The following is a 144,179-nucleotide window of genomic DNA, read 5'->3' on the forward strand; positions in this document are numbered from 1 at the left end:
GCCACTCAGAAAAATAGCTATTTGATTAGAGTATATAGCAAACCTAAACCTCGTGACCCCCATAGGAGCAACCTAAGAAGATCCAATACCTACCATAATATTTCTAAAGATGAGGCATGAGTGGCCCGCTCAAGCTATGGGGGTCGAGCAACTTTTTGTGTTCAGATCCTCTATAATGTGCCTTTTATACCGTAGAGTGTTGTGCCGATCTGAATAGCCTGCACATCATCCATTTTGAAGATAAATGACTGCCGGCTATTACGAGAATCTGAGGAGCCATGTTCGGTGCTATATATGGCGCGCTTCAGATAAGTGGCAGATGTCCATCTATGAGAGAAATGATGCATTGATGTGATGGCTATTCAGGGCGGTACAATACTCTATAGTGCAAAAGATGCATATTGCAGAGGATCCTGGTTGCTAATTTTTTCCTAGAGGTTACCCTAATGATGTACATAGCAGATTTAAAAGGAACATGCTGAATAAAAAATCAGTACCTTTAAACACATAGAATCTTCATTCAAATGTTAAGACCCTTTATTCCAATCCTTAGCTGTTCACCATCCCCTAATTTGACGACATAAAAAGAGGAAAGGAAAAAGCGCTTCAGAAACATCACCAAGAATGAAAACCTAACACAAGTTGCTTGGCTGTTTGACAAGGATACAACCGGGTACCCAGAAGAGACAAGACAACCATTCATGCTTCAAAATTTTTAATAAAAGCATTTTTACTGTTTGCACGTTGAGATGAAAAAACCCCCCTTTCTCAGGCTATGTTAGGGTAAACCAAAAAGAAACAGGAGTTGTATTAATATGAGCTATCACCCCTCCACAAAAGAAGAGCAATTAAACTTCATTAAGATGCATCATGAAGAGAGATCTGCATGCCATTATGAATGCATCAGCTCCACCAGATGGGAGTCGCAGCTTGAGGTACATTAGGCTCCACCCCATCTAATTAGTGGGCCTTTACATCTTACAGCAGTTCAATCAAATAAAAAGTAACTCAAAACTATACAAAAAGCAGCAGATTTCCATGGTACGTACCAACATGCAGCAAAAGCAAATGGCAGGACTTGGGAGGGGATGGGATGCAGCCACCCATGTCCCCCATCATCTTTTACCATATCTTCTACGCTCGCAGAAGAGATGGTTTGGTGGCACTCCCGAGGCAGGCGACTTTGGGGCTTGCATCCCGGTCCTTCTCCTGCTGGGTGCGTCTCCTGCGGTAGCAGGCATTGGAGATGCCGACGCCCCTGCAGATGACACACCTGCCATGGAGAGAGCCATGGCTGCACTCATCACAGGCTCCCAGCATTTGTTATCACACTCACTCTCTCTCTCTTTCTCTCTTCTTCTTTCAATGGCTGTCCATCCTAATCTAGTATAGGTACAGTCAACATAATCAAGGGCAATAATCTGGCAAGACTGTGGAGGAGGGGTATCTTGGTCGGTCCAGAAAACCCCTCCGAAATATTGTGTTGCATAAGCGGCGATCCAATTGACAGCCCTATTCGTCTTTCTATACACATGCATTGCTTCAAAGGCACTGCAGTTTCTTACCATCTGCGAGATATCACCGAGTAGAGGACTCCCATCCCCTTTTCACCCCTCCTTCCGTAACCAATCGATAACGCTTGCTCTTTTATTGGCGACTAATGGCGATTCCCTATTTCTTCAAGTTGCTCAAACTTGATTGGGATTCAAGCTTGACTTGGTTTAACTATTATCGAGCTAGAATAATCCGAATAGTTTATCGAGTTGAGTTCGAATAGCAAAATATTTAGCTTGAATGTTCGTGAGTCTAAGTCACTATATATATATATATATAATATTTTTAAATATGATATTATGTTATATTTTGTTTTAACTATATTTTTTTAATTATGACAAAGGCTGGAATTGGAGCTCAAACTCGAGCTCAAGTATGGCTTGATTGGTATTCGAGTCGAATCGAGTTGCTCTCGAGTAAGGCTTTTTTTTTTTTTCTTTTCTCTGGTCGAGTGTAAGCTTGTATGTTAAAGCTCGATCTATCTTGAGTCAAGTTTCGAGCTAAGTTCAAACCTCTAGCTACTCGACTTGATATGGTTTGGAGTGCTTTGAGAATAGTGCAATAGTTGATCCAACGGTTGATTTGTGCAAATGAAGGTAAATAAAATGACTCCTTGCTATCTTCCTTTTTTTTCGTTCTTATGCATCAAATGTGCCTGATGGTGGTAAAGCCGTTGCTCGTGCAATGCACATGACCCATACAAACTAAGAGAGGAAAAAGAAGAAATCATACTCATGGTTGCCAGATAAAAATGCGAAACATTATAAAAAGTTTTTAAAAGGTGGGAATGCCAAGGGATTAATATAGACAAAAACTAAAGTGTATGTTAAGATATCGAGTATTAGTGATTAAGAGTATAATTAATTTGCACTATGCTAAAGAACTGCTTCCATAAAATTTTAAAAAAAATGACAGAAATTGTGCAAAAAATTAATACTGTTTACAAGAATTTTCAAAACATAAAAATATTTTCATTTATTCTTATATCACTAACTTTTCACAAGCAAGTGCAGTGATGGTTTTAATATGACAAATAAAATAAATAAATATATATTTGAAATTAAATTTATATAATATTTTATTTTGAAATTTATTTTTTAGTTACAACAATCCAATAAGGTATTGAAAAATATCTTCCAAAAATGGTGGTGGGTATGAAAAATTCAAGAAAACTACCTTCATCCACCAAAACCAATCTATGGTCCAAAATCTAATTCTCTCTATCTTTATATCCATCCTGCAACAAAAAATTATTGGGTGGATGAGGTTCATCATGAATTTAGAATGAATTCATCCTATAAAAGATGAAATTATTAGATAGATTTATTTCATTCTAAGTTCATAATAAATTTAGTCCATCTAATAATTTTTAGTTTATAATGCTTTAGGTACACTGTACCGCATATCCTCTTCTATACTAAATTGCATCAAATTTCTGATTATAATTACAGAAATTAAGGGGGAAAAGATCCGGACACCTCCCTGCCACCCGTCTCTTCTGAATTCTGATCCTTCTATATAAGGCAGGAGGGAACGCGAGAGAAGCAGCAAAGCGAAGCGAACGATCGAGAGAGCGTCGCGGCGGCGGAGTAGAATAAGGGTTTCTGATCGCGGTCGTCGGTAGTAGGCGGCGGAGATGGATCCGGACGCGGTGGCGAAGGCGTTCGTTGAGCACTACTACCGGACGTTTGACTCGAACCGGGCAGGGCTGGCGAACCTCTACCAGGAGGGGTCGATGCTGACCTTCGAGGGGGCCAAGACCCAGGGCGCCCAGGCCATCGCCGCCAAGATCTCCTCCCTCCCCTTCCAGCAGTGCATCCACAACATATCCACCGTCGATTGCCAGCCCTCCGGCCCCGCCGGCGGCATGCTCGTCTTCGTCAGCGGCTCCCTCCAGCTCGCCGGCGAGCAGCACGCCCTCAAGTTCAGCCAGGTCTCCATCCTTTTTCTTTTTCCTCCCTTTCTCGCTTCGATCTGACGCTTGATCCATTTATTGATCTGGGCTTCCGTTTGGTTGATTCCTAGTACTTAATTTGCTCCGGCTTATAGATCTGAGTTTTCTTTCTTCTTCTTCTTCTTCTTCTTCTTCTTCTTCTTCTTCTTGATTGCGATCTGTTTATTTATCTGTGGTGATGGTCTGATCCAGGCTTTTGCTAAGCTAAAGTTGGGATTTTGGTGACATATAGTGAACGTAACTGTCAATAGGAATGGTTGTTGACTTTTTGACCCTCGGTATCTTTGTTTCGGTGATCTATGGTGCTCTGAATGTCATTTCTTTTGATTATTTGAGTATGGGTTTTTTGATCTTTTTTTCTCTTGTTAACAAATATTAACATCTTACTGTGGGTTTTGTTTAGTTGAAAAATTGAGGCATGGTGAGTTCTGTCCAAGTGCCTGACACTGTCCAGATCCTTAGAACACTTTATATAAGATGGCTATGTAGATCAGTATGGGCACTGATATTCTGACGCCAAGATTATGTGTTTCTAAAGATGTGCTTGTATCGCTTGGATGTTGTTAAGCAATGCCAGTAAAGGATGGCACTAGTAACAAAGTCCCGAACTATTGGTGGGAATGTTCATGGTCGTTGGAATTTGCCAAATAATACATGCAGCAATTACGTAATGAGGAAGTTATGCATAAAAAAATAGCAGAGATACTACTAGAAAGTATAGTTTCAATATTTCCGATACGTAATCCTTTATATACATGTTGAGGCAAACAGACACTACGGTGGAATAGACCTGCTAATATGCCCAATGTTCCCCCTCCCAGAACAAAAAGATCAAAACCTTCTGCACCCCATGCTGGATTTACAAATTGTACGTTTCCAGTTAGATTGGACGAAACCAAGAAATAACTCCTTACTTGCGAAATTATTAGGAGATTTTATTAAGATCAAACAATTCTATCTTATTGAGTATGACTGTATAGATATGTGCATGCCAGAGTTAATGTTTATCTTTTACAACCATGACAAGAACATCAGAGCATCTTGTGAAAGAAGGCTTATATAGTTCCAATGTGCCTGTCACTGAGGTGGCTTTTAAGGTAGCAAGGTTTTGGATCAGGATACCTTGTTGAGGCTGCATGTGTTTAGCTGCTTCCCCTTGAACATGTTTATTAACTTTGAAAACTGCTGTAAAGGTCAGCCAATTATATATACTGCTTACCCTTTAACAATAATTGTGCTGTCAATTTGATGTGTAAAATTCAACCCTTCTGCAAATTTGTTTTATAGCCCATGGATATTCTTTAGCTTGAGCATATATATATATATATATATATATATATATATATATCATGGCTAGGTTTGTTTGTGCTATTACATGATCGATGTGCTTTTGATACGGCAACATGAGTTTTCAAACTTCTACAAGATCCAATTATCTATTGGTCAGGTCCATTTTTTGTCATTTCCATTATTGCTGACCATCTTAGACTAAACATCAAGTGATTTGATTGGCTTAGATAGAGTTAAGTTAGCTTGTTTACTGCTCTACTGATAAGGCTTTTTGGTTTTAAGTATATTGTGTAGTAATCATGGTCGGCGGAACCATCTCAAACTGCCTAGTTCGGAGCATCCTGAGTCGAAGTGGTGGCAGACCAGGATAATTCCGGCAACGAAAAAGAGACCACCGACAGAGGGAGAGAAAGAGAAGAAAAAAGAGGAAAAGAGAGGGGGGAGGGAGGGAGGGGGAGAGGAAGGTGGAGGCTGGAGAGCCGCGGAAGAGGGGCTCTGCCTTCGGTCTTCAGTTTCGTTCGAAACAGAGGTCCGGAGGGGACCCCTTTTATTTTTGCGACTTTTAAGTGAAAGTCGGCAAAGCCATTGCCGACTTCACTTAACTTTTTACTTAAAGCCAAAATAAATACTAAGTTGGATACAATTTGATAGTTTGCTTTATTTGTTTTCACTGCAGATCTTGTCTTGAGAACATTGTGATGAACTCTAGCTCTATGTTCCACCATTGGGCATCCATGTTCTAATGGTGCTGACAGATTCAAATATTTCACATGGACTGGTAGATCTTGGCCCCATGTAATCTAGATCATATTAGATATCTTGATACTGATTATTGGTTTAAACCTTGATCTTGTTATGAATCCTAGCCTTAGTTTAGGCTTATTTGGGCTCCTTTTATTGTCCATTTAGGTGTTAATTTACTTCCTTAAATTTCTGCATTTTAGATTTGAGTTCTATGATGTCATACATCACAACATTAATGCCATTTAATGTCCTTTAGAGTTTAGAATATAATATTTGCAGTCTTTGAGTTTATTCTGAATTTAACCCATAAGAAGGTATCCAATATGGCTGAAAGAGGTGGAAATCAGAAAAGGCCCAAGCACAACCACATGCACGGGGTGCTTGGCAATAGGCTGCGCAGAGTATGCTTAATGAGCATGTCTTAATGCTGGCGATCATCATTGAGCGGTTAAGTCTGTTCTTTAACACATTGGCCTTGGCATCATTAAGGAACACTTACACCTAGGAACTGGGACCTTGTTGTGCTTGGAGAGGTTGCAGCTCCATATCAAATTATCTTACAGAAACTAGTGGCGTACAGGATGATGACCCACTGGTTTCAAGTTCCAACTTTACTGACGAGCTTGATGTATATGTAGAACAACCTAGGACGCTAGTTTCAAGTTCCACCTAGGACACATCAACATGAGTCTCCACTGTGAGGGGTTTAACTCATAGAGTCTCACGGAGCCACTATACTGGAGCATCTCAAGTAGGTATTGATGATAGGTTACTCATGACACTATAGTGGTCTTCATATTATGGGATTTACATTGAGATTGATGACTTTAAGAGGTCATCTCAAAAAATGTGAGTTCCATTATTAATAAGATAGCATCAATCATTTATTTGAGTGAAAAAGCGTGAAGGAAAATGAGCAAAGTTTGTCACCACTTAAAGTTGTAGCATTATTGTGGTGGAAAGAGCTTCGAACTAGCTGAGCTTGAAGAGGAAAGGAGACAATCTTCACCTGAGAAAAAATGAGTTATTAGTTACAGATATAGTACTTCAAAATCTGACTACTCTCTCTCCGAATCTCCTGGGGGCTTGGATTTATGTAGGGCCACAAGTTAATCTTTAAGAATTTGACTTACGGGCTTCAACAAGAACGCATGATTACATCTCCCTGTTCAGGATTACGCATTCCTGTTCCATTTTCACTGCAAATGGTGTGCATCAGCAATCCCTAGAACTAAGAAGCTAGTCTAGTGAACATTTAGGATGGACACCAATAACAGATGCCCTACAATTTGTATTGGATGAAGCCTAGTCCTGAGACAACTCAAGCTGCCAAACCCACCTACTGACTCCTGCAAACACCACTAGTAGACCCAGAGCAGGAGATGCATGGACTGTTGATCATCAAAATTAAGTGTAGTTGGTATAAATATCTATTCCAGGGGCTAACTGTTGACTAGATTCCAAAATTACTTTAATTAAGGTATGTAAATATTAATGTTTGTATAATTAGTTTGGCTACTAATTGTGTTATGAGGGTTCACTTTTTTTTCATGTTAACTATTATACTGGTGCTCAATTACTAAAGCTTGTAAAATGTTATCCTAATAGTGACCAATGTTATTGTTTTCAGTTTTATATATTTCTTGAGGGGGATGTTGGTAGAAAGTCATCATGCCAAAACCAAATAGATGGGATGTGACCATTTGGTAAAAATGTGGTGATGGAGGTAGTGTGATATCTTGAGTTTAGCATATTTTCTTGAGATATATTTTCTACTCCTATATTGAACCATCCTATTGCCTGCCTGAAACTTCAACATTGGTTGCCCACTTCCCAGCTTATCAAAGTTGTAGGTATATCTCATGTCTTAAGAACTTCAAGAAGAAAATACAATATCATGTTATGTGAGGACCCATGCAGGTGCATCTTTAACCTCACATCAATTGTGTTAGGGAGATCTTAAATACTTATACAAGGCCAAGGAACCCAAATAACATCTTTATCTAGCTCTTTTAGGTGAGATCTTGAGTTATTATAAATGGCATTAGAGCAGACCCAATCCATGGCTTGAGTGGATTAAGAAATATTGTAGCAGGGGCCCTTTGGGCTGGCCTCGAGCCAATTTTGGCATATGTGATTGGATTTAATTGGATTTCAACCCTTAGTCTAACAAGGATCCCAAGGTTCAAACGAGGGAAGTATGTAAGGACCTGTGCAAGCTTGTGTTTGGTCCTACATAGTTTGTACGTTGGGGAGGTCTCACATACTTATGTAGGGCCAAGTAATCCAAATAGTACCACTCTCCAAAAATATGACCAAATTACCACTCTCCAAAATATATTTCTAAACGAAACATTATAAAAAGTAAATCACTGGACATCCTAAAGTAACTTCAAGTCTTTTAGCATTATCATCATAATCATCAGTTGATCTCTCATCACTTCCATCTCTACTAAATTTATAATCATCATTTTCTTTATCTATCTCCTCAGTGCCAGCCTCTTCTATTGGCCATCTATACAGGCTTTCTTGGACCAAAATGCCCCTCAAAGTAAAGTTAACAGAGCCTTCAAAGAATGGACATAAAAGGGATATAAAGGATAGTGTTGAAATTAGAGAGGCACCCTGAATGCTTCATGTTTTGTCAGTTTGGCCTAAGCACTTGCCTAGGCATCCTGTCACAAAACCCGTTTTGCCCGGGGACCGTTGAGGCACTTGAATATTGCCTTGCCTTGCCCGCGCACCTAGGTGAGCACGCGTAGCACCTTCGACTATAATGGATAGTCATTCACATAATGATCTTGAGAAATAATATGCTTCAGCAATTATCAACACTAGCCATCAGTTTTTTCCTTGTATAAAATTTTGTCCATTAATTATTTTATTCCTCATGATTCCATTTTGATTTGTGGCAACAGGAGCATGTTTTGATACCCCATATTGGAAACTAGTTAAGGCAAGCACAAAATGAACCACCTGTTTCTTTTTATTTTTCCTTTTTTCCCTCTTTTTCTGCTTAAAACCCAGAATGAACCATGTAGGGTCTGTCTGATTGCAAGGAAATCTATGGAGAAGGAAAAGGAAAAATAATACATTTTCACAGAAAAGGAAAAGTTTTGAGAAACTTAGAAATATGCTTTTTCATATCTGTCAGTTTTCTGTTAGAACAAACAAATGGAAAACTAGATTCTCCAAACAAAATAAGTTTTTCTGGCAGTCTCCATTGCAGCCAAAGGGACCCAATCTTGAGTTCTGGGAAAATGATGCTAATGAAGATAAGATGACTGGTTGGTGCCACATCTGTTCACACTCTTATTAAAAAACAACATATTTGGTGATAGGGGCTTGAAAAAGAGGTGCTCATTCCTTCTTTAAATGAGTCCTTGAAGAGTCAAATGCTGATTTCATAGTATGTGTTTATGAAATTTGTGGGTTACCACATTGTTGGCCAATAGCAATTGGCTATTGTGATTTGGCCATGCAGATGCTTATGTTGTTTCTGTTTTTTTTTTTTTTTTTTTTTGATTGCTTATGATTTTTTTTCTTGTGTTGTTGATTGCTTCTTAAGAAATCGATGTATACTGTTGACTTCTGTCTGCATATCTGTTGTAGATGTTTCATTTGATGCCAACACCACAAGGAAGCTTCTACGTGTTGAATGACATCTTCCGATTGAACTATGCCTGACAATTCTTCCATACAGCTCGGAAGGTAGTTGTTGCAATACCAGAAAGGCTTTAATATCTATTCTGAGTTCGTGAGTTTCCTAGCAAAAGAAGGTTGTTCTTTTGTTTTATGGTTTGTTTTCCTTTATTTGAATGGATTGGCAACGGAGCATGTTGAACCAGTTTTAAGGCTTGCAGGATTTGAACCGATAATTTCGTATCACATATTGTTTGTTTGATTTTCACCTTAATTGAAGTGGTTGCATGCTGTTGCTTGCCATGTGGTTGCAACTAGAATGGCTTTGTTATGAATGAACAATCCAAATAATGGTATGCTTGGTCATAGCACAACTTTTTGGGTTATCTGAACTATATTCTTGGCCTCTGCATCCCCTTCAACTCACAATGCATAACGTTCTCTTCACATTGAGAATGTAATGTCTTGCTCTCATAGATGGTCTATAAATAGCTGCATCCGTAGTTACCACATCTTTATGAACTTAGAACCTACCAATGTATATGATGACGTCGATTATCACTGTTATTGTTTCAGATCTTATGCAGTATTTTACTCGGTTGGAATTAGATGTTCACATTCTTGATTGGAAGGAGGTGCTGAAATGCCATTTGCCTGGCTTCTGCGGACTTACTAATTTCTGGTCCTTGTTCTAGTACTTAAACTAACTGCTTTTTTTTTTCCTCTGATATATAACCATCTGTATGCTCTGCAAATTTAGTGTCCAAAAGAAACACCAAGAAACTAAATTTAGAGCTTGTCTCTTCTCTTTACTATTTATGATTTCTCCACTATTCCAGAGAATTCATTTGATGAAATTTACAGAGATTGCAACTTAATCTTCAATCATGATTGTAGCAATCATAATTACAAATGAATACAATGACCTACCACATAAGTTACAAATCATATGTGCCATAAGCTTTATAAAAAATGGACCAGCCTCATGAGGAAAGCTCGACTATCCTGATAAATAAAGCTTGTCGGCACTGCTAGCTTTGATTTTTGAATTCAAATTTCCAGCACTTTTGTGGGCATTTTTGTCCCCTTATGCCCTTGTTTTGTAGCCTACATTTTCTGAATGAATTTGGTGAAGCACGTCTCCCCGGTTTTCTCAAATGAAAAAAATAAAAAAAGAGGCATGGCAAATTCATGTGATCCTTCAGTGGATAGGACCCTACTCAATCTATTTCTCTAACCATTTAACCAATTCAAACTCCACAAGTTACAGAACAAACTCACATTGTAGTCGGAGTTCAAAAATCACATTCTACTTTCCACAAAGACACAAAAGATAAAAAAGAAAAACCCACAACCTATTAAGAAGAAACTCTACAATGGAGCACCATTTTGTAATTCAGGCTCATATCAGGCTACACTGCGATTACTTTTTTACATTAATTGGAGCATAGAACTAAGAACAAAGGGTGTACAGAAGTCTTCACTCTTGTGAGAAACAGTGGAATTGAGTAGCACTAATCATGGGATTGTGGTTCTAGCATTCATTGAGGCTCTCATATCTACTATCTCTGATTCATCTGCACCCGAGTATAAAGCTTCTCTGCTTGCTTGAAAGAATCTTGAGACAGCATTTTTCGCATATCCATCAGCTTTCTTAACAGTCATATTGCTTAAGCTGATTGAGTGACCATCACCACAGAGAACAGCAGCCAATTGGACTATCTCTCTCTGAAACTCTGATAGTGGTCTTTCTTCTTTTGCTCGAGTCGTCCTCAGAGGCGGCACATCTGGCAACACTTCTGTAAAAGATATGCAACCAGGTTACTGAAAAATTCTACTACTAATATGAGCTGATCTTCCAATGCAATGAAAAGATTAGAAATTTCTCTTCATCTTCCTTTTCTACCATCTCAAAGGAAAAGACCGATGTCTCAATGCGAATATCCTATTTGTTTTTCACCTTGTCACTCTTAAAAGACTGCAAAATGTAAACCTCCAATATAAGCTTATTGTGATACAGGTTTGTTTTCTCTAGTTAAAAATGTTGAAGACCTTTGCAGGAACACCTTCTGTTGAACTTTTTCTTTGGATATATATGAACTGTTCTCTCTCTCCATTTCTGTCATAGAGATGTGCTTAGCAAGAAGTATAGATCAATGAAAACTTGCTCAGTTTCCTAATCAATTGAGAGAGTTAATATAATGAATACAATCCATTCGATGCGTAATGAAAGAAGGTAGATTCATAGATTAAAATTAACCTGAAAGGAAATTTATTTAATTGACAGATGGAAAATGGTGAGTGCCTACAGAGCTGTTGCTTATTATCCTGTCCTTGTTTTGATTATGAAAGGAGGCAGTTTAGATGGAGTAGATGAAAAGAAATAGAAATGTACAAACCAGGGCAGTCTGCTCTTGGCAAGGTTAGCTCACTGAGGATGCTCTCGAAGGTCCCAGCCCAAGCATCTCTGCGAGTCAAGAAATCCGAGGTGAGGTTGTACAATTTCTTTATGGTTGCAGGGATTGAAGAGTGCTCAAACTCTGAGTTTGGAGTTGGTCCATTTGGCCTGGTCACCACTGCAGAGATATCAAATCACTATGAGGTTCGGTACGTAGGAAAATCTCTGCCTTAGAAATAGCCGAACTGCATGAGATACTATTTTGGTTTAACTTCACACGCCAAATGGAGATGAAGCAACTACAGTCACAATTTCCATAAATCAAATGTTTCATTTTATTCGAGAAAAGCCATCTCTTTCTCAACAATGTCTTTGTCATTTGATCCAGTAGCATCCCATTAGATAGTAATAGATTTGATAAATACTGGTAACTCTCGGATATAGTATTAAAATGGAACCACGATGATTTAATCAAATAAAATCTCAAGCTAAACTCAAAAGTTCTCTGAGCAAGAACCGTTTGATGATCAGCTTGGGGCATATCTTGAACTTGGAAAAAAATAAAGCAAAAAAAAAAAAGGCCAAATGTTTGAGAAAAGCCAATACATTCTTTCTGAAAGACCAGAATTATATTGTAAATGATTATATATCAGTGCCTGCAAAAATGGCAGGCTTCAGAGAAGCAAGAAAAAGAAGCAATAGCAATAATTAATAACAAATTACATCACTAATAATAACTTGTGGGTATTTAGTAGATGACTCGTCTTACTGCTTGAACTATTCATAGCAAAGTGGAAAATTTATCAACAGATCTGCCAACATTGTGGCCGTATTTCTTCGAGTCAATAGCTGGAGAAATGCTGCATATATGCACCAGACTTCAGTTGTATATATGGGCTACTGAGTTACCATCTCTTATCACAAATAATCAATCAAAGCATGCGAAGAGATCTAGCAATATACATGTATATGATTGCAGGTTTACCTGTTCCTTTCTGGATCCATGGGGATACTGCGATCGTGGGAACTCGAACTCCTAGCCGATCAAAGCCAAAGCTGTAAGGTTCAGGCCCTACGATCCCATCAGGACTTGGAATACCAAGATTAGGAGTCGCAACATGGTCGTAGAATCCACCATGCTCATCATACGTGATGATCAGAAGGCTCTCATTCCACTGAGGACTAGCTCTTAGAGCCTCATACACATCCTTCACCAGCTTCTGCCCATTGGCAACATCATGCGAAGGATGGTCATCATTTGCAGGGCTGCGACCGAGATCGAAGTACCTCGGCTCGAGCACACTAAGTCTTGCCAGCCTCCCATCCCTCGCATGGTTCATGAAGGTCCCAAACTTATGGAATTTGGACGCATACTTCAGCTTCCTCAACCTCCTATAGAACAGTGTCGTCGGAGCACTCTCGAAGTAGATGTTGAAGTCCAAGCCATCGTCATGAAGAGAGTCGAAGATGGTCTTCTGCGGGTAACCTCGAAGTAGCTTCCACTTATCGTGTCTCGTCGCCCCGTGAGAGGTGGCGGAGTACAAGAAGAGCCTGTTAGGCTGCGTCGGCCCTGGAAGTGATGAGAACCATCGATCGAAGACTGCGAATTCTTGCACCAGGGAGGCGAAAACGGGCAAATTCTCAGGCTTGAAGCCTTTCATGACGGTGGTGGCCATGTCTTCGGAGATGGCTAGAGCTTGCTCTGCGAAGCCTGACATGGATGGGGTGGCACCAGAGCCGAAGACTTGTTCCTTGACGCCCTGGAATGAGTGGTCCGGATCGGGATCGACGTAGAGGGCATCGTCGGAAACACAAATGCTTGGTGAATTGGGGTCTTGGGTGGATCGATGGTTGCATTCGGTGCCTGTGAGGCCATCGAGGGACGAGTTGAAGGCCTTTTTCATCCATCCGAGCATGTGATCGAAGGACCGGTTCTCTAGCACAAGGACTACAATGGCTTGGATGGGTTGCTGAGCTGCTGCATGGGAGCAACGCAGAGGGTGGAAAAGGGAGAGGGTTAGAAGTAGCACGAAGGAGGGGAGGGGGGAAGAAGAGGGTCTAATTTTGGAGCTTGCCATTGTTTTGGTGATTGTCAGAGTACAATGTGGGACTAACAAGCCCTTCAATTTATATTCATAAGGTGTACCTGTACCATAGAGCAAGGTTCGCCATCCCAGATCCCCGATACAATTGTATTGTAGTATTGGTACTATATAAAAATTATATATCGGTTTGATACCGGTATAGTATGATATCAACCTGCATGGCAAACCATGCTATAGACTAACAAAAAGCTCATTTTTACCGGTCATTGTTGTGGTGTAGGATAGGATCAGAGGGATCAAAAATTAAAAAACCGATCAACATGCCCTTTTTCGTACGTGCGAGTCCACTGTAGGACTGCATGTTGAATTTTTCAGAATCGAATATGAGTGTATCTAAATAAGATATTTTTTATTTTGAGAAAAGAATATATTTGAGTTAAAATAATACTGCATTTATGGGCGTAGGATTAATGAATTCGAGACTAGAGGAGAAAGTAGAATGCATGTGGATGTGGAGATCTTCCTACCATGAAAACAAAGAAATGCTTGCCAGTTTTTTATTTTAGGCAATGCTTGGTTCCTATTAATTACTTCCTCAAATCAGATGGGGGATCTTTTTGTCTATGATATTTTCGATAAGCTAAGAATATTATTTAGGTTTTTCTTTTCTTTCCCTTCTTTTTGGAAAATAGGCATTTTAGTAACTTCCTACCATGAATAATATCCTTGTTCGCTTGGTATCGAAATGCTCGCATATTATCTGGTTCATGCTTTTAATAATTTCTAAGTTGATTTTTTGTTTTTGGAGAAAAGAATCCAACTCATTTTCTTTTGTTATAGAAAATTTTAAACTTATTTGGATATTGAATGCATGAACCATATTAAGCTGTTTGTGTACATTGAGTTTAAATATGTGACATCTTGGAGCATACATATTATAATCCCAAAGCATGTTATTTTTGGTTAATGGTAAAACAAACAATGTCAGTGTGTTAATATGCATGCATGCAGACTTTTTTATTTTTTATAAAAAAAATGCATATTTTTGCATACATATATGCTCTCAAAATTATTTTGCTTTGACAATAATACCCCTTCTATTGGATTTTGGCTGATGGTTTTAGTAAATGACTATTTTACGTAAAAGTAACTTTATTACCTCTTTGCATTAATACCATGAAAATCTTATGCGAAATTATAGCCCTTTATAATACAAATTGAGTATTAATTTTTTTCAAGAACATTAATGCAAAAGAGTAATAGTGCCATTTTATAGTTAAAATGGTTATTTACTTATGCCATTAATAAAAAATCTAGCATAATAGGCATCAAACAGGATGATTTGATGGTATACGTGTAAATAATGATTTTCGAAGAGAATTTTTTGTAAATCCTTTTGTAGAATCTATGAAGATAAATGAAACGCATTTTGCATGGAAGCTTTTCATTGGTTTCTTCCTAGCCCAATTTCACAAGAGGAAGGGATGGCTCCTCACTTCCCTCTTTTAAGAAAACTAATTAGCAGGAGGCTAACTTTGAGGGTTCTCAAGGCTAAACAAACACACTAAACCTGGTTTTGGGACCACAACCTGGGCCCACCACGCAACAAGCATATCTAAGGATATCAACTTCTTTAACCCATGGTTGGCCCAAGGAGTGCAGCAAAAGTAGGATAAGGAGTGCAATTGTTCCACTGCACTCCTTATATCATTAGGATGTTAGCAAAAGGAAAGTATATCATTAGGATGCCCATGATCATTTGCAATGAAAGAGTGTGACATGCACACCTTTCAAGGAGGAAAATCACTTTAATATCACTATCATCCAAGCACAAAAGCAGCATTTAAAGATGTTAGACATCTTTTTACATAAGGCAAAAGCTTCACTTGCTTTATTAAATGAAAGCTTAAGCCATACTTATCTATCTTTTTTCCTAATAATTGTAAACAGTGTCCTTGATTGTTTACAGCTTTTTATTGGCAAGTGCTTTATTATTTCTACTATTTCTCTGAGAATTAAGGTAGGAGTGCCATCATATTGAGTCGTATTGGTGACCTAGTAGTCCTACATTATTGCAGATTCACAGTTCTTTAGATTCAACAAATTTGCGGTTCTTGGTCCTAGTTTCCTAAATATTTGCAGTTCTTTTGCATGCAGTTGTATATTTCTAAATTTCGAAGAGTATGATGATTTTACTATTTATTTTAACACATTATTTGTGATGCTTATTCATTCTTTAGATTTCAAACTATTCTTGTAAGCATGACTTGTGGCCAGTGCTCACTGCCCTTCAAGTCTTCGGTAATGAAATTAAAGAAAGTAATAATATAAAGGTGCCTTGCACTTCTAGGGTTATCAATCTTTTCAAGGAGACATCTGTTAGTGTCGATGAATTATTACTACTAAAACGCTTTATTAAAAGCATTCCGTTGGAATAGTTTTTGAAGGTGATTGATACCAACCATCTTTTTTATAGTGCAGTGATGCCGATCTAGTTGCAAACCATATGCTCTGCTTGCTTTTTCCTCCTTTAGCTATAAATATTTTAGTAGTAACGGGCAGAGATTGCCATGTCAAGGTGCTTGATTTAAGATGCAATTACCTGTTGAGTTTTAATTCAACAGGTTTAGCATCCTATGTTGCACCAAGGTGATTGTGCTACATACTGGTGTCAAGCATGTATTTCATATGTATTCGAGAGGAAGAAGCATGTAAAGAATTATTATTTGTTCATTAAAAATTGTATTGCTGTGGGCTTGACTTCTTAGAGATCATTGCTTAGTTTATTTAAACCTTTTTCTTTTTCAGTAATTCATTAGAAAGTGAATACTTGGTTGATGTTTACTAAAGTACCATCTTAGGAGTGTCCATTTTGTGCATATCAAAAGTTCTCCTGCAATATGGTGTAAAGGGATTGGTGTCACTTGTGGGATTTGGTGCAACCCAGAAAGGTTATTAAATGTTTAATTGCCAAATCAGCATCAGTAGGATTGGAGAGTTTTTTGTGTACATGAAACAAGCAACACAAAGGATCTCTTTACTAAAAAATAGTGTGGATTCCCAATGCATGTGAAAGGATATATATTTTTTTTTGTTGCAAAAATATTCGAGGGAGTAAGAAGGTTGTAATTTTCTTGTGGGAGATGAGATAAAATGGAAGTGGGTTGATCGCTCTTGGACTTCTTCTTGGATTTCTAATTTCAAGAAATAGATTTATTGTGACTAAATTGTTTGTTCTTTCTCCCTCCCTTAATTTTATCATGCTTCTGTTAGTGACATTATTATTTATGCTCTTTTGATTGGAAAACTCCAGCTACAAAGGTATGTGTTTCAAACATAATTTGTTTGCTTTGGACATTATTGTAGTAGAGATGAGAGTAAATTTATAAAAGAAAAGCAAGATATATGGCATTTGATATTATATATGGTAGGAACCAAACGGATGCTGAAGGTGCACAGATGAATAGAAGGATGATATCTAGATTTTCTTTTTGTTTGCTTAGATGTCCAAGTCCAACCTAATTATTTTTGTGATATCCCTAGTGCCATGGTTCTGGGCGTTGGAGATACAATACTTTCTTTATGAATATAATGAAGAGAAATAGTTGTTTTTGTTACTCCAAGCTGTAAGTGATATCCAAACACAGACCCTGGAACTTTCTTTTTTGATACTGTTCACTCCCCCCAAAAAAAATCTCAAGTGCACATTTCAAGTACATCCATTTACTAGAAGAACACTTTTTTTGCCCCCTTTTTATTTTTCCCTATTTTTGCCAACATCTCCATCAATCCAAGCCTCTACTGAAAAATAAAAACAATAATAAGCAGCAGATAAAAAGCTTGTGATCATGTATCATAATAAAACTTTCAATACGTTGCTTCCATTTTACGATCAACTAAGGGACCACATGCCAGAAATATACTGCAACCAAGCAATCACCAGTGCATGAAAACCATGCATTAGTAGCATAAGGCCACACTTGTGGCGAGGCTCATCAACAATGAGCAACACATATACAGGAAGCTACTGTTACACAATATCTACACAAATACCGGCAGCTACTGTTACAAACTATCTAACAGGCAAATGTCGCATTTCATGACAGACCAGCATTTACATTAGATATAAGAAACTAAACATTAATTTACACCAAACATATATAGGGCTTGTTGCACAACTTGATATATCTGTACAGGCAGCTGAATGCAACGAACCTAACTATCACTCTTTGAGTTCTGTGACAACCCAATGGTCGGTAGTTTGACTTGAGCTAATGTCTTCTCTTTTGTAAACTGATACAGAAGTCATCGTTTTCTATTAACTCGCAATTTTCTGCAAATCTTGACATTGCTTTAGATGCTGCTCATCAGCCTGTAGATAGACCAGTATTAACAAACTCATAATGACTATTTAAAATCAAGTTCTTGTGGGGTTTGAGGGTTATTACTTCTAAAAGCTCATTAGTTCCACACAACCTGATCGAAATAGTCTTCAGTTTGTAGTGACTCGCAATCATCTGCGACTCTGGCTGTTGAGGTTTCTACTTTGCTCAACTCTGCCTGTGAAGAGGAAAAAGGAACTTATGATTAATTCTTAAATAATAAATTGTGGTCAAATCTAAATACTTTTCAGAATCATGCTCCTTTACTTTTGTTTATTCACTGCTCATAAAAACTTTAATTTGAAAAGTTTTAGGATGAAATCTTTGTTTTCCTGTAAAGGGAAGGTTAACACGGGAGGAAGGAGAGACCATAAAATCTAAAACCAATACCACATTGACATTTTCCATTCCACGCTATAAGAAACTTTTAACTTTTCACAAGACATTCCAAAACTTCAAATTAAACCTCAACTTGATTTACCAAAAGCCAGGTTACCAAACAGGCCCTAGGTCGTTTTGCAGGGGAAAAAGTGTTCCAACAATTATTGTTTTCATAGTTAAATGGTCAATCAACAATATTTTTTGAACACCAAATGTTAAGGCCCGGATATGTCAGGCTGTCAGCTTGCAAAGTATATGGTTTTTTATTGACGTTACAAGTTGTTACCTTCGCTTTCCTGTATCTTTCAAGCATTCGGCGGTATTGCTGCTGTGCTTCAGGGGAGTCCACCATTGATAGAACACTTGAGACAGCTTTGTCAAGAGCAGCATCCACTTTTTGCTTACGGAAGACGTTGAGTATGTCAGCTTCTTCCTCTTCATTGATTGATTCTGCTTCAGCCCGAAATCCTCGTAAGCCAACTCCTCTTCTATACCACCGCAATATTATCTTTTCTAGGATACTAACACTCAAAAGGAGCTTGTACTTCTTTCTTGCCTGATAAGCTCTTACATGAGCCTGTCAAAATATTCAAAAGAAAAGGTGAAAAAAATAAGAAGAAAGTGAAAAATACATATGTTGTTTATTCATTTGGAAAATAACTAACATCTACAAGAGAGTTAAAGGTTTGTCAGAATATGGTGCATCCTTCTATAAGTAAAAAATCCATGTCATCACGAAGTACATGAGTTCGATAATGTTTCAGGTCATGTCTGTAAATAATTGTCATACGACATTTTTACACTAAATATCAGGCTCTACAGCTGCTACACCTCATGGTAAACCTTGCTTCAAGCTCATATACTATTATCAGCTAATTGCATAGCTCTGATTTGAGTCTATTGTCCAACTATGAATGTTCAAGAGCAGTTCAAGTTAGTTTTCAGGAGAGCTGATAACTGAAAGGAAGTACGGCATTGCTCTACTAATATAGTTAGCAAAAATAACATTTGGAATTCCTGGTGGGATTTGCATGTATTTCTCAATGATCTAGCACTTGAGCCAATGGTAGTGTCTTACGGTGGTAGAAAAATCTTGGCATGTACCACTAGAGAATACTTTAATTTTATAGACTGACTATGTTATAATATCAATTAAATTTTCATGCAGATATGCATTGCATTAAGAAAATGATCATGGCAGTTCGGTTACCTGTATCCTTACAACATGTTTACGTAAGGTTAAAAATTCTTTTCGTCCCTTCCAACACCGATAGTTCTTTTGAATAGACAGAGCTGCTTTTTGAAACTTCAGATTACAAAGACCATGACAGGCCCGAGAAATTCCATGTATGTCATCTGGAGAAAAACCATACTTGTCAGCAGCATTTTGATGTTTTTTCCTGAAAGAATAAGCACGGAAGGCAAATTGTATTCGTGCTGCAGCTTGAGCTGCGTTTCTGACAGCTGCCAAGGAATCTTTAAGTGAAAGCTGATCCTCCGTACCACCTTGTAAGTGGGCACTTCTCTGCGATATGGTCTCCACTCCTTCTGCCTCCACAGGACCAGACTCTTTGGAAATCTCACCTTTTCCCGTTACAAGAGAAAAAAGATGGTTGGTTAGTGCAGCTTCTGAAAGATACCCAGCAAGGCCTTTGTGGCCATTGGCAGCAGCAAGAGAAGCTGGTGTTTTGCCTGCTGGATCTTGTGAAGTGGGATCCGTCACAGCTCCAGCTGAAGCACCTGCAGCAAGAAGTGCAGCAACCATTTTCTCCCTGTGACAATCAATATTTCCAAGACTCATAAGCAAATTTTTTGCAGCACAGACAGAAAAATCAAATTCTACATCAATTTAATACTTCTGTTATAAGCCCATGGGCTCCACCATTGGATATAAAACTTTTATTATTCCACTAGCGATAATCTGTAACAGAATGTGAGCTTTATGAAATTTTAGTTACCTTCCAAAACATGCAGCCCAATGAAGTGCAGTCCATCCATTTGGATCACGGAAATTTATGCCAATGCCAGAATTAAGAACTGGACTTAAGGCCCAGTCATAACCCAAGCCAGAAATCATGTGTATAATGCATTGCTCTTGCTTGGACAACACACAAATTTGGTCTGCATTTCCCAAATGTTTAGACGATAGCCACTGCTGCAACTTATCCTTTAATAGTTCTTGCAAAATCCTATCCATTGTGTTTGCTGGAGTCTCCCTACCAGTTAGAAGAGATTCAACAATTTCCCCTAACCGATCTTCATTTATTTTCAATTTTCTGGAAGGATCAATATGTGGATCAACATCACCTTCTTGAAGAATAGATGCATTGTGATGCCCAGATAAAAGTATCTCTACAAATCTGACTATCAACAACAGTTCCTCGGTGCTCTTGATTGTTTCTGCTTGCTGTAAAGTGCTACTGAAACTCATGGTTTCAGGCTTTGAACGAAATTCAAATTCTCGTACATCACTGCAGGGTTCCCCATTGCCAGATGTAATGCACAATTTGACTTTTCCAGTATCATGCTTGGGAGTCAGGCAACGGAAGACACCTTCCTGAACAACTTCTACAGGAACTTCAGTGTCCCCAAATAATATGGCCCATGAGTGCCCTGAAGGATTGCAAAGAAAGTCTCCAACAATAACAACCTGTACTGTGCACTTCTGTGTTTAGTTTTAGGGCTGCCGGTTCTTCGTAGCATTAGATAGCGTTGCTAATGATGCAAAGGAAAATTAACAATATGGTTGTAAAGAAAGAAACAAGAATGTTCATGGTTCCTTACATTTAACAATCATTACCATAACCATCAAGCTTTTTCCCAGCTATTTGTGTTAACTTTAAGAATTCCAAATCACCAAGCATTCCTATTTTTGGCAACCATTAATCTTATCTCAAGCTTTTCAACATGATTAAAGTGGCTGCTTGTACATATGTCACCAATATGTCTTCCCCTAAAATATCAAAGTGAACCTCCTTATTGGAGCTCCTTGGATCTTCATTCCACATATACATCCTATTTCAGTTGACTCTCCATCACTTTGTCCTTAACTTCTCAACTCCTGTAACTCCTCTAAGCATTCCTTACCAAGGTCTGCCGTACCGGTACCGGTCGGCGTACCGGTGGCGGCCCGAACCGGTACGAAACCGGTCTCGTACCGGCCCGTACCGGTGGCGTACCAATCCGTACCGGTGGCGTATCGGTCCGTACCGGTGACGTACCGGTCCGAACTACCGGTACCGGATTTCACGCTGATCCGGTACCGGTCCCAGGCCGGACCAGTACGTACCGGCCGGTACGGACCGGTACGGCAGACCATGTTCCTTACTCTAATGCTCCTAATTTTACTACATAATCATCTCAACATTACCATTTCTGCTACATTCAACTTGTTTTTTGGGCCCTCTTTATTGCCTAACATTGTGAACCACAAGGTTCGCCATTTAGGTACTGGACCCTGTACCAGTGCCTTACTAGCACAGTATCCGTACGGTACAATACAGAATTTTTTTGGCATACCGAGTGTCAATACGCTATCCATACTGGTACTAGTACAAAACTAGTATGGTACGGTATGCCCCGTACCGCCCGATTCGGGCTGATACGACAAACCATGTTGAACCACACACAACACCTTTCATAAATATTTTCTTTAAATGATCCAAGTATATGCTAAGCACATGAGACCCTGGCAGTACCTCTCCACTCCACCCAACTCCATCCAATTGGCCCTAATTCTAAAGCTCGGTTTCAACTTTTTCTCCATTATTTTCCGTAGTAGATCTTAAATAACCAAATTTATCAATCTATGGTATCTCCAGTCCATCAACTTAGACCAAGGTCTTATCTTGATTTCCACTTTCACTAAATTGCATTTAATATACTCTAATTTTTTTGGTTGATATTTAAGCCCCAATCTTTTTAAGTCCTTCCATTAAGCCAATTCACTCATGCACTTTTCTCATTAATTAACACCATATCATCTGACAATAAAGCTATTATATTTTTTCCCTGATAAGAAAAAATAAATGTAGTAATGTCACAAAACTTTCCAACAAATTGTTGCTAATGACAAAGGCTAGAATGAGAAGGGTCTCCAAGTCAGATACTTCTAAATAACAAAAAACAATTGAAATTTGATGGAGATTTCTTAGATTTTCAGTTCATTCTGCATTAGTCACAAGTTTATTTTTGGGCTGTAATTCAAAATTCTGTATGTAGTTAGGCCTAAAGTAGGTAGCTTTGAACCTAATCAGCATCATATTATCTGTACTTTATTAGTTGTGGACCCCCTTAATAGCGATATTTTTGTTTTTGTTCCTAAGTTGGAGTCACTCTAAGCATGGTTCGCCATACCGGTGCATACCACCCATACAGCACGTATCTTACCATAACCGATACCAAATCGACACTTGGTACGGATGGCGTACTAAGTCTTGATATGCCAAACCAACCTCTGTACCAGATGTACTGACACTGTACCAGCATCTTAGCAGCATTGAGTTTGGCACAAATATGATGAACCTTGATCCTAAGGCTTTTAAGAAACAAAGAAAGGACACGATGCTTAGTGTTCATGATTATTCTCATACTTTCATTTCTTAGTTTCTTTTCTTTCTGCTTTTTCCTCAATCTTTAATTCAATATTGTCTCTTGAAAGGTCTTTAATAGAACTCTACAGATCTACAAGCTCATGGTAGATCCACCCAACAACATGGGTAAATGATAAATCTATTGCTGTTGTTTGAGAACAACAGTTATGACAAAGTATTAGAAAACCTATGAAATTAATCCAATGCACTGCCTAGTGTCCTCTCTTCGGTTACTATTTCCTTTCGAGACAATGTCTGATGAAACCTGATCTAGAAGAGATTTTGTTACAGCCATTTCCTTTTGCGTTTGTGTGACGTGAGTTTGTTCCATGCCAGAGAAGATTGTGTCAAAAATCTATATCATTTATGATGCTCAACAAGGGTGTGAAGAGGATAAAGTGTTGATAACTTGATATGGTATGTTTTACTCACTCTTTACAAAGGGAGTGTCCGAATGCTGCCATATAAAAGTAAGTATTAAAATTACTAAAACAAGGTTTATGCTTATTCCTGATGCTTGTACAAATGAACTAGATACATGTTAAATCCAAGAGAAGTTCCAATAAATTACATTTAAGTGTTTTGAATGTGAAATTATCTTCAATATCCACTAACATAAGGGTACCTCTAGGGTAAAAGGGAGCATACTACCTTTATTATGCCAGGTGGGACGATATTAAAGAAGGCTGAGAGCACAATAAACATGCGCAAATAAAGTAGCTTCAAGTTTGGGGAGGTTGGACATTGTTCTCCAGATTGTGTCTTCATGACCAAGAGAGAATCAGTAATAATTTGGACCATTATGCTGTTCTGGACGAGGGCAATGAACGATACATCACTCATATCCATGAGGTATAACTTAAAATTGTGTTGGATTAATCAAGGAAGAAGAAAATCACTTTACCCATCTATCTTCAAAAGAGGCAATTGAAGATGGATTTAATGTACAGTTGCCATTTTTTGGACAATCAATCAAAATACTACAAGGTATGATGATTAATTGTTCTAGAAGAAGTGAATATTTGAATCTGGCATTAGTAACAAACTGACAGCTATCCAAATTTGCTTAAGGATGTATGATGAGAGGCTCATCTTCTCCTAGAATGGAGCTAAAAGATATATAAGATTGAATCCAAACATTTTACCGTCAAAGTCAGGATCATGTAACACATCTGGTGTGCATTATCAAGTTGTAAGGTTCAAAAAAGTAAATAAAGATGCTGATGAAGTTGAAATTTGAGGGTGAGCTCACCTAGCGTAAAGAATCAATATAGTTTGACCTAACGATCGCTGAACCGGTACCGGTAGACGTACTGGTTGGCCACCGGACTGGTACCAAACCGGCCAAAAAGGTCACAACACGTGCGCGGCGCGCAGCTGTGACATTAAATGGCACAGCGCGAACGGTGCGTTGTGGCAGATCGAACCAGACTCGGTGCTGGTTCGCACTGAGTCCTGGCCAAACCGGACGGAACCAGTCCGGTTCCATCTAGTTCGCTCTTGTAGAGGCTGGAACTGTTTTCTATGCTCAAACCGACCCGGTCAGAGACTGGACCGGTTCGGTATGGGCTGAACCGGCCGATGCGAGCCGGTTCAGCAATCCTTGGTTTGAGCCATCAAGAAAGGTGAAGATTCAAATCTTGTTCATGTTTTGTCAAAGCTTACATTATAATTAGCACATGCATAGAATCTGCATTGAAATTTTTGTAAATGTTTTGACACACAGTTTCAATCAAATTTCGGGTCTATGCATTTGACTTGCCCTTGTGGTGATTTCATTAAGCTTGAAGATCTAATCATCTGTCAAGCCCCAGCTGGACTAGCATCATTGGAAGGAAGGATGAAGGGTCGGGTTGCAGAGGCTCAGGGGGAATCTTTAGTAGTTTTTTGGAATCCTATCTTGGTTATGAATATCAAAGACTTGTTATATTTGTAGATTGGATTGAGAAAATCCTGAAGGCGATAGATTATCTCTTAAGAGTGTTTAGGTGCCTTTAGACATGGCACTTACAAGAATCCAGATCTCGTAACCAGTGACCGAGAGTGACTATTTTTTATCACTCTCTAATTGATTTACAACTGGATAAGAGTTTCATTCCTTCTTCATATCTCCTCTTAGATCATGATGTTTTACATCATGTTGCATCATAATTATCTCTCTAGAAAATATGAGGATGTTTCCTTATAAAAAATTTTAGGTAGAAGTATACAGCTATTGATTAACTGAAGCTCTGATGAAAGAGTTCAACAACATAACAGTTTGCTGGAGTTCTTACCACATCTGATGTAGATTAGATTTGAGAATTCAAATTGAAAGGATAGGAACATAAATCTGAGACCAATGATGGTAAAGGGGTACGAAATGAGGGGTCTTGGTAATGGTTGAATAATCCAAAGTTAATGATATAAAGGAACTGAAAAGATAACTCACACAATGAGAAGAGGCAGCCTTGGTGGAACCGCCATCAGATGCATGTTGGACTTGTTCCCTAGGGTTTTGAACAAAACATCATCTTCATGCATGTAATCATCACCATGGAAGAAAAACTTAATTATTAACTATAGATGGAAGTGGCTATCGGGTCCCTTGCAGTGCTAGAAATACAAAGCTTAATTATTAAATCACCTCCCATCTCCAAGAAGACATAATGGCTGACAAGAAAGGAGTGAACGCCTTTCATGACAAGGTAAATAAGGGATTATGCAAGAATAAAGAAAGAATGAAAGAACTTCACAAAATATGGGTCCCAAATTCCCAATGGAGTCCGTACATACTCCTAAAGTAAATCCCAGGGACCACAGGACTTTGTCATCAACCTTACAACTAAAACTAAAACCAAGACATGATAGTTGAGACAGGCATTCAAAACTGGCTCTAGAATAGCCCAAAAAAAATCAATGCAAAATTTAATTAAAATAAACCTAAAATGTGAAAAGTGACATTAGACTCATAGACTAAAACTGGAATTCCAAAGATAAACAAAGAAAAAAAGCTCTTGCAGTGTTTAATATTGCTTCAAGAACTCATCTTGAATTTAGGTCCTGTCTTCAAGATATAAAATTCCAGTACCTACAACATGATATCCTGCATTATGAACTATGTCAGAGTTTACTGGTACAATTCTCGCATACTTCTGCACCACCTGGGCCAGCTCATGCTGCTACATATTGGTTTATACTATTGCATGTTACTTCGACAAACATAATTCCATATGATATCTAACAGTAGAGGGATTTATCTGACTTTCCCTTTTTTAACTTGTGTTTGACCATTCCAAAAAGCATTAATTCTGCTCATGGTTTGAAGTTCTTGTCTATTGTGGTTTTCAACTTTTCAGTTTTTGCAGATCTAAAGGTTCAATCTACGAATTAGATGATAAAATGATAAAATTTGTTGATAAGGGCCATGTTGGAAGATACGTGATTGATTCAGATATATAGAAACTGATAAAAACAATTCCTTTCATGGGGAGCCAACCTCCGATGATCCTCTTCAAGCAGGATCAGTCCACCTAGTTCCCCAAAAGAAAACCCTTTGATCTGAAATTCACCATATAATTTAGTCATTCACATCAACATAAATAATTTACAGCAATAAATTCCCTTTAGCAACCATCCATACACAATAACACATCAGAAACAACTACCTTGCACCACTAATACAGATACTAATCCCTCAATTTTTGTTAAAAAAAAATTCATATCGACTAATGAATAAGCACATAACATTGGATATCTTGTACTTTTATTAATTGTAGATAGAACATACGAACATCTCTACATAAGAGAATAAACTTGGCCTTCATATTGACGTACACCAACTTATGTAGTTCATATCCCACATTCTTCACTCTCTTACATGTCCTCAATCTCTTTGTTTATGCACCATTACAAAATTCAACCATAAGTAATTTGGTTGATGTAGCAAGGACCACTAAATTCTTTGAGCAGAAAAACTAGGACCTTAATATTCCAAAACAAATTATTGCAATTTTCTAAGTCCCCAAGCTCTAAAAAAGTTCTTTCCACCTAGGCAAGCTGATAATCCCTAGAACCTTTCAGTAACTTCAACCTTCTGCAGCAGACCATATATTGAGTTATTGCCCAGCAATCACACCAATCCATTTGGGAGAAGGTCTGGAAATTTGTTTAATTTTGCAAATTAGCTACAGGGCAGTGGCTCCACCCTATCTCCACTAGGGAGGAGAATCTGGATGACCCCTTTTTCTTCTTTTTTTTCTCTTTTGAGGTCCAAGATCCAACTAACTTTTTGTTACGATAATGAAAAGGGTGCATCATAGAGAGAGACCATGGTGGGATTAGGGCTCCCACCATTATTTGCAGAAAAAGAAAAAAAAAAAAACAAGTCTTCAGTAGCAAACCTTTCAATTGTCTGATAAACTTGTAGATCCTTAACTGTGGGTTATATTGTATTTGAGTTTTTTTGCTTTCCTTCCTTCTTCTTTTTCTTTGTGCTTGTGTGTGGAAAGAGAGAGAAGAGGGGGGGGGGGGGGAGAAGGAGAGAGCAGAGAAGGGAAAATTGATGATACTGGAGAGTATGAAAAATTCTTGATTTCCTATTCTACGAAATATTATTTAATAACTTCTATCACTAAGGCATTTACATTGGCTCTTCTTTGTCGTTAATCCCTGGCTAGACTCATGGAGTAAATATCAATTTTTTTATGGTTCAACATTCTTTGGTATATTTTGTTCAACTTTCAATCACCTCAACATGATTGTCCAATCAAGATTGTCACGGAAAGTAAGTATGCGAGACCTTGCCCACATGATGTTAACATCAGCTTGAGTCCTTATATATATATATATTATTTTGAAGGGGAGAAAGCAATACTTTGCAACTAGGATGATCTAACCATTCTCTTATGAAAATGGTGATTCAACTTGTTGATGATCTCTTAACAATATGAAATTCATGGACCCACCATTGATAATCAAGTTAAGCTCCCTATTTCCACATCTAATTTGACTGTGCTAGAAGTGAGACATTTTGACATGTACAAGACCCCACCAAAAAGATTCTTCCTTCCATTCTTCTTCATTAAAGTTAGGTGGTCTCCCACCATGTGCTACTATCTAACGTGGAGAATCTTGAATGTAACTTTTCATTACATCTATATATATATAAAGCACTCTATGAAATACTTAAGAAAAATATCTATTATGTTTGCAGTAACTTTATCAAATCTAACACTCATGCCCTTGTGAAATTCTACATGTTTTTTCATCCTCAATTTTGTGTAATTTTACAAATTTTCTTGCATAAATGAATACTGAAATAGATCAACAAACATGTAGATAGAAAAGAATAGAGCATCAAAAAAATTCTATAGCTTTTTATTGGTTTACCTTTGCACTTTCAAAAGAAAATGCCCATTCTGGAGAGATTTCACATATGCTAAACCACGGTTTTTGTGCTAATGGCAAACCAGAATCTGTTGCAAGAGGAGTTTCAAGTTGACTCTGTTCCAACCATATCCCTGAGAAGGCAGAAGAAGAATATACAGTATTTTCAGCTAAGTGCACTGTCTCTAGCCCATGAATGTTATTATCTTTTCCAAGAGTCGGCAATCCAGAGTCAGCTCCAAGAGAATTTAGCTTAGACATAGAATTTAGCAGGCTATGAGACCATCCTGAACACTCTGCAGCCCAAGGTAAATGCATGCATCATTAATGCTACTAAACTATGAATAACTTTAAGGTAAATAACAATGGAAACTAATAAGGTGCTCAAAAAATTAGCTATATAATAGTCTGGAGTAGAAATTTATTGGTATTAGTAACTGGCATGGTTATCAAAGATGAATTAAGGGGCAATTAGCTAAAGGATCTTAAATTCTTAATTGTATCATGGCTTGCTTTGATAGCAGTGGCCTCTTCTAGGTCGTTTTTCTTATTAAGTTTATAGGAATAAGCAAAATATTGTTGTGTTTACTAAATTATGTGGTGATTTGAAGAAGATTATCTCTTGCTTGGATATGGAAAACTGAATTAGCAAAAAATCATGATCGCATAGTGAATTCATAATGAAAACAGATGAAAACTGTTCTCAATAAGTTATCTTAATCAGGTTTGTTAGGTATCAAAGATAGCCACTGGGCCAAACCTAATCAACCCAAACAATAGTCATTGACTTTGACCATAGTAATTACAATAAAAGAAGGAAGCATGACATACCTGGAGTTTTCAGGATCTGGAAGGTGCTAGAGCCATCTTGCAGTCCAGCCTCTTCAATATGACCATTTGTTTCATGTTTCAATTGATCAAATAGACTGTCAAGTGTTTCCTGTGAGAGGTCCCTTGTCTCATAGTTTAGCAGCCCTAAACATTCTGATTCCTCATTCTGATTGCAGTTAGGCTGCAATTTTTCCTTGGAATATATGTCACCACCACCACCACCATCATCATCATCCAAACTTAACTGCTCTTCAAGCTTTCTTAGTGATTGACTGACATCTGGCAGCAATGGCTGATTATAAGTTTCTGATCTATCCATTTTATCCAAGTGCGGCCTCTCAGTGTTTCCTGTAACAAACTCAGAACTAACTTCTTCCACTGATACTGGACTTCTAGAGTTTTGGCATCGTTCATTTAATTCATTAATTTGAGAAGGGAAGCCTTGTACTTGAGTATCAGTAACACTGTTGCTCTGATTGAAAGTTGGACAAGATTCAGTTGAGACGCTGAAATTTGGTTCAAGAACACATCTTCCCTGGATGGAACCAAGAAAAAGCGAAGCAAAACAATACACAATCAATACACATTCATATGTATCACTCATTAAAAATGAATGCACCACTTGCTTGACAACAGCAAGAAGAAAAGGACAAGCATATGAAGAGCAGAGAATGTAGTTAGTGTAGAATTGCATCTTACAGAGACGATGCCACTGTATCATGATATTACTTGACACTAAAGTTGAGATAGTGACAAGGTTTATTTTGTACTCGGAGGCAGCTCTGTCATTTACTAGCCAGCAAATATGTGACTAGTGTGTTCTTCCACTAGACTTTAGTCCACTGGTTCTCTATCCTTTTTATCTCACCACTTTCTGAGATATTATCATCCTTTCCCTTCCATTGCCATTACTACCTCTGATTTGTTCTAAGTTCCGTTACATCCTTGTTACGTCTTAAGGCCTAATTTTTTTTTTAATTATTTTTTTCATATCATAATTTTGTACTCTACATGATCATGTATCTGTTAGTTACCTATGCCTAAGAGAAGATTAGTTAATCATCAATGGTGTGTGTGACACACAGTTACCCAGGCGTATGTATATCATTTATCCTCAACTGAAAAAATAAAGATCAAGATAATGTTCTGTTTCCCAATGGCTGAGCCAGAATTTTGTTTGAGATGGGGCAGCAATTAAATCATCTTTGTTATACTAATGTTGGGTTTATTCTTTTTTATTTGTCCTGCCACAGTCTTTTCCATCCATTCTCCCACTTTTACTGTTTTAAATCAGAAACAGCTATTTGGATAATGGAAACAAGTGAGATGTTAACTCGTGAAATGTAATCTTTCTGTATTCACCTAGTGGGTCTGTTGCCTTTACTAAATAGAGAGATGATGTTCACTTAATCATAACCAATAATCTAGGCATGAGTATTGATTTAGAAGTTATTCTGCTATCCAGTTAAAATCAGTGAACCCATATCCCAATTTTAAGCCACCAAGCAACTCTAACTAAAGATACGGTCACCAAAAGGAACCCACAGTTTTAGGAGTGGTCTCCTATCAGAGTACCCATAATCCATCTAATCTAGTGACTGACCAAGAAATTTGGACACGAGGCGCCAAGATCCTGAACTCCAGCATAGCCTAGAAAATCCAAAACTCTCTCCCCTCCTGGCTCTAACATTATTACCTTTGCCTGCAAAAGGCACTGCCACTTTTGACATAAAGTGGTCTCCCCAAGAAAGGAGACTACCCTAACTCTTTTATTGTGGCCCTGAATCTTCAGTTGTCAATCAAGTTTTGTTGGTGAATCTTGAGCCATAGTGCAAACATTTGAGAAGCAGGCATTGCATATTGTGACTTTTCTCCATGTATTTTCCTACGACTCTACGACACCTACAGCTTCCAGTTTTCTGATAGTCAACAACTTTTTCAGATGAGATATCCTGAAGACTCGTATCTTCTTGACAATCTGTCCTTAATGCATTGAATAGACATGAATGGTTCGGACCTTGTAAGGAGAACCAAGATTTCTCTTCCACAAGATCAACATTTAATATCCCATCCTGCTTACCCCATTTAAAACAAAAATATACAGTAGCAATGTGCATTAAGGCAGAAGCCTTGTATAGATTTAATGGCTGATAGTTGATACTTCAAGGTCAGATTGATGCATTATTACATCTTAACATAAATTCAAGCAATATATATTTAGTTAAAAATATTTAAAGAAATGTCATAAATTAGACCAGGCAAGTATGTGTATGTGCCTGTGAGATATATATTAAGTATGTGTGCCTGCAGCGGCATACATGTATATATCCAAATGTATGAATAAATGTATGTGTGTGTGTAGTCAGCACGATTCTGAAAATATAGATGATAATTTGAAGATTATAAAGCATAAAGCAATTTCATTTCAGCATATAGATACAAAGGTGTGTAAACACTGTGCTGCAGGATACTTTTATGTGTCCAGTATAGAATATTTTTTCAGTTTTCTTGTTCATTGCTTTCCCCATAACTTTGGCTGGTCGTGTTCAGCAGGAACCCTTAATGAATTCCTCATAGAATATAGTCTTTCCTTTCTCAAGATCTTCTCTTTTTTCTTTCAGCACTCGTTTCATCTTCTTCCACTTTTAGGGAAGATGATGGATTGAATGAATGAAGAGAAAACATATATATAGAATTTGCCCTTTGTTTTTGCGGCGGGTGGTGGGGGGGGGGAGGGGGGGGGGGTGGGCGTTGGAGAAGGGAAATCAGTAACAGACCTCTGTAACTTCTCTGTAATGGACAAAAACAATGTGCTCATGGGCTCTGCACAGAAGAAGAAAAGTGTACTTAGGCACACATAATTTACTGAAATACATAAAGATTGTAATACTAGGCATGTAATAGTGCTACTCATCACAATCTTCTAATGATATGAGTGTTCTATAAAAGAATTGACATATCCAGTATAAATTGTTACGATATTGGATTTGCATCAAGCTGGGCCCAGACCCAACTCAACCCAGTTGCATCCCTAATAGCACACATGCAAATGATTTCCTTATTTTCCTTTTTTGTTTGAGTGTTTATTTTGTTATCTGGGCAGTGTCCCTGATCTCAGTTTTTTGGTTTTTAGACCATGCTCTTGAGGAGTCAAGTTTGAATCTTCGTGGCCTGCAAAGAGTATGGACTTATCTTTACCTCCATCTTGTAAAATGTTTTACTCCCTACTGATGAAACTGTAGGTGGTCTACTCCCACCTTTCATTGAAACAAAAGAAACAATGTATGTTGAAGTAAATCTTAACATATGCCCAAATTGGACAAGTATCCTTTCCTGGTTCCACATTGTGTGCATGTCTACCATCTAACAATTAATAAAGTCAAGCTAGTTGATAATATAACTTAGACTCTCCAATATGAAGGTGTAAATTTTTCATGAACTTCATGGGTAGGTCATCAAGATGAAGTTTCAAAACATCCAACAATTAATAAATAAAAAAGAAAAAAAGGCAATAATTCCACTAAGAAAATCGAGATAAGATATCCTCAGAAATGGAGAAGAAAAACTTATTTAATAAGTGGTATTGTTCTACAAGCTCATGTTCTAAGATAGTAATTTTTTTATTAGTCAAACAAACATAATAATAAAATAAAAAGGCAAGAAAAATTATATGATCAATAAGAAGCAAAATAGGATTAAAAGGCGTGACAATTCTTTAAAATTACTAGGAATATATAATCTTACGGGTCCAGCATCCAATAGACGCGCCTCTGAAAACATGGATTTTGCTCCCCACGAGCATAGTAACAAGCCAATACTTCAGTATTCCCAACCTAGCCATGTTAACTGAATGCTCAGAACATCATTTAAGAGAAAGGAATATCCAGTCCAGATGACCTCACAAGAAATACATAAACAATAGCAGTATAAACTGATTTCAGATAAGGTAACTAATTTTACTGATTGACTAAAATATGTGCATGTTGTACCAAGAATTCAATATTCATTGATATTTAGGAGGTGTAATACAGTCAAAGAATGGAGATATTAGCCACCTCTTTGTCAATCACCGTCAAAAAGAGAAATTCTAAATCTCTATTAAATAATTGATAGTTAAAATAGAAAATAACATGTGTGACAGCTACAAATTGGCATACATATAGAGCTGTGACTCATTTCTTTCCAATAACTAGCTGGGTTCTTGAGTTATGGGGGCATAATACCAGTCATCAACTGTTATGTACGTAGAATAGTAAACCCCTATATCTGCTCAAGGTTTACCAGCACAAGTGACAGACTTGTATCAATATAGATCAATACAGGTGGATACAGTAGCAATACAGACCAGTAAAGCACATGGAACAGAAAGCAATACAAGGTGATACAGTTGGCAATGTCAAACCTTGGATGTAAGTTACCAGGGTTTGGTATCAGGGCAGAATATGTTGATAGGATTTTTGATGCCCAAGGCATCCCAAAATTGTGTGACCCCTAATCTAGCTGCTGAATACTGGCTTTCAAAATGAAAGTTTTCACAATTGTGGAAGTACATGTCAGCAATTACGAAAAATAGCTTAGACTCAGTACTTGCATTTTCATACTGTGCATCATTGTTTACTTATGTGGGAAGCATACGTAACACATTCCAAGCAAAAGTTACAAATCTCAGTTCGCATTTATGTGCAGACCACAAAAACCATTCTGAAGGATCTTGGCTAGTTATACCATGAAATCAGCAGAATAAAATTGTCAGGGTTTTCTTCTCTCTAAAAAAAAAATGTCAGGGTTTTCAAAAACCCTCTCTCTTGCTTGAGCAGAATATCAATTTTTCACTACTTCTCATCCTTTGATTTTTCAGGTGGCACCCTCGGAGCTCTTTAGGTTTTGTGCTAATTTCAAGAGCAAGTATGATCATCAAGGTCATAAGTTGAATCATTGACGTCATGCCAAGATGTTGCATTTTGTCAAGTTGGTCCTCAATAAGGACAATCAATTAAGCTGAACTGGTATCATGAGGAGCTATATTAACAATGATCAGTGCGTACAGATACTGCATGTGGTGATTTATATAAGTCCCTGCCTTATAAGAAATAGCACTTCTTTGTATCATTTGACAGAAAACACAAGCAATACTTTACAACTGGAGAGAGAGAAACAAAAAAAAAGAACTTTTGCAAAATGTTGGGAAGAAAAGAGGGGGAAGGAAAGATAGCTTCATTCAGAAAGGCTGCCATTACAAGCATAAATATGTCAACTAACCAAACCTTAAGACGCTCATGTGATTCTGCAAGCGTCCTTCCATTGTTCTTTTTCCGCCACAAAAGTCCATCATTACGGAAATTGCGAAGTACCCTTCGATTGAAAAGGAACAAAGAACCACCTATTCAAAAGTCAGATACGACAAACATAAGCAGCAGAAGACTCAAATTGAACTCAATCAACAACAAAAAAAATATCTAATATCCTAGAAGATCATGTCTATTACTAGGTGGCTCAACAGGAGGCTTATGAGTGAGTTGGAAACTTTCATGATTCTGTAAGATAAAAAGAACTTCTATAGGCTTCAACCAACGTGTATGAGCTTCTTTGCGGAGTTTATTTATATCAAAACCTGAAACGACACAAAACAAAAAATATACATCATTTCTGCTGCAGTTCAAATTAAGTTGAATTTACAGCAGACTTGTAGATTACATTTCAAATATTGGAGTGCTCAGAACGGAGAAAAGGAGAAATGCGCTGGCTAAACTGCCACTATATGCTTCAACCACCATAACATATCTAAAACCCACTTGAATTGAATAAATAGATCTAAGAACAACCAAATAAAGCGCACCTTTCTGCATCACACTTAAGGATCTTATTCAACTAAATCTGAATTCGATTCCAAATTGCAGATTCTTTGAAATAAAAATCATGAAACAGGATTACTGGAACAATTGGCGCCACTTTTCTGGGCCAAAAAGAGACCAGAACTGACCTGAACTCAACAAGAAATCAAATCACATTCACAAACTCGTAACATGGAAGAAGCAAACCCAAGGATTCAACACTATGAGCTTGTAGGTCAGATACATACGTAGATGATTGACAATTTTAAGAATCGACACATTACACAGGCGAACCATATCATCGCTCCACAAATTATAAATTCACATCTTAACATGGAAAACATCTTCCCGAATCAGAAAGCAAACCCAACTATATATGTATCAAATTTTAGGCATTTACAGCAATGAAAGAGAGTACCTCGAGCTTCAATTTTATGAACACTTCCAAGTCCCCTAATAAATAACAAATATGCACAAGTTTTCATTTTAAGATAAATCGGCAAAGAAACGCGTTCATTAAGCATCAAGAAGACATGCAAACCTTTCCCAGATCACGAAAATGATCTCAAAAAATAATCAACAACAAAGTGCACTTTTCCGCAGCACACTTAACAGCTAGTTTAAACCGATTCTAAATTCGATTCCAAGTCAAGACTCTCCGAATACAGGAGCAGAACCATTTAATTCCACAAGAGAGGAAAAAAAAAGACTACAGATTGGGGGTAAACAGGACCAAAATGGACACGGATTCAACACAAGAAATCGAGGTTTCTGAATTGAAAACGAAGCAAAACCTTCCACCTTGATTACCTGGCTGCATCGCGATCAGTCCACAGAAACAGCTCCGAAATCGAAGCGGCAGCTCGAGCTCGAATTGGCGGCACAGTATCAAATTGGAGCCCTAAAAGGTATCGAGAAGGGAAGGAACCAAGAAGTAGATGACAACCGACTGGGGACCCTGCTACGTGAGTCAAAACGAGCTGTTAGCGCTCGAGTTGCCGACACTGGAAGAAGCCTCGATGCGCGGCATGGTGGATTCGGCAAACGAAGGGAGGGGAAGAAGGCGCGGTAGACTCCGGGAACTGAAGAAACCGGAGAGCGGGAGAGAGAGAGAGAGAGAGAGAGAGGCGCAGGACCGCAGGAGGCCAAAGGGGGGACGTAAGTCGGTGACCGATAGACTGAAATTACCAAAATACCCTTCGGATATTGCGGCAGTCCCATGTCCGCTAGTTTGACGAGTGCAACCCCAAAAAAAAAAAAAAAAAAAAAAAAGGGAAAGAAAGAAAGAAGACAAGGAAGCCGACTCAACCACGTTTGCCGCATGGATTCGGAAGACCTAGGAGTAAAAACATGGACCATCTCTTAATCCCTGATGAGAGATGGAGGATCTTTCAGGACAAGCATGTATTTAGAGAATGCGGCCCATCACTTAGGGTACACCTTTTTATCAGAAAAGAAGGAGTTGCCACTGACACTCTATATGCTATTGTATTTTGATTTTAGGTATATTCGTACGCGTACGGTATAAAATATGTATTAAAGAAAAAGAAAAGAAAAGAAAAAGGAGAAGAAGCAGCTCGCTCAAGGGTAGAAAGCATCCCAGTGTTTTTTTTCTCATTTTCTATTTTTGACTCTTAAAAGGATTCCGAGGCGGTTGAAATAGCAACTGAAAGGCCCACATGCATGCATATCACATGTTCCGGACTCTGGAAAAATAGGCCTATGGGAGGATGCCTTTGTTATCAAGTATATGTTTTATATTGGAAAATCTCTAGCCCAAGATCCCTGCCTTGCCAGCTTTGGTATACGTGAAGGTGATTGACAACTGATATGAGTAATGGGATGATTAAAATTTTCAACAGAAAATTATATATTTGGTTCCACATCTCACTGCTTTCTTCCAAATGTGAGGCTAGCTTGATGTTGATGATAAAGCATAGGCAATAGCTCGAGTCAACAATTCAAGACAAAGCTGTCTACACCTTTCACCGGATTGAAAACCCTCAATATGGATGGTTTTCGGGGTCACTTTAGGCCCCTCAGGCCAAACCAATATCAATTTGGATATCGAATTGCATTTGCCAGAGGACCACTCCGCCACCATTGCCTTCTCCGCAAGAGATGCCATCAAAATCAACCTTTGTCAATGTCTAAAAGTACAAAAAACTCTCTCACCCGAGTAGCAAATACTGAAGATATACCTATTCCAGCATCTCCACACACCATTGCTTCCTTTTCATCGACGGCCGGCCTAGCCCTAACTTTGTATTCCACCATCCTTCCTATGTAAGGGTCCCCGCATGCGGCTCACGCCATTCAAGGTGGCCCAGCCCTGCATTCATTCGCAATTCCAGTAGTGAAATTGAGACCGCTCGACCTCGGAAGCTAATTCGTGCTAAATTAATAGATCATCCATAGAAATATCCATTCCAAACAGCATTTTGTCCCCACAAGATTTTGCATATAGTATGGGGAGTCCCACTGCTTCAGCATTTGATTTTTATTCTTATGCAAGATTACTTAGGCACTGGTCTTGTTTTTGATTATATACAATTTAAACCAATTGATCCGATCAGGAAAAAAAAAAATTCGTCAACCCGTTCAACTTGAATCTCTCAAAAAAAAATAAAAAAAAAAGATGAAAAAATTTTGATAATAGAGTTTACATCCTCTTTTCTTTCATTGATGATTCGTACATCACAAACCGAGACACATAATCCTTATTTATAATAATAGTGAGATCCTTTCTTGCACTATTTGGATTAGATTTTTCTCCGAATTCGAATAGAACTAGATTTTCAAAAATAAATATAACTATTAGAAATAATCATAAAAATTTAAATTTTATAGAAAGTAGATCTCGACTTCTGCATCAACTTTGTCTGTCGCTCCACCTAATTCTTCATGGATTGAAAGATACTCTCGATCATAATATTTTTCAAAAATAAAACTTTTGGTTTTACCGTTTTTTTTTTAGGTCCAAATGATGAAATTTCGGCCTATTTTAACTCCTTAGGTGGATGGCTCTTTTTTTTTGTGTGTGTGCTAAGGCGGGTGGATCATACATGATGAATGTGGATGCACCCAATAAAATCAAAAAATAGAATACCTCGGAGTGCCAGGGATAACTTCCCACCACCAGCCCACAAGGCGCTACCAAAGTGACTGGCTGTATAAGCAGCCACCCAATCCGCAGCCCCATTAGCTTTATAGAAAACATGCTCAGCCTGAAAAGCCTCGCCGTCCCTCACCATTGCCCAAATATCTCGGAGCAAAGGATGGACATAACCATTACACCTTGGGCCCCCCAAATCCAACTGATGACAGTGGCTAAGTCCCCCTCCAAGACGATGGATTTGGCCCGTAAAACCCACCGAGCGTGACGATGGCCCGCAGCTCGGCACTCAAAATTGATATGTCGAAGAGCTGACTGCCCCCTGTAGCCACGACCCTGGCAGACGGGTCCTGAATAACAAAATCCACATCGCCCCTCGTACCTCCATCCAAGATAGACTCGTCGAAGTTGACCTTGAGAAAACTAAGGGGTGGGGGCTCCCAAGTAAAAACACCGTATGGGATGCTGCCAAAGCAGAATGAAAATTCCAGATATCCCGAGTTGTCAAGGTCCCTTCAACAGGTATGATAAGACTGAGCTTCGCCACCTGCATACGGGCGCTCTCAACCACAAGTCTTGGCGACATACCATGTTTGCCAAATGTTCGAGCATTTCTAGCAAGCCAAATCTGGTAGGACGTGCAGGTCACTCGAGCCGCCTCCTGGCAAAGCAATGAGGACTCCGAGCATCGACGCAAGGCCTGTAAGAACAGGTCCCTCCGGCCCCAGATCCCTACCAGTCGCCAAGTCGCTCTAGCCCATATGTACTGAAACAAGGCATGGCCCATCGTCTTGTCCACACCACAATCCCCACACACCGAGAAAATCTGCAATCCACGTCCACTCAGTACTGTTCGCGTCGGAAGACGGTCCCAAACCACCTTCCAGAGGAACAAAGCTACCCTCGGGTGGAGTTCCAAGCGCCAGATCTAGGTGCAGTCTGGCCCAGGCTTGTACTGCCGCCGAAGGATGTGGTAAAGGTCGCTCATCCTAACACTGGACCTAGTAGAAGTGCTCCAAACCCGCACATCAGGGCCTGCACACCCTGGTAACGGGAGGGATCAGACCCTCTTCGCCAGCTACCCCCTGAAAAGCTGATCGAGCTTAGTCTCGTCCCATGCAGCCCCCCCTCGGGACGAGAAGATCGCATACAAGCAGTCCCTTCGCAGCCTCGACACTAACTATAGTCAGCTAGTGCCGCAAGGGGAAGGCATCTACCCATGCGTCCTCAGCCACATCAATACTACGCCCATCACCTATCAGTCATCTGGTGTGTACCAGCGCGGTAGGCAGGTACCTCGCAATCTCTAGCCAAAAAAAGGAATATCTCTGCCCTCCTCGGGCCAGTGCCTTAGGGCCCACCCTCCCATAGTGGGCTGCTATGGTCCGGCTCCAGATCCCCTGCGGTTCTAGAAGGAACCGGACTGCATGCTGGGCAATGAGCACCTTCTGTCTCTCAAGGAGAGAGAGAACCCCAAGACCACCCTCACTGAATGGGAGGCAAATGCTCTCCCATGCCACCAAATGCACCCCCCGACACCTCCATACGAGCCCCATAAGAAGCCCTGAAATAGCCGTTCAATCTTCAGTAGCACTGTCCTTGGCACCACTATGTTTGCCATGAGATAGATGGGCATGGAGCCAAGTACAGATCTGATAAGCATTAATCTACCGATTATAGATAGAGACGCTACCCGCCATCCCTCCAATCTACTTCGGACCTGTTGCACCAGCCCGATGCACTCAGATACCCGCAGTCTCCTACCTGTGATCGATACACCCAAGTAGCTCTAGGTCCTGTCCTGCTCTGGCATCTCCAAAATCCTCCAGATCTTCCGTCGAACCCTAGGCACCGTACTAGGGCTGAAGAAGATGGTGGACTTCTGGGCATTCACTCTCTGCCCCTACGCAGTGCAGTAGTCGGCCAGCACACTCCTAGACGACGTAGATCTCGAAAAGTTACATAATTTAGAAAAAAGGTTATTTCAACCGAATATTGTATGACCAAGTTATGATTTCTCGGAGTTAAACTCATGACTTAGCTTTAGGCCTGAAAACGAGTCGGATTATATTCGGCTGTATCCGTTTTTGTATCTGATTTAGATCGAATTCGGATACTAATTTTTTGCTTCGATCGGATCCAAAAATGAATTTGGATAGTCAGTTCAAAAATCTCCTAGATACGGATACGAAGACGGATATACCTAATTTTTTTTGGATTCAGATCTGGATCCGGATATCCATATAAAAAGGGTAAGTGAAAAGAAGAAGTTTAAGTTAAATTAAATCAAGAAAGCAATTAAGTGATTAACCAAACATAATTTAAAAGAAATCCAGATATCGAATGACTGTTACTTAAGACAGTAACTAGAATACGGAATATTCGATTCGAATAAAATATTTTGAATCACTCCGCACACCTGAAAAGCTCAAACCTCTTGTTTGTCTATTTCGTCCCTCTTTTCTGTTCATCGTCTTTAAGCAACTAGCATTTTAAAGGTCCTGACCGTTTTCTAGTTTCCATCCGGTGATTACAATCGGCGACATCCGTGAGATGCTTTGGAGGTACTATAGATTCCGTCTACTTCGGTAACGAGCAACCTTTAGTGGTATATCCTTTATAAAATTATAATTTTTTATTATTAATAAATACTTATTAAAATTATACATTTTTTTATTTAAATTTTTTTTATGATCATATCAACTCAAATCCTAGCTTTTGGGCTACAAGAGGAAAAAAGTCCCACGAAATTTAAATTGGGTGGAATTTGGTTAACGTAGATCCATATTTAAATGAACGGTCTAATTCACCAATTCTACATAATTTTCACCTTAATTTTATAGAAATTACTGTGTAAATCCAATATACATATATATATATATATATATATATATATATATATATATATATATATATATATGTATATATATATATATATATACACACACACATATATATATACATATATATAACTTTACTTGAATTATTCCATAGCCTATCAAAATCTGCCATCTATCCAGATTGCATAAGTGTTGATCCATTGCCAACCAAGGACTCTTTGTCCTTATTGGCTCCTAGCCGTTTCCTTGTAAGAAGCCACCAAAGCTTTTGATAAAGCATAACAGCAGAGTGGTTTCGGTGGGACCCATTGGCTCTCCTCACTGTTCCTAAGATTCCCTTCCTCCCTTCCCCTCCTTTTCCCCCACCCCGCACATTCTTCTCATCCCCCTCCTTTTCTCCTCCACTCCGTTCCTTAAACAAAGAGAGAAACAGAGGAATCGAGAGCAGAGAGAGAAACAGGGGAGGAGGCGTAGAAGAAGAACTAGAAGAAAAACTAGATGGCGGACTGGGGCCCAGTGTTCGTGGCGGTTGTCCTCTTCGTCCTCCTCTCGCCGGGCCTCATCTTCCAGATCCCCGGCAAGAGCCGGGTGGTCGAATTCGGCAACCTCCAGACCAGCGGCGCCGCCATCTTGGTCCACTCCATCATCTACTTCGGTCTCATCGCCATCTTCGTCCTCGCCGTTGGCGTTCACATGTACGTTGGCTCTTAGGATATCAAATTCCTTTTGGAAAATGATCCCATTTTGGAAGTGAACTCCTATGGGGTTTCTTGGTTCAGTGCAAAGTTAGATCCTTTTTGTGTTTTTGATGGGGCTGATGGCCTCTGTTTCTATAAGCAAACAGTTATTGTTTGTAGAAATCTAGTTATAATGAGGTGCAATAATGGTGTATCATCATGATTTTTATATTGTTATATTCTGATCTCTATCTCCTCATATCCACCCAAAAAAAAAGGGGAAAAATCTCAATTTGGTAGTAACTTTGAATAGCTCTCTCAGTTCGCTGTAAAATTGATTCCTTTGAGTTCTTGATGACTTGTTTATATCAGTCAAATGGTAAGTTTCTATTTTGTTTGTAAATGTTCTTGGCTTTGAGACCATGGTATGATTTTTCTTGGATTATACGAAGCTCCATTAGAAAATTCATTGGAGTACTTGAATCATTCTCACTGTGGTCGGTATGACATGAACAGCAGTTCATCTCATTTGGGCAGGGATTCTTAAATAGGTTTCAGAATATATAGCGGTTGCAACAACTCAGGACCTCACCCAAAATGGCTAGCGGGAAGATATTATTTAGATTTCTTCATTCTGTATAAGTATCCAAGATTTACCCAACGAATAACCGATGTGGGACTAAACACAAGCCCACACGGGTCCTCACATACTCCTCCGTTCAAGCTCTGACATTCTTGTCAGGCTAAGGATTCAAATATATTCAAATCTAATCATAAACACCACGATCGGCCCATGATCAGCCCTAATGTATCCGTGCTGCAGTGTCTCCTAGTCCACATAGGTTATGGGCCGAATCCGTTCTGATACCATTTGTAATAATCTAGAACCTCATCCAAAAAGGCTAGCTGAAAGGTATTATTTGAGTTCCTTAATCCTGTATAAGTACCCAATATCTATCCAGCGAATAACCAATGTGGAACTAAACACACACTCGCATGGATCCTCACATACTCTCCCCATTCAAGCTCTAATATCTTCATCAAACTAAAGCTTTAAATCCATTCAAATCTAATCATAAACACTATGGTTGCCCCGTGATCAGCCCCAATGGATCTGTGCTGCAGTATCCCCTAGTCCACATAGGTTATGAATCGAGTCCGCTCTGATACCATTTATAATAACTCAGGACCTCATCCAAAATAGCTAGCCGGAAGGTATTATTTGAGTTCCTTAATCCTGTATAAGTACCTAAGATCTACCCAGCGAATAACCGGAGTGAGACTAAACACACGCCCGCATGGATCCTCACAGTGGCTATATCAGCTATAGTCATGAAATTATTATGAAAATTAAAAAGTTAGCTCTTTTTATAATTTTGAGGGGTTTAATGGCCTCTGTTTCAATAAATATACAGTGGCATTTGGTTAATATCTTGTTATTTACCATGACATCATGTCATTTTTGCTCGGTACTCGGTTGATCAAAATCAATTCCAACCCGTTTAACTTGTTTCGACTCATTATAGATAATATTAAATTATCTATTTAATAAAATGATCAATTTAGATTTGGATTTTTAATACATTTGATAGACAAATTAGATTTGGATTGACAAATTTTTGACCTATTGTATATCCAACTTAATCTATATATGGTCCAACCTGCCACCCCTAGTTTTCTTGATGTGGGGGACATTTTAAAATTTCTCCGACTTCAAATTTCTACATCAACAAGCAACGGTCATGGAAATTGAACTTGGGCCTCATTGCAGTTTTTTTTTTTTTGGGTACATCGGCGACTTACACACAACGGGTATGAGTGTAGCCCATAAAGTTAGAAAGAAGCAGAAAGTGCAAAGGAGACATGATAGAGTTTGTGTTATTTGATAAGTTCTTGCTTCAAGTATACTTGAATCCTGCTCGATCTTTAATGCAAAAATCCCATTTTGGTAATGATTTTTCCTATTATTTGAAATTTTGTCTGTGTTTGTTAGGTTAGAAACTTGCCTAATCTTTACTTCAAAAGTTTATGGTGTGTGTCTATTGTATAAGTTCATGCTACAATGTACAAGTGTTACAATTTATCTGAAATCTTTCTACACTCTAATGTCGTAGTAAGATTTTGTTTGAATTGCAAATCCGGATAAACAAGCCAGCAATCCTTGAATTGCTAACGATTCGCGCTTGAATCATGAACTCCGCTGCAGCTAGACATTAACATCAAAGCATTTTAAGTGTAAAGGCTCCAATTTTAAACTGATTAAATGAATTCAAAGCCATCGCATGCCAGTACTGCATTTTGCTACCCATTTCTACTTGGCTGCAACTCTTATTTAGTTTTGCGACTTCTTGTTAACCATGATAGAGCTTGTAGTTGATGTATTCTTGGTAATGATTCTAGCACAATATCATAAAGATAATTTATTCCATTGTTAAAAAGGCTTTGATTGTGGAGTACGATGGACTACTTAATTAAGCTCCTGCTCATCAGATTTCACTGTGCTGCCTGCCAAGTCAATTTAAAGTGGTTTATAGCTGAACTCGAACTACACTTGTTTTTTTTCCTTTTCCTTAAAGAAAAATAGCACCGATTTTCAAATTAGTATCAGATTGAACTAGCCCTTACATATGTACGACTATAGGATATTAGATCATAGGTCCTTTTGGGTTTACCCAAAAGCTGATTGCGGTAATTATGTCTGGATCTTTGTAATTGGATCTTTAGCCAGGTGAGAATACAAATATTTAAATGGGTTATGTGAGGGCCCTTACAGTGATGTATTAAGTCCTACATTAGCCTTACCATGGAAAGATCTAAGGTAATTATGCAAGGCCTGATGTCAAATAATAGCTTCAAGTTCTTAGGTCATTACAATTTTAAAAGGATAAAAAAATGGTGTTTGTAGATATATTATTTTTTATAAGTTTAATAATGGTGTTTGTAGATATATATCTTTATCAATTACTAAGGGAATTTCCCTTTCGCTTCCCGAAATTCCGTTTTGGACGAGGTCCCTGTTTGGGCTCTACTTAAATCAATGCAGATTAAGCTCTATCTGTGGGCTTAGTAGTCTCCTACTCATCATCAAGGCTCTTTTATCATACATGTACTCAATTATGAAACGTACTCCAAGTTGAGAAAGCTCTATAACAAGGTGGGTAGTCAAACTTAGGGGTTTGAGTAAACTTTTTTTTTTCCCCTCCAAAAAATGGTGGGTATCCACCTCAGGATTCAGTAGATTTTAAGAACACTCATTAGCTTGAAAACAACTACAAATTGATATTGATGTTTGTAATGAAACTTTTATGACGACTTGACTTGTAGACAATGTTTCCTTATTATTTGTAGTTTAAAGCCTATGCAACTAAAGAGCAACTATCCAAAATTTCTTCACCTGAAAGCAATTTAGATGGCTTGGCATATATAAGATAATAACTTTCAACATAAATTATGTTCAGATCAAACATATAATCAAACTAAAGAGCCTAATGGAAATATAATCAAGAAATCGTTATAAATATAAACTCTGAACGATGCAGGATTTATTGTACATAAAATCATAAAAATTCCAGTTTGAAGAGTTGGACTGTAGAATTTTTTGCTATTATGCTAATTGAAAAGTTGGAAAGCTATACCCGCACATAGTCCCCGAGAATAAAGATGAGGATGATGGGGGCAGTCATTAGGGTTCAAACCTCAAACCACCTCCTTGAAATGGAAGGAGATGCTAACTAGTTGAGTTAGCTAGCTAACTTAACTAGAGCTTATGATCACAAGCTGCAGTTATTATTTATACACATCTTTTATATATATATATATATGCATATCCATATAGTGTCCAAATCCATTTTCTGTTGTACTTAATCTCGTACTAGTTATAATGGATGGCAAATGCACACCCCCATTAAAAACTTCAGATTGGAGTTTCAAACATGATTAAAGCCTAGATTTGATGCTAATGTGCCTTCTTCAACTTAGCTATTCACAATTTATGTACTTTTAAAGAATTTAAAGAAGAATGTTTCTTGCACAGAAGCTTCTTGATGGACAACCATAGCAAATGAGCGACCGCTATCATCCTGCTGTAACAGGCAGGATGATAAGGAGCTTGAGTTTGTTATTTTAAAGAGCTGCCTCCTGTTCTCTATAATTCATTATCCACCACATCCGGCTGCACCACTTCTCTATTGTTTCTGAGTTTGAATAAATTCTTTATCATAAGAAACCACAGTTGTCAATATTACTGCTTCAATTATTGTGTCAAGTCCCATTGCCCTGCCCTTTGGCTTGAACCATTCACACTGGCCACTAGCAGTGTTTTTAAGGTATTAAACAGACAAAATGTTGCTATCAAAAGAATCAGACACAAACAGTGAGAAATCTACTTTGATATACACATGGAAGCTTCGGTACCAGCATCAAGTCCCCTGGCCATAATTTCCCTTCCTTTTGACTTAAACCGAGATGCATGTCAGTGGCCAGTAGCAAAGGATGCGAGGTACGAGGTACTAACACATTTGAAAAAGAGAAATCTTTTGTATACACAATCAAAGAGCAAATCTTGATAGAGTGGACTATACTTCAGTGCAACTTGTCATGGTTCTTCTACAATCCCTGAAAATGCAAGTTGATCACTTTCACTATAGATTATCTTCAGCACTTGAGGTCACAAGGATGAAAGCCCCACTGTCAACCGCAACATATTTAACTGCTCAGGTAAACATCTTTCTCTTCTTCACAGTCTCCGACTTGCTTCCTATTAAGAGAACAGATTAAGAACTTTGATTGGTGCAACAAATAACACATTCTTAGTTCACCTATTCGTAATTCTAGCAAAATCCATATGTTAATACTATCAAAAATATCATAATAGATCATAGATAGTCACATGCCCCTGGAGAAAATCCAAATATTCATGTTCAGCATATTCCTTAGTAGCTTGTGGTCATTACATAAGAACTATCCTATAGATGCTGTATATAAGTCAGGAATCCAATAAGCAATCCAACAATTAAATGCATCAAAGATAGTCAATCCATCCAGATTAGGTTCCATCACAATTTTCAGAGCTTTTACAGGGGGAAGGTCAAAAGCTTATTTTTGCAGCAAATGTATGAGACGTACTGAACAACCCAACCTATACTCAGAAAAATATGCATGTGTTGGTAAAACCTGAAAACTAATCATTCCATTGATGCCTATGCTAGTTAGCGCCGTATTAGATGAATTTTTTTGGAAACTAGGATAACTTTTTTTTACAAGAATTTTGAGTTTTCACAATGTTTTGATATAATAAAATTTGAGGTCTTAATATTTGTGAAAACCTCAGCATTTGCAAATCGCTAATTCTGACCCAACCCCGAAAGCAAGATTCATTCTTCAGATTTGCCTTTTTATTGTTATGGAATTTGTATTTTTTTTATTGGACTTAAATAGGGGTAATTTCTTATTCAATGATATTCATGTAAATAAGGTCAGTTTTAGCAGTTTGTCCACTGAGTGAGTAGTCTGTTTGCTGAAGTTTTAGACCTAATCGGCTAATATAGCAATTGAACCACCCAACTAACATATGTAGCCAACACAGGGGACCAACCTACTCAGGTAAATAACTTGACCAAGTGAACTGCCTTACCATGTTTATGGATAGAGGCTAAGGGTAAGCCAGGGAGGGCAAGAAATCAAAGGTAGGTCTTATCGAGAGGGCAAAAGGGGAGCTTAGACAAAACCTTGTTCAGTTTCTTTTGCATTATATCTTAAGTACCTTTTTCCATGTCTATTAATGTTCATTTTTTCCTTTTTTTTTGAGTTTTGTAGTCAGTTTCAAGCTTATTTATTGTTTTGGAGTTCTAAACCACATGGTAATTCCTAAGTATAGGGATTTCTTTACAAGAATTTCTAGTACACCTACCCATTTCAAATCGTACTTGACCTTCCTAAACAACCTTGCGTCTAATCAAGAAGTGTAGAAATCTGCCCAAAAAAAAAGATTATTCTATTTGTTTTTTGTTTTGGTTCATTTTTCTTCTAAGGATTAGAAAGCTTGAACTGCAAAATTGGACACTACCATTATATTCAAGTAACTTTCCTCATCATAGCCTCCTCATGTTTTCATTATACGCGCCCATAGAATATCAGTTCTCCATCAATTTTTTCTAGATTATGTAACTATTCTTCACTAATATACTCATTTCTCACTTTTTTTCCCTGGTTTTCTGACATATCCATCACAATATCCTGATTAATGTAACAACTATTTTTTTTAGACTTTTTTTTATTTCACAACATTCTGAGGCATAAAATATTGCAGGTCTTATTGTTACCTTACAGAATTTTCCCTTGATGTCGCTCAGACATGCATCAGAAGCACCTCTCAACTTTAGCCATCCATCTCTAATACTAGCATGTCTTATGTCTATCTCTCACGAATATTAGAATGGAATTCATTTCATCAATTATTGGATTCGTTCACTTTAATACAAAACTAAACCATTTTACATCATACCAATGGTTAAAATCCAAAACTATAAAATAAAATAACTAACCTAGTTGGAGTCTATCTGTTAACCAATATGAACCAGGAAGAATAAGATGGTTGTTGTGGTAAAAATAAAACGATACAAAGAAGAGAAACCTAAGGATAAAAAGCAAGTATTAGAAGATATCAGAAACTAGATAATGTATGGAGAAAAGACCTTCATTAGTATGATTACTGAAGTGGTTTTGTTATCATAACTCACAAGGATAAATGCTAAAGTTGGATGCAAGTTAGAGGAAAAAACTACTTTTCTTTTATCTCAACATATATTTACATACATCAACCCAATTTTATGTCATTTTTATACCTCGAAAGACAACAGCAAACTACAACACTTAGATAATTTAGATAGTATAAAGGATATTTTGTTTTAGTCATTAAATTAAAATGCATATTTTCCAAAGCATATGCTAGTAATCACCCTTGACTAGTTAAGTGGAATAAATGGCTGCAAAACATCTAACTCAGTAACCCCTGAGCATTCAGGCACCACTTAGGTGGCCATTTTTGATAGAACTAGTTTGTGCGGACAACATTTTGAATACTATTTCACATGACAAAATACCAAAGATCATGCAGTGTGCACATTAAATAACAATTAACACAACTATTTAAATGACTTATGATTCTAAATTTATAAAGATTCATCAAAAGATATTTTTATTTCTTTAAAGCATGTCTATGAATTGAAAATGGCAAAAGTAGTGAAGCCAGCCAGAAATCTTTTTTATAGACTCATCTATCTTCCCATGCCTGTATTTTCCAAATGTTAGCATGGTACCTATACCACCCCCACCCATGGCCAGCACAAAAACAAGACAGTATTTAAATGATTAAAGATATTTGCATTAACTTAATCTGTACTTGTATTACAACATAAACAGAATTTAAAACTATGCAGTATACATGTTAAATAGTAATCAACATAGATATTTAAGATAATTGGCAAATATAGATTTATTTGATTAGTTGAACATATTTATTTCTAAACACATATCTATAAACTAGTATGAACAGTTAAAATTGGTCTGTTTAAAAAAGAAAAAAGATAAAGTAGTGTATTTTAGAATGACTAGTATATCTTGCTATGGTAGTACGCCAAGCATTGACATTGTATGGCACATAATGCACACAAAATCAGCCCCTAACCAGCAAGGGCAATATATGACATGCCTTCATTATTAGACCTTTTATATTATTTTAGACTCAAGTGATTTGTCAATGTGAAATCTTAAAACTTTTCTTTATGGTCAGTCACTAATATATGTTTTAGTTTATTTTGCAACTCTGAACATAGAAAAGGAACTGAAAATCCCTAAAATAAACAAGACCTATCTGGGCAAGAGTAAAATCTAGTATAACAAAAGCCACTAAGACCATCCTTATATAAAACTTGTATCATCCAATAATATGAATGGGAGGTGTTATCATATAAGAGCTGGAGATTTCTTATCACAAAAAGACTGGGGGGAACTTTGATAGGTATATGTTCATAAAAGAGCTAACTATCACATAAGATGACTAAATGAAAACCCTGTATGATAGATAGATGAGGAACAACTTTCACCAAACAATATATGCACTATTGAACTTTATTCATAAAATATGTTACACAGTTTTCACAGAAGGAATAAAACAACTTTCAATTGGTTGACATGAACAAACCTATCCCAGGGGAATTCAATACATCCACACCTCTAATACCTGTAATTGAACCATCCTGAAAGCAAAAAACCTTTTTATAACACATTTAAAGGTAGTCAACAAAAAATTAATTTATGAACGAGAATTTCAATATGTGGATTAATTAATGGATACAAATATCAATTAAGAATAAGAAATGTTACATCTACAATAAATCCAAGAACCTTTTACTATGTCACCAATCACTCAATATAAACAAGATTCTGACACAAACTTAAGGTGGCAATATTGGCACTCAATTGCCAGGTCAGCAAATCTGGGGAACGATTGTGAAGCTTATTGTGGTAAGCATCATTATCTCAACAAGCATAGACCATAAGAAAGAGTGGCTTTCATATTAATTCACTAACATAGTTATTTTGTACGAATATATTTCTTTAGTCATGATGACTGCTGACATAATAAGAATATTGAGATTTATACAGGTAAATGTTCAAAACACAAAACTCCGATTCCAAATTGAAAATATAAATTGGAAACATGTTGTGCTTTTGTCAGTTAATTGTCAAGACTGATGTACAGATTCCAAACAAATACGATGCAATCAAGATTCAATAGAAAGGATAAAGAAAATCTATAAAAAAAAGGATGCCATATTTTTTCCTCTTGTTTATCTGCCTTTTGTTTTTTGTATAAAAGAAAATATGCGTGATTTTCCTATTTATAGGCTTTCTTTCAATCAGAATAGGAGGATGGGAGAACCTAAATGAACCAACAGCCATCCCTTGACTTTTTTCACCAAATTTTCATTTTTGAATCTATTGTTTTGGTTTATAAAATTTCTAGGTCTTTTTGAATCCTATATTTTCATCTAGCATGAGATGTTTTCTAAATTATATTATGTTCTTTCTGAATTATAGCAACTTCAGCTCCACTACATATGCATTACAAGAGAGAATAAGAAGAATGTTGACGGGCTTGATGTAGAGTTAAAGAAATCACATGATAGAATACTAAAGAAAGATAATTTGGTGTGTAAAGGAAAACAAAGAATGATATACTGAAAAGTAAATTTGGCCATTAAGGACATGCATCAAAAAGCAGTATCCAAATTGTGAAACTACACCAGTGGTTGGCCCTCAGCAGACTAGTCAAAATGTATGTCATTTGAGGATGATACAATAGTAATAAGATTAGGGTTGAATGCAACAATAAAATTATGGAGAAAAACAGTGATATATACAGGTCAAGACTGGTTTAATTAGAGGGTAGTATATGGGTTTAAACGTACAGGCATATTAAAGCAGGGCAAGTGAAGTGCTCCATCACTATATGACTCCTATGGATAACAAATGTCGGGAAACAGGTGAAGTCCGAAGCATGTAAGTCATAAGATGAGGGTAAAGTGACTAAAGTCTAAGCATTTTACGTCATAAGATGAGTGTCAGATAGATTAGAAGTTTGAAGTGCACATGTGGTTAAGTAAATAAGGGAAGAACTGACTACAGGATATGAATCAAAAGAGGTAGACCAATAAAAAGCATCAGACAAAAGACATGTCCACCAATAGGAGAAGCCTTTTGGAAGGGGACTTGAATATGAATGCAAAGGTCAATAAAATGAGGAGTATGAGACCTTAAGAAACCTGGAAGAACATTGCGGAAAAGATATAAAATGCTGCATTGATCCAGGATGAACCCTCTATGGTAATGAATGATGATGATGGATCTAAAACCAATAAATAAGATTTGTGGATATGGTTGGAGGCTTGGAGCTGTGAAAATGACTTTTTACTACATATAGTTGATGCTTTCAAGTAATTTTTTCACTGGCACACATAATCAAGTCTGTGTGTTTAAATGCAAGGTTTGATGAAAATGACAGCACACAGCCATGCACATATATCAACATCAGTAAAATTGTCACAAACCACATCATAAACTATCTGTTGGCACCAGTTAGCCAGTGGAGGAACAATCAATCGACCTGCAAAAATTCCAACGAAGTTAAGCAAAAGAGGCTGGAGTTATTAGCAGAGACAGTCTGCAACTGATGACAATAAATAGCTATTATTTTAGTCAATAAAATATTCACCTGATCTAGATCTTTTTAGGTTAAGATATTCAGGTGAGGCCATAGATAATTTATGAGCCTTACCCCGAGTATTTGGAGATTGATACACCTACAAAGTGCAAAAATAGTGTCTAAATACTGATATAGTAAAATAATCAAGTAAAAATTCAAGAAAATACATCAGAAACCTGTAATATAGACAATAAGAAACAGAATCCCAATAAGCATTAATTTCCAATATCCATATTAATTCCTAAAGCTTCTTATGCCTGTTTTCTAATGAATAATATGTAGTATAGACAGGGAAATGATCTTATTAGAGAAAGATGTTGCCAGTATAACAGCAGGATGGGCTAAAATTGGCAAGAAAGTGGACTTTAGATATCTCAAAATCCCTTCATATTTAAGTTGATACAATTTGATTTAAAACATAAGAAAAATGTTGTTCATTATAGCTACATCATTTCATGACAATTATGTCATTATGACATTAGCTACAGTAAAAATCCTAGAAATTGCAGCAGGTAACTATTTCGTTTAGAGAAGCTTGGGATCAGGTGGCTATGGCAAAATGTTGGTCCAAGTAGAAAGAAAAAAATAAAAGTCTCTGCGAAAGAAGTCATTGGCAATTATTGTGTTAAGATTGGCTCTAATCATTTTTAGGGATTGGAGGATGTTGTTTCTGAGAAGGGAATGCCTGGTTTTGGGAAAATTTGAGATAGAATAGAGAACAAGGATTTTGGTATCGGAGGGTCAGGTCAGTACTACCAATCTGTCCCATTCCGATAGAAAACAGGCAGCCAAAATGGGTGTGGGACAGCAGTCCCTTCGTAAGGCTGGGGCATCCCTCCCATCCCGGTTGAAACCAATGGGACCGGCTAGCACCAAGGTAAGTTTGGCCAATACCAAGGCACTAATAAGGTCTCCTGGTTTTCAGAAAAAAGAGAAAGGGGCAGGGGTGACGCTCCTTTTTCTCATTCCTTTAATCATGGAGGTGTGTGTGCAGGCAAAAACTGAGAAGGAGAGGGGGAGAGAGAGAGAGAAAGATAGAAAGAGAGAGGAAGAGAGAGGAGAAAAGAGAGAGGCTTCTATTCGAGTTGGGAAATATATGTGCAACACAAGTGCAAGGCCAACAAGAACCCCTATACGACAAGTGCCAATACTAGTACCAGCACTATGCATCCCATTATTGACTCAAAGACCATGTTTAAAGAATTAAATATATCAATTCACTAAAACTTTATCTAAAATAAAAACTTAAACATAAAAGTATTGCATCTTAGTACGATACCTCAGTGCAAGGCCATCCCAAAAGTCGTGATAGTACCATCTTGATATTGTACAAAAAAAAAACTAGTGTAGGCACAGTACTGGTATTTTAAACGTTTGTACTTTGTAGAGATTGTTGAGTGTGTAATTTAGTTTTGTCTAACTTGGTGTTGAGGGGTCACTTTGTAAACTGATCTTTATTGTGATGTTTTAAAAAGTTGGGAGGGGAGAGTTTCTCTCCCCCATTTCCTTCAAAAAAAAAAAAAAAAAATCCAAGCAATGCCTTTTTATACCACTTAAATTTTATTTCACGAGGAAAATTCCAACCATGCTTGAACTTTATAGTCCATTAGGATGAGAAAATGCATAGAAAAGATGAACCCTAGCCATTCCAATAACATAAATAATGGACCAATTATCCCACTAAGGAAATTCATACACTTTAATCCTAATAATCCACACAACTCGATAACATGTACATGTTGAATTCATGAAATGGAAGAAAATATACATGATGTAGAAGTTACAATTAGGATGGCCCATAAATAATGTAAAAGGACCACTTTTTTAGCTAATGTCGTGATAGCATAATGATCATGGATCAATTTTTACCAAGTTCATTTTTTTTGTGCTGTTGTCATTGCGGACGGTGCAAATAAATCCTATAGACATAAAAGAAGACTCTACCATGTATCGGATCCCATTTGGCCTTTCACAATATTTTCAGAAACTGTAAAGATCATGTCATGTCTGAGATCATACATGTACAAGACAACCAAGGAAAAAGCTCCCAAGCTAAATGACAGTGCCAAACAACAACAGACATCCAGAAAAGGTCGATCCATGCAGCTATCATTCCATTTAATCCTTCCTAGAGTTGATATCGCTTTCACACTTTCCCCATTCTTTTACCACTTGCTGCAGTTGATCTTTGACCTTTCTTAATCCTTCAGCTTCATGTTGATTCTCCACCAAAATATTGTTGCATTCCTCTCAGCCCAAACATGCCAAGCAAGGGTTAAGATTGCACAACTACCAATCCCATATATGAACTTATCTCTATAAGATTGCTAAATGGATTCATCAAACCAAATATTAGTAATATGATGCCATAACCAATAGCTATAAGAGTAGGGGTGGCAAAATCTATTCACCAAGCCGCACAAACCCATGTAGATAAATGGGTTTTTGTACTGTTTCTTTAAAGTTGGGTCATTTCCAAGTCAGCCTGAAATCAACCCAACTATAAATGGGTGGGTTTGGGTTTAGTCCCCGGACTTGATGGGTCACTCAGGGATCCAAATGGGAGCAAACTGTCTCCCAAGCCCAACATAGATGATAGTTCTCTAATTTTTGTCATGTGGTTCGATTTACTAAATAAAGGGTTATATAAAGTGATGGACAGGGCAGGCTATGGGATTTTAGGATGTGGGGTTGCATTTTAGCAAGTTTCATCCTTAATTAGTTTACAACTGTCATATATCCTAAAATTTCAAGTTTATTATGATTATAATGATATATTTTAAGTTAAATTTTATTTTATTAGTTTGTGATCTTTGCACACCATGTTTTGCTTTATTGTTTGGTTATATGTAAGATTGATGAGTGAAAACTTAAATGGGCAAGCAGGAAAGGTATGGGTTTATGCAAAAATAAATGGGGTGGGCATGGGTTTACATTTTCCAATCCCATTATAAATGGGTCAGAGATAGGTCATGGGTTGAGGTTTTTCTCTTTGACCCATCCCAACCATTGGCATTCCTAAACAGCTTCATACAACTCTCCATTGTTCTTGGTGAGGATGGTGGGAGCATGCAAATTTCATCTTTTAGGATTTAGAACCTTTAAAGCACCTGCTCTGATAGTACTTAAAACAATGTTTGCAATTCTAGCCAAAAAGCAGACCATAGCATAGTCCAAACATCACTACGTATATTTATCTTGATTAATCTGCAAAGATGATTCAGAAATCAGAAAATTTCCACGTACTGGACTCATTTTGTATTGCTTTAGCGATCCTTATATCTCCACGGAACTATTATTTTTTTGTCTACGACACCCATAAACTTGCCTTTATTTCCCAGGATCCAGAAACAATACAGCATGAAGGTTTCATAAGCTTCCAAGAACCAGTTTAATTCCAAGATCTCCCTCTAGCTTTGAAGTAGAAATCGTTCCCCAGCCCAAAGGCAATAACCAACATAATCCCGGAAGCAATCTAAAGGAAGCTTAAGGTTTAGTACAGCAATCTTCTCCCAGGTTTAGTACAGCAATCTTCCCCCACCCATTGTCTACTTTGTGCATCATTTCATGGCTGGGTGAGATGTTCTCTTTAATTCTTCTTCCCTTCTTGAGTGCCTTGACATCAGTTTTTTTAAGTCAGAGAACACCCTCTGAAGTCTATTTGCAAGAAGTTGATAACAATTTTATAAACAACTTACATAGATATAGGTATTATATCAACATTTCCTCATTGAGAATCAGGACAATAAGGTATGTTTATTTGCTTCATGATTCTTTTGGATTCAAAGAAATTTCAAACCTCTTCTGGTAAAAAATCAACCTTGATAATAGATCAAGTAGCTTTTGTCCATGACCACATCTCCAATGTTTCCTCAGAGAAAGAGTGATCTATAAAGTGCTCTAGTGATCTCCAATTGTGTAGATTCTAAATTTAGAACATTCAGAAAGTGTAGTGGTACATCGAGCGGAATGGAGGAAAAGGATTCATAAAGCCGACCCCAACTAGTTGAGTCAAGTATTCTAAATTTATAAAATGCCATCATGTAATTTCAACTTACTGGATTTGGGCTTATTCCAAGCAAGTAGGACTGTAGCTAAGTTCTTGCTATATATATATGTTGTTACATACCTACAATTTTACCAATATTATTGCAGATCATTCTTTATATAAGTGTGTCAGAAAAAGTGTAAATAAGTATATCAGATATTTACAACATATAACACATCTTAATAACAAATGATAAGGCTGTCCAACAAGAATTCTTTGACACTATAGGATGTCTCTTAAGTTACAAGCTAAAGCAGATGCAACAGTGGAAAATGACAACATCTAAACAAGAAAATAGAGCTCGTGACTTCAAGTCTCTTAATAATTCATGAATGCAATAAATTGCTCATGACTATGAATGACATATTTATAAGAAACTCATGTATTAAATATTAATAAAGTTATCTTTTGTTGTAGGTGGTGGCAGTGTTACCATTATTTCTAGCGGTTAACCCCCCATGTTTGTTTCCATGTGCACTACTAAATATATTCACTCAGAATTCTGTTTTTAGCATTTTTTTTTTCTAATAGTAAGCATCCTGCTATTTTTATAGATTTCATATCTCTATCCTTAGCCAGATAATTTTGAAATCCTGAAGTTCTGATTTAGGGCCACAATAATTATTCGAACATGATACTATGCAAATCTCAAGCTGTTCAAATTGGTTCAGTTTCAACAGTTACAGGTGAAACCCAATAGTGTCATTCTAAAATATTAGTGCCAAGACCAAACTACTGAAATAAAATCACCCAGTATTTGAATTCCTGCTTGAGATGTTTTTTTTCTAAATCATTTCATTTTGGACAAAACTGAACCAAACATATTTGATTTGCATCAAAGTTTGGCAAACTTCAAGTCTCAGGCCATCTGACAAATATTTATATTTAGAAAATCATACAAAATCTACTGATTAAGCGATAGTTTTAAAGTGTATGTCACAGAAAGAATTCACATCAAACTCAAATAGATACAAATTATATAGAGATCAAAATGAAGAATGTTTACAGATGAAATTGGCCTCCAAGCTGTTCCCTTTCTGGTAGTATGCAATTTCTTCTCTCTGGAAGGTTGCTCCATTACTACAAATTCTTTTGCCTGTATACCATCAACATCCAATAGAAGATCTAAAAGTTCCATTTTGATCACTAGCTTCTGCATTACTCTGATTATTAAGATGCCAATGGTATTGTAATCATAATCAACAGAAACCAAAAAAGGGAAATAAAACTGTAGTGTACAATATAATATCATTAACTTACATGTTGATCATTTGGTATGCTCACAATATTTTCTCCAGTCATAGCTAATTTTGTATTATTGCTAGATTGCTTCTTCACTGAATAGTCTAAATGATTTGGAGTTTTAACAGCACACTTTAAAGACTCACTTTGGTTGTCACCATTCATGCCAATGCAGTCATGAGCGTGTCCACCATCTAGTCTATGCATTACACCAGTAGCAGCTGGAGTGGATACAATGCACGGCTGAAGCCCATGCTCTCGATCTTCAGTATCAAGTTTCATGGGTGATGACTCAAGAGAACCCTTTCCAACTTCAACTGTAGCCAGATCCAGAGCATGCTTGCATGTAGATGTGCACATAGTATCATTAGGTGCATTTACAATGTCATGGTCCCTTGGAACAGAACGGACCCCATTTTTTTCAACCTCAAGGCTATGTCCAGCTATCAGGTTATCATTACCTTTTTTCTTTGATGGTTTCATCCTGGTATTTAATGTTTCAGCTTTGACCGTAATTGAACTTTCTAAAAGTCTCCCCTCAGATGAAGCAGAACTGTTTCTGCACCTATTACGTGTATGAAGAGCAAGTAAAGACACATCACCATGAACATTTTCTGTTGTTGAGAGTTCTTTAGTTGCACAAAAAGGAAATCTACCTGTTAACTTTTCTTCATCGATAGATCTTCGTGTTTCTGGAATGGAAAAGTGCAAACAAACTTCACTATTAATGCATTCAGCATATTTCCAATCTCCTTTCTGAAAGTTTTTCTTCTTTTGTCCTCCTCCTTTTACTACTTTAGTTAAATGTTCCTTTGTTGGCGACTCCTTCACTTTTGATGTTTTAGACTTTTAGTGATTGTCATATCAAAAGCAGTGCCTATCTGGGATGTGGGATCCTTTACAGCAGGAAGCTTACAGCACTCAATTTTCTCTAAAATGCTATAACACATATCATCTATCTCATTTGATGAAGAATCTTTAGAAATTCCTGTAAAGTCAAAATTTGGTGCCTTCGAGTTCTTAAGGTCCCATGGTCTCCCTTTAACATGATGAGAATCTGCATCACCTTGAGATGCTGAAAGGATAGAAGGCACCATTTCTTCATTCTGTGATGAAATCTTGGATCTTGTTCCAACACCTTCCTCCCTTAATGAAACCTTCAGTGGTTCTGTGACATCAGAATCAAGAGAATTTTGTGAGCCCGCGTTCATTGTTACCTTCAATGAATTTGCAGTTTTTGGGTCACAATCCTTTTCCACCAGCAAGTCATCTGAAAAGCCTACATTTGGCATTCTTAAATTTTCAACGCAATGTTGTCTTCTTACTGCATCATCTCCGAGTTCCTCATCATGTCTAAGATCTGAAAGATTTGATTCTTTCAGCAGTGAATCTTCTAACAAGCATTTCATCCTCACACAGGATGAGTCTATTCTGCTCTCAGCATTTACCTTTCCTTCTATACAAGCTGGCACGTGATCAACATCGTCACAGTCCACTGGAACAGAACTCAGCATATTGTTATCCTTCTCCACTTCTTTAATGTTTGCCAACAGTGTTTCCATTTGCATGTCTGTCCCTGTCTCTGTCTCGCTGGTAGTTTCTGCCACTGGCTGGGTGGCAGTCTCTCGGTTCTCATGCATTAAGGAATAATGTGAGATATCATGATTGAGGTTAGAATTTTCTATTGGGACATCACCTGCATGTAATTCCATAGCATAATACCCTTTTTCACCATGGCTAGTTGCATGTCCTTCAGCATCATGGTTAATGACAGTAGCAAATCCCTTACTATTTTCATGCTTTGAATCACTTTTATCCGTGTCACACTCACTATGGGTTTCCACAGGCAAAAGTGAAGGTTTTTGTGCTGTCGGATTCAATGAAGGATATCCAAAGAGCTTTTTCAGACTTTCAATTAAGTTTCTTGTCAGAGTACCACCAGAAGTGATCAGGATGTCACAAAGCCTGCCAAATGGAAACACATTTACACATACTGCAGATGTATGGCCTGCACCATCAGCTGAATCCTTGGACAGCCCACCAAAACCAGCAGAATTTGAAGAATTACTTGCAGAAATGGAACTTCTTCTGAAATACTTATCAGCATAGTAATCCCAATTATAGGGAAATCCAACCAGGAAACGATTGCAAACCTGCAAATGTGATAAGACAGAAAGATGTAAAATCATATAACAAGAGATTGTCAGCATTGAACATCCAACAGTTGCACATCTCAACATTCAACAAGAAGCAACAATCAGGAAAATATTTTAGTCATTTTAGCATAACCATTTCCTTGCTTTTATGTAAAATAGCTGTAGCTCATATAATTAACTTTGAGTTGCCATGCCCTTTTTACAATGATAAACTATCTGGCACCTGCAGTCAGGTAACGGATGAACAATTGTTTTCTAGTTCTTATTGACTAATATATCAAAATAAAAGGGGAGAAGAAAAGCCCCAAACCTCAGGAGGAAACCCATTATCATGTGTCCGTGCTTTATTTATCAAGCCCAGAATTATCACAGTGATCCCATCTGCAGTCTCAAGATTATAGGCATCATATCGTTTTAAAATAGGTGCAGAACTGAAGATTCTCATTGCTTGTTGCCTGTATTTGAGGGGAAAATAGTTGTTAACAACAATGATATAACACAATAATATAACTGAAAATACCAAGCATATAGCAATATTTGGAAGTTTTGATTTCCAGGTTCTGAATCATATTGACAGGGTTTATCTGCACTATCACATTTCCAGCCACCACAAAAACATCTGTACTGCCTGCCGTATGATATTTTCTAATAATAATTATAATAATTTTAAAAGGATAAAATTTTGTTCGGTAGTTACTTCTAATAGGAAGTCTTAATGATTATTATCTGATTTTTTTAAAATATTTTAAATTCTTATGTAGTTACCAGCCAGGAAACTTCTACAATGTTAAAAAAGAATATGAAGAGTTGCATCATTTCTAAAAAAGTACATATGCAATATTTGAATTCTTATAAATATATTGGAACATGAAAAATAGAGAACAACTTCCTTACTTCTTCCGATTTTGTATTCTGCAACTTTCTTTCTATTTTTTTTGTCTTTTCCAGGGTTCTTGATATAGAAATTTCTAGAGTGCAGGGCCTGAATTTTTCTTAGGTATTGTATCCTAGGGTTAGTATTTCGAAGTTGTCATCTGCATCTATAGTGGGAAATAATTATCCCTAAGAAAGTTTCCTGGAAATGCCTTGCCTCACAAATTCTTTGCCTATATCTGAATTTCTGTCCATACAACAATAAGTTAAGGATAGTTATCCTCTTTATCATGGAGTCTGCAATTCTCAAAGCTCAAATTCAGAATATGAAAAAACTTGAGACATTTAAGGTCTCAATTACAAATGCTAGAGCATCAAGGTTCTTTATCAACTTACATGCGAAGGTTGCCTATGTACTGAACACACCATATCCACAAAAGCAAGCGGCCGATGGAGGACTCACGGAATTTCAGAAGAAATGGCTGACAATGACTGCTTTTATCGCTTCATTATCCTCAAAACCATGACCACCTCTCTATTTAATGTGTTTGATACACAACAGCATTGGAACTGTAGAATGCTCTCCAACGAAGGTATGTCAAGAAGAGACTGGCAATAAATTTTTTCTTATTGACAAATATACTGACTTCAAAATAGATGAATCTAAGCCTATCATTGATCAAGTCAATGAATTTAATGAGATTGCCGCTCAATGTGCTAATGCAGGTGAAAAAATTTCAGACATTTCAATTTCTACCATTATTGCTAAATTTCCCCCTTGGAAGGATTACCAAAAGATTTTAAAACATAAAGATAAGTCTTGAGTTTGGATCAACTGCTGCAATACATTCAAATTGAAAATGAGGCTAGAATTGGTGATGGACTTGATAATCAGAGTAAAGACAACATATTTCACAATGTTGAAGGACCGGCATATGACAACTTTAAGTCCATGAACAAGTTTCTAAAGAGAAAGAAAGTTTCTTGCAACAACATAAGAAAGAGAGAGAAAGTCCAAGAAAAATGGTAATAAAAAGAAAGGTCCTTGTTTTGTTTGTGGCAAAATGGGCAATTTGGCTAGAGTTTGCTGTCATCGCAAAGGACAGAAGAAGAATGAGGCTATTGCAATGGAGGATAGCAAGATTATTGCCATGATTACTGAAATTCTCATGGTCAACATGGGAGAAGACTGGTGGATTTATTCTGGAATAACCTGCCATGTGAGTCCATACAAAAAACTATTTAAGACCTATGAAGCAATGAATGAAGAAAAACCTATATTCACAGGAAATTCCTCCACATGTGCGATCATAGGAAAAGGAACTATACAAATTCCACTTACTTCTGGAAAAGTTCTTATGCTCAGGGATGTCTATCATATTCCTGGTATTAGGAAGAGCCTTATTTCTATGAAATTTGATGATCATGGGTTTAAAGTTGTATATGATTCCCAAAAAGTGATTATCTCTGAAAAAGGATCCTTTGTTGGGAAAGGTATGCTAAAGATATTATGTATGTACTGAGTATTAATAAAGGTACTTCAATTTCTGCTTATATCGTTGATGATATGAATCATGTTTGGCCTTATAGATTAGGATATGTTGGTAATAATACTATGCATCATATGATATCAAAGGATGATGTTCCCAAATCAAGTTCTGTTTTAACTAAACACTCTTGCGAATATTGTGCATGAGCAAAAAGAGTAAAAGCCCCTTTTAAACCTATCACAAGAACTATTGCCCTTTTAGAACTTGTTCATACAGATTTATGTGATACTAAAAATCATTTGACTAGAGGTCATAAATGGTATTTTGGAACATACATTGATGAAGTTTCAAAATATACCTACGTATATTTGTTAAAAACTAAAGATGAGACTTTTGAAAAATCTAAAGTTTTCAAATAAGTTATTGAAAATAGGACTTGCAAAAAAATTAAGAGATTAAGGTATGATAGAGGTGGTGAATACCATTCTATTAAATTGATATATTTTTTGTGAACAACATAGCATTATTAGAGAAGTATCTTCATCAACTCTCCACCCCAAAATGGTGTAGCAAAAAGAAAAAATAGAGCCTCACTAGAGGTGCTTATTCATTCTAAACTACCCATGAGTTTTTTGGGTGCAGCTAAATATACCGCATGTTATATTTCAGATAGAATTTTTAGAAAAATGAAGACAAGACTCCTCAAGAATTTTAAATAATCGAAAACCAAAGATTGACTATTTTAAAGTTTGGGGCTGCATTGTATGTTTTAGACTCTATTCAAAAGAGACCAAAACTGGGTAGCAAAGCCATTAAATCCATATTTTTGGGTTATGTCATGCATAGCAAAGCTTGTTAGATTTCTTAATTTGCACACTAGTAGTGTGTTTGAATCTGTTCGTGCTATTTATTTCGAGCAACTGACAATTAAAGATGCTGATAAACTTGAGATGGAAAAAGACTTGTCAAAAGAATTAGAATTTAATTCAAAAATTATTTCCAAAAATTTCTAATTATATTGGACATTGACTCAAATAAGAAAGATTTACATGAAAATGAGAAAGAACTTGAGAGTTCAAGTGAAAAAAAATTTTAATGATAATGAAAAGAAACCTGAACCTTTTAAGATAAGAAGACTTGAACTAGAGTTAAGAAGGAGCAAAAGACAGAGAACTGAAAAAGATTTGGGACTAGATATATTCAGTTACTTAATAGAAAAGATTCCCAAAACTTTTGAAAAGGCTGTCTTTGCCCAATGCAAATCTTCGGAAGAAGGCTATGGAGGATGAGATCAAATGCATAAATGATAATAAAACATGGACTTTGACAGATCATCATCCTAATACAAAACCTATTAGCTAAAAATGGATATCAACGAAGAAGCTAAAACTTGATGGCAGCATTGACAGGTACAAAGCTAGGTTAGTTGTTAAAGGATATAGCTAAAAAGAAAATATTGATTATTTTGAAACTTTCTCTCCTGTTACTAAATTTACTTCCATTAGAACTATGTTTGTTGTTGCTTCTACATATAATCTTGTTATTCATCAAATGGATGTCAAAACTACCTTTTCAAATGGTGATTTAGGTGAAGAGTTTTATATTTACCAACTTGAGGGTTATATAGTTAAAGGCCAAGAAGACAAAGTTTGCAGGTTGAACAAATCTTTGCATGGTCTTAAATAAGCCCCAGCCAATGGCATAAAAAGTTTAAAAATAAATAAATAAACAATTTGGTTTTAAGAGTAGTAAGGTTGAAAATTGAGTGTTTGTTAAATGCACTAATGATTATAAAGTTTTGATTACTTTTTATGTTGATAATCTGCTTATTTTTAGTTCCAATATGGAATGTGTTAGTGAAACAAAAAAAAAAATACTCAAGCTTTTGATATTGAAGATTTATGACCCATGTATGTGACTTTAGTTGTTCAAGTTATTAAGAGGAATAAATTTATTTTGACACAAGCTCATTATATTGAGAAAATTCAATTATTTTGATTGTAAACCTAGCAAAACGCCCATATATCCACATTGTAAGCTTTTGCCTAAAATGTTGAACATGATCAAGAACAATATGCTAAGATTATTAGTAGTTTGATATACGCAATGAACTATACTAGACCTGATATTGCATGTGTTGTTGGCATATTAAGTAGATTTACTAGTAATTCTAGTCATGAGTATTGGAAAGAAATTAGTAGAGTTATGAGACATGTGGAGGATACTTTATGGTTTGCATTATAAATGTTCTACTCCCATCTTGCAAATATTATACTAATGTTAATTGGGCTTCCGAAAGAGTAACTTCTAGATCAAGTAGTGATTGAATATTTACTTTAGGTGGTGCTATCACCTAGTCTTCTAAGAAACAATCATGTATCATATTATCTACTATGGAATCTGAGTTTATTGTCATATCCCTTGCTAGTAAAAATATTTTATGAATTAGACATTTTATGAGATGCATACCTTTCATTATTGTAACTAGAGGACCTATAACTTTGTATTGTGATAATCAAGCTACAATTCACCACACTAAAAATAAGAGAATATTAAGTCATAGTAAGAGTATTGCTATGTGTTACAATCATATTAGAAGTGTTATAAAAAGGGTAAGATAATGCTTGAGTGCCTACCTACTGATTAAATGCAAGCAAACCCTCTTACAAAACCATTATCTAGTGAGAAGATCAGAAAAATCAAGGGAGGTATGGGACTATTACTGATTAAAGAGTTAAGTTTGAATTGAATCCTACTTCATCATGACAATGTCAATAAATAGTAAATACTGAAAATCATGTGTATGGGAGTTCAAAGGAAATTCAATAAAAAGATTATCCAAAAAATGACAATATTAAGTGCATTTCCAGTGCATTAAATTTTCTAAGAAATAGTGGGTGTAAAGTTTTGACTAGTGAAATAAGATCTATTCCTTCAAATGCTTATATCTGATTAATGCACTTTTTTCTAGAACAAGATAGGTTGGACATTGTCTTTAACATACCCATAGCTTTTAAATAGAGTGAACAAAGTGGTTGTGGATGTTCTTGATGATTCTGCCTTTGCAAGCAGGAAAGTGAGAGGAGTAGTCCACCTAAGGTTCAAAGCATAGTCCATCTAGTTCTTAATATTCTAAGATCAAGGTTTTGTCCTCCTAAATATTTAACCTCATAAATTTATATTCAATTTAAGGTTCGAAGCATAGTTCATCTTTGGACATTGTACTATTATTTGTTTCTAATAGTAACAGTAAAAGTTTTAAAAGGATAAACTTCATTAGATAGTTACTTTTAGTAGGAGGTCCTAACGATTATTGTCTAAAGATTTTTAAAATCTTTTAAATGCTTAGATAGTTACTAGCTGTTAGGAAAACTACCACATGTCAAAGAAAATGAAAAGTAACATCATTTCTGAAAAGATATTTATACTATGTTTGAACTCATATAAATCTATCAAAACTTGAAAAACCAAGAGAAACTTCCTTACTTCTTCTAACTTTCTATTTCTGCAACTTTCTTTGTACTTTTGTCTTTTCTGGGTACAGTTCTTGATATAGAAAAAATTCTGAAGTGCAGCCTAAATTTTTCTTGGTTAGGTATTGTATCCGAGGGTTAGTATTTCCAAATTATCATCTGCATTTATAGTAGAGAAGTAACTATTCTTAAGAAAATTTGCAGGAAATGCCTTGTCTAATAACTTCTTTGCCTACATTCTCAATTTCTATCCATACCACAGCCCTGTCACCACTTGTTTTAGTATCTCATAGCACACATGAGATCCTTCCTATCAACATCAGCAAGATGACAAAAATATCCTAAGAAACAAAATAATAATTAGGAAAAGAAATCCGTGTGTATCTGAGCAGCATCCAAGGGCTCTTTAATTTTTTCCTTTTAAAATTAGGAAACCTGAAGAGAGTATATCCTAGCTGATCCAACTAGTATCGGTGTCCGATATGTATCGGACATGGACAAGATGTGCAATTTGAAGTATTGTTTTTCTCTTCATAGGCTGCAATTTATAAACAAAAACTAGGTCTCAAATCTTTGTTACGCTTCATGCTTTCTTGTATATATCTTGTCAGGCAAACACATCATAAAGCAGAAGCAAGTGGAGGAAACATAAAAATTCCCATAAAAATAATTTTGTCAAGAAGTTCCAAATTCTAATAAACCAAAAGAAACCCATCAGAATGATATAAAGGCAAGAATGATAGAAGAAACAACCACTAAGGAGACCACATAAAAGAAACTTAGAAGTGACTCGACCTGCTACGTTTCTCCTTTAACCATTCGTTTTTCCCAAAAAAAAAAAAAAAAAACTCATTACTCAAGTGTTACATTACAGCCGGATCCAAAAGAAACCCATCAGAATGATATAAAGGCAAGAATGACAGAAGAAACAACCACTAAGGAGACCACATAAAAGAAACTTAGAAGTGACTCGACCTGCTACGTTTCTCCTTTAACCATTCGTTTTTCCCAAAAAAAAAAAAAAAACTCATTACTCAAGTGTTACATTACAGCCGGATCCAAAGTATCCATCTTGAAATTAATCGCTTACCCGGTGGTAAACCCACTGACCGCCAACCTTTTCCCCTCCGCTCCTCCTTCCACTTTAACCAACCACCAATCGGACAACAAAACCTAGATTTTCGAACCAAAAATTCAGTTTTGATAATTTGGCTAACAAATGCATCAATCACGAAAGGAAAAAAAAAAAAAAGAAGAAGTGGGTTGAACGCAAATCAGACCGAGTTCTTGTCCGAGGAGGAGAGGGCGGAGGGGCTGCGGGGAGTGGGTTTCGAACAGCCGGGGCCGGACGTGGTGGACGAAGACGACCTCGCCATAGGAGTACCCTCCGCCGCCACATCTTGGTTCCTTGGCGCGGTCCTCTCTTCGTCCTCCATCGAAGGAGAAGCGAAGCGAAGAGTGGGAGAGGGAGCGTTTCGATCTATGGCTTTGGGTGGAGGAGGAGGAGGAGCCGAGAGACGCCTTGCCCTTTTGGCGGGAACTCAACCCGAGGAGACGGAGAGCACAGGATCCAGTGCGGGTTGCGAGCACGGATCGGGAAGGCAATCCCACGCGAAGACGATAAGCAAGTTTGGATTTGATCAAAACCAACGTGCCCTTCAACCCAAATACAGCTTCACTAATAAATGAGCCGAGCTCGAGTTAGAGTTGACTCATCCATTTCAATTTAGCTTGAATTTTATTTTGTATAAATAGATTATAAACTAAAATTTTATATAGTTATGATATACTTTTAATAAATAAAAGACATGGACAATGTTATATCTTTGGAGATGGGACGGTATCTATGTCTCTCAATCCAAAAAAAATTAACGAAATGTCTCAATTAAAAATCAACAATGTTACTCATAATCAAAGATCGGATATTTTAGTTGTATTGTTTATCCCATATCCTAACTCACGATGGCATCTACGAGATACATGCACATTCAGCCATATGGTAAGGTTGGGTCATAACAATTATGATAGAACTTAGATAAGGTTGAAGCAGCAGACACTATTTAAAGGAGCCGACCGAGCCGGTTGGAAGGTACCTTAGCAAGAAGCACCATTGTATATGTTAGAGTAAAGAGGGACAGCGAAGGAGAAGCAAACTAGCTAATGCTAAAATTACAATTTGCCTGCTTATCCCGCTTTTTTCTTATACAAAGGGCTCGTTTGGTTCGTGGGAAGTATTTTCCCTCCTAGGAATATGATTCCTGGGAATCAGATTCCTAGGACGAGGATACCTAGTAAAGTACTTTTGGTATGTTTGGTTGACCATGGAAAAGTGACAAATTTCCAAAGTGCTTATGTTTGGTTGACCATCCACTTTCCTAGGAAAGTTATGTATAATTCCTATTATGCCCTTAATAAAAATTAGGTTTTTAATGCCTCTTTAATGCTAAAGGGTCTTTTTAAGAAAAAATAAAAAAGGAGTGATTCTCATCTCATGGAAAAGTAACTTTTCCATGTTTCTCATGGGAAAGACTTTCCCATGAAATGTGGAAATCATATTTCCATGGGAATACAACTTTTCATTTCTCTCATTTGAAAACTCCAACCAAACAAAAGGCATCTTATTACTTTCCCGTTGACCACACTTTCCTCCTCCTTTTCCTGCGAACCAAACGAGCCCAAAAGTTTTTCCCACTTCAAAATGGTCGATTACAGGGATTTGTATGAATATAATACAATCCTTCATATATTCTTTGCATAAATGCATTCTGATGACCAAAAGACGCAAATATTAAAAAAATATATGAATTCTAAGACATTAGCTTAGGTTTGTAATAAGTGCTTCTGCTGTCCCTTGTGAGAAGAGAGATCAAATTCTTGGAGGAAGGAATTCTGGAGTTTGCAAAAGGGAGTCATTTATAGTTACATCAAGGACAAATTGTGGATGCTAATTTCTAGAAATTACTAATAATTGCAAGAAACAAATTTTTGAAAAATGTAATTAAATAATAAGAGAAATTTGTAAGACGACTCCAAAATAGACATGTGAAGATACTGTCCTAGGAACAAATTTCACTCCATCATATAGGTATATGATGAGATTTGTCTCCAAAGACCGCTCGACTCAAATCCTTCTATCATGAGTATGATTGTGTGGAGGCTTGACCCAGTGGACTCCTTCAGCTGCCCAAAAAGAATAGCAGGAAAGACTTAAGGCTTAGGAAAATTGTATGGAAAATTAAAAGAAAGAAAGGCTAGTGAAGGCTCAACCTTAGAGTAGTAGCTAAGGCGTAACTTGTTTTAAGTTTTATTTTTTTGTATCTGACACAAAATATGGAGCATTCTTCTAAACTCGACCAAGGTAACCTTCGGAAAGATCCATAAAGACCTCAACGACTCTCTCAATAAAGACCTTAATGACCTACTTGTGTCGGCGCCTTGTAAAGACTTGATAGTGCATATGTATAAGACATGCAGTATAAATGTCATGGTTCATGTCAAATTTGATTTTGAATTCAAACTTAAAATCAGCATTTTTGAAATTCATAATTCTTATGCTATGAATATGTAGTTAAATATGAATTAAAATTGGCTAGGACACGTGGCAAAACATGCCAGCTATGCACATGTATGCGTTGCATACGCAAATGCGACATCACATCCCACCATGCACATATGTGACCGAGCTGAGCGAGCGAGCATGAGTGATTACTAGGTCATCATCCTCGAAGCCAACTTGTCTTAGAATATCCAATGTGAAATTATTCAGAATAGGTTTTTAAAAAATTGAACCTTTCTTTAAAAAAAGGAAATAATTAAAGTTTCCTTTTAGTAATTTGAACATTTTCAAAAATGAAATCAAAATTTTCGACGCAAAGTTGGATATCGTAGGCTAGGGATCATGTCGCTTCAGCTTCTATCATGAGACAAGACCTAAGGAGGAAGAGCCCATCATATCTTAGTTTTTGAATATAAAAATGTTATGGCTTGTGTTAAAAAATTATCTTTACTGGATTTTGTGAGAGAGGCAGTTGAAGAATGCAAGATTTCAATGTGATTGAGTTTTGGAGAAAATTAGAGCTACAATGCGTTATCCGACCTCCTGCTCCTAACAAGAAGATCAAGACTATTGAGCTATTTTTGTAAAATAGTTAAAGAGTCCAGCAACGACTCATTCACTTTCTAAAACAACTTCATCTTATATCTCAACTTTTACTTTTACTTCTATTCACTTTTACCTTTTGTATTTTTATGTTTTTATTTTTTCTATTTTTTTTGCATGAATACCCTCCTAAATATCGAATTTTGTATGAATACCCTCTCAAAATTGATATTTGCATGTATACCCTCGTAAAACACTTGTTTTGCTATTTTACCTTTTTTTTATTCTTATTTTTGCATATATACCCATACCATCTAACACAGTTAAAAAATTAATGATTTCAAATTAAAATAACTTAAATACTCTTAATAGGTACATGTGCAATAATAAATACTTATAAATAGATCGTGATGGAAGACAAAAATGCAATTTCAAAATTTTATTTTATTTTTAATTCAAATAAATATGGTTTTTATTAACGGTGTTAGAAGAACCATTATATTAAGGGTATTTGTGCAAAAATAGTGATTTATGAGGATACAAAAATAAATATAAATTTTAAGAGCGTATTCATATAAATTTAAATTTTTAGAAAAATATTCATGCAATTTATTTATTTTTTTTTGTTAGTTATCTGAATGCAACCCCTGTAAATGAGGCAAATGCAAAAAAAAAAAAAAAAGTGCCAACAATACAATTGAAGAGAATTTATCCAACATATACTACGAGAAATGAAATCCAGAAAAGAAGGCTAGAGGATGGAACTTATAGCCGCTGAGGTGGTAGCCTAGTGGAAGCGTGGCCTTATTTCCAACCAAGTGGTTCCGAGTTCGAAATGCACGGACGTCGATTAAATTGTGGAGATCAGATGCTCCATGCTCGGACACGGGATCTGGAAAGGCGTATCACTCTGCTAGTAGCCTCGGTGGTGCTAGGTGTGACGTACTCACATGTGGTATTCGTGTCGGAGCCTAGAGGGGTAACCGAGCTGGGCCCACGGGTGGGAAGGGTATAACTAAAACCGGCCGGGTGCCCAACACACAGTTATTTCACTCATAACGCCATAGAAGTATAGTAGACTGATGACACATGTCACAAGTCACTGCAAACGCCAAAAAAAGTTGGTCTTTTATTATTCGTTGCCATCGTCGTCCTCCTCTCTCTCTCTCTCTGTCTTCGGCTTGTCATTTCGTCGACCGCTGATCGATCGCTGCGTTATGGCGGACTGGGCGCCGGTGGTGGTAGGGGTGCTGCTGTTCTTGCTGCTGTCGCCGGGGCTGCTGCTGGAGATCCCCGGGAGCTACCGCGTCGTAGGATTCGGGAACATGCGGACCAACGGCAAGGCCATCGCCTTCCACACCCTCCTCTTCTTTGGTCTCTACACCCTCATCATCGTCGCCCTCCAACTCCACATCTACACCTCCTGATTCCTTATTACTACCTCTCACCTTTCCTTGTTCCCTTACTTGTCTTGCTTTGTTAAATATATGCGAATAAAAAAGAAAGAGCGAGTGGCTCTTCCTAAGGACTTGTAGGATCAGATGCTTTTTTTTTCCTTCTTTAAGGAGAAAAAAAAGAGAAAGTGGATGGTTTCTTGTCTATAAATTCTCTGTCTTGCTTATATGATTTCATGTCTTTTTTTTTCTTTTTTTCTTTTTGCCTTCCGCTTGAAACGGTTGCGGGATGTTCTTCAGTTCGAGTCGTGGAAGTCTCCAGGATCTATCTCCCTTCTTCGCCTATGTCGGAAGGGGAGTCCGTGGGTCGAATCTGGTTCCGTTGTTCCAGCGGAACATCGTATGCATGCTTTTGCTGTCTTGGCTTATGACCAAGGCGGTGGACCCGTGGGACCTGACACGTGACCAACGAGTGGAGGGTTTGCAGAGTTTTTTTTTTTTTTTTCTTGAGCCTGTCGGCCAAGACTATAGACTCATTAGATATATGACTGTAGTGCGCATGCCGTCCGAAATATCTAAAAGCATCATAGATCTGTTATTGTCTCAAACTTATTGTCCCAAACTTTTTCTGCAAAGCTTCAGCATGGCTAATAGGCTGAAGTCACATTCGCTTATAAAATTAATCAAATAGATCACTCTACCATCATTCATAGAATTAAGAAAGAATTGAACAAGATTATGGCGACTACAAAAAAAATGTAGTTGCATTTCTTATATATATTACGTATCTATAAATAAATAAATAAATATATTTATTAAAATCCATAAATATACATATAATGTAAAATAAAAGTTTTTTTTTTTTTTTTGCAAAATTAGCAGTTAAATAACCCTTCAAACCGGTAAGAGAGTTAGTTAGCTCAGCCTTGGTTCCGAAATTGGACGAAAGCAAGGTTCTCTGTAGTTCAAGCTGGTGCAATCCAATGTCATCTCGAGTTGAGCCATCTTGAACGGAGACAAAATTCTTGACAATATTAAAGAGAATTTGAATAATTCTCATTCTTTTCATGGTCTATTGATTTTTTTTTTCTGAGTTAATTATGTTACAAAACACTCAATTAAAATTATCCAGCTTTTTGTATTTTCGGTTTATTCATATATTAATAATTTAAGAAATCGTTCTGGACTGCATATTAATCGTTCATGATTTTTTTTCTGATATTTATTTTCCCTACCTCATTGAAAGTTATTTTGTATAAATAGATTTACGAATTTTGAATATTAATATTTAATTTTTACATTTTTTTGAGATAATACAAAGGTGTTGGTAGTTTCCAACTAATTTATTAAGATAACAAACTTTAATAAGACAATTATTTCCAAATTTTTGTTCGATTTCTCATATTATTGTTTGCCTAAATTTCAAAACCTTACTTCTAGTTGATTTACTGCGATTTTTTGATGCTGCAACCGAGTGCATTTTGCAGACATTCAATAACACAACAATATTAGATAATTATTAAAAGAGCTCACAATTAAAAGATGCAGCTTTTCATAAACTTGGAAGAGGGATATATATATTTTTTTTTTGAAGTCCGGTCTCTAATCCTGTTTGAGATGATGTTGGCAACAAACAAGCTTGTGAATAATGTCAGACCAGTATGAACTTGTGAATGCAAATAAATACAGTGTAAAGTGGAAGCCTTTTAGTTAAAGCATCGATTGCTCCACATACCCTGAATTGAATACAAGCAAGAACAAAAGAATTCCGGACGAAGATGGCAGCCGATGAGACTCTTTATCCATCTTTCTATCAAGCAGCATGCACATGTATACCAACAGCAATGACCAGGATGGTTAGTAGACAAAAGAATAGAATACTATGAACCAGAATTGAGATCCCACTGGTGCCCATGTTCCCAAACTCCACCACCCTTGTCCTCGCCGGCAGCTGAAACAGGAGGCCTGGAGATAGGAGGATGAACAGGATCACTGCAACAATCACCGGACCCCAATCAGCAGACATCTCTCTCTCTCTCTCTCTCTCTCTCTCTCTCTCAATCTCAATCTGTTTCTTAATCTAAGCTTCAAGGGAGGAAGATTGGTTTTTCCCTTGGTGATTTGGGATATATAAGAGGCTGGAACAAAGGTTTGGAGAGGGAAGGAATGCCTGCAATGCTTGAGGGATAAGAAAGCCAAGGATTCAAAGTAGTAATGTGAGGGGTAGCTTTTGAGGTAATGGCATCACTTCCCTATCACACTTGGATGAGCTTTAAGGAATGGCTTGTAGCCCCGCGTGGGAGCAAGGAAGAGATAAAAGAAGGTCTAGATTCTCTTTTCCATGATCTTCTAAAGTACAGACACAGCTGGACCCATACATTCTTTACTCTCTCTCTCTTCCTCTCCCTGAGATTCGACTCGCACATTAAGCAACATCTATTACCCCCTTTGAAGGGAGGAATCGACTTTTAAAATCGATACCGGTGTTGCGTTGAAGTCTGAAATCTAATCTATTATATATATCTAAAATAGAGGTTTGACTTGTGCAGAAATCTTTCATTCCTTGTGTAGACACTGGTATTAATAATGCTGGTATTTCTATGCTCGTCATCATTAAAATACAGATAGTAATGAGGCACACATTAATATATCCAACCATTTGATTAATTTATAATAGAAATTTGGCTATTAAACCTTTCTATTTATTATGAATTATTATATTATCATATTGCATTTTTAAGAACAATTGAAAAAAGAGAAAGAAAATTGTATCTTGCGCATCATGCAAGACACAATATTAATGGTAGAGTTTTTTATTCGCCGTGTGAATGTTATGTTAATAACACCGATATTGATGATGGGATTTTTTGCTTGACTATTATTAAAGTTCATGACAATATAATTCAATTTATGCATAGTTCTCTATTCATTGATAGGAATTTCTACACCAAGGTTCAACTTGTATAAAATCCTCCATTTGGGTACTAATGACAAGAGTTTTTGCTCTATCATCATTAAAGTTCATTGCTCAATCTCCCAAAAAAAAAAAAAAAAAAAAGGCTCTTAAAGCTTTCTATTTATTATTATAATTCGTTACATTGTTACAATAAGTTTCAACAATAGTTGGCAAAAGTAAAAAAATCATATCACATGCGTCACGCATAGTGGTATTTATGCTGTTAATATTAATAATAAAAGTTTTTACTCAATTATCCTTAAAGAGCATCGCTCAATGTGTAATAGAAATTTGTTATTGAAGCCTTCCATTGATTATAATTTATTATATTGCTATATTATATTTCAAGAATATTGTAAAAAAAGAAAGAATCCATACCGTGCAGGTTATGTGTTCGTTTCAATGATTTTTAAAGCCTGGTACAAAAATCTAAATGCAGCAACTCCTTGTACAGAGTCACAAAAGGATATCCAACAAGTTCTAATTTGTACCCTTGTGATCCGTCCATTCATGAAGGACCAAAATTTTAGATCATCTAGTAACGAGTCCTGCCTTCAAATTTAGCCCTCAGCAGAGATAATAATAGTTGTCTAACCATGCAGGTTTTGCAGTTTATCGTAATGATGTTCATACTGGTCATCTCCCTAATGAAAGTCAGTATTTTGAACTTCTGCAGGTCCTCAGAAGTTTATCTAAAAACTATTTTTTTGCCAATCCATCTTCTTTTATCAGGAGGATTATGGAAATTTCCTAAAGTTATCAATTATACACATTCTGATTATCATAGCAGATTATACAAGTCATGGATATTGTCCTGAATGTTCATCCATCTATATTAACCTCACCAGTCTTACCGGTACCGGACACTCGAATATTAGTTAATATTGTTTTCAAGTTTGGTATATAAGAGAATTTTTAACATGACTCATAAGAAAAAAAAAAGTACATAAGAATATTAAAAAGAATAGATCTTATAAATTTTTTATGTGCTAATCAACAGTCCATTGTAATAATCCGTAACTATTCCAGCAGTGGATATTGTATAGCCAGAACAGCACTACTGAAAGCAAGCCGACAATTGAGTAATCAATCTTTAGTCCCATTATAAAAAGATGACCTTACATTAGTTAATCAATATAATTGTTTCAATCTTTTTTGTTGGGTTACTTTGACCAAATTTATCAAACAGACATTAGTATAGCTAGAATAAACAGAGAAAATGAAATTTTGACTCTTACACAGCCGCCCTCTATACATGGGCACAGAAGAAACTATTGGCTGGGCAATGCAGAAAAATGAGGGACCAGATTATCACAGGTAAACATCAGGATTTCTAAGATCCCTTTAAGCAAAATACATTGCAATCTACAAAGAAACTGTCGAACAGAAGATTTTTAGTTATTTAACACATATAAGGACCGATAACTTGTACAATGTGTAATTAAAATTAAAGAAAGTTGTAGACTTAGGGATGATATAAACCAGTATTAACCGAGATGGATCAAGTCATATACTGGCCTGCAAATAAGTCTTGATGCCATGGACGCCGTGGCAGACCTACTCTGCTATCGGTTGCAACTTCACATCTAAATAATTGGAAGTTTAGAAAAGAGTTGGCCTGCAAAAAATTATATATAACCAAGTAAGAAGAGTTTTCTGGTTGCAAGTCACTGAGTTAATTGCCAGAATCAAATGCCAACAGATCAAAAAAAGAAAAAAAACAGCTGCCCAGAATCACAATATTTACCAGAGCACATGCAAAACATTCAATAAGACATGTAAGAATATATGAACAAAGACCGTGCTGGGCAACATGTGAAAAGCCCATGGTGATCAACTAAAACAGCAATATCTCAGGCAATCCAATCATCCTCCTCACTTCCGAATTCTGACTACTTTAGTTCTCTCAAACTAAAGCACAATTAGTCACTACTCCAATATTCTTCAGTCACAATGAGATGAAATTGCAGCTATCCACTTGACCTCTTTGATCCTCCCAACATCCACAGCTGTTTGCCGAAGAGCGGACCAATAAAAGATACCTGAGTCCAGATGGGCTGGGCGTGGCTTCAATATCTGATGTTCCAGGAGAACCATCTAAAATACAATGAAATAAAATAGAACAAAAACTACTTTCATCAATTGGATCTGAACCATTCGTAGAACTATCATTGCTGTCATGTATGATCACAACCACCAAAATGATTGTGAAAACAGTGCACACATAAGAACCCAGCTGACAATTGAGGCCCTTTATCTCTTCTTTTTTTCCAAAAAAGGAAACAATGTTAAGCAATTTTTTGGTAGAAATACCTTTAAGTCTTTAAATCAACATGTATTAACCTAAATTGGGCGAAGTCATACTAACATGTTATCACAGAAGTAGAAAAAGGAAGAAAAGTTTCCAAAGTCTCGTCAGTGTCAAACTCAAATGCTCTGATTCCTCTACTTGGAGCACAATCATCATTTCCTCAATAAGAACATCAAACTTACGCTCAAAATATGAGCCTAACTCCTATCTACCACGGAACTTACTAAGACATGAAGTTTACCGAGCCATTAGTAACCTACCAACATTAATCTTCCTCCTACTGGATTATTGAAGTCCCCCATACACGATCAAATTAAGGGTCGTGCAAGAAATGCCAAGGAGTACATCAAGCATGTTCATAGCTACATACCAACAATTTAATCATCATTCATTATTACACATATGTAAACAATATCTGAGCTGATTGTTGTATTGAGTGTTGAGTTTTAGGAACAATTAATAATATTAATCTTGGATGTCCATTATGATAGGATAGCAGTGTCTCAAACCTTGGCGAAACGAGACAAGGACAACCTACTTAAATATTCAATGAATGAGGACAAGAAAGAAGTGGACTTGGCAGACATATCAGAACTGAACCAACCTCAGTTATTGAGAAACAATATTAGAAGCAACTAGACAACTTTGAGAACATGTTTTGATGAACTGGAGATCCTCACACCCTTCAGGCACTATTAAGAAAAATTATCCATCTCCACTGTTTTCCACTAACAGAAAGCAATTCATGACATATGGAAAAGCACCACCATCGCACAGACAAGAGCTTTTCATATAATACCAACAAATCTATTACTACATTCATATATAAGCTGGGAAGCCTATCTAGCCCTCCCAATGAAGATCCATCAGACAGATTCATTAGACATAACAAACAAAAGAAACAACCATTCCAATTTCTAATAAATAGAAATACTACCAAGAAAACCTAGAAACACATTAACAAAAATCAGAACTATATCAAGATGTGGCTGTGTATATCTAAAATATTGAGACCCACCAAAAACAGAAAAGACAAGTTTTGTCCCCTCGAACAAGATATAATTCCCTAGAAATCTTCAAATAAAGATAAAATATTAATGAATTAGAGATAATCAGAAAGATTAAATGCTAATATATGGCACCATAAGATCAAGATTACGGATATCGACAAGCAATTAAAACATGTAAGATATCATTCACCGCGCAAAAAGCCCAAACTTTACCAAAAATTAAAGAATAAAACAACGGATTCCATCGAAATCTCACCGGAGATGTCTTTGGGCGACGAAGCCGAGGGCGAAGGGGTAGCGGGGCAGAGGATCGCCCTCCCCAACCCCGATAGACTCGACACGATCCCGACAAGATAGAACACCATCACCAGCCCGATCACCCAGGGCATCAGAATGAACCCGATCACGAACGTCACCGACCCGCAGAGCATGAGCGCGAACGACACCCCGAGGAGGAGCGAGGCGAAGCCCGCCGGCGATACCGGCGGCCTCCTTGCCGCGCGGGACCTGGCCGTCGCCACGGAGAGCGGGGGCCGCGGGTACGGCGGTGCCTCCTCCGAGGAAGCGTCGGAGGAGGGGATGGCGAGGTGGGGAGAGCGGAGGATGGTGAGGAGGAGAGCGCAGAGCTCGTAGAAGAGCTTCGAGGTCTGCTCCTCGCCTCTCATCTTCGGAACCCTAATCCTAAGAGAGAAGAAAACCGGGAAGACGAAGCCGAGGAAGGGAGCGACAGGAGAGAGAAGAAAAACAGAGGGAATAGGGTCGTTGAATAGGGTCGTTTTAGGAATATTAATTGGATTGGACAAACGGGGATCTTGAATCCTTGATCGGATCGAGGGGAGGGGCGGATAGTCTCGGAATTCGCTTGCTCTTTTCTTCGCTTGCTACGGTTTCTAAGAGAGAGAGCTCCTGAGTTGGCGTTGCAAGGAGAGAGGAGGGGTAACGTAGAACCGTAGAAGCTATTTTTGGAATAAACAATGCACTTAAAAATTTGATATTTTAATCAGGAATTTATTATTTATACTCCTCATAGATTGCAACGAGCAAACAGGCTCATCTATCCACCATGGAACCATTGAGTGATTGACACGTGGTAGGATCAGGGGGCCTAGGATGGATATTATTACGTGGAATGCAACGATTAGAGTGAAAGTATGTGCGATGTTTTTATCTTACAGCAAGATATTATTTTTTTTTTTGCTAAAGCAAGTAATTCATACTATATATGTACGACGAGGCAGCTTCCCATCCCGAGCCCATAAGCTACTACTGGCATAGCTCTCCACATAAGCGGACACCTAATTTCTGTTAGCTTCTCTAAATACATGCTTAGTTTGGACAACTTTTTTATCTTTCATCATCATCCATGTTTCGAAGTAAGGAATGGTCGCAGTTGGCAGCCCTCGAATCTTCTGGATCCAACCGGTAACTGTAGCCAAGTCATTCTTTAGGATGATTAAATTAGCTTGAAGCACTCGCCACCTGTTTGTTTCCTATTAGATTTTTTTTTGAGAGAAGATAGGATTACGTAAGAGAAGATAGGATTACGTAAAACGGCCATGTTTTTTAAGCGACGAAAATGGAATAGATTATTAAATATTCCATGGCGCGCGAGATTATTAAAAATACCGTGGAAACGTGGCGGGCGTCATGTGAGAGGACGAAAGATTCCGTTACGGATGGAGAATTGGACCGGAGATTTGTCCGGTAGGAACCACTTTTTGACGAAAAGATTAACAAACGGCAAGGAAACTTATTTTTAGTATTATAATATTAGAAAATGATATTTTTTTATTTTTTATATTATCTCGACGACAGAAGTGATAGAGAAAAGGGTAAAAGGTTGAAGGGCTTGTCATGCGGTTGTTATGATGTTTTGGACCGGACTGGCTTTTGATTCACATCGAAATTGTTTTTTTTCTGGTTTGAATCAGTGGTATTTGTGTTTCTTAAATTTGTAATTTGTTTCTTTGATAGGACCAGCTTGTCTTGTTCCCTGTTGAAAGATTGCAGCAGAAGATCTTTTTCCTTGCAACATTTTTTTGGTTGGAATACAGGCTATTCCAATGGATAAGGTCTAATAAATTTTTGGTGGGAGATGTAATTGGAGTTGGAAATGCTGATAAGAGTATGGACAATGATTGTTGTGGCATGGTGATAGGGGTGGATGCAATGCCTTGTAAGAATAAGAAACATGTTTTAGTGTACAAGGCTTCTCCTATCGTATACGAATTAGATATATACAACCTTATCCAATATATAAAAAATTTCTACTTTGATATTTCAAATTTATAATATCGGGATCACTATGAAGTAATCTTAATATTGTGCCCCCTCTCCTGTAAGAATCATACTAGTCACATAATTCATGCATGGATGATGTTGGTGATGCAATTCAGTAGATCTGTAAATGAAACAAGACTTGATAAATGAATTTTGAAGTGATATGGCTGAATGATTCCTAATCTAGTTTCCCTTTAATCCTATAAACTAGCAATAAACATAAGTGTAATTACACATGAGGATCAATATGAATAATTGTGATTTTATTGCATGATAAAGGCACTTTTTCTTTTGATTGTCATCATACTCTTTTTTTTCCTATTCTAAACAAAAAAGAATCCCAAAAAAAAAGTCAATCTAAGGTGATTTCATTTGCTAAAGATATACAACAACATCCTTAAAGAATAGGAGATACTTAAATAACTAATCAGACGAATATCTAGTTGAATTTGTATAATAATTATAGCTTGATAAATGTAACAACCCATGATTTTATCCAAAAAGGTTAGCAAAAAAGTATTATTTAGATTTTTTAGTTCTATGTATAAGTATTCAAGATCTACCTATACGGATATCCTCACATACTCCTTCTATTTAAGCTCGAGCATCCATATCAAACTAAGGGTCCAAATCCATTTAACTCCAATCATAATTACCGTGGCTAGCTCGTAGTCAACCAAATAGATCCATACTACAGTCTCCCATATTTCACATAGGCTATGGGTTGGGTCCATTCTGATATGGGTTGGCTATGGATTGTTATCACAAAGCAAACTCATTTCTCTGAGCTTTTGCTGGATTTTAGGTGGCTTTGTGCAGCCTTTATCCTGATTTTTTTTTTCTCCTTTTCTGTTTCCATTACCACCAACTCAGTGCTGTTAAAGCCACCTACTTAGCATCATTTCTGGTCCTTAAACAAGCCACCTTCTTTCCAACTCAAACCACCAGTCCTCTCTCTCTCACTCTCTTCTGGGCCCAAGAGATTCTGAAGCAGAGCACAGCTGTGTGGAACTCCTGTCTTCTTCTTCTTCTTCTGGCACAAGAACATATCTGAGATAGCTCCCATTCATTAAAGAAACCATCTTGGGTCTGCTTCTCTGGCTTTTTTGCTGCTATGCCTGTCCCGAGTTAAACCAAAAGCTTGAGAGCTCGGCGTTTGGGTTTCCTTCTCTTTGGGTTGGGTCGGGTCCTGGTTCAGTAAACCAAATCCAATTCAAAAAATGATTCGGATCCAATTTTAGAATCTGATTTGGACCTGCAGGTCCTAAAATTTGGATCGAATGGGTCTACATGGGTCGGGTCGGGTTATGGGACGATCTGACCCATTTGCAGCCTTAAGTTCTACTAGCATTGCTTTTCAGGGTTACAAAAGTAAAGGATTGGACCCCTGACTTAAACTTCTATATGTGAGGGCTGGTTATGGGCATGTGGCGAATGGCTGGGAATTAGCGCACAAGCATGTTTGATTTCCAAAGGTGATACAGAAAATTGGAAGTAAAAAAATATCTTAACTTTTGCTATAGTACTTCTTAAATTCTGTACAATAATTTAATTAATTAATATACAAAATCTATCAGGTGGGATGGTGCAAAAGTTGACCAATCAGGACAAGTATGTGGGCAAGTTTATACCAAAAATAAAGAGGATGCGGTCAACGAAAAAAAGAGGAATGCTTTATATTTGGTTGAAGTTTTCAAATGAGAGAGATGAAAAAGTTCCTTTTTCATAAGAATAAAATTTTCATATTTTATAGAAAAGAAAAATCTTATGGGTTTTGCCATATTTTCTCCATAGCAAGTAATCAACCATATACTGCTCCTGAGAGATTGAACATATCTTGTTGGAGAAAATTGTTCGTGGCTAGTGCACCAGTGTTCATATCTCCATGATAGAGAACTAGCTTATCTGTTGCTATATCCTTCGTTTTCCTCGGTTTCTTTGTAACTATTCTCTTTCTTTTTGCTTCGCCTGTTATGCACCCTTTCATTCTGTCTATTGGTTAAACCTATGTCCAGACCAGGCTCGGCATTTCTCTAACTTTTCTTCAAGGAAAATGATGCATCCTAAGAACCACAATTTCCAATCAATTTAAGTTTTCCACATACACCGAGAGAGCTTTGCTAGTCCCAATGGTAGAGAATTGAGAACAAGCCCCAGCCACCATAGGAAAACTGATCTTTTCCGACGCTTTTTTTAACCTTTACCGACGCTTATAAGCGTCGGCTAAAGTCCCGGCAATGCAAATTAAAGCGTCGCAAAAGCGTCGGCGATATCGGAGTGGCAAAAGTTTTTGCCGACGCTACACGAAAGCGTCGGCAAAAACTGAGATTTGCCGACGCTTATAAAGCGTTGGAAAATCTCTATTCATACAAAAAAAATACAGTCTATTCCGACGCTTATAAGCATCATTGTAAATAATTTTTTTTTAAAAAATATTTACAAATCTCTGGGGGCCCTGATCATTGCCGGCATCTCAGAAGAGGAAGGAGCTCCAGATCTCAGAAAAAATAAACGCACGCCAACCTAGCTTAAAAAATGAAGAAGAGGGAAGAGGCAACCTAGCCCTGATCATTGCTGGCATCTCAAAAGAGGGAAGAGTTTCAGATCTCAGGAAAAATAAACGCATGCCAACCTAGCTTAAAAAATGAAGAAGAAGAGGGAAGAGGCAACCTAGCCCTGATCATTGCCGGCATCTCAGAAGAGGGAGGAGCTCCAGATCTCTCTTCCCGCTATCCATAGCCATCACTGCAAAAGAGAGAGAGAAAAAAATTCAATCAAAGTTTGTTCTCTGAAACTATATCATTTATCCTAAAAAAAAAGAAAGAATGAAGAACGGAAAGAGAAAAAAAGATGAAAAAGAAAAAAAAAGAAAAGAAAAGAAGATAAATAACAAGGGGAAATCTGAAAACTCCTCCGGTCGATGGAGCTATCATCGACGGCGAGGACGTGCAGCTCTTCGCCGGAGCTCATACACCCTCTCTCCGTCGCCATCCACTGTTCTCCTCCGTCGCCATCCCCTCTCCGCCAGATCGAAACCCTAAAATGAAGTAGAAATATAAATAGAGGGAGGAGAGTGAGAGAGAGAGAGGAGGAGGAGAAGAGAAGAAAAGGACCGTCACTTTCCTTTGGGCCAGGTTGGAGCATCTCCTCCACCGATTTGAAGTTGGACCACGACCATGGCTCTGGATCAGGGGTTAGGGATAAGGAGGGCGGCAGGCGGCTGGAATGGTTAGGGATCGGAAGGGGTTTGTATATATGTGGAGAAGCGTCGTGGGACTCCGACGATGCTTCTAAGCGTCGTCTAATCCCCGCCGCCTCCCGAATCTAGCGTTGGGACCGCTGACGCTTCTTAAAAGCATTGGCAAATTTTGGCGCTCGGCCAAAATTACCAACGCTTTTAGGAAGCGTCGGCGTATACGCGTTGGCGTTTTTCATTTTTCTTGTAGTGAGCAGACTTTGGAACTAATTAAGCCCTATGACTCCAAGGCTATAAATCTTCCTTGGCTTATCTGCAACTGTAATCATTCTTAACCTCTGAAAATTATGGTCTGTTGGATTATATCCTTGTCATATGTCCTAGGTAGCCATTTGATAGTAGGTTTTCTGTTTTGCTTTCTCATACTAACCTAAACCGCGGCTAATAGTTTAGCACAGTGAGCTTAAGCTGCCTACTTGTTATTTACTAGTGGATGAATTGAAAACCATCATGGTCATGGTTAAGAGTTTGACAATTCCTTTCCTCTCCCTGCTCATCGACAAAACCCCATTTCCACTCTCTACTTAAAGAGAGAGCGACAGAGTAACCAAGCCTTCTTAGCAATGGCTCCGGAGATAACATTGGGCAACCAAGATCATGACTTCTTCCAGCATGGCTCTAACAATTAACCAAGTATGAATTATATATGCTACAATGTTCTATCAAGAAAAAACCAATCAAGTATAAATATATTTTCGAACAGGATTCATCGTATTATAAATTTGTATCATTAATGCATAAGAAGATATAGTATCGGTATCATAGTAAAAGATATTAAGTATGCAGGTCACATAGCCGGACTCCCTGTCAGATAGCCAAGTTCTAAATATTGAAACAAAAGTTGGTCTAAATCTCTAAACCCACAATATCACTAAGGAATATGCAAGCAGATAACGCAAGAAAAAGTTCGTGTCCATTGAGTCAAAAGTTCTACTCAGTCGAAGATTTGGAAAGCAAAGTGGAGGTATTTTCAACAAAATAACTCCCCAACTTTTTCCCATGGAAAGCAATATCATGACCAATAAGAAACCAAAGAGGAAAAAAAAAGGGCCACGACCAATTGCTTGGAACTCCCATGAACTTGGCCCTCTCTCTCTCTAAGTTCTCTTACCATATGCATGGCCATGAGAGAGAAACTTGATCTTAATAGTACAAATTCTATACGATCAAGATGGTACAACAAAGTTGAAGGGCAACCTCATCCAGTCTTCCTCAAGAAAAAGAAGACAATCCAGTGGAAGTTGGGATTATTTTTGGAGTCATGACTTGATGCGAAGGGACGTCTCATGGATCTTTAAACAAGTGGCTCCTCTCTTTATTCTTGATAGGAGGACATTCATCTTATCTATTCTTTTCCGGCCCCCACTTACAAAGTACCAAAAGGTTTCACACAACAAATTAAGTTATTTAGATCATAAAAGCCGACTACGAGATGAAGGTAGACTGACTGCTCAAAGAAGAGATAAACATCTATCCGAATATATGAAGCCGTGGAAAGAATCCGTATAAATAGAATATTATCTGCAGTCAAGAACAAACCATGCACATAAATTCTCAAAGAACAAAAAAGATATGTTGCGCATTGAGATCATCTGTAGGGACCATGGTCTGTGAACAACTCTATAAATAGGGCTATTATTGTATCGAGAACCACCAAAACATCAAGCCACATATGAAAAGAATGGAGGCAAATGGTAGGCGTAAAGGCTTCAAGGGGATGCTGATGATGTCCATGTACCAAGCACCAAAGCCCTCTACAGTCCAAGTAATTAGCAGCAAGGTAAAGCCCACTCCATCTTCTCGGAATGTCTCGTCTGGCTATGTAGGAGAGGATGAGTTCCGAAACCCTGCAGCCAAGCTGATGCCTTCCTCTGTGAAGAAGGAAGGAGGTGACTTCAGTGTTGGAGGGGCTATAGGCGGAAACTTTGTTAGTGAAGATAGCGTGGATGCGAGAGCTGCAGCTTATATCACCCGTGTTCGGAAGTGTTTCAAGCTCGAGTAGATGGACTGCGAGAAGAGGAACTATTAGTGGGTCTTAGTGCCACAAAGATGGCCATTTAGGGTTTATGTTGCTGTATTGTAGCTATCTTATGCTAATTTTATCTACGTATCAGTTAAGTAGGGTCAAACTATATGAGAGTTGGCATGCTTCCATTTTATAGTTGATCTTGTAGTTGCATGTTACGTTAATTATATTTATATACCAGTGAATTAAGTTCAAATTATAAAGCATAAAATTGGTTTCATTTTAGTTAGGCAAATTTTGCTTTATGGAACTAACAGAGTATAATTGTCATCATTCTGTGTCATGCTTGGATAGTCCATCTTACATAAATGGCGCCCTGTCTCTTCCGCCACCCGTCGGCACTCGGCACTCTTTTATTCTTAATTACCATGCGAACAATGAAATTAACCATTTTCCAAACCGAAGGACTCGAGGCTAAGGTACTGCAAAATCAGTGAAGAAAATTATCTATCATCTCTTCATATGTTATTAATCAAATCTATTAGATTTTTTTTCTTCTTATTATTAAAATTTATAATTTTATCAATGAATATAATGGAGGAATTGTCTATTAATCTTTGGCCACTTTGGTTAGTAGATTGCGATCTCATGACAAAGATTAGTCAAAGCATGCTTGTCCTTGAACTCTTTTTTTCTTCTTCTTCTTGTTTTTGGATAGAAAAGGGAGGCTACCCATGCCACCCAGAATTTATTGTTATAATTATATAAAAGAGAGAAGTACAACATAGGGAGTGCGCCTTAGTATGCCCAAGAAATTAGAACCAAAAGACGATGAGATCTCACCAAAGAGTTTGACAATGATGCAGAGGGAAGAAGTGAGAGGTAAAATAAGGAGGAGAATGACTTGGAATATGCCTGCAGCCACCTACAATTGGAGGAAAGAAAGATAAAAAGAACGAAAACAAAAAGACATGCAGCTTCTCAGATAGAAAACCACACGTTATACGATCACCATTGACGAAGATTCTTCCCCATAGGAACATTCTTTTATTCCGACCCCTCAAACCAGCCACTCGCGAACAACTTGTGCTCAGATAAACATTCTCCCATCTCAGCTCAAGCATGGCTCAAATCTCTTCAAGCTTGGCTTGGTTCCCCAAATGCATACACAAACATAACCAACAAACTCATAGGCTTATATATATTCAGCATGAAATTTAACCCACTTTGGTGATTGGACAAGAAAATCTACTCCAAAAGGCCAAGCAAAAAAATATATGATGTTGATGCAACACTACTAACTTCACTTTCAATATCAACTATATAAACCGCAAGCAGATATATTTCCAAGAAATAAAGACTATCATTTAGTTATCGAATCATCATCTATTATTTGAAAACAACCAATTCTTATGTAAGGATATGGATGCCCTGACGACATGGAGCAAATTCTAAGAAGGGATGTTCCGCAGAGTAATGCAGTGGATGATCGAATAATCCTGAGCATATGACTGCCCCTGCTTCTTAGTTGATGAGGTTTTGCAGACTACCCATGAAGCCATGTTTGAGCAAAGACTTCTTTGAGAAGAAGATTGGCAACTCTACTGAAATTCATGGAGATCAGGAATTCGGGTGACCCAGGATCGACCTACTTCCAATACAAAATCCAACACCAAAATGACTTGACATAATCCTAGCCAAAAGTCATTTCCTCAAGGCTTAGATCAATAAATTTGACTCATTTTTGGATAACTATAAATCTGACATATTTAAAATATGAGTCAGGTCTGAATAATATAGATGCAATCTAAACCCAAACCTGAAACTATTTTGCTGCCAGTAATTGTCTTTACCTAAAGGGAAAATGTAGATGTTTAATTTTATGCATAATGGGATGCTGAAATTGTGAGGGCACGGTTTATTGACCGGCCCGCACATAACTTGGGCCCAAGGTCTGCCGGACCGGTCCGTACCAGTACGGCCTGGAACCGGTACCGGATCAGCATGGAATCCGGTACCAGTAGCTTATCGTTGGAGAACCGGTACGGGACTAGACCGATCCGGTTCGGGCCGCCACTGGTACGCCAACCGGTACCAATACGATGGATCTTGCTTGGGCCTATGGGTTGGCCCGAAGTAGCCAGCCCAATCATGCACGTGCACCGCACGTGACGAATTGGGAGAGGAGGACTCCGGCCGAGAGTCTCCTTCCTCCCTGATTCCGATTGCGATCGTAATCGGAATAGTGGAGTTCCAAGCCAATCTGAACACCAAAAAACTCTCCCTTTGAGATCCATCAAAGAATATGGCTAGATTTCTCGCGATTTCAAGCTTCCTTCTCAAGATTCTTCCTCCAATTTCCGCTGAGAAAAGTCGCGGGAAAGCCTCACCGAACCTAAGTATGAGTTCTTCATCTCCTCCTCTTTCTTTCTTAGTGTTTTGGGCCTTCGTTCTCTTGGATTTGAGCTGGCAATCGCCGGAGCTTCATCCGAAATCGAGCATCCCTATTTCAGTCTTCTTCCACCATGATTAGCAACCGCCAGCTATCGGGTTTTGCCGGGGTTGCGGCCACCTGAGGCCACCATCGAGTAGGTAGCTAGGCCACCGCTGCTGCCACTTGTTACCAATGAGGGAGAAGAAAGAAGAGAGACGAAGAGAAAGATTCTTCCCACTTCTCTATTTTCTCTCTTTCTCACTCCTCTCTTTACTTTCTCTCTCTAGAAGATCTATGGAACCCAATATCGTGTCCTATCGACTTGATCTACAAATCTGAGTTGATCCCTGAAAAGAGGCTTTGGAACTGCCTTGGTGCCCGGGCTGCCTACTAGACCGATCAACCTGGCCCTATTGAATGCTCGTGAAACCTCCATAGATGAACCACGCTAATTGATCTTGGCCCTGATTGAATCCGATTCATTTAGTGAATCGTCTAGACCTAACTCATACAAAACACCGTACGCTCGATCAAGTCTTCTCAAATTATCTTACTAAAGTTATTAATTAAAAATTAATTTTAAGGTTAATATTTCAAATAGGTCTAGTGGAGTTTCCTAGCAAAGTTTAACAGTCTAAGACAAAAAAGGTAAAGAGGCCGTGCACTCCTTATTGTTTTTCAAATTATCATGTTTTTCCTCCATAAGATTTGCTTGTAGAAATATTATGTTTTTATTAAAATTATGGATAAGCATATATGCTATGAAAATCATGCTTTATTGTGAAAAATAATTTTATAAATATTTTAATGAAATAGTTGTTATAAAATATGAATCTATTCATGCCATTAGTATTTTTCATCTCTTCATGTGTATGTTTTAATACAAAAATATAAGTATTTTAACTTCGTGTTATTGTGGGTTGTACTCCTCGGTAACATGGCCATCTCATGCTTCGGATATGAGGCATGATAGATATTACCTTCTTTCCCACAATATATTAGAGATATAAAGCATCCCAATCTAAATGTTTCTCATATTTTATGCCTAGATAATTTTAGACCCTGTTCAACTTGAAAAATGCTTTAGTAATATTGGACAAGCATAAAGATATAAATTCTTTCAAGTAAAAACCACCATTTTCTCTCTTAGATTGCTACATGCCATCTTATTTGGTTGGCCCATCTAAGTTCTCTCATTCATTTCTAAAAGCACGGTGCATTTTTCGTTCCATTTCCCCTTACAAACCTGATCTAACTGAACTTAAAATGAAAGCTTAGACCTAACTGAAATATGGATCAGGTCTAAATTGTAAAAAAAGAAATCTAATTTCCCCTCATGCTCCTTTCCTCCCTATTTTAAATGGGCCCCATGGTTAGTTGGTGGTGTGGCAACCAGAAACTGCAAGTTTGTATGGCTTTTTTGATGCCTTGTTGTTGATGCTCCTTAGCATAAGGGTAAACTGGAAGTATTTGTTCATGTATTAATTCAACTTGAAGTAAAGGGACTAACTTCTGATCCACTTAGCTTTGGAGCAAACTACTCCACCCTATATGGAGGAATAAGGTACTTCGAGAAAAAGTACTTCTACTAACCTTTTACAATCTTTACTTTGTCTTTGGAATAATTTGGTTATTTTTCTAGCACTTGATGTGTTAAAGTGGAGTAAATGGGTTAAAGGGACCTTTATTCCATTTAAATCTTCTTTAATCCTGACCTAAATGCATAATACCTATTGGCTTCTCCGCTGTTTCTCAAAATATCGGATTAATTGGTTTTCACAATCTGTTTGGTTTCAAGTGATTGTCATTTTTATGTAATAGAAATTTCATATATTAATTAAAGAAAACAGAGTTACACAAATTGCTTGGGTTCGTGTTACAGATTTTGTTATCATTTTCTGCAGTTTGTGAGAACGTCTAATTTATTTGTCTAACTAGTTACTGCAATTGAGAGAGTATTGTCATACTCGTTTTGATCGCCTGCCGCTTGATGGCTAACTACCCTTAGCTTAGTTGGTTGGCGCCCCTCTCAACTTTGGAGAGCCGAAGAGATCTAGGGTTCAAATTTTGGTGGCCGTATTGCCACAATAGAAAGAAGGCCAACCATACTTATCTCAACTAGTTGGCATTCCTCTCCCCATCTAAGATGTCCAAAGCTCAGATTATGGTGGTGGCAACCTCATTGTATTTCTCAAAACTTTTTCATCAAACTTTCCAAAGTACATCAGTTTATAAATATCATTAAGACTCAAGCTCAAATCTAACCTAGACGTAGTCTAGTTTCAAACTCATAAACTTCTAGGTCAGGCATAAAGTCCAAACATAGACTCGTCAATAAAAAAAAAAAAATCATATTTGAGTTTGTGTTTAGTAAACTTATAACATAGCGTGCGTTGATTCATGTACACACCCTTCATATATCTTATAAAATATATTAATTATACTTCGATGCCATGTCCTTACTGAATTGTTTGAGTCGATTAAGACAATTAAACTTGTCAAATATTCATACTCGTTTAGGACTAGTTCTTGGATCTACACTCATACTAAATGATGATCTTATGTTCCTTTAATTAGCTGTGACATTAACGAAAATATCATTTTATTGAGAAACACCACTAATGTTATTTGTGTTGGAATTTTGTCGAATTATATCAAACAGAGGAGCTTCCCTTCAATCTTTCAAGAGGAAGAAATATCAGATGTTTTAATGCTATCAATCAACGAGTGTTGCTCGGCGTGTGTAATTCATGTCGTAGATATGGGCTCATCAGTCAATGAAGCAATTGGGAATATTGCAATGCTCGTAATTAATTCAAGAAGTATTTGATGAATGTTGAAGAGAAGAAACTGAGACAGAACACATGATACCCTTTATAAACTCCTTGTATACACTAGTTATGTAGCTTATGCACAAGCTGGGAGGGAAAGTGTTTCCTCATTTCTTTTCTTTTTCCTTTAGTCACCAGCTTTTATTAAAAACGAGTGTTTACAAGAGAATGCTATAGGGCAGAATGTACAAAAAAAAAAAAAGTATGGGGAACAAAAAAAAAAAAGAAAAAAAAGGAGGAGGCATGTCGGATCTCATCTGGAAACAGTAGGATTCAAGCTTTTATAAGTAAGTCAACTTACTACAAAAAAAAAAAAAAAGCCAATGTTGCAGTCCAACGAGCTACTCAACTTATTGTGCAATTTGAATTATAAACCTGCACTTACAACCTGAACGATATACGAACTCTACTTATAAAACTCCAAACAATCCCCACGAAAAGAGAGACGAGTAAACTTTTTTTGATGTAAATACAAAAATCTCTATTTATATATATATATGTTTTGTTTTTTACTATTGAAAAATATTACTAAGTTTTTTGGGTGCAACGTGTATGCTCCATGCATTGTACAGTGTACATGTCGATTGGAAGTAGGGTTCGGCTAAAATTGGATATTCTAGCAATTAGCAATAAATTTTCAAGTCTCGATAATATCTAATAATTATTCAAAGATGTTTATATCAAATAAATTACATAATTTTCTTCATTCGATTAATCTTAAACATGTCAATTTGATCGTATTAATTGATATTATGGTAGAAAATTTAAAAGTTAATTTGCATTCTTTCCTTTTAATATACACAACAGCAAGGTTCGGGAGTAATATAAGGGCTCTTTCTAAAATCCTTATCGCTGTAGCTATTAAACAAAGAGGAATATTAAAAATGACCAATACTGAGATCTGTCCAGAGCTGGAAGAAGTGCACACAGCAATTTCTTTAGATTGGAGACTCAGGCTTACTTCATAGAAATTGAACAATAATATGTTGAAAGAAAAATTCCTCAGAGAATCACCAAGCAATTTTATCATGCACCACCAAATAAAACCCAAGATCTCACACCCTCAATCTCTAGATAACCCCTCCTAGAAATCTATGGCTACTTAAATGGCCTAGTATTAGATATCTATCAACTTGTCAACAGAGATGGAAAGTCTAATACAAATGACCTTGATATCCATATCGGAAATCATTTTGATCTAAAAGATTAAACCATCAATGATGTATACTAGTTCTTCTAATTTCGCAGGTTACATAGTTGATGTAGGACTAGAGCTCACAGATGGCCTTCATCTATCTCCATATGGCCAAAGTTCAACTTTGACAGAGATCAACAACAAGATTAAAATGGGGACATGCATATAGACTTGGTCTCTCGCATGAGGATCTTGGTCGATAAGACATATGATTACAGAAGTACTAGCATTGGTTAGTTGTTAGGAGTATGGTAGTAATTCTCAATCTAGATCATGAGTAATAAAATTGGTGGGGGGGGGAGAAAAAAACACCTTTGACCATTGTAAGATCTAACAGTTTCAACAATCAAAGGAATGCAGAACTCAGTTAAGGGGTAACAGTATCTCTACTGCCAAGAAAAAGGGAGAGTTTGGGAGGTCCCATCTGAACCTTCTCCATCAACATGAAATATACCCTGGCAATGAAGCTTGGCATCATTAGCATCAGAAACCAAAACAGTACCCACATGCCCATCCTCCATTCCTGGACATGAGAACCCAGTTGGCGAAATACTGTTGGATGGCTGGGAGCGAGTACCCCGAGCAAGACCATCATACTGCAGACTTGAAACAAGAGGCTGACCCATGGGAATCCGATCAGCTGATGGCACAACTTGGCTTAGATTGATGCCCGAATTCTGTGTTGGAGATGACAGAAGAGAGAGAGCACAATCAGAGTCGAGGACTTGGGTTAAACTGTTGGAGAACATCATGCTGCTGCTGCTCTCAGATGGAGGAATGGTCTTAAGAAGTGGCTGGCACACCGAAGCTGTCTCGAGCATTGCTCTGCTGTCGAGGACTGTCTCACCATCCTGCAAGAAAGGGAACCGCCTTCTTTCTTTGTTGTAGCTGTAGGAGGAACCAGAGAAATGGTGTTGCCTGTTGATGAGATGCAGAGGGCGGTGTGGATAAAGGGTACTCTCCTCAGTTTTGATAATCCCCGTCCAGTTGGGCTCTGGTGTAACAGTTGGAAAGATATGAGGATACGAGAATCTGGCGCCTGTAGACAGGAAGATTTTATAAGAAAACAATAAATTTATCAGAGAATATGCATTTAATAGCTTTAGAGTCAAATTAGATGCCTATGATGCAGGAAAATATTAATAAAGAAAGATATATAGAAGAGCCAACAAGCATTAAACTTGTAATATAATTTATATACTGCATATAGCTGAGAAAACAGCAAGGATGAGGAAGAAAGAAATATTGAAAAATATTGCCAATGTCTTCTTTATATCTATCTAGCTATGTATGGCGTTCAGTATCTTTAGAATCAGGATTCAGGAATTTGGAAAACACATTCGATGCCAGTGCCAATGGAATTTGGTGGTGGCGGTGGCGGTGGCGGTGGCGGTGGCCTTGGTGTTAAGGGGGTTGGTAGCTATGCAAACAAGAATAAGAATACAAGGGTCTTGGAAGCTGAATTTTTTAAGGGATGATATTTTTGAAAATATCATTTTTCCAAAACAACAGAACATAGGTTTAGACATGACTTAGGCCAGTGGCGCTGCTTTTCTGTTCACAGAAACAGGAAAGTAGAAAGGAAAACACAAAGGGTCCTTAATATATTAAATAATTTGCTCATATTTCATGAATAAGATTTAAAATAAATGGTAAAATTCATAATTTACTGAAAACTAGGCGATTTAATTATTGAGGAAGAAATTAGAGAAAATCATCCTGCAACATATTGGTAGATATGAAGCATTCAGTTAGATGATTTATTCTGGTTTCTAGTCGGGTGTGATCAAGCATGTTATCTTAGTCTCTGATGCCCAACTTCAATGCTTCATTTCATTACAGAATGCTGTGGCCATAAGCCAATGGGATAATTTAAGTGCCTTGTAATTAATTGCAGAATCACAAAGGTGTAAAATTTAAAAACCTTGGTGATTTGTGAACAAGCTGCCAGAATTTGCAGGATCTGGCTTAGGTTTCCTTCGACGTCTATTGTGCCCATCAAGACGTTTTCTACAGCTTCGTTTTACCTCATCAAATTCCACCAGTAAATGAAACCTGTGGGAAGAATAAGATTACAAGATAAAGATAAAGATACTTTTAATGAAGAAAAGGCATGAGAATAATACACCAGCTATAATGCAAAAAGAGTGTTCAAGTGCGAGAAGGTCCTGTAGAACAAAATCAGCCAAATTTGTGGAAGTAAAAAAGAAGAACGACAACACTAATACTGCTTCCACATATTCCAGGTTCCTTTCCCAGCTACTAATGGTAAGGACAGTAAACATAGAGTAAGGAGCACAAATAAAAAGGTTTTGTGCAAGCATGAGTGCCAATTTAACTCAAAGATAAAGTTCAGCGAGCAAGCATGGTATTTTCATGTTGCAAGTAAGGGTAGCCAAACATTGAGAAGAATCTAAATCAGAATACTTGGGTGCTAATTAAGAATAGAAAGAACTAAACAAACCGGTTTAGCAGACTGATCGTATTGAACAATAATGAGACAGAGATCTCAACCACATGTAGGAAGGACAACAAAACATTCATTTTTCATGGCAGTTTTGTTTGTCACTCTTTTATCATGTTAAACCTGCAGTCCAGCAAGGCTATTTGCGGTTGCTAATGCACTTAAAGGGAAAATGGTCCAGTTATTGATAACTGGACAAACCACAATTTTCAGTGGAAAGATGTACACCTGAGTCATTATACTACATATTTGGGAAATTTAAGATTCAAGACAAGATGAAGGGAGGTAAGAATGCCAACACAAGCATCTTGTCTAGGGAAAAGAGTGGCTTAAAAGACTTGTACAGTATTGAAAGGAAACAACAGAAAGAATTACGGACTTTAATGAGCACCAATCAATATAGCAACATGCATCTGCCATTTCTTCTGACCAGAAATCAGTTTGAAAACACACATACAACATAATGCATACATTTACATAAACACAGGAGGGAGAGAGGGAGAGAGAGAGAGAGAGAGAGAGAGAGAGAGAGAGAGAGGAATGGAGGGTGGGAGGGAGAATTTCGAACACTTGATAGAAAGTTTGAGCATTTTTGTGCATGGTGAGGCAACATGGTAAGATGACAAGACTCTGTAAGCTAATATCCCCCGGCTGCATTTAGGCTGTATTTGGATTAGGCATAAAGTAGGCATAAGGCTTTTTCTCTGTAAGCTAATATCCCCCGGCTGCATTTAGGCTGTATTTGGATTAGGCATAAAGTAGGCACTACCAAACAGGATTTTGGAAAGGAGGCATAAACAGAGAAATAGGAATGCCGGTCAAACTTGCTTATGACATGCATAACTAAGAGAGTTTTCATAAGCAATTCCTTGGCATGAACATGCTTTTTCTGCCTACTTTTTAGTTTACAGAGTACAGACAAAAAGTTATCATTCAAAAGCAGTTCCAAAAAGTTGCCTTTTGTTATTCACAAGTGAGAAGCCAAACAAAAATTGATACAACTATTGCCATAGGCATAACTTTTACTTCCCAATTTTCTTATTCTTGAACCATGCAGCCTCAAAGCAGGAAACTAGGGAAAATGCATCGTTCAACCCCAATTGTCTTCTGATAAACAAAACTAATTTGAGTCCTTGGAGTCGATTTGAATTGCAACTCCACATTGCTTCCTCACAAATGATACATAGATAAAGACAATCTTTGCATAGATATTTCAGTGAATATGACAATAACCGATGAAAAATAACTTGCATACACACACACAAAGATACATTCATATTTATACACACACACACACACACACACACACACACACACACATATATATATATATATATATAATCATTATCTTATTTATATATATGAGCTTGAATGAATTCCCTGCAGTTAACACTACAATTAGTACCAGCAGGAAAGCAGGGATAAGATGGAAAGAAGGAAAGAAGTTTTCACATGTATGGAAACTTGGACACCTGGACATCTTATGACACTCCTTGATCCTTGAATCAACAAAGCATAATCATCACTACTACATATCAACATTTGGCATTTATTCCTAGAAGTTCTCGAATCTAACTTAATATTTAGCAAAAAATCGAACAATTCTGTTACGTAAAGAGCATTGGTCCAACAAATAATTCATTACATAAAAAAATCTGTACATATTTACAGACACATCCATGTAACATGGACGTCTCCCTGTCTCCACTTTGAAGGTTTCATGTCTAACTCTTTTGGGCACTTGGATACCTGACACCCATCCCACATGTTCATGTACAGTTAAGTCACAAGCATGGGGGAGAATCAAGGTGTTTCAATGAAAGTTATTACGGTTTGGGAAAAGTAGGTTTGCAATCGAGCTCAAAGAGTACAAAACAGGATGCATGCAACACCAAATGCACCACAGTAAAATGCATTTGGTGATGAAGACAACCTACGAATCACTGGTGAACTTGGGGCAACTTTGGAGAAGGAAGCCTCAAGCAGTCTAGATTGTAGGGTAAAATACAATTATAGGTTGGGGAAAAGGATAGCAGCAATAGAAATTTTATGGCGATGTTTACTAATGGTAAAGAAGGCCGGCTCATGATGTCAATAGCCGCAAAGCAAGGCGACAAGCAATGCACAGAGCAGCAGGGTGAAGTTACATACAAAAAAACATCATAATTCTTCAAGAGGAAATATGAAAGGATGACTGGTCGCTGATAGAGGCTACAATATAAAATTGGTGTACAAGTCTTATTACCAGTATCATAGATCACTGAACCAAGTCTGAGACAATCACAGTGCAAGAAAGCAATGCATGTGAAGCAAAAGTAGTTGGTCTAGACTCTAGAGTCTAGACATTGTATGATTTAAAGCAAGAGAGATAGAAGTTGGCAGTGAAAGAGTCCAATGTTTTAAAGACTATTAATAGTTAATAATAGCAATGCTAGAGCTTATAAAGCCTATTAAAGCCACCAAATATAACAATCATAGGAAAGCAAGCTACTACAGGAACAAAATGTGAGATGTGAAAGAAAAAGGAGAAAGATTTAGCAAAGAAGCCAGCTGAAAGACAATCCAGTGATGCAGCATTACAGAGCAATCTCGGACAAAGAATGTGGAACGGTTCGAGGAGATAACTGGCCTCCTTGTACAAGCTCACAATGCAATAGGACAGCTTGAATGAACTGTGAAGCAAAATTAAGCAACTACACACTAATGGAAAAAAAATTGTGTGCAGAATGTATCAAGATGCAATATAAAGATAAAGAGATGAATAAGTGTGCGAAACCAAGAAGCCAAAGAATAACGGTAACTCAAATTAGGTTCTAATGGCAAAAGATATAGAGAGCAAGAGGAAAATGGTGAGCCTAAATAACAGTAAAAAAAATGAATAAACACAATACCGATGCATAAATTGAACTTGTAAGAGGACAAAAAATGCCACCACAAGTGTATCACATACAAAATACAAAGTCATTGGATCAAATTAGCCTAGACAAAGAAATCAGTAAAGACCTTGAGAAGAGCCAAGTATTAGTTCTGGCACTGAACAATCCAAAAAGAAGGAAACGAGATCACAAAAATTTAAAATTAGTTCTGGCATGCCAAATTATCAACATGGTTCTTCAAGATGAGGATGAGCTAAAAAAAAGGAGCAGAACCAATGACGATCTGGTTTAAGAGGATCACGGGCCACAAAGGGCCAAAGATGGCTCCTAGAAGACTGGGAACAATTGAGAAATTATTGGTAAATCAAAAATTGGGTGCAAAAGGTGTGAAAGACCAAACAACAATTTTAGCTATGAATTAAAGCTTAAATGCTTAAACTAAATTGAACGAGACCAAAAAGGGAATGATCAGCAAGTTTGGCAATGCTTGAATCAGAAATTGGTTATGAAAAGATAGGAGGAGGATCTGGACAAAACTGAAACATAACAATATTAATTCCAGCGGAGGTATGGTGACAGAAGATGGGCAGAATATGTTTTTAAGCACTATTTACATGCTAGATCAGATAAAATCCAATTTTAGAGAGGTTGCTTCATTCATCAAAAGCTAAATACAAAATGTCCTCAAGATGATGGCATGTTGCTAGTTTCCAAAAATGCTCTAATAGCAAGGTCCACTGGAAGAACATGTGCAAAAAGTGAAGCACAATTAATAATTCATCTCCAAATTAGAGATCCCCAAGAAATAGGCAGCTTTTGCACACAAGGCCTGAAATGTCCCATTATTATGAGAACTCAGGCAAAAGTTTCAAAATGAATGAAAATCTTAAAAATGAAATAAGCTAAAATAAATATAGCTAAAAAGAAGTCGACTATACTAGGATGCCCCACAGTGGGGTGCACATTCTTGACCTGTGCACAAACACTCAATTGTGCAACCCTTATGCAAGATTATACATATGTATGTACAACCCCTAAGCCAGAAACCAGTGGAAGGTCTATATGAAGCAAATATTTCTCATAAAGACATCAAATTATTATGAAAAACATTCTTAGTTCTCAGTAAGAATTTCTACATGATTGATGGATATGCTCATCACAGAAAAGTATATAAATCATTCAGAAATTTCTTTGCTGAAGTCTACCACAATCAGTGAGCAATTTAAAGAGACTAAGAGCTTACCAGTCTATTCTATTCTTTGAATAACCCCACTTAGTTCACTAACAACACGGAGCATAGATGGGATGGAGAGGAATTCGGAGTAAGAAGATTTTCTAGAGAAAATATACCTGCTCAATCTATCATTTGCTTTCAGACACAAAAGGAGGCAAATGGAAGCAGTATTTACCAGCAGTTATAGTAGTCAATTGCATCTCCAGAGTTCTAAAAGGATGTCAGACAATAAGGATCACAAGAATTTAATGTGCCCTAACAAGAATTGGAAGATAGCAGACTCTGTAGGTGAAGGGAAAGGAAAAATAAGCCAGGAGAAGGCTCATGAAAAGATTAGAGAATGAACAGAAAACCAGACAATAAAAATAGAATTGCTCATTCTAAGAATAAGATAATATTCATGCTAAAGGGGAAAGAAAAAAGTTTAACGCCTTTTGTGAATCAGAAAATGCCGAAATTTTAGCCTTCCAAGGGAGTAAATGAAATGGGCAATAGCCAAAAAAAGGTGACAGAAGAAAGATTTCGCACATATTTCCGTCAAGTAAAGAGCAAGATCTAGATTTGCAGGAGTAAATGAGTGGAAAGAAATAAAAGGAAAAGACAGAGAAGGCAGAAGCAAAGAAAAGGACTGTCTTATATTAGAGGCTTTTGACCCAAAGAGAAACCGCTTATCGAAGAATTTTTTGAACATAATATATGTAAAGTCCATGAAAAATATGATAGAACAAAATAAATTATGTCATTCAATGGCAAGGTTTAAGAAACAAGTCAGGCCACAAGTCCAACCGGATAAGGTATTAAACATATGGATACAACAAAATGACAAAACAAAATAAGAGAAACTTGAAGATCAATTAGAGAGACAATAATGTAATGTGGTGGGTTGATTTGTCTCTTAAAAAAGACTTGATGGAAAAGGTTATGTAAAATACTAGGTTCAAGTTTGGATAAACTTGGCCTGGATGGCTACTATTTCACCTTTTAGAACACATCTCAGAAGAATCAACTAAGTGTCTTAAGTTCAGTACTAATTGAATCATCAAAGGGTGGCCCCAGTTTTATACAAAAAAGAGCCCCAAAAAATTAAAATCAAATACAAACACAAGTATATAAAATTGCTAAATTGCATGAAATGGTTAAATTAAGTGCAAGGGAAAATAAATCTGAAAGTCCAACAAAATTTGCAACATTAAAAAAAAAAAAAAATCACATCCAAACCTTCTTCAGATCAGCACCGCTGGCTGCAACTGAGATTTCTGACACAATCATTTCAAAACATAACTGTTGAAACTAAATAGGATCAACTTTCTTGGTAGTTCCAGACAAAAGTAATGAAAGAATTACAGTCAAGAACATAAATATAATTATTTTAAAGAATAAAAATTTAAATTATGAAAAATAGATAGCAATCAAAATAAAATTAAATAAATGCATAACGATTTATCTTGCATGGTTTCAAAACACAAACCACCGATAATATCAGTGGCATGGCTTTGATGTCAAACAGTCAGATCATTAGTTACAACCATACATAACATCCAAAATCTTCTATCAATAGATATTTGGAGAAATTAACCATAACACAAACAATTCCAAATATAGCAATGCCTGCTTGTACAACATGAAACAATCAGCACTAAGTAAGCGAGAACCATTGTGCAACTACAAAATTAACAAGATTTACCGTTCTCTCCCATGAAAGCCTGTTACATTACCTGCTGCACTGCTGGCAGAAACGCTGTTCTTGCCCACCTACCATCACTACTGGGGTCTTGGAGTGGACCTCACAGACCTTATGGCGCCGGTGATACTCTCTACACTTGCTCAGGTCTGCTTTGCAACCATCAACCGAGCATGCGGCATTCTGGCTGCCATTGCTCGGTGCTCGAGGCCTCTTCGATGGACCGGAGGAGGAGACCACCATCTTCGACACCCTGGGCTGGTCTTTCCACTTATCGGACGATCCGAAATCCCCCAAGCCCCCAAGCTTCAAATCAATGGAGCAATCCAGCCCACTGGCCTGCCATCTAGGGTCGCTGCTAGACCCCACCGCTGATCCAATGCTGGGCTCGGTGCCACGCTCCAATTCTGCCAGATCCCAAGGAGGCATCTTCAAATCCCACTCCATGAAAGCACCTCTCCTATTCTCCTTCTGCTCTGTTATGCTCTCTCTCTGTTCCTCTCTTCCTTTTTGCTTTCTTTTACTATGCGTCCTTCTACTCTGTTGTTTTCCTTCCTCTCCTGTCACCCTCTTCTCTCGCCCACTCACACCTCTCTCTATCAATCCCACTATCACCAGTCCATCACACACAACAACCACCACTAAACCTCCCCCTCCAGAAATTCCAACGAGGACTCAACAAAAAAGGAAAACCAACACCAATACAGCAAACTTGAGCCAAGAAACAATGGCAAGCAAAGCTAAAGAAAAGGACTCATAAACAAAGGCAAAAGGTCCAGAATCCAGTTCAAAATCCAGCGGAAAGAGACAGAAGAATGGAACGATTCAAGAACCAAGATAGGAGCAACAAACCTAACTGCCAATATCAAGAAATCTCATCTTGAAAAGCCTCACACACGGCCTAAAATTACAAGCAAGGAATCAAAAAGCAGGCATGGACCAACAAGATCACATCACAAAAAAAAAAAAAAAATCTCATCTTGACAATGATAATCCTCCTCAAATAGTCCCGTATTACAGAAACCTCAGAAGATCCTCCAAGAAAAACCAAAAAAAAAAAAAAATCAAATCAAATCAAAAGTGGAGAGAGAACTGGAGATGAAGGAAAGGGCAAAAGCAGCAAGCAAAAAGACGAGGAACTGAAAACTACCCAGCACTTACAGGCAACTGCAGGAGGACCAACAGAAGGCTGATTTGGTTAGGAGCTTTCCAACCATTCAATTCCTGACAGGGATTCCACGGCGAACAGTAAATGAGAAGGGATATATGGCGGTGGCGTAGGTTGATGATTCTCACTACCCTGCCTTCCTTATCAATACCTCTTCATTTGGATTCGGTCACTGGTATGGAGATACTTGTGCAGCAATTATTGGAAAGAGTCGCAGTCAAGCTCGATATTATTATGGCTATTAAGAGAGAGAGAAGAGGAGGAAGGAGAGGAGGGGTGGGTGGGGGCTAACGAGCCAAGAAGCAGCAAATCCTTTGAGTGGCATATGGGTTTTGCTTTTAGGGCTTACCATGGCCTTTTGTTTATTAAAAAAATAGTGTGTGTGTGTGTGTGAGAGAGAGAGAGAGAGGAAATTGGAGAGCCAGGGTGTGGTTGCTTTCAACCTTTCAAGGGTGAGAAAAGTACAAAATGGAGAGGGAAGGTAAGGTGAAGGGGGGTAGAAGGGTTAAGCAATCAAAAGTTTATGCTTCATGATTCCTGACATGCTTTCCTTCCCCTCCTTTTCCATGGTGTTTTTTTTTTTTTTTTTGGGGTCCAGTAATCGATTTCACGTTTCAGTAGGGCTGGCAATCGGATTAAAAAAATTCGCCGATTTATTGAACAAGTGAGCATGTGAAACTTGAACCTGTGACATTTAATGAATATATTACTTGACTCGGCCTGCTTAACCTATTTAATAAACTGATTAATTTATTAATCTATTTAATCTGCTAATTTGTATAATTTTTGAAATTTATTAACCTGTTTAGTAAGTACCTAATTATTAAACGGATTAAATATGTTAAACGAGTCAGTGAAACCTCAACCCAATCTGATTATTAAATAGTTTAAATAACTTGATCTGTTTACGATCTGAATCTATTTAGCCTAAATTCAAATCTGTTTATTGCAGATCGAACATAAATTAGATTGACCGATCATGTCATATTTTACTAGCTCCTATTTCCAGCTCGGGATACGTTGAACTTCTTTCCATACTCATTGCCTCTCCTTCCTAATTTTCATATAAGTTTTGACCAGCAGGCGATGCTACGGTTAATTTCAATGCCTAGTGTGTGAGGACTCAAGATTCCAAGGTCCAATTCCAACAACTATTGGAAGAGTTTAGGTGCAACCACCAAGCAGTGCGCCTACTAAACCTATCTCTCCATCACTTTCCTCAAGTAGGCATGTGCCTCGTGGAACAAGGGTATTTGCCCATTCCCAACACACAAACCTGCCCTCAAAAAAAAAAAAAAAAAAAAAAAAAAACAAAGAAAGAAAGAGCGAATCTATGGGAAAGATCAGGGAAGAAGATTCCATGCATACTTTTTTTTTATGGTTTTGGGAAAATATAATTTCCAGAACCTTCTAGAATCTGAATGTAGGTCATACAAAATGGGACTAAATTTGTGGATGCGATATAAAGATCCAATAGTGGACTGGCTCACTGGTGGTGTCCATGGCAAAGCACTTGTAGGTTTACGGCTTTGAAGGGACAAGTCAGGCTACTTCTATGTCCGAGCTTCTTGGGCACTTGACTTCTTCCAGGGGCCACGAAGGTTGGCCGAAAAGCAAAACCCAAACTACAAGATTAAAGAAATGTTTTAAATTGCTTAGATTTTTTCCTTGTTAAGTGAGGAAAGGTTCTAACTCGTCCTTTACACCCATCCCATCATTGGTTGGTTCGGAGTCTAGGTCTCTAGAAAGATGGATTGAGAATGGTAGCCACGGAATAAGGATATGGGTAAAAGGAACCAAGGACGATAGCTTTAGAAATTAATTCTTCATCTCTAGAACTAAAAATTGGTGCTAAATTGCTTAGAATGTGATTGCATGACACAACATTTGGCCGCCCTGGAGTCTAAAGCACACTTGGTCAAAAGATGGATGGTACTATATTCAAGCAGCTTGTCCCTTTTATTCCTCTTTAAACCAATCATTAGGGTTCGGACTGTATCTTTCGCCTAATGATTAATCTTTTTTCGCGATGTCAGTTATTGGATCGTTATCTTGCTAGATTTGAAAACACTCTAACCAGCTAAGGCGCGATATAATCTTTGATGTCATAAAAGGAGGTGAATCATTTTTCCGGATGGAAGGTACAATCCAAACCCAAGGGCTCATCTTAATAAACATTTTTGAGATTTTGCTTTCTAGGTGATATTCTTGAATTACTAAATAAGTAGGCATTGGATAATTTATGAGAGCCTATTAGGTTGGTGATGTGGTCAGAAAGCATGAGCGGCATAATATAATATAATTTTATAACAAAACTCGGTTTGTCGTTCCACTCTCTCTCTTCTCTATAGTCGTAAAGCCTCACATCTTTTTCAACAAGAGAGCTTATAGGTCAATGAACTATATTTATGTAACGCATCATTACATACACATGCAGCTAAAGAGGCCAACACTCGAAGAGAGTAAGGATAGAATGGACTCAGTTATTTTGGAATAAGAAATCGGATGGACGGTGTGACTAAGGAAAGTGGAAGCAGGGCAATTTCTATGCTTATAAGGCTACTTTAGCTGACTTGGGATCCTTCATTGACTTATTTTGCTCTATAAAGAGTTGCAAGCCATCATCATATCATCTCATCACTGAGATGATGGTTGTCAAACACCCCCTGATCCCTATCGCAATGCACCATATTTGGTATAAAAGTAAAAATCACTAAGATAAATTGGTGGAGAGGGCAAAAGTAACAAAGAAAGTAGGTCCAAACAAAAGAGGCAAGATATTAGGATTTTTCTTTGAATAAAAGAGAAGGAAGTATGTGATTGAGATTGGCTAGATCAAAATAAGCCAAGATAGAGCAGCCTAGAGCTTCTCTCAGCTCATCTGCAACCTACCTATATTTTCTCATGAAGATATTTTATTTTCTCACCCCTCTCTCTCTCTCTCTCTCTCTCTCTCTCTCCCTAAAAAAAAAAAAAAAAATAGAGAAAGAAAAGTCCAAAACAACTGCCCAAGATCACAATTCATAATTCATGAGAACTTCAAAGAAAAATCCAAAACCCAAGTCCCCTCTTTATCCTCTCCCTCTCCCCTGAAGCAGCAAGAGTCTTCAGTGTACTTGGCAATTATACTTAATTTGTTTCTGAGCACGAGTGGGACTTTCTTCCATATTCTATCAGGCAATAAGATAGACATATGACTCTATAATGACACATGCAAGACAACTCATTTCAGACTTCTTGGCATTGGCCTGAAACGAAGAGAAGAAAAAAAAAAAACTATAGATAAATAAAGCTTGGAGCATCTTTGAGTTGAGTGCAATTAATCCCTAAACCCTATGTGGCTGGACCACCGACAGGGTTAGCTGAACTCAGTACTGATAGCCTACTACCCAAGGACCACAGACAAATAAACCGCATACATCCCACACTTAATTGGGAGCACCTAACTCCTATCAAATTCCCATAGTGTGGTCCAATCCTCAACATGCAGTCCATAGATTCAATCAGTAGATAGCAAGATCCAATCACTAACTAAATCCTCTATTTGTTGGGATTAGATAGGACCATTAGCACTAATATATTAGATTGGAAGGTACCAAAGGTGTTTTGCAAGATTTTGATAGTACTTGTTTTTATCATTCGATACGTTTCGAAGCGTACTTATAATGCTAGCATCAAAACAAGAAATTGTTGTAGTATCCCAAGCTCAATATTTTAAACATAGGAATGGAAAGTTATTCCAATGTTCTAAAGGCATTTCTTGGATCTTTAGATGTATTTGTTTGTGTTGTTTTAATCATTATACATGGCTTAGATGTATTTATTTAATTATCTCCCGAGTACACAATTCTAAACGATGACGACAACAAAAGTATTAAGACATGAAGTTGTGTGGTCTCCTTTGGTTAGTTTAAGTATACCATGGGAATTATTTAGGACCACCAATATCACCCATACATGGCAAGATGCCAAATGCACCTTGAAACTTACCTACTAATGTCGTTGGCTCTTGACTCCAACTATTCAATCAACTTGGGGGCCATAGGAGTTTCTCCTCTTCTTTTTGTTCAAGGGCAGTTACTGGTTTCCAAGCTTTTGGCTCAGCTGGACACATTACTAAAGCAAACATCTGCCTAATTCCTAATCCTTGTATTTTCATGATTAATTGAAGACTGTTGTGAAAGATTATTACCTTGCAAGGAAACAAATCCATGAATGGAGAAGGAAAAAGAAGAAGAAAAGAAAACAAATCCATTAATTGCTTCATGATCATGGTTTCAATCTTCATTTTTTAGAGAAAAAGATAGGCTAAACTCATGATTATTAGATTAAGATCATGATATGACAGGGTACAAGATTGCGATGTAAATTATTTTGGAGTTTTTTTGGGGGGCCCTTTTCTAGCCTATAGGAAAGCTAGTATTGCTCCTAAATCATGCTCTAGTTTGGACCATGCTACATAGCATTCGAGCTATCATGTTCATAATTTGTTAGTGATGAAGCCATCCACATGCCAAGAAACTTGTTACAACTTTGAGTAGAAAGACTCGCATGGTTATATACCTTGCCTGAAGTTTCTTATTTAGAGCCTACTTGAAAATTCTCTTATACGGTTAACTTTCTTCAAGAATTCACTTAGTTACAAATTCTTTTAATTTGATCAATGTTTCCTTGTTACTTATATGAGATAATTAACAAGGGAAATTGTATCTAAAATAATTTCAAATTAGGCGATCATCGCTCTTTCCTTTGCTCTTCATCGTTAGGCTAGCTGCCCGATAAACATCAGTTGAACCTTTTCTGAGTCTAAATGTTATGTAGATTATTTATCTCCCCTCAGGAATCCCTCCAATAAATGCTAAGATAATCATCAATATACTGATAACAATACAGCACAACTACAATTCTTCTTGTAATTGGGAAAAAAAAAGAGAAATGCTACTTTGGCACTATGGAAAAGAAAAAAAAAAGGATGCCATAGCCAAATAAAACCCAGTTGTTTCTCAAACAAGACCATCCTGTACTCGTAGAAGCTGAAATAATCATGTGTTATCTTTCTTAAAACTCAACAGCAACCAAACAACATCTTCAAGGAGGAAACTTTTTGTTTCTTAATAATAACATATCCAACATTGTAGCAGAAATGGGCAATATTGCTTCGCAAATTAAATATCATATATTCAAAGGCTGAACTCATTGTACAGAACAATCAGCAGCTCCCACACATAAATCTAAATGCCTCATAAATTGGAAATATATGACAAGTTTGTTCTACATATCTCCGCAACCAGTATCATTAGCCTATTTTGCTAATTAAATATGTCCTTACTCAACACATATATGTAGTTCATAGAACAATTCCCTTACACTACTCTCATCTCTCAATCATTTCTAGGCACTTAATCCACTGATAAAGATAACTTCCCCACATTATGTGGCAAATCATCTGAATCAATCTTAGTTGGTCCATGCTTGTCACTTCCATAGACAGAGGCCAATGTTCTTGTGAGAATAAGCAAGCAGCCCATGCTTAGATACATAAAAGAATCAATAAATTGAATCCTATGTATATAGATTATCCTTAATTTTACTGAAATCTTCTGCATCAATGCCACCAAGTAAAGAATTTTCCCTGGGAAACCTTCACGCATGCTTCTCACATGCCTTGATGATCTGAGATAGCAGTTACTCGGGGCTCCATCCCGGGCCATGAGGTTGCTCTTGGTCCAAGAAGTCCATGCCCGGGACAATCATTATAAATGAAACATCTAGGCAACAGCATCATTCCCCTCATTGCCATTTGTATGGCAGGACATGGCAGTCGGTTAATCTGGTCAGAACTTGGTATCTTGCCACCAGCGCAGAAGTGGCCCCTTTGCAGATGGTGTCATCGACAAATCATCGAACACTTTCAATGCAATGGAGGGCAGTGAGGTCAACATGGGATAGGACCGGCCTTGTGCATCATGAGAGGAAGAAAATTCCGTATGGGATCTCTCGCAAGCCGCCGTTCTCTTGTTGGAATCCGGCGGATGCTCGTGCCCTAGGAAACCAAAGCACAGGTACCATAATTCCAATTGCAAATATTACGATCGGCCTATGATCAATTTAAATGAGCCCATGCTGCTTTGGAAAACCAAAGCATGGGCACCGTAATTCTAATTGCAAAGATTACGATCAACCCATGATCAGTTTGAATGAACCCATGCTGCAGTGTTTCCTAAACTTTATGGACCACAGGTCGAACCTACTCTAATACAAGTTGATAACAACTTATATCTTATCTAAAAAAGTTAGGCGGAAGATATTTTTTAAATCTTTTGGTCCTATATAAATATTTAGATCTATCTATTACATAGCCAATGTAAGACTAGATATACATTTGTGTAGGATCTGGTTGCAATGAAAATTAAATTGATAGACTTAAGCAAAAATTTTTGAAATGCAAGAGATATATATACAACAAGGGCCTAGCTGAGATGGAAAAAATAATGATTTTTTGTTTTTATAAAGTGTAGTGGTAAAGAAAAATGAACATAGTTTTCTTTCAATAGAAGATAAATTTAAAATTAAAAACAAACATTGGCACTAATAAAATCATAAATTTGACTAGTGCAAATAATGGTAACCCATCTCTCTCTTTTTTGGTTGATTTATAATACAGAATGTACAACCATTTTCTTTATATTATTTTGACTATTTAAGCCAAATTAATTGTCTTATGGTAAATCATGAATGGAGATATCAATGGGGCAGATTTGGTATGATTAGGAAAAAAATTGAAACCAAAATTCACTACTGTCCTCCAAATTTGAAATTGAAACCAAACAGGTTTTGAAATAACAAATGATAGTCACCATCGAAAAAACTACAAAATCAATGTCGAAACCGAAAAACTAAAAACCGTTAAATTTTTTATTTAATTTAAATTTTTCATATATAAATAACTAAATTAAAGATATCATCCATAATTTTTATAATATAATTTATACCAATTCATCAAATAAATATATTTAAAAATAACAACACAACCATTCTCATGAAGCTAGTAATTTAGATTTATACTAAATATAATGGATGTTATAGATATTATAAAATGGGTATGTTCCATTTTGGGGTAGGCTTCGAGTTCAGTGTCAGATTTGGTTTCAGGTTGGGGATTAATCAAAATCGTAACCAAAATCGAAATCGAAATTTTTTTCATATTAACAAATTCAGTTTCGAGTTTGGTGTCAGAATTGGTTTCAGATTTGGCTAACATTTTTTAGATAAGATTCAAAGTTATGATAAATAGTATCAGAATGAGCCCAACTCATAATCCATATGAACTAGGAGACACTGTAGTACGAGTTCATTTGAATTGACCATAGATTGATTGCAGTAATTGTGATTGGATTTAAATGGATTTAGATAATGAAAAATATAAACGTGGGTGTATTGGAGCACTCGTGTGAGTATGTGTTTAATTCTATATTAATTATACTGAATAAATCTTAGATATTTATATAGAATTAAAAAATTCAAATAATATTTTTTTGCTATTTTGGATAAAAATTTTAGTCTCTGATATAGAAGGTGGCAGGGAAGTCTCTCTCAATCCCTTGAGGGGAGCATTCGAAATGCTGGAATATCTTGCACTTGGTTTGAGAAGTCCACTCAAAGATTTTTAAATGCTATTGATTTGTTCTGACATTCTCCAAATACATTTCAGTGGAGAGTGACAGGACACTAATCTCTTGCCAAATATAAAATATTAGCGAATGGAAGACACTAATCTTCCGTGTCATGAGAACCGGGATTCGAGAAGGACAAGCAAATGCCTTGAAGAAAGATAATGGAGCCATGAAAACGCTAGCAGTGGGGTCTTTGGGGCTTTTGGTCACACGACGCTGGATTCCGATACTTTAAAATGAATCTCTACTAGGAATGAGTGGACAACCCAATATCATCTATGATGCATGATTTGCAAAATATTGTATAGCGTTTGATGATTGTCGTTAAAAATATAAAAAATATAAAATATATAAATAAATTTATTTCATTCTATTAGCTTAAGCTTTTCGGACAAGTGATGATTTCAACATACTATCAGAGTAGAGGTCCTGAATTTGAACCTTGTCTCCATACTCTTTAATCTCATAATTAAAAAAATTCACATGTTGGGCTCACCAATTAAAGAAAAGTCCGGCCCACATGTGAGGAGGAGTATAAGAAAATATAAAATATATAATAAATCTACTTCATTCTATTAGCTTAAACTTTTCGAACAAGTAGTAATTTCAACAAGAAAATGGACGATTATCAATAGCAATGTGTCATGTAGGGCACATAGGACGATCTTATTTGATAGCTGTCCATTATAGTTAGCATTTCCATGCTTGGAACACACCAAACTCATCCAAATGACATGACTTCAGCTAAAGTTAGTTCCTGACAGGTGAATTCTAGTAATTTTTGATATGAAATTATTAATCAACTTCGAATTTGTCTAAAATAAATAAATTTGGATTTTTTTTTGAATAATTAGACTGATCCAAAATTGGTTGAGACCAACTCAACTGTACTTGCATCATGCTTGGGTTTAGCCCTTCAATCTAATAGGTCATCATGGGTTGATGTTGAAGAAATTCTTAAAATCTATTTCCAAACTTTTAACTAGTGACAATTATGTAGCCGGAGGAAAATAATATAATTAATGGTTAAGAGATAAAGAAAATCAATAAAATATAATGAAGAAAAAGGAGGAAGGAATAATATTTTAGGAACGATTTTTTCTTTCTCAATATTAATTACTCATCTTCCTTTTGCCATTCATTAGGATGCCTCATTTGATTGTATTCAATTTTACTTACTAAAATCTACAAATAAAATGTAAAGCACAAATTAGATTCATATGCCATGTACGAGTCCACATAAAATACATGAGTTAGATATAAACTTATTCCTTTTTTCTCAATTTTAAGGGACTAAGTATAGGTTTAGAATTTTTTGAACCAACCAAATCTAACCAAACCCTTTGCCAACCCTAGTTTCTTCCCCAAACTATTAGCCACCCATTGCCATAGATCCCATTTAAAGTATATATTAACTACTATTTTTCTGTGAGAGTAGGTCCTCTTGTATCTATTAAGTTTGTAAGAATCATACACAATCTCATCCATTATAGTATACATGATCTTAAATATTATACTGCTACAAATTCTATATACGATTTTGGAATCTGGTTGTTATATTCAAATTTAGCACATGTACCAAATTATAAAATTTTACTATTGTATTATAATATATATGATTCCTAGTATCTTTACCATAATCATAGAGTTTTGCTGGTATATTCTATTATATCCAGTCTCCAAAGTCAAGGAGCTCAACTTGCATATAAAGCGCACCAATACCATGAACATCACAAGCAATTCAAATATCATTTCCAATACATATTTTTCAATGTCATTTTGCCAAAAGCATATTTAACCAGCAAATATATTTTAATAACAAAAAAAATTTCAATTTTGGGAGGCCAAAGGAAACAAGACAGCATCAAGTTCAGATTGAATATCTATCCTCTTCAAAAGCCAACTAAATTGACCCATTTTTCTAGTTGAAGCCCAGCAATAATCAATTGTTCTTTAGTTATGTGCTCATACGTGCGTTAGAGGGAGGGAGAGTTCCGTAAAAGAACTGAAATGCCACTGAGGTGGTAGCTCAGTGAAACTGGACCTTACTTCCAACTAAGTAGTTTCGAGTTCGAAATGCACGGACGTCAATTAAATTATGGAGGCCGGATGCTTCCTGCTCGAACACGTAGTTTGGGAGGCTTATTGGTCCACTGATAGTCTTGGTAGTGCTAGGTGTGACGTACTCATATGGAGGGTAACCGTGCCAGAGCCCAGAGGGATAACGAGCCGGACCCATGGGTGAAGAGGGTATGAGTAAAACCGGCAGGCATGCCCAACACACGGTCATTTATGCCCGCATCGAACATTTTCCTGGCGGGGTGGGGGTCCAGTGGAGGCTGCTACGTGAGGGCAGGCTTGTCCCTTCCTCCTCCTTTTCCTTTTTCCAAAAAAAAAAAAAAAAAAAAGAGTGAAATGGAGCACCTCACCATTATCCTCTCGTACTCACGAGAAAGATGGGGGACGGTGGCAGCCCCTGAGTCATAATTCCAATTCACAACCCCACGTTGCCTCGCTCCTTTGCAGAGAAAGTGAAGGTGCATCCGAGGAAGATTTTTTTGCTTTATACCTAAAAGTAAGATCTCAGAGCTCTTTTTTGGGTGGCTTTTCTCTCCCTTCTTATAAAAATATAAATAAAATCCTATAGTTTTATGGATGGCCAAAAGCCAAATCTTTATGGGCATGAGGTGATGGGCAAAGGAATTGCCGGTTCTTAGTTGAAAAGCAAACGAGGGAAAGATGAAAAAGAAAGCACAGTGACAGCCCACTCTAGTGCTCTATCCAATCTTTGTTGATTGAAAGTACCCAATGATGGCATATAAGAATCAGTCCTCCAGAAAGACTATCAATTCAAGGATACACAGGCTGCGCATGAGTCACCAGAACAAGGAGAGGGGCACCAATAAGTGCTCAACTTGAAAAGACTTTGGTTATGCAATCTAGATGTAGCTAGAACAGACCCATTTACTATTGGAAGAACTATATATTTATGTCTTGCACCTCAACTCTACTTTTCTGAACCATCGTAGTTGAGGTTTAGTTTAACCTTTTCTTCTTTATTGGACTTGAAATGGATAGTAAAGACTGACTCAGCTCAAAAAAGTGTGATCTAGGCTTGAGATTCACATTCAATTCATGGGTGTGAGGACACGGGCATATGTTTAGTTCCATATCGGCTATATACTTGATTGATACCACAGAATTCCAATAATACTTCTGGCTAGTATTTTTTTTAATGAGATTTTAGGTTGTGACAAATAGTATTAGAGCAGATCTGATTCATAGCTTATATAGACTAGGAGACACTACAGTACGAGCTTATTTTGGTTGTCTATGAGCTGATTGTGATATCTATGATTGGACTTGTGGTACTTATGAAAATTTTCACTTAAGAGAGAAGAATGACAACAATTGGGCTACTTTCCCCATGGCTTCCGAATCCACTTATTATTCTTGGGAAAGAAAAGGGGAAAAGAAAAAATTGCACCAGGAACATAAGCATGATGCATTCACATTTGGGCTATAAGTCATAAAGTTGCAACCCAGCTAAATGTTTCTCAAGGGCTACGAGACATCATGAGTGAGTTGACCTGAAGCTCTGACGAAAAAAAAACTTGCAACCCATCTAATAAAATTGGTGGCTAATCACTGGATCTTAAAACTCAAGTTAATAGAAAATGGGTCAATAATATATGCTATATGCTATGGTTGATGTACCTTCTAGTGTGCAGCTTAAACTCTACTTGTGAAGAGATAAATGACTCAAAACATGGGATGAGTCAATATGACAACTGGATTTATCATCTCATAAATAATATAGATTTTGCATAAAAAATACTTAACTTTGGTTCTTTTTTCAAAAGTAGGTTTCTGGGGCCTGATGATTTTGTTCTTTAATCTAAGTACAAGAGTAGATGGTAGTTGAAACATATGTTCATTGAGTATTGAAAATATATGTATCAAACACCTAATAAATGTATAACAGATGTCCAATAAATGTGTATCACACAATCATTCTTAAATCTAGGGGCAAAACCATCTAGAGAAGTAATCATTTTGCCCAAAATAAAAAAAAAGAATCTCGCAAAAGCAATAATTAAGCAGATTTTATTTGTAAATTCACTTATATAATTAATTTGTAGGGGATTTGAAGTCATGATCCCCAATAAACTTGATTTTGGTACCATACAAAACTAGCTCCTGCTAAGCTGACAGAAAATAAATCAGTAAGATATATCAAACTTAACAATTATATGATCGAAGAAAACCATCGAGATTGAAGTGTGATGCATTTGATGAAGGATTGTAAAATTCAACAAGTATTTCTTATTGTTCATCAACTGGTGAAAACTATAGAGGTTTATCTGGTAGATCTCTATGTATAATGGGAGAGAGAGCAAGTTTGAATTCACCCAAACCAAAAACACCTTAAAAAATGCTAGTTTTTTTTTCATTTTCTTATGCATTAAGTGCTCATAAGTATGTTTTTATTGGTTTATGTATCGTTCGGGGGAGGCGTGGGGTGGTGGATGTCAACATATTTGCCAGAAAATCTAAAGTTTTAGGCATTGATTGAACATCTTTCCATAATATAGGCTCCACTTAAGACTCCACAAATAAGCCACAAATTGGTAATCATTGACATACTTGTATTTATCATTGCCAGATATACTCTAGAGAGGGACACCTTCAATAAAATATACTACATTATATTGAAGGACCAAAAACACCTAGATTGCAGAAACATAACCGAGATGCCCTATCCGAAAGATCTAACAAGAGGTCAGCAGATACATTATATGTGAGAAGCAACATGAATGGTTATCTTCAAATAAAATTGTTCTTATTTATATAATTAGATAATTTTATATTTAATTTCAAGAGGTGCACTTCTTTGGTTTTTTTTCCTAGGGGCAAAATCGAATCTTAAGCAGTGAATAATAGAGTATGGCTTGTTGGAATCTTAAGAACGACACTCTAGAGTTTAGATGTAATATTAGAACAGTCAATTTGGTTAGGAACGGGAGAGCAAACATGACATCAAGAAAAGCAATAGGATCTTTTTTTTTGTGTGTCCAATGGAAAGTGAGATCCTTCCATTCTGAAACAAATTATTTAACCACATAGATTGGATTGGCTGGAACCAATTATTGACTTCGGATTTGAGGGGACTCACTGTTCCAAGTCCGGGGAAACGTGCCAAGTGTTTACGTTGGGGCGAGGTAACCCCCATAACTTTTCAGTCACTTCGATGTGATTTTTTTCCTTTTGTTTCAAGCTCGCACTTCTATGACGTTGCCCATTTGATTAGACTAAATCGCTTAAAAATGAATGATAGAAAATTTAATAATTTAAAGCAGCTTTTAATGATTACTTAGAAAACTACGCGTAGATGGCCGCATATGAACGCATGCAAAGTGCACGGCTCTCTTTTTCCTGACAAGCATGCACTTAAAAGCCCACACACGTCACCAAGGCAATCATTTTTCTTTTTTTTTCTTTTTTTTTTTGTTTCGAGGGCTGAAGAATATAGTTTTCCTTTTCCCTACTTGACCTACTTGTAAAGCTAATTTGTTTGTTTTTATTTTATTTTTCCTTAAACACATTGTTTGATATTCTCAAGAGAGTTAGGCATCTAGTCACCATCCAAGAGTGTTTAGAATGAAAAAATTTGAGTTCAAAAAGAAATATTTGAAGGCATGCATGACGAGGCCCAGAATAATGCGATGCAGATGGATGGGATCGTGGCGATAGTATAAGCGAAGACAAAATGAAGTGCATCATCCATTATAATGCAAATTGGTGATGGTAGTGCTGTAATGCTAATCTAAAATGCAAGCTGTAGTGACAAGTCATGCACAATCTCAAAAGTATTCAAGCAAATGCTGGATGAATGAACACCATTAAAATTTCTTCCACAAAAGTTTTGCTTGAAAAAAAAAAAAAGAAAAAGTAGATGTTAGCTTCAATATTCATGTAGTCTCTAATCAATTAGGAAGAATTATTTTTTATAATGAATGAATTATACATCAAACTAACTTTTCGACTAATTCATCACCATAGAAGTAGAACTTTCCATCAACAAATAAATCTACATCCGACACTTTCTAGTGTATATACCAACGCTTATTCGCATCAATAGTTTTATTTCCGATGCTTTCTAAAGCATTATAAAAGCATGTGAACGTCAAAAATCAACCTACCGACGCTTTTGAAAGTATCACTACTGACCGATCCTTATTAGCATTGCTGATCAATGATGCTACAATAAAACATATGCCGCAATCAAACACATACATGTCTACACTAACTAATAAAAATTCTATAATAACACATACCGCAATCAAACAGATTATTCAAAATATCCATATTATCATATATGATTATATTTACATTATCGATTTACATTTACAATATATTTTTAAAAAATATAAAAAATATTATCAGTTTACTTTTAATTTTTTGTAGTGAGTTTTATGACACCAACTACCAAAACATCCATCATGCGGCATAGTAATCTCTCAATCATGGAAGAATGAAGGCCATGTCCATATTTAGAGGAGCCCCCACCTTTCATTGCAATCAACCATAGCAACAAAGTTAGGTGGTGGTCCGGTGAGCCCGGGGACCCAAACAAATAAATGAGACAAGGCTTTGTCATGCGCCGAAGTCCCCCACTCTGAAGGGCTGCCACGTCCACGACAAGGACACCAAGCCGAAAGCACAATTGTTACAGGTGGAGGCCTCTCACGAACGAGACATGTGGGGTCCATGGTTCATAAGTTCTCAATAATGGGATCCGAAAGTCAAACTAAATGGAATGAGAGAGAGACCCCAACCTACAAGTTGTAGAATAGATAATTAGCAACTTTAATTTTTAGCATATCCTAATACTCATACTAAATGCGATTAATACTTAATAGGCAGGATAATATGATGTGAAAGCATATGATAAGTTAAAGTTGCTCTTTATTCAAGTTGCACATATTTATATATAAATTAATAATACAGCTGGTTAGATTGCATCTTCTATGGTCAATAATATCAGATCTACATTATAAAATTTTTCGATAAATATTTTATTTTTTGATTTTTATAGGCGTAAATCATGTACACGAATATTTGTAGAACGTTATTCCTATTCATAATTAATTAAATATTAACATGGTCTATTTTTATAGATAGTGTATAAGTGGGGCTCTTCTTTGTTCTACATAAATTTGGACCATTAAAATACAGGGCTTTAATTATGGAAACAAATTAAAACGAATGAAGATTTATCGTATTTTGTCCAAGGCTTTAATTTAGATGTGGCTGCAACTTTGTTCAGCTAATTAATCCTAAAGCAAAGTAAGCTATTAATTTTTGGATTAGAAAAGTTAGCTATGTTTCTAGAGATACAACTAAAGTGTTGGATATTCTTTTGGGTGTTCATTTTGTAAAGCTCGCATCATGGTTTGATTGTTCTTGGATCAAAACTAAGTTCGTGTTTTTAATATGGCATCAAAATGGAGTTTGAGTCTAGTTAGGAAAAAGAATATTTTGTGAGAAGGGCTTCCGAGTCTGGTTAGCCTCTTTGTCATGATTCCATATAACGGGCCTCACCCGATTTTCGGCCCATGTTCCTAGATATCCATGATCAATGTTGGCCCTCTCACATTGGATCTACCCTATGGATGATTGTGATATATATTCCTTCTGAATTGTCACAAATTTTATTTTCTGATGCCTGCAGATGTATTTACTCTAGATTGGTTTAATAAAATTAGTTTGCACAAAAAAAGGAATCGACCTGCATAAATTTGTGAGAGAGAAGGCCCATATGGCAACCGACAATCTCGATGCTTCTCTCTTGTCAGAAAATTTGGCATTGAGGACAAAAACTATTCCAATGGTGAATAATTACAAAAAATAAATAAAAAATAAAAATAAATAAATAAATAAAAATTGTAGGAGAAGCGATGTGGTGAAAAATAGAATAGAATTAGGCAGATTCCACGATATATAATATTCACTTCCATGTTGTATTACCCTCTAAAAGATCTTTTTCATACCTATCAATGTCTCGACTTTGGAACCCCATTGGTGGATGCTTGTTTTGGTAGCCCTAAAATTGGAGAGCTAATTGATAGCATGATTGGTTTTGCGGTAAATATAAGAGAATCAAAATGCTCATATTTCTTGCGTAGCAATCTATATATCCAAAAAACGAAGATGCTAAGCAATGCTTTATCCAACATATTTATATGGAGGAATTGCACTCCGATATGGGTACATTTGAAATTAAATACTTGTCGACAATCTTATAACAAATGGTAGGAATCTACCACTTAGAAACAATATTTCAAATAATAGTAGTTACAATTTTATAACGATTGTTATAACAGTTTCAGGTCCTCTCCATTACATTATATAAATAACAATGGAGAAAAGATAACAAACATTATAAAATGATATTTAGTATTATAACGGTCTGTTATAATATAAATATTCATTATTTTTATTTTGTATTGTTTTTTTAAATAAAATTCTATTTTCTTTCAAATTTCAATTTTTTTGCAACAATTTTTTCTTTAAAAGAGATTATACAGCCTTTTGAAAAAAATACATTTTAACAAGCGAACCAGAGAAATAGCACTACTATTTTCCCATTGTAGCTGGCCCTTTTTCAAAATTATAATGCCATTTAGCATCTATTGTTTTAATACTGAATATTGAAATAGTATGTCTCAAGCCAAAAAAAAGCCATTATAAATGTTATAAAGGTAAACAGTAGTTTCAATGGGCCGGGGGTCCTTTATCATGGTATAACATCATTATTAAAACCATGGTTGCAAATCAACTATTCCTTGAACAAGTAGTTTGTCTACCCTCCTATACCTTCATCATTGGCTGCTAGCCATAATTTGAGTTGCATTTGAATTCTCCATCAACAGAAGAGATGGAGCAAAGTAGAGAGAGCTGAGCTGAGAAACGCAGAATGGCTGGGGAAGCTTTAGAGGTTGGACTTGATGGCAATGAAAGTAGAGAGGATGAAATGGAAGCTCATTCTCGGAGGAGCATTTTCCTCTCTCTCACTCACTCACTCACTCTCTCTAACTCAAACATGCAAACAGAAGGAACAAAGATCTGGTTCTATCCCTTCTCAAACAGATGGTCACATTTCAAATGTACAACAATAAAGATAATAAAAAGATTATCATAGCAATTCTACTGAAAATAAAAGTTCAGCTTGGTTTCAGGATATCTAGGGACAAGAATGTCGGTCGACTAAAGAGTTACATATGCTATGTATTAATTGAACATAGGTGCCATTTAAGTAAGTTGGGTGGTGCTAACTAATACAAGCTTTCAAGTGATATAGCACAAATAGAAAGCAAAGTAATCAAATAATTGAACTAGAAGCTAAAAAGAAAAATATAGAATTAGACTAGAAGATAAAGGCAGCTCGAAAGGAATTAAAGGCTCACGAAGATAACTAGTAGCTATACCTTACTATCAAAGTTTTCTTGTCGATGCTTGTAATCTACCAATGATCTTGAAGAAAATTGTAATTTGTTAGACTCCACTTCATCACCATCAAATTTTCATGGAATCCACTTGGGTTAGCTCTAGAATCCACCAAAGCACAAGAAGAATCCTCCATACAAAAGATAGAGATAGCAAGTGCAATCAAAAGAATATATTTTTATCTATTAAGATTTGAATACATAGAGAGGGCATTTATAGTTTTTATGGTTCCCTTTTTTAGGTAAAATAAGGAGGCTTAATGCATCCAGTAAAAAAATCATTAACTTCTATTATGAGCACCCTAGCATAGGGTTTGTTATTTTAGACTTGTAACTAGCCTCAAAATTAGACTAGGACTCGAAGTATATCAAAAATATTAAAACTTCGAGAACTAATCTTGCACCTTAAGGATGTTTCAGGATACAAAAACTCCTATGATAATTATTACACCTTATATTGAACTAATTATAGTCTAATTGCTGCTACACAAGCTCGTAGCTTAACATGATTGAAATCTTTCTAAAACTAAGGTTTTTACTATCAAAAAATGATCTAAAGATAAGGGTAGTACCATCGCTTTACATACTGATTGACCCTTACTATTGGCTCACAGGCTTGAATTAAATTGGCATTATTGCAATACAAAAACTAATCTAATGATAATTGTTCCGCCTTATATTGAACTAATTATAGTCTAATTACCACTAGACAACGTCGTAGCACAACATGATTGAAATCTTTCTAAAACCAAGTTTTTACTATCAAAAAATGATATAAAGATAAGGGTATTACCATCGCTTTACATATTGGCTGACCCTTATTATTGGCTCACAAGCTTGAATTAAATTGGAATTACTGCAATATTTTGACCATTATAACTTTCTCATCTAATCTTTATTTGAGGTGATTCAAACTACATTTAAAAGTTAATTTGATACTAATGTAATGGAATAGTTTGAGCTTCAAATTCCATCTTTGCTGATTGTGATAGTCATCTTTTGGATTGATATACACTAGACTATTCCTAACACAACATGACCTTTATTTATTTACTTTTACAAAATTAATTGAACCCATTTAACACTTGTTATCAAGTGTCATCACATATCCTGCCTTTATTTGGTTTTAAAATGGTCTAGAAGCTGTTTGGGAGTCTTGTGATGGTGATAGGTGCAGATCTTGCCTGCATCACAATACCTAGGAATCGGTAGGGCATACTTAATAAGTTCCTATTCTTTTTAGGAGCATGCAAGTTAAGCCACATCTTGTAATACATGTAGTTTGATTGAATTACAAAGTACTATGTACTGCCTAATGAAATTTTTGGGTGACTAGTTGATGCCTTGTAACAAAGTGTTTGTATTTCTGACAAATAAAATATAATTATATGACTACAATCAACATGGATTAGGTCCTTGAAAATCTTGGGATAACAATCATTCCAAAGAGCAAAGTGATAGATCATGGCACATTTAGAGAGCTAATAAGCCACTGAGTTTGAGGAGGAAGCATACATATTTGGCATGAGCAAAGGAGGGAGATGGATGGCAAATCAGTAGTAGTGAGGTTAGAGGGGATGAGTGGAGCCATGCACCAATACAAAAAGAGGTGAATATCTTTTGGGCACAATCTATAACACCTATGGAGGAGGGTAAGACTAGCAAGAAAAATTCAGGAAGAAACTTGTAATCCCTATCCAACAATGAAGAGAGGGAGATGAAGTTACATTGGATGAATGATGCAATAGCAATGAGGTGGGGAGTAAAAACAAAGGATGTCGTATGACGGCGAAGGCTATAGAGATGGTCATAACAAATATATATATATATATATATATATATATATATATATATATATATATATATATACAACTATAATACAACATAACATTATAATTTTGATATGTTAATGTAGTATAACATTATTTTAATAATGCGATAGTAATAATTATTTTGTAATTATTATCAACATCAATTGATTATTATAATAAAATACATTACTAGTATAATGTATAGTTTTATATTTTAGATTATATGTTTTTATATTATTGGTTAGAATTGATGTTGTAATAACGCATTAATAATATAATATATTATATAGTATATTATTATACTTTGATATGGTAATATATACTAAAATATATAATGATATTATAGTATATGAAATTACTAAAATGTGTAATATTATTATAGAATAATATATAATATTATAATTTCACATTAATTATCATATCATAGATATTGCTATATAAAATATAATATAACAATACAATAATAATGCACTCTTAATTACTCTAACTATTACCATAATAATGATTCTTACATTATATATTAATAAATTATACAATATAATAGCATATAGTATATAGAATATTAATATGTAATATATAATATTAAAGAAATTAAGATCAATAGTTAGCTATCTAGTGGTCAAATATAATGAAAAACAAACAATCCATTGCTTTCATGGAGCAGCTTATCAAATCATTTGCAACATTATATAATGAAACAACTTCAAATATATGTGCATTTATTAATTACAAACAACCAGCCAAAAATACAAATGTAACATTTCGACTTGTCATTAGTCATGTTACAAGTGAGTGAAATCGCAAGCAATCAAACAAACGCTAAATTGGATCGGAAAAAACTAAGTTAAGTCATATCATCAAATATATATTGACCCATTTTAGACCTAGTTAGTAGTGGCAGAGACAAGAGGAGAATACAATTGCCGACTCCACATGCTCAATGATGCATCCTTTGCATCATATATATAGAGTAGTGCATGCTAAAAAAAACAAACAGAACTTTGCCCAATGAAAAAAAATGTCATCTATATTTCTTTGAATTGCCAGGCTAAAAAGTTACCCTGCATGATGGAAAGCCATAAGCCTCTCAACTCCACAGGCATCTCACCTCCATCATAATATCCACATTTATCTAAAATCCTCATTGCTATCAATTGGAATTTAAAAGAAGAGGAGGAAGGGGAACAAGAAGAGAAGAGGAAGAAATCTGTCGGAGGAAAGAGTAAAAAAAAAAGAAGAATAACAGTTTTTCCCTTAACACTCCTTATAATTGTTCGTATTCTCAAAATTTTATTGTTATAATTTGCTATTTGTGCTTTTTGGTGTATATTGTCATATGCCAAATGATCCAAAGACGACATGCTTAATTTTAACAAAGGGCATGATTGAATGAACATGTATAAATCTTTTTAATAGCTAGGCATGATAGACAATATTATCCGTAATTATAAATACCAAAAAGTATGCATTTGTTATATGCATATAAGATTAGACTTTATGTCTTATTGTCAATTAATATAGTCTATGATTTCACTTTCTAAGTGTTTGTTTCAATTAAGTTGTTATTTCATCTAAATTTTTAAATATTCTCTTTAAAAAGATTGCATCTTACATAATCCAAGTTCAAAGGAAAAAAAACATGTTCAAAGAAGCACTTACCAATAACAACGCTAATTTCGCAACCCCTCGGGCTAATTCTCATGGCTCCTTCACTTTTACTTAATACAAAGGTGGAATTAGATACTTGATTGAGTAGGAAAAAAATTGATCAAGGTCTAATCCCTTTTTAAACGAATCAACTTTCAAGTCCAAATTTCAATCAAATCAGAGCTTACTCGGTCGGGATTGGGTTGGATCATGGGTCGATCGAACATAATTACAGCACCAACAAAAGTTAAATCTTGGATTATAAAACAGAGGTCTTAGTGGAATATGCGACAACGGCAGATCTAGCTCCAATGCACCCACACTTCTCTCACTTCGTTTATTAGTTCTCTTAGCTCCCCCAATTTCGGTTATTTATGTTGCGGTCCCCCCATTGACTACAGCGTAATGAAAACTCCCTCTTGACCGAAGGATATATTTCTCATCTATAGAATATTTTATTTGTAACTTGCGGTCCTACGACCGTATCTTTAAAGTGAAAATGCCAAGAATACCCCCATCGAGCACCTCATCCAGGCGATTTTTTTTTTTTTTTTCTGTCGAGCGTCCCATCAAAGTAATTCATTTTTTTCACTCAGTGCAGAAAAGCCAAACAAAAAAAAAATTATTTGGTACTTGGTGATAGACAATGCCAAAGAATCATCATGTGGCGTTCAGGTTTTTTCTTATCTCCTGGGACCCCAACCCCCCCCCCCCCCCCCACATTTAAGGTAAATTTCGATGGAAGCTTGCCCTCTGGGAGCGGGAGTGTGAAAGGAGCATTTGTGGTCAAAGACCACTGCTCCAGGTTGCTTGCTGTGGGGGGATGTCATTCCTTCGAGGATTCAATATTTGGGATGGAGCTCAGAGTTGCATGGAAGGAGCTTTTATATGCGAGATATGTACTTGATGCCGGTTGTATCATATTGGAAGGAGACTCAGTCGTGTTGATTGAGTGCTTACGGGAGAAGAGGCAGGGGAGGTTGAGCACCCGGTCCTAGAGACATATGACGCATGTTGCGGGAGTGCTGTGTTGCCCAGGTCAGGCACGTCTTTCGGGAGGCGAACCAAGCTACGAATTAGGTCACCTCATTTATTGCTCATCATTCTAAAGATTTTCTATAGATCCAGCAGTCATCTGTTTCTTCTGGTTTATAAAGTCTTCTTAATAGTGATGCAGCTGGCTATGCTCATGCGAGAGCAGTGTGAGCAGCCGATGTACCAAAAAAAAAAATCATCATCATGTGTATCATAGTTGATTCTTTTAGATGATTGTAGCAAGCTCCATCAAGAGAGCAGAAAATAGGAGTAGAACTAAAAGGATGCATCAAATGTTGATAAAAAGTAATATTACATGGATCCAGAAGATTCGTTTTTTTCTCGTCAAGCATCCCATCCAAGTAATTCATATTTTTTACTCAATGCAGAAAAACGAAAAAAAAAGTTACTTGGTGCTTGATGGTAGACAATTCCACAGAATTACCGTGTGCATCATGGTTGATTTCTTTAAATGACTCCGCAGCAAACTCCATCAAGAGAGCAAAACTAAGAGGACACATCAAATATTGATAAAAAGTAAAACATGGAATAGCAAAGTTAGCAGGTACATATTGTTATAATGAACCCTGTTTTTCTTTTAAAAGGTACACATACATGATCCTAGCCAAGCCATGCTTGCTACAAACAATGAGCCAAAGAGCTTACTAAACACTAATTGAAATTAAAGATTATAAATGTAATTGCAAATACTTGATTGCACTTTATTTGCATAAATACCTCACTCTCCATGACATAAATTACTCATGCCAAACTCGGTGAAATTGTAACAAGATTAAGCAAAGCAAACTTCACAAATCAAAAAAAATTCCATTCAAAATATTGTCTTCATCTATCTACAAGATAAGAACATTATTTGTCTTTATCTGTCAAGTACCCCACCCTACATAAAAGAAATAAGCTTATTCTTTCCTATTTTTAGATGGTGATGACATTAACTGGCTTAGTTGTAGCTCTTTCCTCATGATACTTTATCAGAGATATTAACAATCTGATCCCTCCCCTTGGGCATCACACTTCATCACATTCTTTACCATCATGATGCATGCGCACACTCAATATTGCACAGTACACACTTAAGATAATGTTTATGTACTCACCTAATATAGAATAGTATACACTTATAATAGTATGGTACATACTTAATATAGAAGGGTAAAAAGTTAATATACCAAAGTATATACTTAATATTACACAGTTACCACTAGTATCATAGTAAACAATTAGTATCCTCTAGTACACAGTTACTAGATAGGTGTGCACACTCAATATACCATAGTATAGTTAATATAACATAGTACATAGTTAATATCCTCCAGTACATAATTACTAGATGCGTGTGCACACTTAATCTACCACAGTATATAGTTAATATAACATAGTACTTAGTTAATATCCTTTGTATACAGTTATTAGATACATGTACACACTTAATGTACCACATTACATAGTTAATATACCACGGTACAGATATTAAATATATATAGTATGTAGTTAATATACTAGTACACATTTAATATAGCGCAGTACGCACTTATACGCTACTATAGTATACAGCTAGTTGATATATGTACACAATTAATATACCATAGTACATAATTAACATACCCCAATATATATTTAATATACCATGGTTCATACTTAATATACCATAGTACACAATTAATATATGTTTTGGCCATAGAGGAAGAACCATGGCTAAAGATATACACCGTCAAGTATAACAAAATACAATACACATTGCCCGTTCTAGAATGGCTAAATTCTGTGTGAGAAGCCTATTCTTGATATCGATAACAATGGTGTCCCCCTGCCCGATGATGACCATGGGGCTAGGCGTTCTTCCATTGATGGTGATTGCCAGCTTCTAAAAGCAACCAGGGGACTTTAAACTCATGCTACCTCCTATTTTTTATAGGGGGTATTGGCTTGAACAGAGCCAAAGGTGGCAAAGATGACGAAGAGAAACAGGTGCTGCAGAGTAGCTACTAACGCAACACATCTAGACGACACCTCCATCTCAGGCTCCAGAGCATCGATCAAAGGGGTTTTAAAACTATGTCGTAATCTGAAAATGGGCTTGGCTTTTATAATTAGATTGGATATGGAGGGTATTTTCGTCGTCCTGGGATCCTGAGTTAAAAATATAAATTTATGTGGACCGGATGTTATAAAACAGGTACGGGGGCGTTAAACATTATGTCACGGTCGAAGGATGGACCCGCTGTTAATTTCCTCCATTTTTTTCCCTGTTCATCTAACCTGATCCCAACCTCAACATCCATGGCCGAGAACCCAAGAAGGAGCAGCAGCGACTCCTCCTCCTCCTCCTCCTCGGAGTTCGAGTTCTGGATGGTTGGCAAAGAGCCGTCCATCCCCCAGCCTCGCCTTCTCACCGCCGACGAACTCTTCGTCGACGGCGTCCTCCTCCCTCTCCACCTCCTCTCTTTCTCCCACCCCAACCCCAACTCCACCACCCAACTCCCATCCGAACCCGAGCCCCAGACATCACCACCTCCCCCAGACTCCTCTACTTCCACCTCCTCCTCCAAGAGATGGAAAGATATCTTGAAGGCGGAGGAGAGAAAGTTGGCGGAGAGGATGAGGAATAAGGGGAGAAGAGACAGTAGTGCCGGTAACGCCGCGGAACTCAACATCAACATCTGGCCCTTCTCGAGGAGCCGCTCCGCCGGGAACGCCGGCAATGGCAGCGGGAACAGGACCAAGGTTATGGGGGCCCGGCGCAAGGCCTGTAGCGCGCCTTGCTCCCGGAGCAACTCCCATGGAGAGTCCTCGAAGCCGGCTGCCACCGCCACGGCCGCCAACACCACCACCCCGTCCTCCTCCTCGAGGGGGAGGTGGCCTCCCAACCCGGGCCGGGTCCGATTCAATGGTGGCATCCAGCTTGGCGGGACCAGCCCGATCTGGCAGCTTAGGAGGAACTGCAGGCCCCCGGAACCGGAGAAGAAGACCCACGGAAGCGATGGCGGCGATGCGAAGAAAGGAGGTGGTGGTGGTGGAGTTAGAATGCTGAGTTTTAACATGAACACATGCATCAGGTATCGGAATCAGGTGATCAGTTGCAGTGGAGAGGGTAAGGATGGGGTGGACGCCGGCGACCGGAGCGCTCGAAGCGTTCGCGTTGGAAGCCATGCTGGTCTGTTTAAGCTTAGCGCCATTTTCTCCAAGAAGGTGCTTTGATGTAAATATAATTGTATATTATGGCTGGATCTTGTAAAATCTTATGCCCTTTGTATCTGATGTCTGTCTCTGAAATTCATCTTCTATCTTTGATTCAAGTAGTTTGAATTTAGAACCATCCTTACAAGTATTTGAGCGTTCATGGAGGCAATTCTTGAACGAATGCTATGAAATACTGGCCATGGTCATGATTCATGGATTCATAGGGTAATTGATGGCGAGATATATATATATATTTTTTTGTAACGGTGTTGGGAGGAAAATAACACAATAAGCAGGAAAAAAAACAGAAAAAGAATAAAAAAATATAATATTTACATAATTCATGAGCAAAGACGGCATAAAAATTTTATCTTAGAAAACTGGAGATTACAAATGGCAAAGTTTTCTTTCAAATTCTAGCTCCCGGTACATCCGATGTTTAGAATACATAATTACTTTCATCTTTTAAAGTTACAAAAAATATATATAATAAAGTAAGTTAATTTGTACAATAATAAAGTAAGCCAATTCGGACTAACTTTGTTTTTGCCTGTTGCGCTGCACCTGCTTCAGATAAAAAAGATTTTTTTTTTTTTTGCGCTTATTTAGAACTTATAAACGCAAGGCATATTCAACAGAAATAAATCATATTATATATATATATATATATATATATATATATATATATATATATATATATATATATATATATAATGAGCTTAGCCAGAATCTGGATGAGGGTGTGATTCCAATCTATATCACTGATATCCAGTGGCCATTTTACCAACTCAGCCAATCAGCACCCTTAGACAGCCTCTACATGCATCACACCAAGTACGAAATATTTAAATAAAGTAATTATATGTTAATTCTGTCTGGTTCATTGACTTTTCTAGTCAGTAAGTACTAATAACACATCATTAAGAGATTATATAATTAGGACTTTTCAATGGCCCTTAAAGTTGGCAAACAACAGTTAAAAAAAACAAAAAAGGATCTTTTCATTGATGGATCGTCCCATTCGTTGCCCCACCGGTTCAGAAGCCTATCGCCAATCTGTTGCGAGTATAGTACAAAAGCGACCGTTGTCGAAGATGAGCTCGTAAGCATAGTTTAACATTTAAAAACTTTTGAAAGACACTGTTAGAGCGGAAAAAAATGTCTGCGTCCCGATTAGACATATAGTCCGCTTTCGAGAAGTACGTATGTGCTTAGTACCATGCACGGTTCATACATGACAATTTTTTCCTCATGACTTTATCCTTCTTAAAAGGGCCCTCTGGAAGGAAAGAGGGTGGCCTCTTCTTATAAGGCACAATCCTTTCCGCTACTCTTTCGATATGGGACTAAAGTTCCGGATCCCCCATCTGTCCCCCAACACTATCCCCCCAGCGGGAAGGATTTATGCGGGGAAGTTTCGGCAGGTCCCTTCCTCTAACACCATCTGTTAGAGCAGAAAAGTGACTGCGTTCTGACCAGATGTATTTTCCGCTTTAGGGGAGCACGCACGTGCTTAACACTATGCGCGGTTCGTACACAACAACTTTCTCCTCACGGCTTTGTCCTTCTTAAAAGAGCCCTCTCAAGGAAAAAAGATGGCCCCTCCTTATAAGGCATAATCCTTTCCGCTACTTTTTCGATGTGGGACTAAAGTTTCGGATCCCCCATCCACCCTCCAACACTATCCCCCAATGGGAAGGATTTGTGCAGAAAAGTTTCGGCAGGGCCCTTTCTCTAGCGCCATCTGTTAGAGAAGAAAATTATCTACGTTCCGACCAGAGGTATTGTCCGCTTTGTAAGAGCACGCACGTGCTTAACACTGTGTGCGGTTCGTACACAACAATTTCCTCTTCACGACTTTGTCCTTCTTAAAAAGGTCCTTTGGAAGGAAAGGAGGTGGCCCCTCCTTATAAGATACAATTCTTTCCGCTACTCTTTCGATGTGAGACTAAAGTTTCATATCCCATTCACCCCCCAAAAGATACTATAGTTTTGGATTCTTGCATGAAAGTATACTTATTTGCTTGAGGTTTGTTGTCGGAATTGCCTTTGGGATAAAGTAAATCTTTTACGACTGTTTGGTTTGGGCGAAAAAAAAAAATACTGGGATCTTTTTTTTAAAAGCTGATGCACGAATATATTATACTTGAAAAATAATTTTTGTATATTTAGTTATTCAAAAAAAATATCATATTTTATAGTGCTTTATATTCAGCTCAGCATCTACTTTATTGAGAAAGTATTGTATAAAATACCTATTATATCTTTAATACAAAAATATTTTACCTCATTCTTTCAAAAATTTAAAGATACTTAAAAAAATTTTAATTTTTAGCTAGTGGAAAATGGACTTTTGCATGTCCCACATAATTTTTTTCATAAAATATAAAAATCTTATGTGAAAATGTTACTTTTCTATTTCTTTTTCTTGAAAATTCCAATTAAGCATAAAATATTTTTTTATTTTTTTGCTGACCACATTTTTTTCTCCTTCTCTTCTGGAAAACGAGTCCTTAGTAGTTTATATTATATATAAAAATTGAGATTAGTTGTATCAGCTCTTCCAACTCCACTTTCTCTCACTTGAATTTCATCATAGTTCAAAATAGAACTCTCTACTAGAAAATTTTATCCGGTAAGGAATATTTTAAATCACAAATCTAAAACCTATTTTTTTCATGAGAAGATAGTGTTATTCACTAAATCAGCCCACAGAATAATAAATACAACACAATGATGTAAAGGCATTCAAGTTAGAGCATTGTGATTATACCGATATTTTCTAAAATGCTAATTCCACATATCTTTTTAGTGGTCATTGCTTGGTCCAATAGTAAGCAAATGCAATGGTGTAGGTTCGAAATTGTAACTATTATTGGTTCGTCTCTCTCAGGATCTCGGATTTTCAGTGGATAATATCTATTTTTTTAAAAAAAAATCTATCATTTAAAAAAAAATCTTTTTGTTGAAAAAAGATGAAATAAATGTGTTGAGTAATATCTACTCCTCCTTGGGTTTCAAATCCAACCTATGAAAGTGATCTGTCTCAACTTTTCACAAATTCAACCTTACATGAAAACTTTGAATTATTTTGGCATCTCCCAATTCAAGTACAGAGCATTAAGTTACAAGCTAGTGTCTCATCAATGCTACTTATTAACTTTTGCTTCTTTTGGAGGTGGTTAAGATATTAATTATATGTGGATCCTTGCTGTTACATTTTTGGTTCCACATCAGTTATACATTTCACACATCTCGAATGCTTATACAGGACGAACCAAAAGATCCAAATAATATCTTCCAACCAGATTCTTTTAAAGTAAAGTCATAAGTTGTGACAAAATTATATCAGAACGGTCTATATGGGCTAAAAAATACTACAACACAGATTTATAGAGCCAGACATTAGATTTAAATAGATCTAGACTATTAGTCTGACAATGATGCTAGGATTTAAACGAGAGAAGCATATAAGAATCCGTGCAGGCGTATTGATATATTTTAAGTGTTTACACAAAGTTCAAAAAAAATAATCTAAATAATATTTTTTAGACTGGCTTTTTAAGAGCAAGGTCATTACTTTGAGATAGATGCAAGTGATTTTATTTATCCACATATATAGCTTGCATGTATTTGGGGGAATAGCAGATGCGTGCATGGGGGAATAGCGACAAGAGACCGTACTTAGGCCCGACGATGCCTCCACGTGCTCACCGATCTAACCGTCCGATCAACAGCGCCACCTCATAGACTGCCCTTCCTTGGACGTTATGTGGGAACAAATGTCCTTGATCTGACAGCGATCCATGTCCTAGAGTCACAGGTTTGCTGTTCTCTCCTCAACAGCAAGCATCCAGACCACGTAATCATAGCCGTCGATCAACCGAGGCCTATCTTTGGGTGCAATGCTGCGGAACAGCAAACCTCTTGAGTTGTGCAATGTTGGTAGATTTGAGAGTTTTACAAGGAACGTCCACTTCAGAACTACCATGGAGTAATACTTTTCAGATGCTGAATTGTGATTGGAAGGAAGATTTACATGGTGATGAGGGGTTTTATTTCGTAAAATTTTTGATGTTTTGTTGTTGGAAGGTAATGCTATGGAGCTCTCATCATCTCTTACCATACGTCATTATGGGATTGATGTCTCTAGTAGGATTACATGGAGATTAAATGACTATTAGATTACTAAATCGGTATTTGTGGATCCGATGTTCTTGGATACATAATGGGTTCTAGAAGTATCTTCAATGTTGAAGTAGGGATTCAAGTTTATATGCATATATTATACCTACAACGGATGATTCCTATATTTTTAGTATGAATACAGAATACATCAAAAAAAAAGTTAAAAAATAACAAGTTTCAGAGTGCTCTCAGCAACTCTTGCTCCCCAACCCATGCATAGGGCCCCCAGAGTGATCGGCCACAAACGAGACTACCCAATCCATGGCCCCGTTAGTCTCTCTATAAACATGCTTGGGCTGAAAAGCCACATCGCCACTAACTATGGTCCGAATGTCTTGGAGCAAGGAATTACACTCATCCATGCTGCCGATGCTCCTTGGATCCAACCGATCATCGTAGCCGAATCACCTAGTTTAAATATATACTTCAAAAATTATTTTTGTTTATACTATAATATGGAAAGAAAGAATTGAAATGAGAAATAGATTAGGATATAATTATGACTTTCTAGTTCTAGCTATTAGTAAAAAAAAACATTTTACAGAAAAATCCACTTTATTTTTATTTTTACAAATATAAAAGACATTTTTCCATAATTAGTTATCTTTAAACTATATTGGACAATTTTATATCCTTGCCATTAATAACTGCATATTCTTAGTGACTAGTAGAGCGCAAAATCAACCATTGTGTGTGTGTGTATTTGCATAAAAATATAAAGATAAAAAAAAACAGAAACAAAAAACAAAAAACAAGACAGTGCTACCAAGCTGGCCTTGGGCCGGCCCAGGCACAATGCAAGAGCCCAAATCCAATTCCTTTTGTTAATGGCCGAGTTGGTGAACAACTAAAACACCCAATTAACCCTTCTCCAAATCAATAGTTGAGATCTAAAATCCATAACTTGTTGGAATCTGACTATTTAGCTAATCATATCCCTCAAAGATTATGAGGGATTGAACATAATACTGCGATGGAAAAAACAGTCGTGTGTGAGTAGTCTCATGACAAATGCATGAATTTTATTGTCTCGTTGGAGTGCATCTTCAAATGGAAAAAAAAAAGAGAGGAAGCAATTAATTGTCACTAGGCCAAATATTAATTTAAGTATGTATTATATACAAACTGAATAAATTCTAGTCTTAATGTTATTTCCATATCAGGGAATGAATGCCAACATAATGATAGTTGATCTTGTGACTGCTTGGAATATTATGGTTAATATATTGGGTCTATTTCCACCAGAAAATCCTAGTTTTGGTGGAAGCTGAGTGTAAATCGGCTCCCATTACAATATTGGATCTAATTATTGAAGGAAAAGTCTACTTACAATGCATCCATGCGTTAAAATATTTACAGAAGAAGAAAAAAATAAGAGAAAAAGAGAGAGAGAAAACTAATTTTATTTCTCTATTCCATCATATTCAGTACATCTCAAGATTATATATGCTCGTATACAGACTCCACACAAGAAAAATAACATAGGCTGATATAAGATCATGCTAATAAAGAAAAATAATACTCACTGATATAAATCGTTATGTGATCCCTAAAATCACTCTAACAAGATTATGCTAACAAAGAAAAATAATATCCTGCTAATTAAGAAAAATAATATGGACTGATACAGATTGTCATGTGATCCCTAAAATTATGCTAACACCGTGGATATCTGAAATAATGACACCCAATAACTTTCCACACATAGGGTCTCTCTTTAACAAGGAAATAATTTCCATGGGAGTGACATTTAAACCATTTGCGAGGGTGCAACAACCGAGTAGGCGATTTTAGAGCTTTATGTTGCTTCTTTGAAACACAGTTGGTTAGTTCAAAGCCATGGACAATGCCTAGGTGGCAGCATTCATTCACCTTTGTTCATGGCTACATGCCTTCACATTAAAAGATATATAAAAAAAATTCTGCACACATTAGATCCTCTAATCTTCTATATTTTCGGATTGATTCATCCTGTTTATATTTGTATATATATATATTAATCCTTGCAATCTGCATCGTTGTGCATATAAGTTCTTCTACTTGTAAGTCTTAATCTATCCGTGCATGGTTAAAGGTTACTACGTACAGTTGGGGAAAAAAAAACTAAAAAGCCCTTGAAGTAGGTTGAAGTAAAGAGAGATTGGGAACTCCATAGACTACTACAGTTCTAGATGTGGTTTTCGCAACACCGGAAAGCTCGTAATCTCTAGGTCTAAGGATCGAGGATTGGTTCTTGACAAGGGGGTGGTGAGCTCAAGCATGCTTTGAAGCTGAACTGATCATAAACAAGCTCTAGTGCTTAAACATTTTACATTTATAAAAATGAATGGAATCAAAGCTTGGCTTAACTACTCGTACGTTCAAAGTGAACTCAAATATATCACAAACGAACCAAGCTTGCAATTATATTATCAAACTCCATTTAAGCTATTTGTTAAGTTGAGCATGAACAACGGCTCATATGCATCTAGCAGGTCCACCAAAATTAGAGCAGTCCATCCAAAGGACCCGGATTGGGAGTCTAAAGGATGGTAGTATCATCAAAAGGTGAAGTTGTAATTCTACAATAAGTTCTAGAACGGCCTATCGTCATGTTTACCATTTCAGAAACACAATACATTCTTTTTTTCTTTTTTTTTTGATAGAACGGATATATTATATGGTTCTAGTATGAGTACATTCAAAAAAAATCAGAAAATAGAAGATGATATAAGGTGAGAAGGAGAAATCACATAACTATATAACCTAGAGGATGCCACCGGATTGTTGCGCAATATAAGAGGCGATCTAATCAGCTGGATTGTTTGCCTTTCGATATATATAAATAATTTAGAAAGCACTGCAGTCCCTCGTCAACCTGTTGATATCCTGCAGCAGCGTACGCTATGTTCCATAGCCAGCAGAAAATGAGATAACAGGTCAGCAAAAGAAGCCGTTCAAGAAACTCCTCTCTAACTTTCTCGGAAATGCCAACTGCGTCAGGACTTCGTAAGTCTCTGACTCATTATTAAGAGAATTTTGCAGCCATTCGAAAAAGCAATGGTTTTTGTGAGCACTTGGTCAATTATTCAGATCAAAGCCATGAGACCAACCTATACAACTAAGCCATGAGACCAATTCAGCTTCTTGCCTGGTGCTAAATAACCAAATATCGGTCACCACAGACATCTGCATCTATTCATATTTCGAATGAAACCTAATGCATGGTTGGCAGATAAGACCACTAAATCATACATCTTCTCTTTCTTTTGTCTCCCTGGAAGACAGGGAGGATCACCTCATTTTTGCCCTAGAAGAATTGCAACCAGAAAGAATCAGCAGGGACAAAACTAGCTAGTGTGCTTAGCTGATGATTCCCCTGTATATATCATCAATCTTCTGGCTGATTCCCTTTTTCTATGCTTGTGGCTTGCTTTAATTGAAGGCTTGGATGGAAACTGCCATGGTATAGAAATATCAAACAGGAGATGGTGGGTCGTCTCTGCAGTTCATGAGTCCATATTTCGTACTCCCTTCAAAGTTATGGAGGTCAGCAAATCGGCTGGGTTTGTCAATGCCTTGTGCTGCTTGTTTACTTCTGCAATATTTATTGTTTAACTCAGCAAAAATTTTAAAAAAAAGGAAATACGGGCTCTGTGCAGCTTATAAATTTCTGATATTGTGGCATAGGTGGGAGAAAAAAAAAAACAAATGATCAAAGACGTATCAAAGATATTGTCTTAAAAACAATGTTTCCTCACTAAGATCGTAATCCAAAATTTGCAGGCTGCTATTTGGAAAATCTGCTTTTAGGATACAATGCCCGATTCTAATCGCCTTCCTCTAAGTCTGCGTTCTCAAAGAAAGATAAGCTAATTTGAACCTTATGATAGTCAAAAAAAGAAAAGAAAAAAAAAATATAGTGGAACAAGAAAGAAAAGATACTGTTAATTTTTCTTATTTTACCAGATTTATATAACAACTCAAGAGACATCGTCCTTCGTGATGACACGTCTTTTTGGTGGAGAGAGTCGACTTAGACAAATCAAAATTCTTTAAAGATTGTTGAGCATGGAAGTGCATCATATATGACCCTTTTCATGCACGTCAGGCTCTGGCTCTAGTCTCCTCGCTACAATAAAATATAATTTTAACAAATAAAAATTATCATTAGAAATTTCGGTAATGAGATTTTAATCATCAAGATCATTATGTATGTCCATCCCTAGAATTTGCATGATGATAAAATAAATACTGTCACTAAAATCTAAAGGTTTTCTTGATGACATTAAACGTGTCACAAAAAAATCTTATTTGCGAGCAAATGTGCTATTATAAAAATAGGATTTTTTACATGGATACCAAATATCGGATTTTACATGAATATCCTAGCAAAATTGATATTTGTATGTATACCCTCGTAAAACTCTGTTATTGTACAAATGCCCATAATATAACGGTTGTTCTAACGGTGTTAAGAAAATTTATATTTATATTAATTAAAAATAAAATAAAATTCTAAAATTTTGCTGTTGTCTCTATCTTTTTTTTCTGCTATCAGAATCGTGATTTTTTTGCATGTCTACCCATTAAGGATATTTTAGCCATTTTAACTTGAAACCGTTAATTTTTTAGCGTCGTTAGATAGCATGGGTACATATGCAAAAACAAAAATTAAAAAAAGAATATATATGCAAATATCAATTTTAAAAAAGTATTCATGCAAAATTCAATATTTAGGAGGGCATTCATGCAAGCTAGAAAATATTATCATAATTTCAATCCGGTAGACTCAATCCGGGTTTGATGTGGCCCAGCCGGGACGGCCGGTTTTTTTGTGACCCGGACCAGTCCACGGCAAAATAAACCTCGACAATTAAATGCCTTCAACCATCTCTACGTCCGTCTCCATAGAAACTGAAACCCTTCTAGAAGCCACGTGGAGTAGATTCAACATTCGCATTGGATGTCAGCGTAACTTTTCATGCACGTAAAGTCACAAGCTCTTGTCTCCTGGAGTAATTATAGGGAGAATGGCCATGGAACATTTATAGGTTTGTACGTCTGTAATGAGCCCGGGAAGTCTCAAGTTGGGGAGGTTTTCTCATAATAAAAAGATGGTTTCATGGGTACTTTGACCAAAAAAGAATTGGACCACACACATGGTGATAGCTTGCTCTTAGTGTTGATAGAACTAGTCAGATGGGTGCTGGTCGTTCGGTGGGCCTTTTGCTATAAAGACAATGTTAGAGTGGGCATTGACATATTAGGCTTCATGCTGGCAAAATTGGTTGGTAATTGGCAAATATTCTTAATGGTGTGGTTGGTTTTGTTATTCGTGGTCCGAGTACAGCCTTATTGGCAGTCGGATCTTGTCATCTCTACGATCTCATGGTTCTGTCGGTAGAGTTGAGAGGAGCATGGGAAGATTGAGTATTTGTTATCGCAGTCCTCAAAGCACCCATCGTTGTGTTAGAGGGGGATTCTAAAACTGTGATTAATTGGATATTCAGCTTGATTTATATGGGTGATGCCCCTCTTCCCATGGTAGACCAAGAGCGATGATTTCTATATTGGAATCATTCGAGGCAATTCACGTATATAGAAGGCAATAGTGCAGCAGATTGGATTGCTTCATATAGGGCACCTCATTTGGGATCAGTGTTTTGGAGATCTGGTATATTGGTGCCTTCTCAACCAGCTTCATAATACGCTCTTTTCGGATAGAATGTTTAGTTGGGCCATGAATGGACCAACAAAAGAGATGAGTTAGGTTTGGTAGAGAAGCAATATCATACCATCTTCATCCATTATGAGAATGAATTCAAATTTCATTTATATATATAGATGCCCGTGCCCTCTTGCATCGAGAATAAAAGCATTCAAAAAATTTAGAATTGGATCGATCATTCCTACAAAAAAATGTTAACAAAAAAGAACATCGTGAACGTGTAAAACCCTCGATTTAAAGTTCCTTCAAAAAATATAAGTAGTGTTGATATATATAAGAAAAAAGGTTAAGGTTGCGGCAGTATACCCGTCATTTTGGGCTCCAAAAGGTATTGCAGTACGTTAGCTGGTAATCATATATCTATATAATTCCAAGAAAAAAGTTGCGAGCATAGGAATGAGACATGCATTGCCATTAATTATAATGTCATTTGGCTTCCATTTGGATCAGTAACAACTATGTTTCAACTATGTTTTGTAGGCCATGATAGATGCCAGCAAGCTAACGGTCATATAACTATACCTGCAATCTCTTGTAGTGTAGCATATAAGCAAAACATGCATGATATACATATTAGAGAGAGGTTCGGCCTCCTTAATTATTTCAATTTTTGATTTATGTCAACCTTGGTAACTCCGATACTAGAACTCAACATGCATGATATACATGTTGGAGAGACGTTCGGTCTCCTTATATTTTTACCATGTATTATCAATATACATCTAACATTTCTCTTATTTGTCTGTAGCTAATACTCTTTCTTGGTATATATGGGGTCCTAGTTACATACCCCAACCATAAGGGGAGGGGAAAAAAGCAAAAGGAAAGAAGAAAATGAAGTGGAGGGTGGCTAAAGAAAAGCCCTTTGCTATTGCAATAATAGAGCTTTACCGACTAAAATAGAAGAATATAAACAGTCAATCAATTATCAATTTGCTCTTTTTTTTAACTAACAATATCTATTTATTTTTAAGCAAATTACATGCATCTTTTTCTCTTCAATCTTTTTTTTTTGGTAACCCCCTTCAATCATTCAAATACAACCAGAAGTCGACGTTATACGTTGACTCAAACTAATGAAATGCGTGAAGCAACATCCCCCTTTTCCCCCATTCCAAGGAGTTATCCCTCTTCCCAAAAATCAAGTAGCACCCATAAATCCATTAACTAATCCATTCAATTGCCATTAATGAACCTGAGAGAATAATGAATGAAGGGGCAAGGAAGAAGGAATTACCACCCTCGTGTGTCTATCCAAATTACTGTTTTACCATCGTGGCTTGATAAAATGACCAAAACACCCTCCATGCATTAAATTTATCTCGTGATATCTCGATCACAGCCACACAATTGTGCAAATCAACTTTATTCCTACTCCGCGGTTCATCTGATGCCTCCTCCCCGTTTCTATTTCTTCTCCATCCTCCTTTTCAGACTTATTTTGCACTCTTGATTTATTTTTACTGCTGTAATTTTAGATTCCTTGGACGAAATCAATATTCTGATATTCTTTGAAGATTTGAGGGCTAATTTCGCCATTGTGATGCTTCGGAAACGGTGAGAAGAACTTTCGGCGGCTGATATATCGAGGAAGGAATGAGAGCGGAAAAGCACGGGGATCGCAGCGCCAACGTGATTCGAGCCGGCCCGAACCGTAGAGTACGGACTCGCCTTTCTTCCACCCGCCGGCCCGAGCCGGTCCCCTACATCGCCGGGCAGCCAAAGACGTTGACGCCCGCCTTCTCTCTCCACATGCATATTCGTAGAGAAAGAAAATAGCTTTTCAGTAGAAATAAAATTTTATATTTTATAAAAAAATTTATAATTTTTTTAAAAAAATATTTTTAAATGAATAAAATGAAGTAAATTTTTTTTATTAAGAGCATACTAAATTTTACTATTCAAAATTTGACAATAATAGATTATGATAAACTTTGTATAAACAAAATTGGTCCAATCACATGTCTATTTCAATTTTCAAATACTAGTTTTATGATTTACATTTGTATTAATGTGTAACAGAATGGCCTCTTCTAAACAATCATGTTCATGACCCTTACAACATTGAAAAAAAAAAAAAGAAAAGAAAAAATTTATAATCTGGAACTTGAAATTCTTTCTTTTTAAAAGGCTTTTTCTTTTTTTTTTTTTCCGAGAGAGAGAGAGATTCAGGAAGGAATGAGGAAAGATTTGAAATGAGGCTGGCTCATTAATCGAGATTTAAAAGATGGCGGCATACTTATTGCACCTGGCACTAAGAACTCGAGCTCCATCTGGTGGACCCTGCAGGGACTCGGGCGTGATGTCGTTGTGATCACTACCCTACACGTGCCACCTTGCAATCCGTGCACCCATTCGCACGCTTGGGCATTACTCGAACGCCCGTCGTGCACGCTCCAAAGGAAATTAAGCAGTCTCCACGTACTCGTGCTGGGTCGTATTATTCTTGCGTCGAGCGCAAGCCTCCCTCGGCTGGATCCCATGCATGCACGTGAGCGCCCCGGGGGGACCTCCCCGTTCTCGTCATCCGACGGCCGAGATCGTCCGGCTGGCTAGAGTGAGGTTGACCGACCCGGGTGCCACGTGTTGCTGTTCCAGTGGTTGCCTTAGCTGGTGGGAGTTTTCCTCTTGTCCTGAATTGCCACGTGGAATCGAGGAATCATTATACCACTGGTTGTTAGTGATGGTAGCGGTGGCAGGGGGTGTCTTGCCTCAAACAGGAGACAGCAACCTTGTAAAGTATGATGTAGGAATTGATGGAACCACCCAATAACCAGCTAATTTGAAAACAAAAATTATTCATTATTTCATGAAAAATAAAAAAATAACAAATAAAAAAATTAGAGAATGGAGGGATATGGCTGATATTTGGCCAGTTAAATTTCATAACTTTGCGTTAACCATTATTTACCCAGCAACCAAACACCGCCAAGATATGTTCTCATCTGTTTGCAGCTCTAATTGTATCGCATCTGCACTCCATATAGATTTTTTTTTTTGAAGCTCTATGAATTGCATCGCATTTTACATTCTTAATAAAATATTTTCGTGAGGTTCTCTCTTAGATTGGCTTATCATACTATTGTCGAGGACTTTAGGAAATCTTATCCTAACTTATTGATGAAGCATCTAAATGTAACTAAAGTAGACTGTACAACTGTAGGGAAGTTAACATGAAACTAACAGTTCCAATAAGATAGGATTAGATCGCAAAAGTGTTCACTAGTATGCTATCAAACATTGGAAAGTAAAGGACTATATGAAAAAAGCCCTAGTTCTAACCCAAAAGGAGCACTCATAAAATTTAAAAATATTGCAAAGGTGAGTAATGGGATTAGGAGGACGAGGTGTATGGGGCTGGAAGTGCTACAAGTGGGATGAGGTTTTGGCGTATAGCTTTGGAAGATTAGATGACAAGAGATGGGTGTAGTTATTGTTTTGTAAATGCACCAAAGCCATCCTATCATCTTGGGAAGAAGAGGGAAGCAAAATCAGAACGAGATCCTTGACAAATAAACAAATAGAATATTGAGAAGAGGCTTATTTCCGGCTTGTCCTTTGTCCATTATGATATAGCTACATAACTTATCTACAAGGTGAAGTGGGGAGCTAGCACGCTTCCCATCCTCCAAGAGAAGGCTCCAATGGCCTCATTTTCTTTTATATGAGAGACTTTGTCAATCAAGTTAGGTAGGCTAACTTCAACTTTAACCTTGATATGGCACTTAACAAAAAGGTAACCGTTAGTGGCACCATTAATTTCTTCCAGTTATTTGATTTCTTCGAGGGGTTCTTCCATGTATACTTACCGTTGCTCATGAAAATTTGCTTGAATTTGCTCTCTAATGTCATCCCTTTGACAATGGCATACTGTTTTTTTTTTTTGTGAAAAAGAGCATTTTAAGACTAAGGCTACAGCAAAAGCTCCATGAACAGATTTTGCCCACTATTTTAACATCATTCAACACCTATGAAGATAAAAAATAATAAGAGGTTATTCTGAAAAATATTAATATATTACCTTGGTTTGGAAGCTAACATAATTTTTAAAATAATGCATCACAACATTACATGATAACATACTAAATATTTTGGATTTTAATATTGTACTACAGATAGGTTTATATGTGACATGCAAACTTATTATATGATTTTGGCATGATCATAATTATATTCATGATGATGCGTATAACATCCATTACCTACGTGACATCACATAAGTTGAAAAAGGTAATACAGATGGCCTAATGTTGTTTTGGTATCATTGTTTGAAGTTGTGATTAAGATAATTAAGAAGACTTGACATGACTTAAGAAACAATCCTTTTTTTTGCTCCATACTTTGGAAAGCAAATTAAACGCTGAGCTATGAAAAGCTATCAAACATTAAAGCAAGCCAAAAGTAAATAAACCCTATATAACACTATTTTTTTGACATGTAAATTACTGCCACTGGCTAGGGAGAGTGAAAGTCTCTACCAGCTCAAATGCCATGTTAATGTAGACACTTCCTTATCAAACGTGCATCTCAATGCAAAACGCCACAACATCTGTTTTTACAAAAGCTTGTCCATTTTTATTTCACTATTGGCCAATTACATCGAAAATTTATAAAGGCTCATCCATTTTTATTTCACTAGCTAGACAATGAGCTACCCTAGTATTGTTGAATGAAGTCATAGCTTGTTATATATAGCATCAGAGTACATCCTTTAAGACTGACCATGGATCAATCATAGTGTTTATAATTGGATTTGATTATATTTCGATCTTCAACTTGTTGTTGCGAGAATTTAAACGAGAAAAAAATCCATGCCAATATGTGTTTGATTTTAGATTGATTAAGTGCTGAAGAAATATTGAGTATTTATATGAAACTACAAAATCTAAATAGAATTTTTCAGCGCCTTTTTTTTCTTAATGTAATTCTGGATTGTTAAAACACATATACTTTCCTACCCCACTAATCGATAACATCGAGTTTGGCAGCTGCAAATGTTTTTTTTATATGTTATTTAGTCTAAAGAAAATTTTCGAAATCTAAACATTGGGTTCTATTCTCATCATGGACGTCACGTCTCTAACACAGCCTTTTGGTTTATTTTACAACATGACACCATGCCGGCGCCTCCCATCCGCGCTCTCCATGACGCCTCCTCACAAGTTTTTTATTCTTGCCCCACCCAAACATCTTATTAATAGTGTAATCAATCCTAAGCCACAAGTTAAAGAAAAAAAAGAAAAAACCGATCTATTGATGCATCCCCCCACAATTAGGAGTAGGTCTTGTGGATCAAGTCTGGTCTAAACTAATTTATCTTTTTTCAAGGTCTATCCTCACTTCTAATGACCTTCGACCAAAGATTACGTTGCTTTGAAGTTCTTATATACATGATTGATGGCATCTAAAATCTTTCTTTTACCGAACCTCATTCACGCTACTTTGGAGGCCTGCAACATAGCATTAGAGAATCAAAATTCACAATGCTTTCTTGATTTGATTGATAAATAACTCATTTGCTTCATTTCGTAGACTTGATCTTAAAGAGGCAGCAAATCATGTTCATATAAAAACTCAATTTGTACTAGACAAGGATTATCAACACCACTTAATTTAGGGTTATTCTGACTATTATAGGGTAGGAAACATTAGGTCACATTGATGAGAACAAATGAACTCAAATTTGGATTAACAAATTTTGGTCGTTCATTACTTATAAAGCTTATTAAGTAGATTATTCTTGTAGTATGATTATAAGCAAAAGATGCTTAGTTAGATGATGATCATGCATGGAGCAATTCTCAAATAAACCATCAAGATCGGCAAAATAAATTGGAAAACATTGCTTGGTTCTCAAAAAGAAATACACCAACTCTGAGGTGCGTCGATCAATGTACATCCAATACTAAAATGAAATAAACTGGCATAATTGTTTAAAAATACACTGTCAATATTGTATAACTGCCAAAATTCAGCCTCTAGCCATGCACACTGTGCAAAACAGAGAAGAAAATGAAACAGTTCTCTCTAGTGTTATGAAAGTATACTCTAGTATACCATTTATAAATGAAGGCACTGAAAATATTGAAGTGTCCAGGACTCAAAAGGATTGTGAGATAGGTGATCCCCGAGTTACAGTTTCTGACAAAAGCATGAGCAGGATTTTCCTTTTTCTTTCTGAATCATTGGTTAGAGAAGATCTAATTAACCACAACTTACTATGTGCTTTGGATGTCTCCAATGCATGGACTAGTCTGTGAACCCTAGGAAATCTAGTAACATTGTGAACATCATAACCAACATTATCTACATATAAGGTATGATGCAACAAAAGGTTTAGAGCTAACTGGCTTTTAAAAACAAGTTATTGTCGGCACATTCAAATTGCATATCCATTCAACTGGACAACAAAAAATACCTCTACTAAAGTAAATTTCTAGATAGGATTAGGATAATGTGGATGATAAGGGGAAAAAACTGATGAGCACTGATGCACGCAAATGTGGAGGATGCTATTAACTTCAAGAAAATGATTTTAAGATAAGACCTTTTTCTTATTATTATTGTTGTGGTTCAAATTTAGCCCGAGAGTGACCACGCCGGTGGAGTCGAGGGAGCCGCTGGCGGTTGGAAGGGGGAGATGGGAGCCACTTCCTGTGCGTCGGCTGCGGACCTGCACAAAGCCTCACCAGTGTTCCTGGTGAGGGCCCTCCGACGATCAAGTTAAAGTGGGTAAATTTGGTCCAGCCAAAAGTCCCTTAGAAGTTACCTGACCGAGCTATTTATAGTCTCGATGGAGTGGCCTAGGTAGCACAGGCACTGTCAGCCCTCATTATGAGGAGGCGTGGCTCTGAGCCGGATGGCGCGCAGCTTAGGCTGGCTGGTGGTGTGCAGTACTGCCCATTCTTGAGAACGGTAAGGTGTTGACAGTCACGGCAGGGTATGGTCAGAGTAGTCAAGGTGCCGTCTGACTGCTGAAGGCCGATTATGAAGACGTGACACGATAGTGTTGTGAAGTACGGCCACGTAGGTTGGCGTAGGCCCGCACATGGGTGCGGTCGTTGGCGAGGCCGAGCTTGTTAAATAGTCGCGTCATGCATTTGACGAGGTTGGCTTGGCGGGTGCTGGGAGTAGCTCGACTTTCCGGATTCCGAAGCGTGCTTGGTGGAGCGCCCCGAGCTCAAGGGTCGGGGCGTACTGCTGGGGTAGGCACCCCGAGCTTGGTCGGAGTGGGTCGACGAATATCTGGAGGTACCTCCAGCTTGATCGGGGGAGTCGGCGAATATCTGAAGTTGATGGAGCTTTTGGCGAAGCCCCGAAGTCGAGCTGACTCTGGGCCGAAGTGAAGATTCAGCTGATGGTCGTTGACGTTTACTGAGCCGAAACTTGGCGGCCTTTTAGTTGTTGGCTGGACGATCCATTTTTCTCCCTATCAATTATGATTTTGAGAACAACAATTTTACAGCTACACTTCGCTAGCATGATAACCAATTACCTTCGTATCTACATTATACGGGGGAAAAAAGTAAAAGCTGGTATTATAAAGCTCACGACATCATTCAATAAAGACAATAAGTTAACAAAATACACCAATTTGTGAAATTTAGTAGAATGCAAAATATTGCATGAATTATGTTTTACAAATTATTTTATTGATTATAATATGTGATATCATATTTCTGTATAAATGTACACATTGCATGTACATCCATTGCTTCCCCTCTCTTAATTGTTTCAATTTTTAATGAGTATTACCTAGAATCTAACTTATGAAAGCCACCCGTTGGAACTTTTAACATTTCCTTAAACTTACATATACATGTGAGTTAGACTGAGTTGCTTATGAGAGTATTTGGCTCCAAATGTTTCTAAATCAAAAGCAATGAAGAACTTGTTAAAATAAGAATCAGCATAATTGATATGATGCATGACATTCAAATTTATTAGAAATTAAAAATCATGCAATATTTTCAGATTTTTGTATCCCTATATTGTATGAAAACAAAATTGACTAGTTCGATAATATGATATCCATTTCAATTTGATTAATAGTTTAGAAGCATCTAAAATAGCCTACATTTGATCTATATATTTTCAAAAATTTAGATCAAGATCGGCAGTTTAGAATTGCAAATTATATAGTTTATACTAATTTATTTCTCACTAGAAATATTGTTATCCGTTGCTTTTTATTGGTTTAATACATAAGCAAGAGACGTCCAAAATAAAAAAAAAATACTTCTGAAATTTTTTATATACAAATTTTGAAATATTATTTAGTGCTGAATCTTTCTTAGACTTGTGATTTACTTGAAGGACATATTCTTGAAAAAATTGAAGACATTATGAATAATAAATAGGAAAAGGAAAAAAAAAAGATCCTCCTCTTCAATCAGTATAGCTTAGGTCACATTATTAAGATTCTAGAATGAATTATTCAATGTAGAGTCCTTTGATTTCTCAGCACAAAATTCCGGTGGGAAACTGAACCAAGCATTTGAATAAGGGGAGCATGAAAACAAACGGCTGCTACCGGCGACAATTTCTAGATGGTTGTTGTGTGGACGGCATTCTTTTTATCACCTGAGATGGTCATTTTCTTTCAGCATTCAAAGCTGACTTGCACCTTTTTGTCATTCTCTGAAGATTATTAAAGTTTAAATGTATAAAAAAACTTACCTTAACTTGCATAATCACTGCAAAATCCAAACTTTTATGATGTGATGTCTACTAATTGTATATTATAATCCTGGTGGCCAAAAATGAGCTGTGTCATGCTCATAAAAGAAAACTCATCTTAAATAAAAAATCTTATCTCTCTATAAACCCTAATCCTTCTCATTTAGTCTTTAGGGAAAGTTAAAAACAAGGGGAATGCATCTCCAAAATATGAATCATAATTGTCACTTTCCTGATATTAATTATTGCTCCGAACCAATCAATTAGGTTTGTTAGGAACAAAACGTAGGGCGATCAAGCTGGAAAATGAGCTTGTAAGTGAAAATAATGCAATATAAACCTAAACTAAGCATGGGTGTGCTTGTCAATATACTATGAACTA

General features: G+C 36.9%; 9 protein-coding genes and 2 long non-coding RNA genes across 19 annotated transcripts; 5 read left to right on the top strand and 6 right to left on the bottom strand.

Moving 5' to 3' along the window:
- Positions 1 to 3,067: 3,067 nt before the first annotated feature.
- On the top strand, positions 3,068 to 10,003 carry LOC103707852 (nuclear transport factor 2B). Of its 2 annotated transcripts, XM_026804926.2 has the most exons (3): positions 3,068 to 3,487; positions 9,155 to 9,253; positions 9,761 to 10,003. In XM_026804926.2, the coding sequence occupies exons 1-2, from the start codon at positions 3,191 to 3,193 to the stop codon at positions 9,227 to 9,229; spliced, it is 372 nt and encodes a 123-aa protein (XP_026660727.1). In that variant the 5' UTR covers positions 3,068 to 3,190; the 3' UTR covers positions 9,230 to 9,253; positions 9,761 to 10,003. The 2 variants fall into 2 exon arrangements, with proteins under 2 accessions (XP_026660727.1, XP_008790757.1); XM_008792535.4 differs by lacking the exon at positions 9,761 to 10,003 and having other exon boundaries at positions 3,070 to 3,487; positions 9,155 to 9,540.
- On the top strand, positions 5,225 to 7,838 carry LOC120111382. The gene is made up of 2 exons (XR_005512607.1): positions 5,225 to 5,327; positions 5,475 to 7,838. It is a non-coding gene; the product is annotated as an uncharacterized LOC120111382 (long non-coding RNA).
- Positions 10,004 to 10,381: 378 nt separating the features above from the next.
- Positions 10,382 to 13,742, bottom strand: LOC103707853 (non-specific phospholipase C6-like). Its single transcript, XM_039128413.1, has 3 exons — positions 12,568 to 13,742; positions 11,584 to 11,760; positions 10,382 to 10,983 (listed from the first exon to the last, which is right to left on the bottom strand). Exons 1-3 carry the CDS (start codon positions 13,658 to 13,660, stop codon positions 10,703 to 10,705), a joined length of 1,551 nt encoding a protein of 516 aa, XP_038984341.1. The 5' UTR covers positions 13,661 to 13,742; the 3' UTR covers positions 10,382 to 10,702.
- A 3,741-nt stretch (positions 13,743 to 17,483) lies between these two features.
- Positions 17,484 to 36,143, bottom strand: LOC103707854 (calmodulin-binding transcription activator 4-like). 6 transcript variants are annotated; one of them, XM_008792536.4, is made up of 12 exons: positions 35,822 to 36,143; positions 34,666 to 34,791; positions 34,445 to 34,560; positions 32,925 to 33,013; positions 31,958 to 32,003; positions 29,181 to 29,715; positions 28,353 to 28,645; positions 20,349 to 21,040; positions 19,601 to 20,162; positions 18,677 to 18,967; positions 18,104 to 18,187; positions 17,484 to 17,999 (listed from the first exon to the last, which is right to left on the bottom strand). In XM_008792536.4, exons 1-12 carry the CDS (start codon positions 35,829 to 35,831, stop codon positions 17,946 to 17,948), a joined length of 2,898 nt encoding a protein of 965 aa, XP_008790758.2. In that variant the 5' UTR covers positions 35,832 to 36,143; the 3' UTR covers positions 17,484 to 17,945. The 6 variants fall into 6 exon arrangements, with proteins under 6 accessions (XP_008790758.2, XP_017698488.2, XP_017698489.2 ...); XM_017842999.3 differs by having other exon boundaries at positions 35,813 to 36,143; XM_017843000.3 differs by having other exon boundaries at positions 18,076 to 18,187; positions 35,813 to 36,143.
- A 5,165-nt stretch (positions 36,144 to 41,308) lies between these two features.
- LOC103707855 lies at positions 41,309 to 42,046 on the top strand. The gene has a single exon (XM_008792538.3). The coding sequence runs from the start codon at positions 41,465 to 41,467 to the stop codon at positions 41,675 to 41,677; it is 213 nt and encodes a 70-aa protein (XP_008790760.1). The 5' UTR covers positions 41,309 to 41,464; the 3' UTR covers positions 41,678 to 42,046.
- Positions 42,047 to 45,861: 3,815 nt separating this feature from the next.
- LOC103707856 lies at positions 45,862 to 58,017 on the bottom strand. Its single transcript, XM_039128417.1, has 6 exons — positions 57,216 to 58,017; positions 56,962 to 57,051; positions 51,917 to 52,004; positions 51,753 to 51,808; positions 49,844 to 49,898; positions 45,862 to 46,399 (listed from the first exon to the last, which is right to left on the bottom strand). The coding sequence occupies exons 1-6, from the start codon at positions 57,678 to 57,680 to the stop codon at positions 46,356 to 46,358; spliced, it is 798 nt and encodes a 265-aa protein (XP_038984345.1). The 5' UTR covers positions 57,681 to 58,017; the 3' UTR covers positions 45,862 to 46,355.
- On the bottom strand, positions 57,962 to 66,824 carry LOC120103894. Of its 2 annotated transcripts, XM_026804929.2 has the most exons (4): positions 66,470 to 66,824; positions 66,280 to 66,362; positions 59,664 to 59,808; positions 57,962 to 59,350 (listed from the first exon to the last, which is right to left on the bottom strand). In XM_026804929.2, the coding sequence occupies exons 1-4, from the start codon at positions 66,623 to 66,625 to the stop codon at positions 58,025 to 58,027; spliced, it is 1,710 nt and encodes a 569-aa protein (XP_026660730.2). In that variant the 5' UTR covers positions 66,626 to 66,824; the 3' UTR covers positions 57,962 to 58,024. The 2 variants fall into 2 exon arrangements, with proteins under 2 accessions (XP_026660730.2, XP_038984344.1); XM_039128416.1 differs by lacking the exons at positions 66,280 to 66,362; positions 66,470 to 66,824 and adding an exon at positions 60,623 to 60,804.
- On the top strand, positions 60,737 to 63,590 carry LOC120111383. Its single transcript, XR_005512608.1, has 2 exons — positions 60,737 to 60,819; positions 60,953 to 63,590. It is a non-coding gene; the product is annotated as an uncharacterized LOC120111383 (long non-coding RNA).
- A 5,393-nt stretch (positions 66,825 to 72,217) lies between the features above and the next one.
- Positions 72,218 to 77,929, bottom strand: LOC103707859. 2 transcript variants are annotated; one of them, XM_039128418.1, is made up of 2 exons: positions 77,216 to 77,929; positions 72,218 to 75,256 (listed from the first exon to the last, which is right to left on the bottom strand). In XM_039128418.1, the coding sequence occupies exon 2, from the start codon at positions 72,706 to 72,708 to the stop codon at positions 72,496 to 72,498; it is 213 nt and encodes a 70-aa protein (XP_038984346.1). In that variant the 5' UTR covers positions 72,709 to 75,256; positions 77,216 to 77,929; the 3' UTR covers positions 72,218 to 72,495. The 2 variants fall into 2 exon arrangements, with proteins under 2 accessions (XP_038984346.1, XP_008790765.2); XM_008792543.3 differs by having other exon boundaries at positions 74,816 to 75,256; positions 77,216 to 77,905.
- A 13,288-nt stretch (positions 77,930 to 91,217) lies between these two features.
- LOC103707860 (squamosa promoter-binding-like protein 16) lies at positions 91,218 to 100,669 on the bottom strand. The gene is made up of 3 exons (XM_008792544.4): positions 99,211 to 100,669; positions 92,846 to 92,976; positions 91,218 to 91,960 (listed from the first exon to the last, which is right to left on the bottom strand). The coding sequence occupies exons 1-3, from the start codon at positions 99,621 to 99,623 to the stop codon at positions 91,308 to 91,310; spliced, it is 1,197 nt and encodes a 398-aa protein (XP_008790766.1). The 5' UTR covers positions 99,624 to 100,669; the 3' UTR covers positions 91,218 to 91,307.
- A 23,651-nt stretch (positions 100,670 to 124,320) lies between these two features.
- LOC120111268 lies at positions 124,321 to 125,238 on the top strand. The gene has a single exon (XM_039127797.1). The coding sequence runs from the start codon at positions 124,321 to 124,323 to the stop codon at positions 125,236 to 125,238; it is 918 nt and encodes a 305-aa protein (XP_038983725.1).
- Positions 125,239 to 144,179: the final 18,941 nt, after the last annotated feature.

Source organism: Phoenix dactylifera, chromosome 7 (assembly GCF_009389715.1).
Source record: "Phoenix dactylifera cultivar Barhee BC4 chromosome 7, palm_55x_up_171113_PBpolish2nd_filt_p, whole genome shotgun sequence".
Lineage (NCBI taxonomy): Eukaryota > Viridiplantae > Streptophyta > Magnoliopsida > Arecales > Arecaceae > Phoenix > Phoenix dactylifera.

What these genes read in the sequence shown, in the direction of transcription:
- LOC120103894 (XM_026804929.2), bottom strand. Translation starts at nt 66,625, where the DNA reads ATGGAGGACGAAGAGAGGACCGCGCCAAGGAACCAAGATGTGGCGGCG. An exon ending in GTCAGTGGGTTTACCACCGG is followed by an intron (nt 59,809 to 66,279) that starts GTAAGCGATTAA and finishes CCTCAAATACAG; the next exon opens with GCAACAAGCAATGAGAATCT. An exon ending in ATAATGGGTTTCCTCCTGAG is followed by an intron (nt 59,351 to 59,663) that starts GTTTGGGGCTTT and finishes TCACATTTGCAG; the next exon opens with GTTTGCAATCGTTTCCTGGT.
- LOC103707860 (XM_008792544.4), bottom strand. Translation starts at nt 99,623, where the DNA reads ATGGAGTGGGATTTGAAGATGCCTCCTTGGGATCTGGCAGAATTGGAG. An exon ending in TTCTGCCAGCAGTGCAGCAG is followed by an intron (nt 92,977 to 99,210) that starts GTAATGTAACAG and finishes TTCTTCCCACAG; the next exon opens with GTTTCATTTACTGGTGGAAT. An exon ending in CTTGTTCACAAATCACCAAG is followed by an intron (nt 91,961 to 92,845) that starts GTTTTTAAATTT and finishes TCCTGTCTACAG; the next exon opens with GCGCCAGATTCTCGTATCCT.
- LOC103707852 (XM_026804926.2), top strand. Translation starts at nt 3,191, where the DNA reads ATGGATCCGGACGCGGTGGCGAAGGCGTTCGTTGAGCACTACTACCGG. An exon ending in ACGCCCTCAAGTTCAGCCAG is followed by an intron (nt 3,488 to 9,154) that starts GTCTCCATCCTT and finishes TATCTGTTGTAG; the next exon opens with ATGTTTCATTTGATGCCAAC.
- LOC103707859 (XM_008792543.3), bottom strand. Translation starts at nt 77,624, where the DNA reads ATGAGAGGCGAGGAGCAGACCTCGAAGCTCTTCTACGAGCTCTGCGCT. An exon ending in GTCGCCCAAAGACATCTCCG is followed by an intron (nt 75,257 to 77,215) that starts GTGAGATTTCGA and finishes AATTTTTTGCAG; the next exon opens with GCCAACTCTTTTCTAAACTT.
- LOC120111268 (XM_039127797.1), top strand. Translation starts at nt 124,321, where the DNA reads ATGGCCGAGAACCCAAGAAGGAGCAGCAGCGACTCCTCCTCCTCCTCC.
- LOC103707855 (XM_008792538.3), top strand. Translation starts at nt 41,465, where the DNA reads ATGGCGGACTGGGGCCCAGTGTTCGTGGCGGTTGTCCTCTTCGTCCTC.
- LOC103707853 (XM_039128413.1), bottom strand. Translation starts at nt 13,660, where the DNA reads ATGGCAAGCTCCAAAATTAGACCCTCTTCTTCCCCCCTCCCCTCCTTC. An exon ending in ATGGATCCAGAAAGGAACAG is followed by an intron (nt 11,761 to 12,567) that starts GTAAACCTGCAA and finishes ATATCTCTGCAG; the next exon opens with TGGTGACCAGGCCAAATGGA. An exon ending in GCCAAGAGCAGACTGCCCTG is followed by an intron (nt 10,984 to 11,583) that starts GTTTGTACATTT and finishes TATCTTTTACAG; the next exon opens with AAGTGTTGCCAGATGTGCCG.
- LOC103707854 (XM_017842999.3), bottom strand. An exon ending in CCAGATCCTGAAAACTCCAG is followed by an intron (nt 28,646 to 29,180) that starts GTATGTCATGCT and finishes CTTGGGCTGCAG; the next exon opens with AGTGTTCAGGATGGTCTCAT. An exon ending in CTGAAGACTATTTCGATCAG is followed by an intron (nt 18,000 to 18,103) that starts GTTGTGTGGAAC and finishes GTCTATCTACAG; the next exon opens with GCTGATGAGCAGCATCTAAA.
- LOC103707856 (XM_039128417.1), bottom strand. Translation starts at nt 57,680, where the DNA reads ATGAAACCATCAAAGAAAAAAGGTAATGATAACCTGATAGCTGGACAT. An exon ending in GCATACCAAATGATCAACAT is followed by an intron (nt 57,052 to 57,215) that starts GTAAGTTAATGA and finishes GATGGTATACAG; the next exon opens with GCAAAAGAATTTGTAGTAAT. An exon ending in ATTGAATTCCCCTGGGATAG is followed by an intron (nt 46,400 to 49,843) that starts GTTTGTTCATGT and finishes TTCTCTTAATAG; the next exon opens with GAAGCAAGTCGGAGACTGTG.